The sequence below is a fragment of the Bos grunniens genome, chromosome 29 (assembly GCF_055505025.1).
Source record: "Bos grunniens cultivar Pamir isolate PY7600 chromosome 29, Bosgru_T2T1.0, whole genome shotgun sequence".
NCBI lineage: Eukaryota > Metazoa > Chordata > Mammalia > Artiodactyla > Bovidae > Bos > Bos grunniens.
This window is the reverse complement of record NC_141193.1, coordinates 932,440-1,058,155: the sequence shown is the minus strand read 5'-3', so window position 1 is coordinate 1,058,155 and position 125,716 is coordinate 932,440. Positions and strand designations below refer to the sequence as shown.

Sequence of the window (125,716 nt, the reverse complement as noted above, 5' to 3'; positions counted from 1 at the left end):
GGCTGTGGGGTCAGACACCCTCCCCACCTCAGCCCTACACCCGGCACTCAGCACTGAGATGCGGTGTCTGTGGCCACCAGGTCACATCCTGGGGACACCGCGCGTGCACAAGAGCACGTGGGTGCCCACCTCCCAGCCTTGGGAATGGCTGCCCGTGGCCCCTTCTCCGGAAGCTGGTGGAGCTGCCCGGGTGCAGCGTCTGTCTGAACAGAGGCCGAGGGTGCGCCCTGAAGCAAGTGAACAACGGCAGGAGAGGGGGCCTGGGGGAGGAGCCAGAGGGTTCCCCCTCACAGGCAGGATCCCAGGAGAAAGGTGTTGCTGGTCTTGACACCGGTCTCTCCCCAAGGTGTGTCCCGCCCCGCCCAGGCCACGCCCCAGCCCCGCCCCAGGCCCCGCCCCGCCCCCAGCTCACGCCCCGCCCGGGCCCCGCCCCGGCCCCGCCCACACCAGCCTCTGCCCCCACCCCCACGCCTTGGTCCCGCCTCTGCCCCGCCCCACGCCCCGCCCAGCCCCCAGCTCCGACCCCGCCCCGCCCCGCCCCCCACCGGCCGCCGGCCCCGCTCCCAGCCCAGCATCACCTGTTGGTTGCATCCCTTGGCCCTAAGGCCTCCTGGGACTTGGTTTCCATAAAACGGGTTAATTCTCAACAGGGCTAAACACTGAGCCGGCAGGGTATGACGTGTGCGGTGGTCAGCCGCCAGGCAGCTGAAATTATGATCACGGGTCAAACACTCAGTCTTCGGACTAATTAAACATTCTTATTCACCAAACTGCTAGGACTGCTAAGTCGCTTCAGTCGTGTCCAACTCTGTGCGACGCCATAGACGGCAGCCCACCAGGCTCTGCCGTCCCTGGGATTCTCCAGGCAAGAACACTGGAGTGGGTTGCCATTTCCTTCTCCAGTGCATGAAAGCGAAAACTGAAAGTGAAGTTGCTCAGTCGTGTCCGACTCTTAGAGACCCCATGGACTGCAGCCCACCAGGCTCCTCCGTCCATGGGATTTTCCAGGCAAGAGTACTGGAGTGGGGTGCCATTGCCTTCTCTGTATTCACCAAAGGTCACCGAGAAAAAGAAAATGAAACTGTTTCCCAAAGAGTGATGGAAAACACTTTCCCTAAAGTTGGGTTTCCTGCCTGGCGAGAAGGGCCAGGGGCCAGGATGGACCGTTTGGGGGTTTTTGCTTGTTTTTTTTAAATTACTTATTTATTCATTTTTGGCAGTGCTGGGTCTTCACTGCTGCACAATCTTTTCTCCAGTGGCAACGAGCAGGGACTACTAGCAGCAGTGCACGCGGGCTTCTCAGTGCAGTGGCTTCTCTTGCTGCAGAGCACGGGCTCTAGGAACAGGCTTCGGCAGCTGTGGTTCCCGGGGCTTGGTTGCTCTGAGGCATGCGGGATCTTCGTAGATCAGGGATAGAACCTGTGTCTCCTGCACTGGCAGGTGGATTCTTTACCACTGAGGCACCAGGAAAGCCCTCCTCTATTAGTTCCTAATTGGTCTATTTATTTATTTTGGCTGTGCTGGGTCTTCACTGCCATGCACAGGCTTCTCTCCTTGTGGAGAGTGGGCCCGGCAGTTGCAGCACTCAGGCTTAGTTGCCCCACAGCACGTGGTATCTCTGTTCTCTGACCAGAGATCAAGACCCACCACCCCTGCCTTGCAAGGCAGATTCCTAACCACTGGGCACCCAGGGAAGTCCTTAATTGATCAGTTTTAGATATTACTCACTAATTTCCATTATGCTAGATGAGAAGGCTGTGTATCACTGACTGGATGTACAAGAGTTTGAGCAAGCTCCGGGAGTTGCTGATGGACAGGGGAGCCTGGCGAGCTGCAGTCCAGGGGGTCACAGAGTCGGACACGACTGAGACTGAACTGACTGAGATGAGGATTAGCTCTAACTCCTTACCTGTCCCTCACCTGCCCCCTGTGTGCTCAACACAGAGAGTGCCTCTAAATTTGAATCACGGTCAATATGTACACCATTGTAGCTAAATATCACCTACCCCAGCAGACAAATAGCGTAATTTCATGTCCTTCCCTTTGCAGCCTATTGTCTCTCCTGGAGTTTGTTATTGCCACACAGTCCACTTGCATCAATAACTGTGTTTTCATCTTTGATGCTTTCCAATTTCTCTGCCCTACCTTAGAGCCGTCTACTGCTGCTGTACCAAACTGCCACAAACTTAGTGGGGAATGCCTTGAAGTGTTCACTTTGTGACGAGTGAAAGTTCTAGAAGCATCCCTGTGCGTCCAATTGGACCAGGTCCTGCCAGAGTAGACAGAGGCCTTCCCAAGACCACAGTGCTGGGCCAAGGGCTGAGCACAAGCAGGGAGGAGTGTCCAGGGTGGGAGACCATGCCCACCCGGGAGGAGGTGTGGCAGCAGCAGGTGGCACCTGGCAGATAGGTGACATTAAGGGCAAAGGCAGAGAGCCAGGACCTGCTCCACCCAAGATCGGCCTCCTCGGCCACAGCTTCCACAGAGGGCAGGACCTCCTGTCTCTGCTCTCCACCCTGCCCCAGCACCCAGCAGGCCCTCAGACCAGGGACTGCCCCAAGACTGACTAAGTTCTGGATGTAATGCCTGCCTTCGTGGGGCCAGACGTGTCCAGAGAAGGCCGGATTTTGGGGAGAACCTGGGAAGAGAGGGGGATGTGCATTCCGGGGGTGGGGTGGGGAGGGGTCCCCGGAGGTGGAGGGAAGAGGATACAGGGCTGGACATCAGGGGTAGCCAGCACCAGAGGTGTGGCCGAGAGGACCCCTGCGGGCACTGATGGGTGGAAGAAAATCTTATGGGCGGAGGCCCCCAGGATGGCACGTGGGTAGGAGGAGGCTGGGTGTCAGGAGGGAAGGGTCAGCTGAGACAGCCTAGGGTGAAGTGGGAGATGGCGGGGAAAGGGGCTATCAGAAGGTTCTAGAAGCCAGTGGGGCACCAGTCCACGTTTGGGTCAGAGCTGGGCTGTCTGTCCACAGGGCCTCCAGGCAGGCGATTCTCTATCTAAATGGCTGTCCAGCCCAGCGCTGGGTCAGTTCCCACGATCACTGCCGGCTCTGGCTGCCCCACAGGCCTGCAGGGTGGGCGCCTACGGCCAGGGTCTCCGAGGAGGGAGGAGGGAAAAGACAACAAAGGCGGAACAAGCCTGTCCCTGTCAGTCAGGCCAGACGCAGCAGGTGGGCCTCGGGGCCTGGGCCTTCGTGCTCCGGGCCCAGTGACAGCCACAAACCATCCATCAGATTGAAGGCCCCATTGAAATTCTAATGGGAAGGGGGCTAGGAGGCAGGGACTTCCCAGGGCTGCCCTCCTGGCTGAGAGCTGTCCACCACAGGGTCGCAAGGCCCCACGAGGACCACGCAGAAGTGCCGTCACTCCCCGAGGAGCGCGGGCCTTGGGTGGCCTTCCCGGGGACCCAGCAAACTCCTCCGCCAGGGCCGAGGAGCCGCCCTCCCCCGACACCTGCGGGACCGCTAGCGGAGGGCTGTGTGGTGGACAGACAAGGGAGGCTGGGTTTCAAAGGGACTCCGGTGCAGCTGGCCTTTTGTGTGCATGAATTATAGATGCTCCCCTCCCCAAGTGGCAGGACACGGCTAACCCTCCGGTGCCCCCCACTGGGGTGAGTCCAGCGGCCTCTCTGCCCCGGTGTCCACTTGGGAACTCCCCACCCCCTCACCCCCGCCTGGCCTCATGTGCCCAGGACTCCGTCTTGGTTTTCACTCAGCTAAGAACGAGGGTGGGGGGAGGGGTGCCAGGGACAGAACCCTCATACCCCAGCATGTGTCTGCTGAGCAGGAGGGACCCCGAGTCTGGCAGCCTGGGACAGGTGGGCGACCGGAGGGGAGGGGTTGGGGGAGGAGTCCAGAGGGCGTGAGGACTTGGAAGCGTGTTCCAAAGGCGTGTCCAACTAACCGCTCACCAGAGATCCACAGTTCAGACGGCGTCCCCTGCCGGAGCACCTCCTCCAGCCCTCTGACTTACTTACTTACTTACCCTTCTGAGGGTCCTACCACCCCCAGATGCACCAAGAAATTACCCCGTCCAGCTGCTGCGAGGCAGGGTGTCCACGCCCCACCCACCAGCACCGATCCACGGCCAGAAAGCTCAGTGCAGGACACTTGGGCCGCTGCTGGTGTCTTCATCACGGCTGGAGATGGAGGAGGACTTGCAGGCATGGGGCAACCAGAGCCCACGAGAACCTGCCAGATGCCAACTGTTTGCGGCTGTGATGCTGAATTTTACCTAATGTGTTTATCACCATGACCTCAAAATAAGTGTCTCTTACTTTAAAAGAGAGCGTGGTGGCTGCTGGTCTCTGTTCCTCTCGCAGTACTGGGGTGTGCAGCCCTTCCCTTCTCCAGGGGACCTTCTCAACGCAGGGATGGAACCCAGGTCTCCCGCACTGCAAGCAGATTCTTTACCAGCTGAGCCACCCGGGAAGCCCCAAAATAAATGTCTCTTATTTTATTTTATTTTTTGTGTGTGTGTTTATACACTTTTATTTTCTTTTTTGGAAAGGTGAGTTATGAGAATATTTATATTGAAAAGTCTCACTTCCATCCTTCTCTCCCCCATTCATCCTGTTACCCCCATGGCCTCCTACTCATGACTATTTTTATTACTTTCTCCTATATCCTTTCAATGTTTCCTTATAAATATATCTATATGTTTCTTTCCTTTTTTTCTTTTCCCTTTTTCTTTTTTTTTATTGAAGGATAATTGCTTTACAGAATTTTGCTGTTTTCTGTCAAACCTCAACATGAATCAGCCATAAGTACACATATACCCCCTCCCTTTTGAACTTCCCTCCCATCTCACCCCTCTCGGTTGATACAGACCTCTAGGTCAAACCCTGTTTGAGTTTCCCGAGCCATACGGCAAATTCCCACTGCTCTCTGCTTTACACATGGTAATGTAAGTTTCCGTGTTACTCTCTCCGCACATCTCACCCTCTCCTCCCCTCGCCCCGTGGCCATAAGTCTGTTCTCTGTCTGTTTCTCCATTGCTGCCCTGTAAGTAAATTCTTCAGTACCATTTTTCTAGATTCTGTATACATGTGTTAGAATACAACATTTCTCTTTCTCTTTCTGACTTACTTCTGTATAGTAGGTTCTAGGTCCATCCGCCTCATTAGAACTGACTCAAAGGCGTTCATTTTTATGGCTGAGTAATATTCCGTTCTGTATATTTACCACAATTTCTTTATCCATTCATGTCGATGGACATCTAGGTTGCTTGCATGTTCTAGCTGTTGTAAATAGTGTTGCAGTGAACAGTGGGACGCGTGTGTATTTTTCAGTTTTGGTTTCCTCGGGGTTTATGCCTAGGAGTGGGACTGCTGGGTCACAGGGTGGTTCTATTCCTAGTTTTTTAAGGACTCTCCATACCGTCTTCCATAGTGGCTGTATCAATTTACATTTTCAGCAGCAGTGCAAGAGTTCCCTTTTCTCCACACCCTCTCCAGCGTTTACTGTTTGTAGACTTTTTGGTGATGGCCATTCTGACTGCTGTGAGGTGATGTCTCATGGTCGTTTTGATTTGTGTTTCTCTAATAATGAGCGATGTTGAGCATCTCTTCATGTGTCTGTTAGCCATCTGCATGTTTCTTTGGAGAAATGTCTGTTTAGGTCTTTTTCCGCTTTTTGATTGGGTTGTTTGTTTTTCTGGTATTGAGCTGTATGAGCTGCTTGTATATTTTGGAAACAAATCAGTTGTTTCATTTGCTATTATTTTCTCCCATTCTGAGGACGGTCTTTTCACCTCGCTTACAGCTTCCTTTGCTGTGCAAAAGCTTTTGAGTTTAATCAGATCTCACTTGCTGGCTTTTGCTTTCATTTCTGTTACTCTAGGGGGTGAGTCACAGAGGATCTTGCTTTGATTTACGTCATCGAGCGTTCTACCTGTTTTCCCCTAAAAGTTTTCTAGTTTCTGGTCTTACATTTAGGTCTTTAATGCTTTTTTAGTTTATCTTCTTGTATGGTGTTAGGAAGTGTTCTAAGTTCATTCTTTTACATGGAGCTGTCCATTTTCCCAGTACCATTTATTGAAGAGGCTGTCTTTGCCCCATTATATATTCTTGCCTCCTTGGTCAAAAATAAGGTACCTATAGGTGCATGGGTTTATTTCTGGGCTTTCTACTTGCTCCATTGGTCTATATTTCTGTTTTTGTGCCAGTACCATACTGTCTTGATGACCATATCTTTGTAGTATAATCTGAAGTCAGGAAGGTTGATTCTTCCAGCTCCATTTTTCTTTCTTGGGACTGCTTTGGCTATTCAGGGTCTTTTGTGTTTCCATATGAATTGTGAATTTTTTTGCTCTAGTTCTGTGAAAAATGCCATTGGTAATTTGATAGGGATCGCATTGAATCTGTAGATTGTATTTGGTAGGTATAGTCATTTTCACAATATTGATTCTTCCTACCCAGGAACATGGAATATCTCTCCATCTGTTTATGTCATCTTTGATTTCTTTCTTTAGTGTTTTATAATTTTCTGTGTACAGTTCTTTTGTCTCTCAGATAAATTTATTCCTAGATATTTAATTCTTTTTGTTGCAATGGTGAATGGGAATGATTTCTTAATTTCTCTTTCTGATTTTTCATTATTACTATATAGAGATGCAAGTTATTTCTGTGTATTGATTTTGCATCCTGAAACTTTGCTGAATTCACTGACTAGCTCTAGTAATTTTCTGATACTATCTTCAGGGTTTTCTATGTACAGTATCGTGTCATCTGCAAACAGAGCTTTACTTCTTCTTTTTCGATCTGGATTCCTTTTATTTCTTTTTCTTCTCTGATTGCTGTAGCTAGGACTTCCAGAACTATGTTGAGTAATCTTGGTGAAAGTGGACACCCTTGTCTTGTTCCTGATCTTAGAGGGGGATGCTTTCCACTTTTCAACATTGAGAGTAATGTTTGCTGTAGACTTATCATATATGGCCTTTACTATGTTGAGGAAGGTTCCTTCTATGCCCATTTTTGGGAAGAGTTTTAATCATAAATGGGTGCTGAATTTTGTCAAAGGCTTTATCTGCATCTATCAAGATTATCATATGGTTTTTATCTTTCAATTTGTTAATGTGGTGTATCACATTGATTGATTTGTATATATTGAAGAATCTTTGCATCCCTGGGATAAACCCAACTTGATCATGGTGTGTGAGCTTTTTGATGTGTTGCTAAGTCCTGTTTGCTAAAATTTTGCTGAGAATTTTTGCATCTGTGTTCATCAGGGATACTGGCCTGTGGTTTCCTTCTTTTGTGTTGTCTTTGGTTGTGGTATCAGAATGAATTTGGAAGTGTTCCTTCCTCTGAAATTTCTTGAAAGAGTTTTAGAAGGATAGACATTAGCTCTTCTCTAAATGTTTGATAGAATTCTCCTGTGAAGCCATCTGGCCCTGGGCTTCTGTTTTTTGGAAGATTTTTGATCACAGTTTCAATTTCAGTGCTTGTAACCGGGCTGTTCATAATTTCTATTTCTTCCTGGTTCAGTCTTGGAAGATTGAGCTTCTCTAAGACTCTGTCCATTTCTTCCAGGTTATCCATTTATTGCCATATAGCTGTCATAATATTCATAATAGTCTCTTATAATCCTTTGTATTTCTTCATTGTCTGTTGTAACCTCTCCTTTTTCATTTCTAATTCTCTTGATTTGATTCTTCTCTCTTTTTTCTTGATTAAATTGATAATAATTATTGGCTAAAGGGTTGTCAATTTTGTTTATCTTCTCAAAGAACCAGTTTTTAGTTTATTAATCTTTACTATTGCTTCTTTCATTTCTTTTTCATGTATTTCTGCTGAGATTTTTGTGATTTCTTTCCTTCTACTAATTTTGTTTTTTTGTTGTTGTTGTTCTTCTTCTTTTTCTAGTTGTTTTAGGTGTAAAATTAGGTTGTCTATTCAATATTTTTCTTGTTTCTTGAGGTCGGATTGTATTGCTATGAACTTCCCTCTTAGAACTGCTTTTGCTGCCTCCCATAGGTTTGAGTTGTTGTGTTTTCATTGTCATTTGTTTCTAGAAATTTTTTAACTTCCCTTTTGATTTCCTCAGTAACCTGTTGGCTATTTAGAAACATATTGTTTAATCTCCATGTGTTTGTGTTCCTTACAGTTTTTTGCTTGCAACTGATATCTAGTCTCATAGTGTGGTTGGAGAAGATGCTTGATACGATTTCAATTTTCTTAAATTTACTAAGGTTTGATTTGTGACCCAAGACGTGGTCAATCCTGGAGAATGTTCCATGTGCATGTGAGAAAAAGGTATATTCTTCTGCATTTGGATGGAATGTCCTGAAGATACCAGTGAGATCCATCTCATCTAATGTATCATTTAAGACTTGTGTTTCCTTATTAATTTTCTAGAGCCAGACATCCTGGAATGTGAAGTCAAGTGGGCCTTAGAAAGCATCACTACGAACAAAGCTAGTGGAGGTGATGGAATTCCAGTTGAGCTAGTCCAAATCCTGAAAGATGATGCTGTGAAAGTGCTCCACTCAATATGCCAGCACATTTGGAAAACTCAGCAGTGGCCACAGGACTGGAAAAGGTCAGTTTTCATTCCAATCCCAAAGAAAGGCAATGTCAAAGAATGCTCAAACTACCGCACAATTGCACTCATCTCACACGCTAGTAAAGTAATGCTCAAAATTCTCCAAGCCAGGCTTCAGCAATATGTGAACTGTGAACTTCCTGATGTGCAAGCTGGTTTTAGAAAAGGCAGAGGAACCAGAGATCAAATTGCCAACATCCGCTGGATCATGGAAAAAGCAAGAGAGTTCCAGAAAAATATCTATTTCTGCTTTATTGACTATGCCAAAGCCTTTGACTGTGTGGATCACAATAAACTGTGGAAAATTCTGAAAGAGATGGGAATATGAGACCACCTGATCTGCCTCTTGAGAAATTTGTATGCAGGTCAGGAAGCAACAGTTAGAACTGGACATGGAACAACAGACTGGTTCCAAATAGGAAAAAGAGTTCGTCAAGGTTGTATATTGTCACCCTGCTTATTTAACTTATATGCAGAGTACATCATGAGAAACGCTGGACTGGAAGAAACACAAGCTGGAATCAAGATTGGCGGGAGAAATATCAATAACCTCAGATATGCAGATGACACCACCCTTATGGCAGAAAGTGAAGAGGAACTCAAAAGCCTCTTGATGAAAGTGAAAGTGGAGAATGAAAAAGTTGGCTTAAAGCTCAACATTCAGAAAACAAAGATCATGGCATCCGGTCCCATCACTTCATGGGAAATAGATGGGGAAACAGTGGAAACGGTGTCAGACTTTATTTTTCTGGGCTCCAAAATCACTGCAGATGGTGACTGCAGCCATGAAATTAAAAGACGCTTACTCCTTGGAAGGAAAGTTATGACCAACCTAGATAGCATATTCAAAAGCAGAGACATTACTTTGCCAACAAAGGTCCGTCTAGTCAAGGCTATGGTTTTTCCTGTGGTCATGTATGGATGTGAGAGTTGAACTGTGAAGAAGGCTGAGCACCAAAGAATTGATGCTTTTGAACTGTGGTGTTGGAGAAGACTCTTGAGAGTCCCTTGGACTGCAAGGAGATCCAACCAGTCCATTCTGAAGGAGATCAGCCCTGGGATTTCTTTGGAAGAAATGATGCTAAAGCTGAAACTCCAATACTTTGGCTACCTGATGTGAAAAACTGACTCATTGGAAAAGACCCTGATGTTGGGAAAGATTGAGGGCAGGAGGAGAAGGGGACAACAGAGGATGAGATGGTTGGATGGCATCACTGACTCAATGGACAGGAGTTTGAGTAAATTCTGGGAGTTGGTGATGGACAGGAGGCCTGGTGTGCTGCAGTCCATGGGTCAAAAAGAACTGGACATGACTGAGCGACTGAAATGAACTTCCAGCTCTGCATGTGGATCGTCCATTGGGGTTTGCTCCTGAGGCTGCCCTGGAGGGCTTGGGTTTGCCCCTGTGAGGGCCAGGTGTGGAGGGGCTGCAGCTGCTTGGGTCGCAGGGGTTCCGCCAGCACCGGGTACTCAGGGGAGTTGGTGGCTAGGGCAGCAGGAAATAGTGCTCTAGAAGGGTATGGCAGCCAGTATTGGCCAATACACTCCAGCGTTCTTGCCTGGAGAGCCCTCTGACAGAGAAGCCTAACAGACCTCAGTCTACAGGGTCACAAAGAGTTGGACACGACCTAAGCAACCCTGTGTGCATAGACGCAAGACATTTTTGCCTTGGCAGCTCAGCCCCAGTGAGAGTTGAGTGTGAAGATGGTGCAGCTGTTTGGCTTGCAGGGACCCTGGTGGTGCCCAGTGTGCAGGGACATGGAGTGCCTCCACCGCAGGAGGTATGGCCCAGTCAGTCTTTTTTCAGGCCTTTTGTAGCTGGCTATCGGAAGGCCTCTTTGGCCAGTCTTTCTCCGTAGCTCCACCCATTCAGGCACTTAGAGGGCTCCCTTGCCTGGAGTCCTTCTCTGTTGTTCTGCTTGTCAGGCACATAGAGGGGCCCCTCTGGCTGGGGTCCTACTCTGTAGATCGGTGCATCGGTCACTTAAAGGGGCACCCTGGGTGGGGTTCTACTCTGTAGTTCAGATGTCAGGCGTTTGATGGGCCAGCCTCTCTATTGTTCAGCTGCAGATGCTGGCCTGTCGGGGGAGAGAGGCTATGGTGATGGCGCCATAGTGTGACTCAGCAGTATAGCCCTGCTTCCATGGCTGCCTGGCTTTCCTCCACCCACATTTCCCACCACGGTCTCCTCCTCACATCCCCTCGATCTGTCTCTCCGCAGTCAACAGCAGCCCTCACGCTGGGATTGCTCCACAATCCCTAAACTCCAGCTCCCAGCTGCTGCGCCTTCCAGGGGACCTGCGCCCCTGTCTGGGGTGTGCACGGCTGTGGCAAGGACTGTGATTCTCATTCCATTTAGGCTGCCACAGATCAGTGTTTCACTCTCAGCCTTAAAAGTTTCTCCTCTGACTCAGACAGTTGCCCTGCTGTGGGGATGGGACCCCTGCTTCAGTTCCCACACGCGACGAGCGCAGGTCCTGTCCTTCTAACACTCCTGTTTTTCCCTCCAGTTCCTTCGTCCTACCGAGTTTTGCCTAGGTCTATATATTCTTTTCCGCTGATCAGGTCCTCCTGTGCACTCTCAGCTGGCGTTCTGCAGGCAACCCTGTGTCTGAAGGTGTATTCCTGATGTATCTGTGGAAAGAGAAGTACTCCACACCCACCGACTCCTCCGCCATCTTGTCCTCTCTGTCTCTCATTTTAAAAGAGAATGTGGAGGCTGCTGGTCTCTGTTCCTCTCCCAAGTCCCCAGTTCCTCTCTGGCCAGCTGTGTCCTGAAGATGCTGGTGGCCCTGGTCCAGCTGAGTTGACAAGACCACCGCCTGGGGCCTGACATTCCCCAAGATGGGCCACTGAAGATGGCTGTCTGGAGTTTGGGGCATCTCTGGAGGGCTGGCTACTGGGAGAAGCCATCGCCCCAGAGTTAAGAGTCCAGGCTCTGGGCCCCATTGCTGGGTCACCAGGCCAGCCCGGCCTCTCCCTGCCTTCGAGGCTCTGGACAGCATCTAGGACAGGAACCTGCTGTCCTCTCCTCCCACATAAACCAGGGTCACAGCAAGTCAGCCTCGCGAGGCCCTCGAGAGAATGGAGTCAATTCATGTGAAAGCCCTTCCAAGGACTCATTCTCATTAGACGATAGGGAAGTGTTAGCTCTTATTACTGCATGGATGAAGCATAACTGGGCCCGAGTTTGGGAGTATCTTCATGATGTCATCACAGAACCTCTGAACAGCCTGTTCCAGACACCCTGGCCAGACACAGTAAGCCTGGCGACCAGGAGAGAGATGCACCAACACCTGGGGTGGGTATGAGCCTGCTCAGGCTGCTGTACAAGCATCACAGGTGGGGGCTTACGCAGCAGACGTCCACTGTCTCCAGTCCTGGAGGCTGGACCCCAGACCCAGGTGTGGGCAGGGCTGGTCTTCCTGATGCCCCCTCCTGGGTGTGCAGATGGCTGTCCCCTCCCCATGTCCTCACAGGGTCGTCCCTCTGAGTGTGTCTGTGTCCTGACCTCCCCTTCTTATAAGGACCCCAGTCCTGTGGGTCTTGGGTCCGCGTCTTAATGAGCTCATTCACCTTAGGGAGCTCTTTGGAGACCCTGCCTCCAAACACAGTCACACTCTGACGTCCAGGGTTGAGGTCTGCAGCGCAGGGGTTTTGAGGGAACACGACTCAGCCAGTCGCGGATGGAGAACAGCACTGGGTCCAGTGTGCCTTTAACCGGTCAGAGCCTCCTGGAGGAAACAGCCGCACTGCCCTGCAGAGGCCCCAGAGAGCGGTGGGCAGCCCAGAGAGGGGGCTCTTTAATCCCCCACCGGCTTTGTGTTAGGATCAAGAGGTGGGGACATGCCCCTTGCCACCCCTGCCCTAATGGGTCTTCTTGTAGACTGAGGAGGGGGCCTTGCTTACTGGACAGCTAAGCGGAAGGGCAGGACAGGGACTCCCCACGCCTCCCTGGGACCCGACCTGCCCAAGCACCTTCTCTGCTGCTCCAGCCTCAGCTTTGCACGGTCAGCCTCTACCCTTGGGGAAGGACCGGGGACACTTGGGCCTGGAGGGTAAGTCTGTACCTTCTGAGGGGCATTATGAAAAAGACCCTGGAATCAAGATTGTTGGGAGAAATACCAATAACCTCAGGTACGCAGATGACACCACCCTTATGGCTGAAAGTGAAGAACTAAAGAGCCTCTTGAAGAAAGTGAAAGAGAAAAGTGAAAAACTTGGCTTAAAACTCAACATTCAGAAAACTAAGATCATGATACCTGGTCCCATCACTTCATGGCAAATAGATGTGGAAGCAATGGAAACTGTGACAGATTTTATTTTCTTGGGCTCCAAAATCACTGCAGATGGTGACTGCAGCCATGAAATGAAAAGACTCTTGCTCCTTGGAAGAAAAGCTATGACCAACCTAGACAGCATACTAAGAAGCAGAGACATTACTTTGCCTACAAAGGCCCATTGAGTCAAAGCTATGGGTTTTCCAGTAGTCACTTATGGATTTGAGAGTTGGACTATAAAGAAAGTTGACTGTTGAAGAACTGATGCTTTTAAACTGTGGTGTTGGAGAAGACTCTTGAGAGTCCCTTGGACTTCAAGGAGATCCAACCAGTCCATCCTAAAGGAAATCAGTCCTGAATATTCATTGAAGGGACTGATGCTGAAGCTGAAACTCCAATACTTTGGCCACTTGATGCGAAGAACTGACTCACTGAACAAGATCCTCATCCTGGGAAAGATTGAAAGCAGGAGGAGAAGGGGACAACAGAGGATGAGATGGTTATATGGCATCACCAACTGGATGAACAGGAATTTGAGTAAGCTCCGGGAGTTGGTGATGGACAGGGAAGCCTGGCATGCTGCAGTCCCTGGGGTCGCAAAGAGTCGGACACAACTGAGTGACTGAACTGAACTGATGAAAAAGACTACTTCCCTCATATTCTCCAACAGCAGTTTGATCAGTAATGAACAGAACATAGGCCCCCAAAGTGAGTCGCTCAGTCATGTCTGACTCTTTGTGACCCCATGAACTGTAGCCCACCAGGCTCCCCTGTCTATGGAATTCTCCAGGCAAGAATACTGGAGTGTGTTGCCATGCCCTCCTCCAGGGGATCTTCCCGACCCAGGGATTGAACCGAGGTCTCCTGAATTGCGGGCAGATTCTTTACCAGCTGAGCCACCAGGGAAGCCAAACCTCATCCTTATTTCTCGGCTGGCGCAGAACTCCACAGGGAGAAGTGTTGTTTACTGGGCCTACTCAAACCCCATCAGAGCAAGTCCAGAGTTCCTGGAGTCTAAGGAACCAGATGAGAATTTTATGGGCATTCTGTGATTCTCCTGACCCTGGGTGAAAACAAAACTCACTTACAAGGAAGATTACCAGGTTCATTCCTGAATTTTCCACGGCAACATGCAGTGCCAGGAGCAGCCTCTATAAGGATTTCAGAGAAAGTATAATTTAGTAATTCTATAACCAGCTATGTTTTTGTGCAAGGAATGGCCATAGGCTTTCAAAATGTGAAATTTTTGAAACTTTGAAATTTGAAGCTTTGCTGTGGTGTAATTGATACAGAATAAACCATCCAGTTCAATGAGTTGTAAAAAGAGAAATGCACACACCTTCGAAGCTGGCTCCCCAGGGGAGATCTGCAGCAGTTCAAGCTGCCTGGAAAGTTTCTTTTTGCTCCTTTGCAGTGAATCCCTCAACATTCAAAAAACTCAACATTCATAAAACTAAGATCATGGCATCCGGTCCCATCACTTCATGGCAAATAGATGGGGAAACAGTGGAAACAGTGAGAGACTTTATTTTCTTGGACTCCAGAATCACTGAAGATGATGACTGCAGCCATGAAATTAAAAGACGCTTGATCCTTGGAAGAAAAGCTATGATAAACCTAGACAGAGCATTAAAAATCAAAAACATCATTTTGCTGACAAAGGTCCATATAGTCAAAGCTGTGGTTTTTCCAGTAGTCATGTATGGATGTGAAAGTTGGACCATAAAGAAAGCTGAGCACTGAAGAATTGATGCTTTTGAACTGTGGTGTTAGAGAAGACCCTTGGACTGCAAGGAGATCCAACCAGTCAATCCTAAAGGAAATCAGTCTTGAGTATTCATTGGAAGGACTGATGCTGAAGCTCCAATCATTTAGCCACCTGATGCGAAGAACTGACTCCTTAGAAAAGACCCTGACGCTGGGAAAGATTGAAGGCAGGAGGGGAAGGGGATGACAGAGGATGAGATGGTTGGATGGCATCACCGACTCGATGGACATGGGTTTGAGCAAGCTCTGGGAGATGGTGATGGACAGGGAGGCCTGAGGTGCTGCAGTCCACGGGGCCGCAGAGTCTGCGACAGACTCATGAGGTCACAGACATGACTGAGGGACGGAACTGTACTGAGTGAGTCCCTGATGCCCCATCTCAGACCACCAGCGACCAGGCTTCCATCAACAGATCAATGTTGCCCACGCTGTGTGTTTGGTTGCTCTGTCATAGCCAACTCTTTGAGGCCCTTTTGGACTGTAGCCTGCCAGGCTCCTCTGTCCATTGGATTTTTCAGGCAAAAATCCAGGAGTGGGTTGCCATTTCCTTTTCCAGAGGATCTTCCCAACCCTGATATCAAAGCCGGGTCTCCTGCATTGCAGGCAGGTTCTTTACCCCTGAGCCCCTCTAGGACTCGGTGACAATGAAATCAGATGGCACATTCTCTCCGTGTCCGTTTTCACTCATTATCATGTCTGTGAGATATGACCCTCCTGCAGTGCCGCAGAAAAGATTTTCAAACGCCTCAAAAACCGGAGCCTCTCGGAGACCCTAGCGGTGCTTCCTCCACTTTCTGAGTGCCTGAGGGCCGGGCAGGACCTGCCGTGTGCAGCGCTTTATATCCAGCACCTCAGGTGGGCCTCCAGCGCCTGCCACAGAAGCAAGTGAAGAAACAGAAGGAGATGCTGCTGTAAAGTGGGTGAGGTCGACCCTGAGCCAGCTTAAACGTGGAGTAACTAAACAAAAAGGAACACAGGCAGGTCAAGACGTAATAATACAGCCGACAGGGGTCGGGGACTTGGAGGGTGAAACAGTGATGGGCCGCTGCCTGGGTGACCGAGTGAGGAGCTTGGCAGGTCCTCCCCTCACACATGCAGTCATCAGTTCAGTTCAGTCGCTCAGTCGTGTCTGACTCTGCGACCCTATGGACTGCAGCACGCCAGGCCTCCCTGTCCCTCACCAACTCCCAGAGCTCGCTCAGACTCACGTCCATTGAGTTGGTGATGCCATCCAGCCATTGCATCCTCTGTCATCCCCTTCTCCTCCTGCCTGCAATCTTTCCCAGCATCAGGGGCTTTTCCAGTGAGTCAGCTCTTCACATCAGGTGGCCAAAGTATCGGAGTTTCAGCTTCAGCATCCGTCCTTCCCATGAACGTTCAGGACTGATCTCCTTTAGGATGGACTGGTTGGGAGTTTCAGCTTCAGCATCCGTCCTTCCCATGATCGTTCAGGACTGATCTCCTTTAGGATGGACTGGCTGGATCTCCTTGCAGTCCAAGGCACTCTCAAGAGTTTGTGGCACTTTAGCCAGAAGCTCCTCCCATCCCTCCCCACCCGCCAGGCCCCAGAGGGCAGGAGGACCAAGGCAGAGGAGACCAGCTTTCTCTGGAGCTTAGTGTGGAAAGTTCCATGTTCAGATCACCGCCCCAAACAATAAACTCTGTGGCCACTGACAGAGAAGGCCAGAACCCCAGCCACCCTGAGGCCTCCGTAGTGGTTGGGGCAAGCAGTAGACCAACCAGACAGACAGACGTTTCGGGTGGACACTGGGGATGAAAAACCAGAGAGGACCTTGAAAGATGCCATGTGTGCCCGCGGGCCTGGAAGACGGCACCGGTGCTCAGTGGAGAGCAGAGGCGCTCCAGGGGCCACTCACGACCTGACGGCCGTGAGTCTCCTTTCTGAAGGGCTGCCTGGTTCTCCCAACACCATCACTGAAGGGTCTGTGTTTACCCGTGACCTGTGACCCGCTTCTGTCATAGATGAACTTTCCACCCGGCTCACCTGTCTCCCTGTCCATGTCCACTCCAGGACCAGCACCACAGGGCCCTGAACGGTTACAGAGACCTCGGGGTGTTGTCACGTCTGCTGAGAAGTGAAAAAGTGAAGGTGAAAGTCGCTCAGTTGTGTCCGACTCTGTGACCCCATGGACTATGCAGTCCACGGCACTCTCCAGGCCAGAATACTGGAGTGGCCTTTCCCTTCCCCAGGGGATCTTCCCAACCCAGGGATCGAACTGGAGTGTCCTGCACTGCAGGTGGATCTTTACCAGCTGAGCCGCCAGGGAAGCCCAAGAATACTGGAGTGAGTAGTCTATCCCTTCTCCAGCAGATCTTCCTGACCCAGGAGTCGAACCGGTGTCTCCTGCATTGCAGGCAGATTCTTTACCAAATGAGCCACCAGGGAAGCCCATCTACTGGGTCCTCAGTTTCTCCATTTTCAGGGTGTTTCTGGTTCTTCCTACATAAGATCTGTGTCCCCTGGAGGAGGAAACGGCAACCCACTCCAGTGTTCTTGCCCGGAGAATCCCACGGACAGAGGAGCCTGGCGGGCTGCTGAGCCGGACACAAGTAAGCGACTAGGCACACAAGATCTATATCACCGACTATTTAAGTCCGTAAATGTGTCTTGGTATCTCAGTTGGGGTTGCACTGAATTTAAACATTAACTGGGAAGAAGTGACATTTTATATGTTAGGTCCAAGGTGGTGGGATGTCATTCTACTTCTTCACCCTGACTTGCGCCCCTTGCCAGAGTGTTTTTTATATTATTATGTTTATATTTAATTTCTATTGGAATATAATTTTTTACAACATGGTGTTCCAGAGCGTATTAAAGTTCCCCATGTGGGTTTCAGCCTAGTGTTTCCAAAATAGTGGTCCACTGTGTCTCCCTCCTAGGCAGCTGATGCCAATTCTGTAAGTTCTGACATTAAAAAAACCTTACTGGAAGGTGTCAGGCAGGGTTTCAGACAAAAGAGAGAATTCAGATTCTTTCTCCAGATGGTCCTTACAGGGCTTCTTGGGTGACAGCTGTGGAGGGCCGGTCACTGTCCAGCCAGACCCACGGCGGGAAGGTCAAGGTTTCCTGTGTGCAGGGGGTGGGGTGGTGACCAAATGTCCACATGTCACAGCCGCCATCAGGGGGGCAGTGATTACCAGACAGTGTCCACCGCCACTCACCGATCTAGAGAACCAGCTAGGTGTCACCAGTGGGGAGGTGGCGGGGGACAGGGGAAAAGGCAGCGTAGGGTTGCGGGTTAAGAGGGCGAACTCTTCGGTACAGTTATATACCTACCTAGTTATGTAGCTGTAGATGATACATACAAGGATGTATCGTACAACACAGGGGAAATAGCTTATATTGCATAATAGTCAGAAATGGAGTGTAGCCCTTAAAAATTGTGAATCATTGTTTTCTGTATATGCACTCAGTTGCGTCTGACTCTCTGCAACCCCACGGACTGTAGTAGCCCACCGGGCTCCTCTGTCCATGGAATTTTCCAGGCAAGAGCACTGGAATGGGTTTCCATTTCCTACTCCAGGGAATCTTCCTGACCCAGGGATCGAAGTGGTGTCTCTCTTGCGTTGGCAGGCAGAGTCTTGATCGCTACTACCACCTGGGAAGGCCATCGTTACATCATACACCTGTGATTTACATTATATGATCCATCACATATACTTTGATGATAATGAGAAAAGACAACATTCACTGCAACCGTTGCACCTGACTTCAGAGATATTAAATAGTGAGAGAAAAGGTGCCTAGGAATTTACAGAATACAGTGCATCCCGGCAAAGGCCCCGTGGATACATTGGCATGGCTCACAAATTAAAGAAGGAAACCCTGAGATCATCTCAACAGACGCTGAGGACGCTTTTGAGAAAACCCAGCCTGGCTGCATTAGATTTAAACAATAACTAGCTGGACTTCCCTGGAGGCGCAGAGGACAAGACTCTGCCTGTGAAGGCGGGCACACGGATGCCCTCCCTGGTCCAGGAAGATGTCACATGCTTCAGGGCAACTAGCTCGTGTGCCACAGCTGCTGAAGCCCGAGCTCTAGAGCCTGAAAGCCACGAAAGGAGAAGCCACTGCAACGAGAGGCCCATGCACAGCAACACCCCGCTCACGACTAGAGGAAGCCTGAGTGCAGCCACGCAGACGCAAAGTAGAACTAAAAAGATCATCAAAAGAAACAGTGACCTGCGCAGGAAGGCGTCACAGAAGACGGTCCCTCTGAGGCTGGGGCCTGCGTTCAGTGCTGGGGTCCCAACCACTGCAAGAAAGAGACGTCAAAGGGAAAAATCACACTACTTTCTCGCACGTGACATAGTTGGATACACAGAAAACCCCAAAGAGCTAACGCTACGGGCTAAACTGTGTCCGCAGAGTCTCGTGTTCGAGTCCGAACTCCCAGACTTCAGAACGCAGCTGTGTTTGGAGCTGGGCCCTTTAGAAAGTGGTTGAGTGGGCATGCGGTCACTAGGGTGGGTCCAGTCCAGGGTGACCGGTGTCCTTATAAGAAGAGGAGGTCAGGACACAGAAGATGACCCTGTGAGGACGCGGGGAGGAGACGGCCGTCTGCACACCCAGGAGAGAGGCCTCAGGAGGACCAGCCCTGCCCTCACCTGGGTCTGGGGTTCCAGCCTCCAGGACTGGAGATGACGTCTGTTATTTAAGCTGCAAGTGTGAGGGATGTTGTTACGGTGGCCCTAGCAAACTGATACAGTCTTGATTGACTGAGGCAAAATCTGCACACAGGTATGCAGTGTCTATTCGGGGTGGCGAGAAAGCTCTGGAGACGGATGGCGGTGACGGCAGGACAACACAGATGTGCTCAGTGACCCTGAGCTGCGCCCTTGAAAACAGTTACAGGGGTGACTTTTATGGCATATATATTTTACCACAGTACAAAACATCAGCACACAGAAATCAGTTATTTAGGTGCCTGCGACTGTTGACAATAGAATTTGGAAAGTGATATTTATAATAAGCATCGACAAATATCAGGTAACTATGAATCTAACAGAAGACGTATAAGACCGCGATGGTGAGAATCAGGACATTTCGAGGGAATTTAAAGATTATCACTAAAAATGCAGACGGACGCCGTGTTTATGGGCCTTGAGACTCGATGCCGTCAGGGTGTCAGTTCTCCCCAGACTTGCTGTCAATGTTTTACACCAGATTTTAACGAGATGCTGCTAAGGTCTAAGAGACAGGACAGTTGCTTAGGTTTGCAGTTTCATGAAGTGAAGGAGGAGCCCCTGATTCGCTGAGAAGTTCCGCCTTTGAGCTCTTCACGTCGGGCGGAGCTGCGCTGATGGGCGTGGTATGGACGGACCTGCTCCGATGCGCTGAAGCCGCCGCAGGCCGAGACGAGGCCTCCTTCCCACGGGGACCAGCTACGCTCGATGCCTCGCTGGGTTGCTTGCTGGTGCTTTATGTAGGCAAGTTCGGAACACGACCTGCTTTCACGCAGACATGCCTGAGAAGTTCCAGGTGGCCGGGCGCTTACCTCCGGGAGGGAGGGCCTGGCGCCCCCCGCGCCGTCTGCCTTGCGCGTGGCGCTGTGTGCGGCTCCGGACGCTGAAGCGGGGAGCGGCGGGCCCGCCACCTCAGTCTCCTGTGACGCCGCCTGGGGTTCTCCTCCATGTCCTTTCCTTTGTGTGTGTCTGTGTGCACTCCCGGTGTGCATGTATGTGCGTGACTGTGAGCGAGCCAACGCGGGCGGGCAGGCGCGGGCGGGCAACTGCCGGCGAGGGCCGGCCCCCGTCCGTCTTTCGGCCATGCCTCCACGAGGAGGGGCTGCCCGCAGCTCGCCCTGCTCTGTGGGTCTCCCTCACCGCCTCACGTCCCCCTGGCCACGGTCTGGTCTCCTTACAGTCAGTGCCCCGAGGACTGGGGTCCCCATCGGTCTGTCTGTCCCCGGCTCAGGGCACATGCCCCCAAATACCTGGAGATAAATGAGCGAGTCCGTCTCATACCCTAGTTCCTCAGTCGCACTTCAGGTTCCTGGGCAGAGACTTGTGTGTGAGGTTCTCTGTTAACTTTGTGTGTCCCTTTGGTTTCTGTCCTTATTTTACTTATCTTTCTCTTTGTTGCTGTTCGGTTGCTAAGCTGTGTCTGACTCTTTGTGATCCCATGGACAGCAGCACACCAGGCTTCCCTGTCCATCAGCAGTCCCTGGAGCTTGCTCACACTCATGTCCATTGAGCCGGTGATGCCATCCAACCATCTCATCCTCTGTCACTCCCTTCTCCTCCCCTTCAACCTTTCCAAGCATCAGGGTCTTTTCCAATGAGTTGCCTCTTCGCATCAGGTGGCCAAAGTATTGGAGCTTCAGCTTCAGCATCAGTCCTTCCAATGAATATTCAGGGTTGATTTCCTTTAGGATTGACTGGTTGGATCTCCTTGCAGTCCAAGGGACCTTCAAGAGTCTTCTCCAACACCACAGTTCAAAAGCATCAATTCTTTGGCGCTCAGCCTTCTTTATGGTCCAACTCTCACATCCATACATGACCACTGGAAAAACCTTAGCCTTGACTAGACGGACCTTTGGTTTCTGTCCTCATGTTACTTTTTATCCATCTCTTTAATAAAATTCATTCCCCGCCCCGCCCGCCCCGACGTCCAGCTGTGGTTTTCCTGGGTGCGTCTGCTTGGCGGTTTCCTGTTTTCTCCGCTTCCTTTGCCCTCCGTGAGCTCTCCCCTCCCACTGGGCGCATCTGCCGTCCTCTCCGGCTGCAGCAGCCTCCCCTCCACGCCCACCCCCTGCTGCTGCGCAGCTCAGACGGGTCACTTGGTGGCTTTAACCAGGAGATTGTTTACAAAAGTCTTTTTAAAGGGTCCTTTGGCAAAACTAATACAATTATGTAAAGTTTACAAATAAAATAAAATTTAAAAATAAATAAATAAAAGCTGAAAAAAAAAAAGGGTCCTGGGGAGCAGGGCCACTCGTTGTTGGGCACCAAGGGAGCTCGTGGGCATTCCCACCCCTTGCCCAAGTCTCCTCTGCTTTCACTGGCCACACGCTCGGCCTGCCCTCCAACCAGGTAGCTCCATCCCTGGGGACCTACTCACCTTCTACTCCACCGGCGTCTGTGAGAGTGTCTGGTGTCTCACCGTGAGGGTGGATCTCACCTGAAAAGTTGAGTGTTTAGCTGCACAGCTCAGACCTGTTCCGTCCTTCTGGAGGACTGTACCTTTAGTCAATATAACGTCTTCCTCTTTTTCTGGTTGAAGCCTTCCGACCCTCATTCTACGTGAACTGACACCTGTTCGGGCGCAGTCCCACAGCACAGCTGCACTCTCTGCACGGCTGCTTTCGCCTCTCTCCCTCGCTTTGTGTTCACAGGTCCTTCTCATGTAGCTTCTGACTGTGTCTCTTATAATCGGCATACAGAGTAGTCCACTAATCCCTCTCCAACCCCCTCAGATCTGGACGATTCTTCGCAGCGACCTAAGCTCTTGCCACTTTTCTGTGGTCAGCGGTGGCTCTGCACTGGTCTGGCCGTCTTGCCTTCCATTTCTTATTAGCTGTGGTTCTTACCGGTACCCTGCCCCCACAGCCTTTTCGTCATATTGGTTGGATTTTCTTTGTTCCGTTGTCTTGATTGTAGTTTGGAAGCTCTCCATCCTATTTCTGTTCTCCTGGTGGCTGCCTTTAAAGCCTTTTCAAATTTTATTTTGTATTAGAGTTGATTTACACTGCTGTGTTAGCTTCACGCGTTCGGCCTTGTGTACACACACCCACGCACGTGCGTGCTCAGCTCAGACTTTGGGTCCCCACGGACTGTCGCCCGCCAGGTTCCTCTGCCCATGAGATTTTCCAGGCAAGGATACTGGAGGGGGTTGCCATTTCCTCCTCCAGGACAGACACCTATATCTGCTCTTTTTCAAATTCTTTCCCTGTGTAGGTTATTGCAGGATATTGAGTGAAGTTCCCCGCGTTACACAGCAGGTCCTTGCTGATTATCTACTAAATCTTAACATGTATGTTACTATATAAGATATTTTTCTGCTGATGCCTGGAATCAGTCTCCTGCTGATCTCAGAGGAGTTGGGCCTCTGGGGAGACATTTTATCGACACGACCTAGGAGATCAGAGTGCGGTGACGACAGGCACAGACGCTCGCCTGTTGGTCGTGGTGTTTGGACTCCGCTGTGCAGCTGGGCTGGGGTGTCCATCACCCTCTTTGGGCACAGTCAGCCAGCATCCCTGCCCTTCTTGGAAACAAGAGGAGAAGCTGCTGAGTTTGCAACACCCACATAAAACCCACGGGTGCACACGCGTGTGCACAAGCGTATGCACACACGTGTGCACAGATACACCACAAATTCATAGGCATGACCACACACATGCACACCTACACGCACATACGTGCACACGCACCATCACGTTGGCCCCACGGCTGCAGGGCTCAGCCCCTTCTGCTGCTCTGCGCCCCGGACACCAGGAGCTGGGGGCGCCCGACGCTGCCCTGGGACTGCTCCGGGAGGCAGGACCCATGAGCTGGCGGGAGCAGAGGAGAACCCACGGTTCTGTCCGTTCGGGGATGTTGCGTGAGTTTCCATAGATGCTTGGAAGAGAAAACAATTTCCTGTTGGTGGCTGAGCAGCTGGCAAGAGTCTAGCCTTCCAGATGGCTGGCCGCTGCCAGCCCAGATGCCTCGAGGGTTGCAGAAGGTTGTCAGCCAGGGGCCACTGAGGGGCCCCAGTGCTGGGATGGTTCCAGCCACGAGAACAAGCGGCAGCCTGGGGCACACTGTGGGGACGGGGCCCAGGGGCTGAGAGGGGGGTGCAGGGCCAAAGCAGGACAGGGACCCGGGTGGCGGAGGGCTGGACCCCGCAGCCTCGGGTGAGCGAGCTCCAGGGAGGGGCACGTCGATACCATCAGACTGGGGGCCACAGGACGACCAAGTCCAGCAAAGGGGGAAAGCCAGGAGGGAGAACCCTGAGGAGAGAGACAGACAGACAGAGATGGGGGGGGAGACAGAGAGACGGGGAGAGACAGAGACGGGGAGAGACAGAGAGACGGGGAGACAGAGAGACGGGGAGACAGAGAGACGGGGAGAGACAGAGACGGGGAGAGACAGAGAGACGGGGAGACAGAGAGACAGGGAGACAGAGATGGGGAGATACAGAGAGATGGGGAGAGACAGAGAGACAGAGATGGGGGGGGAGACAGAGAGACGGGGAGAGACAGAGAGACAGAGAGACAGAGATGGGGGGAGACAGAGAGACGGGGAGAGACAGAGACGGGGAGAGACAGAGAGATGGGGAGACAGAGATGGAGGGGGAGACAGAGACAGGGAGACAGAGATGGGGAGAGACAGAGAGACGGGGAGAGACAGAGAGACAGAGATGGGGGGGAGACAGAGAGACGGGGAGAGACAGAGACGGGGAGAGACAGAGAGATGGGGAGACAGATGGAGGGGGAGACAGAGACAGGGAGACAGAGATGGGGAGAGACAGAGAGACGGGGAGAGACAGAGAGACGGGGAGACAGAGATGGAGGGAGAGACAGAGAGACGGGGAGAGACAGAGAGACAGGGAGACAGAGAGACGGGGAGAGACAGGGAAACGGGACGGCACAGAAATGGGGAAACACAGAGAGACGGGGAAAGACAGAGAGACAGGGAGACAGAGATGGAGGGGGAGACAGAGAGACGGGGAGAGACAGAGAGACGGGGAGAGACAGAGAGACAGGGAGACAGAGATGGAGGGGGAGACAGACGGGGAGAGACAGAGAGACGGGGAGACAGAGATGGGGAGATACAGAGAGATGGGGAGAGACAGAGAGACAGGGAGACAGAGATGGAGGGGGAGACAGAGAGACGGGGAGAGACAGAGATGGGGCAAGACAGAGACAGAGACGGGGAGAGACAGGGAAACGGGAAGGCACAGAGATGGGGAAACACAGAGAGACGGGGAAAGACAGAGAGACAGGGAGACAGAGATGGAGGGGGAGACAGAGAGACGGGGAGAGACAGAGAGACGGGGAGAGACAGAGAGACAGGGAGACAGAGATGGAGGGGGAGACAGAGAGACGGGGAGAGACAGAGAGACGGGGAGACAGAGATGGGGAGATACAGAGAGATGGGGAGAGACAGAGAGACAGGGAGACAGAGATGGAGGGGGAGACAGAGACAGGGAGACAGAGATGGGGAGATACAGAGAGATGGGGAGAGACAGAGAGACAGGGAGACAGAGAGACGGGGAGAGACAGGGAAACGGGGAGACAGAGATGGGGAAACACAGAGAGATGGGGAAACACAGAGAGACGGGGAAAGACAGAGAGACAGGGAGACAGAGATGGGGAGATACAGAGAGACAGGGAGACAGAGATGGAGGGGGAGACAGAGAGACGGGGAGAGACAGAGATGGGGCAAGACAGAGACAGAGACGGGGAGAGACAGGGAAACGGGAAGGCACAGAGATGGGGAAACACAGAGAGACGGGGAAAGACAGAGAGACAGGGAGACAGAGATGGAGGGGGAGACAGAGAGACGGGGAGAGACAGAGAGACGGGGAGACAGAGATGGGGAGATACAGAGAGATGGGGAGAGACAGAGAGACAGGGAGACAGAGATGGAGGGGGAGACAGAGAGACAGAGAGACAGAGATGGAGGGGGAGACAGAGAGACAGAGATGGAGGGAGAGACAGAGACAGGGAGACAGAGATGGGGAGATACAGAGAGATGGGGAGAGACAGAGAGACAGGGAGACAGAGATGGAGGGAGAGACAGAGACGGGGAGAGACAGAGATCGGGAGACAGAGAGATGGGGAGACACAGAGACAGGGAGAGATGGAGATGGGGAGACACAGGGACGCGGAGACACAGAGACGGGGAGGGACTGAGACGGAGGGAGAGACAGCAGGAGGAAGGGGGCTGGTGTGGGGGGCACGGAGGCGGGCGTCCAGACCAGGCAGGGGAGAGCAGGGGCTGGGGCGGGGGGCCAGCTCTGTGCTGCTCCTCATACCCACTTCTCTCCCCACTGACCTGCCGTCTGTCCCGCGGCCTCCCCGCCCCCGGCAGGCGCCGCCTCCGAGGAGGCCGCCAGGGGGCGGCGCGGCCCCGGGAGCAGAGAACGCAGGATTTCAGAAGGGCTCCCTGGAACTCTAACCAGCGACGATTAAGTGGGATAAAAACCACGCCTGTGGGGAAGGGGAGCCTGCCGACGGGGACAGAAGGAAGCCTCTCCAGGAAGAGAGAACAGCAGAGGATGACAGCTGGAGAAGTCAGGGCCCTGGGGCCCCGAAGTCGGGGCTCGGTCAGCACAGGCTCCCGTGCAGGGGGCACAGACGAGGATCAAAACTGGGGTGACAGGGAGCCAGGGAGGCGCTCGCACCACACCACAGAGGGACAGAGCCACCCGCTCACAGCGCCTGCATCCCCATCATCACTGTCATCAATAAGGGGACCACCGTCCCCCGGGCTGGCGGGCTGGGCCTGGCGTGCAGGGGTGCCTGCCCGGAGCTGGCCGGGTGAGCCTAAGACAGAGGGTCCTAGTGAACCGCCTGCCTTGGAGCCTGCACTGGGCACAGGCCGTCCAGCAGGGCTCGCCCAGAGGAGCAGGTGTCACTGAGCCGAACCCTGACCTGCCTTGCCGGCCTCCACGCGGCCAGCCTCTGCTGGAGGAACTTAGCTTCTGGAAGAATACTCAGTGTGAGGACTACTCACCGCACATGTTTCGGTTTGATCTGCATTATAAACGCTCTACTGCCTCTGGAAGAAAAGCTGTGATAAACCCAGATCAGATCAGTCGTTCAGTCACGTCCAACTCTTTGCGACCCCATGAATCGCAGTACGCCAGGCCTCCCTGTCCATCACCGACTCCTGGAGTTCACTGAGACTCATGTCCATCGAGTCGTGATGCCATCCAGCCATCTCATCCTCTGTCGTCCCCTTCTCCTCCTGTCCCCAGTCCCTCCCAGCATCAGAGTCTTTTCCAATGAGTCAGTTCTTCGTATGAGGTAGCCAAAGTACTGGAGTTTCAGCTTTAGCATCATTCCTTCCAAAGAACACCCAGGGCTGATCTCCTTCAGAATGGACTGGTTGGATCTCCTTGCAGTCCAAGGGACTCTCAAGAGTCTTCTCCAACACTACAGTTCAAAAGCATCAATTCTTCGGTGCTCAGCTTTCTTCACAGTCCAACTCTCACATCCATACATGACCACTGGAAAAACCATAGCCTTGACTAGACGGACCTTTGTTGGCAAAGTAATGTCTCTGCTTTTGAATATGCTATCTAGGTTGGTCATAACTTTTCTTCCAAGGAGTAAGCGTCTTTTAATTTCATGGCTGCAGTCACCATCTGCAGTGATTTTGGAGCCCAGAAAAATAGTCTGACACTGTTTCCACTGTTTCCCCATCTATTTCCCATGAAGTGATGGGATAAACCCAGACAGGATAGTAAAAAGCAGAGACATCCCTTTCCTAACAAAGGTCCATCTAGTCAAAGCTATGGTTTTCCCAGTAGTCATGTACGGATGTGAGAGTTGGACTATAAAGAAAGCTGAGTGCTGAAGAACTGATGCTTTTGAACTGTGGTGTTGGAGAAGACTCTTGAGAGTCCATCCCTTCAACTGCAAGGAGATCCAACCACTCAATCCTAAAGGAAATCAGTCCTGAATATTCACTGGGAGGACTAATGCTGAAGCTAAAGCTCCAATACTTTGGCCACCTGATGAGAAGAACTGACTCACTGAAAAGACCCTGATGCTGGGAAAGATTAAGGACACTGAGGAGAAGGGGGTGACAGAGGATGAGCTGGCTGGCTGACATCACCAACTCAATGGACATGAGTTTGAGCAAACTCCAGGAGATGGTGAAGGACAGGGAAGCCTGGTGTGCTCCAGTCCATGAGGTCACAAAGAGTCAGACACGACTGAGCAACTGAAGAATAAAATCTCCTCTGACGGGGTGTCACCAGTAGAAACTGAGTTTAGGCCTGAGGTGGCCCTTGCCAATTTCTGAGCTAAGTCCTCCACGTGGGGTCCCAGTGCCAGCCGGAGGAGGTGCGGCCACGCCTGTGCCCCACACGGGTCAGCCCCTCGTGGCGTGCAGAGGAGGAGCACAGGCGGGCAGGTCGCTAGGAAGCGGTGGGTTCTGGCTTTGCTGCAGGTTATTTGACTGTAAGTTTATATACAGTCACGGTTAAGGAGCGCCATGGTGACAGCACCTTCTGAGCTCCTGCCCATCAGCGGTCGCTCCTCGCCTGCGGACCGGCTGCTGCAGAAGCCCTGCCGCACTCCTCATGTGGGCGGCACGGAGTCACAGAAGGGCGTGTTTCTGAGCTGGGTCCAGAGTGGGCCAAAGGGGAAGGAATGGGATGGGGCAGCAGGGAGGGGGCGGGTGCCGGTGTGGATAGGGAGAGGGGAAGGGAGGTGGGGCTGGGGCCAGGGTGGAGTGGAGTGGGGCTGGGGTGGGGTGGGGGTGGGATGAGCTAGGTTTGGGTGGGCAGAGGTGAGGTGAGATGTCTGGAACTGGGGTGGAGTGGGGTTGGGGGTGGGGCTGGATGGGGAGCGCAGTGGGGGCTGGAGGTGCTGGGGTGAGCTGGGCGGGAGATTGGGAGTGGTGGGATGGTGCAGAGGTTTTGACACAGCACTGGCCCCCAGCAGTCTTGCAGGGCTAAAGCCGGGGGGCACAGGGAGCGCGCAGGAGGGAGGGAGGCCAGCACCCATGAGACTGCCCCCCGCCCCCCGCCCATTGGACCTGTTCACCTACAGCCAGGCAGGGGAGGGCCCCCTGGAGAAAACTGGCCGGAAGGCTGGCTCCATCTTGGTGTATCAGGACACGTGTGAAAAACAAAGACCCGGCTTTGCTACAAAGGAGTTCGTTCCCAGACATGGTGTTGCTTGAAACTTCCCCTCCAAACATCTCTGAATTAAACACTTGGAAAATTAACAGTGTCTTGCAAGAGCTTCTAGTTATAGGGATCCGGAGGTCGCTTTCCAGTGTAGCTGTTATATCTGTTGACATTCCCTACACTGGGAATCTGATCTTTGTGTTTCTTAGGGCACACCTGTAAGATACTCTCGGGGGCTTGAAGAGAGAGATTTGGTTCCAGTTCAGTCTCTTCAGGTGGAACCATGTCTTTGCAACCTTGTTCATCTGGTCGTCCATCCGTCACTCACTGCTTGTGTGACCTAGGGAGAAAGTGCTCCTGCCCCCTGAGCCCCTCTCCCCATTTGTGTCGTGTGAGCCCCTCTGTGTGGCCCTTGGGCAGAGTGGGGGCGAGGTTTGCAAAGTCCCCGCTGTAGACTCTGGCTGGTGGGCGCTGCCGTCGGTGCTGGCTGCTTGATCGGCACCCCTTCAGCAACAGCTCCTGTGCACCCAAGGGTTGACTCAGAGATGACCAGCCTCAGAGCAGGACTGGCTGTGAGCCCACATCCCAGGGAGCAGTACAAGCTGCCCAGGCGTGTGCAAAGAGCCTTGCCTTAGCACAAGAGGCGACGCACAGCAGGGTCTTGATGTAAACACAGGAGTTTTCCAGGTCACAGGTGGCGGGGAGGGACTTGTAAGCAGGAATCAGGAATCGGGACAGATACCTCACAGCACACAGAAAAATGAGCTCGAAGCGGATCAAAGACCTTGACACAGGAGCTTAAACTATAAAACTCTTGGAAGAAAACATGGAAGTAAATCATCATAAAACTGGACTAGGCAATGGTGTCTTATGTATGACACCAGAAGCACAAGCGAAAGGAAAACCACGTCAGTTAGACTTCACCACGATTAAAATGTGAGACTTCCCTGGCAGTCCAGTGGCTAGACTCCTCACTCCCAGTGCAGGAGGACTGAGTTCAATCCCTAGCCAGGGAACTAAAACCCACGTGTCACAACTAAAGATCCTGCATGACGCGGCTAAGATCCGTGCTGCAGCCAAATTAAAAAAAAAATTTAAAACACGAAAAGGACACCGTCAAGAAGTAAAGAGACAACCCACTGAGTTGGAGAAAAGAGTTGCAAATCATTTCTCTTTATATACTCATATCTAGAGTATATAGACAGAGAAGGCAGTGGCACCCCACTCCAGTACTCTTGCCTGGCAAATCCCGTGGCTGGAGGAGCCTGGTAGGCTGCAGTCCATGGGGTCGCTAAGAGTCGGACACGACTGAGCGACTTCACTTTCACTTTTCACTTTCATGCACTGGAGAAGGAAATGGCAACCCACTCCAGTGTTCTTGCCTGGAGAATCCCAGGGACGGCAGAGCCTGGTGGGCTGCCATCCATGGGGTCACACAGAGTCAGACTTAGCAGCAGCAGCAGAGTATATAGAGGAGGAATATATAAAGAACTTTTACAACTCAACAGTGAAGACACAAATAGCCCAGTTTAGTGGGTGGCTCAGTGGCAGCGAGTCCACTTGCTGATGTTATGAACCAATAGGCGTGTGCATATCCTGTTACTGCAGCTGCGCCTGTGACTGGTTATCTGATGCCCACAGGATATTCTCAGTAAGACTTTAGACGTACATGTAAGTGTCTGTTTTTCATAAATGCTCTTTATATTGTGTGTTATCAGACAAGATAGTTATTTAAGAAACACGGAAAATGCAGAAACGACTGCAATGCAGTAGTAATTATGGTGCACTTTTTCACTATTTAAGTTGGATATTTCTCTACATTCCTGAAACAATTTTCTTGTGCTAGAAAATGAAAGCAGTGTTTTCATAAAAGTAAATGTACAGTGATTTGAAATACAATAAATGAAGGCAATGCATGGCTTTCCAATAAAAAATATTTGAAGACTGAAAAAAAAACAAAAAAAGAATCTGCTTGCCAATGCAGGAGACTTGGACTCAATCCCTGGATCAGGAAGATCCCTTGTAGAAGGAAATGGCAACCCATTCCAGTGTTCTTGCCTGGGAAATCCTATGAACAGAGGAACATGGCAGGCTGCAGTCCATGGGGTCCCCAAAACAGTAGACACGACTTAGCGACTAAAACAGTAACAAAAGTGGCAGAGGATCTGAAGAGACATTTCTCCAGAGAGGATATACAACGGCCAGTAAGCCCGTGGAAAGATGCCCAACACCAGCAGTCATCAGGGAAATGCAAATCAAGCTACAGTGAGGGACCTTGTACCACGAGGACAGCCGCACTTTCAAATGGAGAATAACGACGTTGGTGAGGACGTGGAGCCGCCGGAGCCCTCTTGTGCTGCGTATGCAGGTGTACAGTCGTTCATCTTGGGAATCAGTGCTGCGGCTGTTCAAAGTGGTAAACAGGGGCACCACTGTCAGACAAAAAAAATCCAGGAGGCTGCCAATAAGAAAATAGACTTCATTTGGGGTTTTAAGGATCTGGGAGGCACAGATTCTAGTAACCTCAAGAGATGTTCCAAGTAAGAGCCAAAGAATTGATGCTTTCAAATTGTGGTGCTAGAGAAGACTCGAGAGTCCCTTGGAAAGCAAGGCGATCAAGCCAGTCAATCCTAAAGGAAATCACTCTGAATATTTATTGGAAAGACTGATGCTGAAGTTCCAATACTTTGACCACCTAATGTGAAGAGCCAACTCTTTGGAAAAGACCTTAATGCTGGGAAAGATTGAGGGCAGGAGGAGAGGGGGCGACAGAGGATGGGATGGTTGGATGGCATCACCGGCTCAATGGACATAAGTTTGAGCAAACTCTAGACAAGAGAAGCCTGGTGTGCTGCAGTTCATGGGGTCACAAAGAGTGGACATGACTTCACAACTGAACAGCAACAACATGTAAGAGAAAATCGGGGGCTTGTAAAGACGAAAACCATGAGACTGTAAAAGTTGTCTGGTGAGAACTGGATTGACTCTGATGTAAGTTAGAGAAGTTTTGTTCTCAAGCAATCACAAGTTATTTTCGGGTAGGGATCTGATAAGTATCTTGGAGTTTTGGCAGATATTCTGGATGACGTCAACAGGTCACAATGTCAGATTCCACCCAGGCTGCCATGCACATAAGTTGTACTTCTTCAATGCATCCCCAGTTCTCAGGCTCCAGTTTAGAGAGCTCTCTCAGCAATTCTGACTCTAGCTTGATTTTCTTTCATATTTCCCCCTTTTGACCTAAATTTTTCTTTTTTTTAATTAATTTTATTTTTAAACTTTACAAATTGTATTAGTTTTGCCAAATATCAAAATGAATCCACCACAGGTATACATGTGTTCCCCATCCTGAACCCTCCTCCCTCCTCCCTCCCCATACCATCCCTCTGGGTCGTCCCAGTGCACTAGCCCCAAGCGTCCAGTATCGTGCATCGAACCTGGACTGGCATCTCGTTGCATACATGATATTTTACATGTTTCAATGCCATTCTCCCAGATCTTCCCACCCTCTCTCTCTCCCACAGAGTCCATAAGACTGTTATATACATCAGTGTCTCTTTTGCTGTCTCGTACACAGGGTTATTGTTAGCATCTTTCTAAATTCCATATATATGCGTTAGTATACTGTATTGGTGTTTTTCCTTCTGGCTTACTTCACTCTGTATAATAGGTTCCAGTTTCATCCACCTCATTAGAACTGATTCAAATGTATTCTTTTTAATGGCTGAGTAATACTCCATTGTGTATATGTACCACAGCTTTCTTATCCATTCATCTGCTGATGGACATCTAGGTTGCTTCCATGTCCTGGCTATTATAAACAGTGCTGTGATGAACATTGGGGTACACGTGTCTCTTTCCCTTCTGGTTTCCTCAGTGTGTATGCCCAGCAGTGGGATTGCTGGATCATAAGGCAGTTCTATTTCCAGTTTTTTAAGGAATCTCCACACTGTTCTCCATAGTGGCTGTACTAGTTTGCCTTCCCACCAAAATGTGCTAAGGCACTTCAGTTGTGTCTAGCTCTTTGCAACCCTGTGGACTGTAGCCCGCCAGGCTCCTCTATCCATGGGATTCTCCAGGCAAGAATACTGGAGTGGATTGCCATTTCCTTCTCCAGGGGATCTTCCTGACCCAGGGATTGAATCCACATTTCTTATGTCTCCTTCATCGGCAGGTGGGTTCTTTACCACTAGCACCACGTAGGAAGACTTAGAAAGCATTGATGATCAGCTCTTTGCTTATTTGGCATTGGTACCAACTCATTTGGTTCTTCGAAGGCTCATTCCCAGAGTCCCATCCACAGAGGAGAGAAAGAGACGGTTGAGAGCCAGCTTTGCTTTCAGAGAGATTTTGGCCACATGTGAGCAAGAAGTCATCTGAAAAGTGAGTCTCAGGCAGTGTTCGGTATAGGAGAAGTCTGTGGATCTTCATCAGGAGGAATTTTGCAGGAGTGGTCAGTCATCCCGACATCAAACATTCATCACTCCTCTGGAGGGCATCATGGTACAGCAGTCACATTCCAAGTCACAATAAGGCATTAAGTCCAGAGGGAGTCAGCTGAAGATTTCCCAGTGTCAGGGTTCGAGCATCTTTTGCAGTGTGAAATGTCTCTGATTATGTCATCCAGGGTTTAGGTAAACTTTCTGAGTAGCTCATACAACAACAAATGTAAAGATCGTCTATACGTGAGTTGTTATGCTGGTTTCTCTGACGTTTATAGCAAGTTGTCCAATGTTAGCCTACATAACTTTGGGAAAAGGACGTTTTTAGTTCCCCTTGATTCCAAGTCAAAAAGATGCAAGGAAAACTGGAACTATCAGTTTGGAGAGTCATAGCCAGATATTAGCCAAAACTAGAATTCAGGATCTAGTCTAGATTACAGGTAAATACCAAAATCTCAAAGATTCTTTTAACAACACTAGAACCTGATATCCAGAAAATATATTACTGAAACGTAACTTTTCTAAAATCACCTTCATTTCCACCAAAGATAGCCAAATTAAGATTAATTTGTTTGCAAAATAAGTCAGGTTTCAATTAACTCAACGTATTTATTTACATAAGTGGAACAAGAATAGCAATTGACCACATTTTTATTATCTTTTAAATAGATTTGCTGGAATTTTTCATAAAGAATCTCAGAATGAACTTTTAAAGGACTCTTGAGGCCAGGAAAGCCAAGCAAGAACTTGGCATCAGATTTCGCCAGCAATACCTTCTGCTGCTGTTGCTGCTGCTAAGTCGCGTCAGTCGTGTCTGACTCTGTGCGACCCCATAGACGGCAGGCCACCAGGCTCCCCCGTCCCTGGGGTTTTCCAGGCAAGAACACTGGAGTGGGTTGCCGTTTCCTTCCCCAATGCATGAAAAGGAAAAGTGGAAAGTGAAGTCGCTCAGTCGTGTCTGACTCCTAGCGACCCCATGGACTGCAGCCCACCAGGCTCCTCCGTCCATGGGATTTTCCAGGCAAGAGTACTGGAGTGGGGTGCCATTGCCTTCTCTGGCAATACCTTCAGATCTGGCTAAATTCCTCTCTTCTTCAGGTCCCCCAAATATCTTGAGGTTTCTATACCTACCGGGAAGTGGCTTTCCTTACACACATATTTAGGCTGCTTGGAGCCCTGTAAGCAAGATCTCAAGTGGCTTATTGGCTCCATAAATTTCATCTTAGTTCCTTAAGGAGATTCCTTGGTGGCTCAGATGGCAAAGAATCTGCCTGTAATGCAAGAGCCTCAGATTCAATCCCTGGGTCAGGAAGATCCCCTGGAGAAGAGAATGACTACCCACTCCAGTCTTCTTGCCTGGAGAATCCCATGGACAGGGGAGCCTGACAGGCTACACTCTGTGGGGTCACAAAGAGTCAGACACAAGTGAGCAACTAACACTTATTCCTTAAAGCTCTCTGGTCTGAGGCTATGCACATCCCTCTCAAATTCGACATTCCAGTTAAAGCCTTGGTAAAAGAACAGATGTTTTTAACTGTGTACTGTTATAATGAGAGCAGAGTTGTATTGAAACTATACTGAAAATATTCACTCAGAGTTTCCAGCTTCTGGAGGGATCAAGTAGGGAGAAAAGAGCTATTTAATCTTTGTCTCCAAAGGTTTACTTTATCTAATTGTTGTAAGTTATGGATAGCTTGAGAGGGGAGGTTTTCTCAAATCTGGAAAAGCAAAACACAAAAGAACCTGTAATGTTTAGAGCAAAAAGTCATAAAAATGATAATCCTCCTAATTAGTCCATTCAGTTTCATGGAATGAATTCTTTTTTAAAAAATTACAACTAAAGCATATATTTTTCATTATAGGGCATAAAGATATTCAATCTCACAAATCAAAAAATAGAATAGAAATGAATTTGAAATTCTGGCTCATCTAATTTTTTTCTTTACAATTTGATGTTTTTTATTTTTAATTTTTATTTTATAGTTTTAAACTGAAGTATAGTTGATTTACAGTATTATACGAGTTTCAGGTAAACAATAAAGTGGTTCAAAATGTTTACAGATCATATTTCGTTTAAACTCACTATAAAACAATGGCTGCATTTCTCTGAGCTGCACAGTTCAGCCTTGTAGAGCTGGTAGCTTATTTATTTTATACACAGCAGTTTACACCTCTTAATCCCTACCTTTAGCTGAAACTCCAGCACTTTGGCCACCTCATGCGAAGAGTTGACTCATTGGAAAAGACTCTGATGCTGGGAGGAATTGAGGGCAGGAGGAGAAGGGGACGACAGAGGATGAGATGGCCGGATGGCATCACTGACTCGATGGACGTGAGTCTGAGTTAACTCCGGGAGTTGGTGATGGACAGGGAGGCCTGGCGTGCTGCGATTCATGGGGTCGCAAAGAGTCGGACACGACTGAGCGACTGATCTGATCTGATCTGATCCTGCCTCTGCCCCTCCCTTCTCTCCTCTGATCATTTTTTTAAAAAAATGTATAATTCTGTATAAGAAAGCTGATTAGCAACACTGTGGTGGTTTCAGGTGAACAGTTAAGGGGCTCAGCCACACACACACACCCATTCTCCCCCACCTCCCCTCCCACCCAGGCTGCCACATAACACTGAGCAGGTTTCTGTGGTGTGCTGCAGTAGGTCCTTGTTGGTTATACATTCTAACTACAGCCGGTGTACATGTCCATCCCAAACTTCCTAACTGTCCATTCCCCCGTCCTTCCCTCCCCGTCCTTCCCCCTGGAGACTGTGAGCTTGTCTCTGAGCCTGTGAGTCCGTCTGTTTTGTGAATAAGCTCACCCGTAGCGTTTCTTTCCAGATCCCACACATGAGGGCGTCAGACGGCATCTCTCCTTCTCTATCTGATGAGGGCGTCAGACAGCATGTCTCCTCCTCCCCGACTCTCCCCGCTCAGCGTGACCGTCTCTAGTTCCATCCATGCTGCTACGGCGTCGTCTCACTCTTTTCAGTCGCTGAGGAATCAGTTCCGTGATCAGATGTGTGGTCACAATAAACGGGAAAAGTCTGAAAGAGATGGGAATCCCAGACCACCTGACCTGCCTCCTGAGAAACCTCTATGCAGGTCAGGAAGCAGCAGTTAGAACTGGACATGGAACAAACTGGTTCCAAATGGAAAAAGGAGTGCGTCAAGGCTGTATATTGTCACCCTGCTTATTTAACTTATATGCAGAGTACATCATGAGAAACGCTGGGCTGGAAGAAGCACAAGCTGGAATCAAGATTGCCGGGGGAACTATCAACCTCAGATATGCAGATGACACCATCCTTATGGCAGAAAATGAAGAACTACAAAGCCTCTTGATGAAAGTGAAAGAGGAGAGTGAAAAAGTTGGCTTAAAACTCAACATTCAGAAAACGAAGATCATGGCATCTGGTCCCATCACTGCATGGGAAGTAGATGGGGAAACAGTGGAAACAGTGTCAGACTTTATTTTTTGGGCTCCAAAATCACTGCAGATGGTGACTGCAGCCATGAAATTAAAAGATGCCTACTCCTTGGAAGGAAAGTTATGACCAACGTAGATAGCATATTAAAAAGCAGAGATATTACTTTGCCAACAAAGGTCCGTCTAGTCAAGGCTATGGTTTTTCCAGTGGTCATGTATGGATGTGAGAGTTGGACTGTGAAGAAGGCTGAGCACCGAAGAATTGATGCTTTTGAACTGTGGTGTTGGAGAAGACTCTTGAGAGTCCCTTGGACTGCAAGGAGATCCAACCAGTCCATCCTAAAGGAGATCAGTCCTGGGTGTTCTTTGGAATAACTGATACTGAAGCTGAAACTCCAATACGTTGGCCACCTGATGCGAAGAGTTGACTCATTGGAAAAGACCCTAATGCTGGGAGGGATTGGGGGCAGAAGGAGAAGGGGAGGACAGAGGATGAGATGGCCGGATGGCGTCACCAACTCGATGGACATGAGCTTGAGTGAACTCTGGGAGCTGGTGATAGACAGGGAGGCCTGGCGTGCTGCAATTCATGGGGTTGCAAAGAGTCGGACACGACTGAGCGACTGAACTGAACTGAACTGAATCAGTTCTGTGGAATTAGTTCTTTTTTAAAAATCTTTATTGAATTTGTTACAATATTACTTCTGTTTTATGCTTTGGTTTTCATTTTTGGCCGCCTGGCGTGTGGGATCCTAGTTCTGTGACCAGAGGCTGAACCTGCACTCCCTGCATTGGAAGGCAAAGTCCCAACCTCTGGCCAACAATGGCAGTCCCCAGGGAATTCACTATTGATCTGGATCTTCTGTTAGTAGTTTTATGGAGCCATCAGTTTCTCCTGTAAATTTTCACCCAATTGAATGGTATGATGTAGAAATTTATCAGAACCGTGTCCTCTAGAGAAGTGTCAGAGCCCTTTCCATGAACTTCTCTGAAGAGGAAATGTATCTCTAAAGATCAGAGTAAAACTACATGTACAAATGACCAAAGACTTGAAATCACTGGTTAAAGATTAACCATTGTGATCTAAGCACAATGCACTTGACAAGGAAATCAGTTTATTTCTGGGACATTACAACATTTTAAGATAATTAACTGGAATTATGACTGATGACAGTATACCAGGATGTATCAGATTTCCAGAAATTTCAGTTTCAGAAACCACATTTTATACCTATACAGACACAGCATAAAGAAGGCTTTAGTATTATTTCTTACTTGACAATGCTTCTCATGTAATTTAGTATATCAGTTAAGCCTTCTTAGTTAAACATCTTTTTTATTAGAAGAGAGAACAAATCTTTGAGATATTTTGGGAGCCCTAAGAAACGTCTTGGGGTTTCCCTGGTGGCTCAGAGAGTAAAGAATCTATCTGTAGTGTGGGAGACCCTGGGTTCGATCCTTGGGTTGGGTAGATCCAGGTTGGGTATGGCAGCCCACTCCAGTATTCTTGCCTGGAGAATCCCATAGACAGACGAGCCTGGCAGCTACAGTCCATGGGGTCGCAGAGAGTTGAACACGACTAGGCAATGGCACCCCACTCCAGTACTCTTGCCTGGAAAATCCCATGGACGGAGGAGCCTGGTGGGCTCCAGTCCATGTGGTTGCTAAGAGTCGGGAACAACTAAGCGACTTCACTTTGACTTTTCACTTTCATGCATTGGAGAAGGAAATGGCAACCTGCTCCCGTGTTCTTGCCTGGAGAATCCCAGGGACGGTGGAGCCTGATGGGCTGCCGTCTATGGGGTCGCACAGAGTCGGACATGACTGAAGCGACTTAGCAGCAAGCAACTAACACATCCACTCCAGTGTTCTTGCCTAGAGAATACCCTGGACAGAGGAGTGAGGTGGACTACAGTCCTTGGGATCACCAAGAGTCAGACAGGACTGAGCGACTTTCATGAAACATCTCATAACTCAAAGTTAGTTCTAAATCAAAAAACATCATTTAGAATTTGAGTTTGCAAAAAAAAAAAAAAAACAAACCCAGAAGTATTTTTTTTTTAAATAACACTTGGTCAAATAGGATCATAGGTCACTGTGAAGCAATGCTTAGTTATTCATTTAACCAAAGTAACAAAGACTTCATAGCCAAATAAGAAAAAGGTTATACATGTTGTAAAAATCCTTAGTTACACAATATAAAATCTTTGTTTTTGTAAACATAGTACATTAGAAAGAAGGTAAAGAAAAACTTTACATTATAAAGTTTATAAAGAAAAATTATAAAATTATAAAGAAAATCCCTGTTGACAATTTCTCATTAAGATCAGCCCAATAATCTGCTGCATGTACTGAAGCCTGCACGCCCGAGACACCGCTCAGCCACGAGAGAGGCCCCCACGAAGAGAAACCCACACACCTTAGCGAGGGGCAGCCGCTACTCAGCGCAGCCAGAGAGAAGCCCTGGGGAGAGAGGACCCAGTGCGGCCAGAAGAAATAAACAGACAGTTTAGAAAGCTTCCATTAAAAAAAAAAGGATCAGACCAATAATCTAGGGAAACTTTTCCTTTCAACAGAGAAAGTTTGTTTTTATGATATTAAAGATGACTGACTTAGAAGTGTTGAATTCATTCTGATCTTAGCCAGTCCTGACCACACATAAAGTTCCTTTCTAAAGATTCCTTTTTGGTTTTGTTTTGCTTACAAACCTTCTACAACTTCCTGGGCCCGTACTGTTTGTCCCTTGTTTTATTTCCCATTTAGAGATATTTTCCTTATTAATCTCAGTAGTTTTAATTATATATATTAATTAGAATTTTAACCCTTAAAAACTTTTGTTTCTAGTAAGGAGTAAGAAATTATGGGCTGTCTTTTGCGTTAGCATTCTGTAGACTGCCGGACTGAACACTTTTATAATTTCTAGGAACATGCACTTTCTCACAGATAATTACGCAGGGTAGTATCACATTTATTTACTAATAGTAGTCCTGAATATTTTCAGTTTCTCTGTAAAAGGAAGTCTACATACAGTAATTGTACTTCTCCCGTAATTGGGCTTCCCTGGCGGCTCAGCTGGTAAAGAACCCGCCTGCAATGCAGGAGACCTGGGTTTGATCCTTGGGCTGGGAAGATCCCCTGGAGGAGGGAAAGGCTGCCCACTCCAGGATTCTGGCCTGCAGGATTCCAGGGACGGTCCACGGGGCCGCAAAGAGTCGGGCGCGACTGAGCGACTTCACTTTCATTTTCATATGCAGTCGTTAAAGTTTCAGCATCTTATTCCCATCTTATATGAGATGGGAATGATCTAGATACTTAATAAACTTCCATCATTTAACAAAACTCCGAAGTTTCCAGTTACCAAAAAGTTTGGAGAAGCTATTTTTAAGTATCATAAAACATAATTATTCTTAAATAATTCACCTAACAACTCTTATTTACATTAAATTCACTTATGAAAATATCATCATGTCAACTATTTTTTGACAAATTTTATAACAAAGATAACATGAATTTTTTGATTTTAGTAAACTTAGGTACAATAAAAGTAATCATACTTACTGTTGATGACTCTGAAGAAATGTCTGTATTAATTAAACCAACAAACTCGTTTTAATATCAGATATTAATTTAATGTTGAAAATTCCCAGGTCACATGAACTTGAGATTCATACGGGTTTGTTCTTATTCTATTTCTGAAAACCTATATAAGCACTTAGTTTTCTTTAAGCCAGTTACATAGAGCTCTCTTACAAGTTAATTTTGGCAGTACCGTCCAGAGGTAGAAACATGCCGTATCGATGAGTACACTGATAGGGAAACACGCAGTCACCCAGACAGATGGAGACAGAGGCCTCAGTTTCCATTTCCACACTTGCCTCATGAACCACGCGCACTACAAAACTCACTAGGCTGTAAGTAACAGTTGGGATAAGTTAAGCCTGGCACTCAGAGAGCTAAAGTCTTTTTTTTTTTTTTTAATATCCTGCATTCCTAATCCTTGACTTTTTTTTTTATTTTAAAAATATTATTTATTTGGCTGTGCTGGGCCCTGGTCTCGGCGTGTGGGGTCTAGTTCTCTGACCAGGGATCCAGCCTGGAACCGTGCATTGGAAGAGCAGAGTCTTAGCCACTGGTTCACCAGGGAAGCCCCAGCTAAGCCTTTTATTATTTGTAGACAAGAGTTTTCAGATTTGTATCTGCCCTGGACAAAATGCTGGCCACTAGGGAACAGTCACACAGTTAGAGGGTCGTCTCTCCCATGCCCCCAGACAGTCCAGGTCAATCACCGGTGGCCAGTGATCTGATCGATCAGGTCACGAAGCCTCCGGAACAGGGTAAGGACTGGCGCTGGCAGCTGTGCCCCTGGAGCCGCCAGGAGCACCCCCTTCTCCACACCCTGCCCCGAGTGTCCTCCACCCGAATGACTCCTTTTGTGATAAACTGGTCATCTAGTGAGTAAGACGTTTCTCTGAGTTCTGAGCGCCACTCTGGGAAATTAATCAAACCCAAAGAGGAAGGAAGTCTTAGGAACTGCAACCTACACCCAGTCGGTCAGAGGCACAGGAAACAACCTGGACCTGTGACTGGCATCTTAAGGTGCAGGCAGGGACAGTCCTGGGGTCTGAGCCTGTTACCTGTGGGGCTGACGCTGTCCAGGAAGACAGTGCTGGAACCAGATCAAATGTGTGGGACGCCCAGCTGGTGTCAGAGAACCACTGCGGGGCGTGGGAAAAAACCACACAAGCGAATACCCAAGAGTAATGAAACGCATCCACGTAAAGCTCGCAGCGGTCACAGCGATGTCACAGCAGCAACAAGCGGAAACAGCCCAAAGGCCCAGCCGGTGACGGATCCACAGCAAGACGCTGTATCCACACAATGGACTGCGGTTTGGCCAAAAGGAGGAACGAAGCAGAGATGGAAGCACGGTCTCAGAGAGGAGCCTGCACGCCGGTGCTCACAGAAGCTTCGTTCACCACAGCCACGAGTGGAGACCAGCCAGGTATCCGCCACTAGACGGACAGACAGCAAACGGTGCTCTGTATGTAATACTGCGCTGTGCTTAGTCACGTCAGTTGCGTCTGACTCTTTGCGACCCCATGGACTTCAGCCCATCAGGCTCCTCTGTCCACAGGATTCTCTAGACAAAATACTGGAGCGGGTTGCCATGCCCTCCTCCAGGGGCTCTTCCTGACCCAGCGGTCAAACCCTCATCTCCTGCATCTCTGGCATTGCAGGCGGATTCTTTACTGCTGAGTCACTGAGGAAAGTGACTCATCCTATGTACTATTATTAATCCTTAATGTAACATTATTCATCCTTAAAAAGGAAGGACATTCTGACACAGGCTATCGTGTGGAGGAACCTTGAGGACATGATGCTCAGTGAAGACAAAGACAAAAGATCACAAACCACATGGTTCCGTTTATGTGAAATATCCAGAATAGACAAATGCACGAGAGGGGCTGGTGGCGGGGGTGGGGGTGATAACTGCCGAGGGTGCAAGGCTTCTCTGGGGGGAGGGGTGTGCTCTGAAATTGATAGTGGCGGGGACTTCCCTGGCGGTGCAGTGATTGAGACTCCACACCTGCAGTGCAGGAGGCACGGGGGCCATCCCTGATCCGGGGACCAAGGTCCCACATGCTGCACAGCCAAAAGGAAATCAATAGCTCTCAAGCACCTCATGCCGGCTCTGAGGCTCTTTAAAAACAAAAGATTTAAAAAAAATAAAATTGATCGTGGTGATGGATGCACCGCTTTGCGGTTACACTGAAAGCCACTGAATAGGTGAATTACATCTCACCAAAGCTGGGGGAGGGAAGGGAAGCAGGGGTCAGAGGGCCTGGGGGGCTGGGGTGGCCCAGTGCAGGTAAGGTGGGCGGAGGCAGGGCACGTGGTGGGGGGCGGGCTGGGGTCCTGAAGAAGGATTGCTACCTGCCTGCCAGAATCTCTCCTTCCCTCTTCCTTTAATTCACTGACCAGGAAAGACCTTCCCCAGGAGCTCTGTTCTCTGGATAAAGACAGTGGTGATACCTACATACTTATCTCTATATTTTAGTGCAAAAACATTTTATAAACTTTAAAATACAACCTATTTTTATTTTCCTTAAAAATGAAATTCCCTTGTAATGATATGTTCCTAACATAACTCAATGATGTGTAATATTTGTGTATATTGAATTAAAATTCTCGTCATGCTCAAAAAAAAAAAAAAAAACCAGAGAGTGTGTGGTGAGCCAATGAACGAGTAGCTTCCAGCCTGGATAGGATAAGTGTCTGGTGGCTTCTTTTTCCTCCCCAGCCTGGCAGGACTGACCTGGGGGTGAGCCGCCACCCCCCCCACACACACTGCTCCACCCTGCGGGGCCCGCACCCTGGGTTGGCAGGGCCACGGGAAGACCCCCAAGTCTGCAGAGACACACAGGCTCCCTGGGTTTGGCGGCGGTTACAGCAGAAAATCTGGATTGTGCGCATCTTAAAGGTCATGTTTGTAATTTCTTACCCTGGCCTGAATTTAGGTGACTAATGCCTGAGGCATGCCCTCGCGGAGGCTACAAGCAGGTGTGTGCAAGTGGCTTCTTTTGTGAAACCTCAGCCTGCAGATGCTGCGAGCTGGGTGGCTAGGCCCCCTGGGCATCCATTCAGGACACGGCCCTCCAGGCGCAGCCAGGGGCCCGAGGGCTTCCCGAGGACAGCTGCCCTGTGTCCTGTTCCTGACATGGCCGGGCTCACTCCTTTTCCGTATAGAAGACGCAGGTGCTGGCACACAGTAGGGACACAGAGACGAGCCTCGGACCACGAGGGAGGTGAGGGACCCTCTCTGTGCGTCTGGACCCTGGGGAGGTCCCAACATTGGGAGCAGGATGAGACCCTGAAGAGCGGGGTCGTCCTCCCCACAGACCCCGCCCCAGGCAGCCTCGGCTGGGCTGCCAGACAGAGTTTGCGTTGAATTCCACAGGGCCGGAGTGAGGGGGCGAAGTGGGTGATTAAATGGTAAATTCCACTAGAGGACTGTAAATAGAGACAATATAGGAGCCCCTCCAAGTTAATGATCAGTCAAGAAAACAGGTTTGCTTAGCCACAAAACCGTGCGACAGAACCGCCCCCCGCCGCCCTGAAACAAGGAAACAGTGGCGGCATGACACTCACAGCTTGCTTAGCGAGCTCGCCAAGTTAACGATCCTGAGGACATACTCTTGGCACACACACACACACAAAACAGTCATTGTGGGTCTAGCTGGACCATATGTTGTTGTTGTCGTTCAGTCGCTAAGACACGCTGGACTCTTTGCGACCCCATAGACTGCACCACACCACGCCTCCCTGTCCTTCACCATCTCCCAGAGCTTGCTCAAACTCATGTCCATCGAGTTGGTGATGCCATCCAACCATCTCATCCTCTGTCCTCCCCTTCTCCTCCCGCCTTCAGTCTTTCCCAGCATCAGGGTCTTTTCCAATGAGTTGGCTCTTCCCACCAGGTGGCCAAAGTATTGGAGCTTCAGCTTCAGCATCAGTCCCTCCAGTGGCTATTCAGGGTTGATTTCCTTCAGGACTGACTGGTTTCTTAAGTAGGTGTTCTTTTATTTTCCCCAGGTGATGCTGCCAGTGATGCGGAGCCCAGGTCAGAACCTACCTGTCTCCTCCTTTTAGTGAAATGGCAGCCCTGGTGACCAGGGCCAACACCCACTGTAGATCTTTGTATGTCTCGGTCAGAGAATACACTTTGCATGATCTGAGTCATTTCAGACTGTTTTCTGGCCCAGAATGTGGTCTATCTTCGAAACTGTTCAGTGTGAAAGTGAAAGTGTTAGTCACTCAGTCATGTCCAGCTCTCTGCGACCCCATGGACTGTAGTCCGCCAGGTTCCTCTGTCCATGGGATTCTCCAGGCAAGAGTACTGGAGTGGGCTGCCATGCCCTCATCCAGGGGATCCTCCTGCCCCAGGGGTGGAACCCTGCAGGGGCCGCCAGGGAAGCCCTGTTCAGTGCACACTTATTGATAAAGATTTGTGTTCCGCTGTTCTTGAATGGAGTTTTCTAGAGATGTCAGTCAGATCCAGCTGTCTGGAGCATCCAGCTGTCTGGATGTCGTCTCATCACTCATCCCTTTACCGGGCTTCCCTCTGTCCCACTGGATGTGGAGCAGAGAGTGTTGAAATCCCCTTAGGCGGTTGTGGGTTTGTCTCTGTCCCCACAGGTCTCTCTGGATTTGCTTCAAGCATTCTGAAGCTCTACAACTAGGTACATAAACGTCCAGGATTTCTATGTCCTCTTGATAAGTGCATCCCTTTACCTGCTGAAAACAACCCAGATTGTCCCTGGCGATCTCAAGGCAGAACCTTTCGCGTACTCTGCTCAGTGTTCCGTAGGTTATGTGACTTCTTACTCTGACTTGTGGCAACAGGAACCGTGCCTGGCCCTGCGCGGTGAACGGTACGATTTCTGTAGTTCTTTCAGGCAATGCTCTTTTCCTCCTTGGCAGTTCATCCCGTGCCTGCTCTGGTCTGAACTCAGTTGAAGGCTCCGGGGGAGCCTCTGAAGACAGCAGTCCCTTCTCTGCAGGATCTCCGCTCTGCAAATGCCAGCCTGCCCCACTTCCTCGGACCCTGGCCAAGTCCCCTCAACCCAGGGAGACCCTGCCCTGCCCCCTGGTCACCCTCCTGGTGTGGCAGCCTGCGTTGTCTCTCCGGGCAGTGAGCAGAGCCATCCTAGGGTCCTCATCCCACACAGACCACTGACCTAGGTTGCCTGATGTCCTGTATCTTGAAAACTGCTGCTTAATTATTTTGTGTGGATTTTAAACATTCATACGAGCTGTTCTACAGACATCTACCTTATCGTTTATCCCTGTTGTGCTGCACCCAGAGCGTGCATGCATCAGATTCCCCCAATGACAGGCAATTAGGCTGCCAGCTCCGCTGCACAAACAACTACACAGCAAAGAGCCTTGAGTGTGTCCCTTGTGGGTTAGCGTGAGAAGGTTCCAGAACACAAGCTCAGGTGAGCACTCCTGGGCGTGACTAGTTTGTGAAGCCCCAGAGTGCCTCTGCCAGGCTGACTCCTACCTGAGGCCCCGGCTCAGTTTTCAGCAGCCCTTGGTCTCCCTCCCCACTAAAGGCTACTCTTCTGATGGATATAAGGTGGCATCTCATTACTGGTTTATTTCTCTTACTCGCTGCGAGTCTGAGAGCCCTTTCCCATACCTGTCAAGCCTTTGGGCTTCCCCTCTTTGAATTCACAACATCTGTCTGTTTATCATCTTGTTGTTGTCCAGTCACTCAGTCGTGTCCAGCTCTTTGCAACCCCATGGACTACAGAGTCCCAGGCTTCTCTGTCCTTCACTATCTCCCAGAGTTTGCTCACACTCACATTCACTGAGTCAGGGATGTCATCCAACCATCTCGTCCTCTGTCACCTTTCTCCTCCTGCCCTCAATCGTTCTCAGCATCAGGGTCTTTTCGAATGAATCAGCTCTTTGCATCAGGTGGCCAAAGTACTGGAGCTTGGGCATCATCATCAGTCCTTCTAATGACTATTCAAGGTTGATTTCCTTTAGGATGGACTGGTTGGATCTCCTTGCAAGTCCAAGGGACTCTCAAGAGTCTTCTCTGGCACCAGAGTTTGCAGGCATCATTTCTTTGGTGCCAATGGCAACCCACTCCAGTACTCTTGCCTGGAAAATCCCATGGGCGGAGGAGCCTGGTAGGCTGCAGTCCATGGGGTCGCTAAGAGTCGGACACGACTGAGCGACTGCACTTTGACTTTTCACTTTCACGCATTGGAGAAGGAAATGGCAACCCACTCTAGTATTCTTGCCTAGAGAATTGAGAATTGCAGGGATGGGGCAGCCTGGTAGCCTGCCATCTATGGGGTCGCACAGAGTCGGACACGACTGAAGCGACTTAGCAGCAGCCTTCTTCATGGTCCAACTCTCACATTCATGACTACTGGAAAAATCATAGCTCTGACTATAGGGACCTTTGTTGGCAAAGTGATGTCTCTTGCTTCTTAATACGCTGTCTAGGTTTCTCATCTAGTCTCTTTGCCATTTATGGGAGGTGTTTCTATATTGTGGATATTAATTATTTGTTGGTGTTAGACAACGGTAAACATTTTCATCCTTCACTTGCCTGTTATCCTTTGTCAGGCAGATAATAAATGCATGTGCCCCATGGGACTGTATTGTAGACTCAATAGATAAAAGATGCTGAGCACTTAGATCAATACCTGGCGCCTATGAAGCATGCAAAGGTGCCATTTACCTTCAGTCTTACTCAAGAATCCACCCAAAGGTGTACGAAGCACCATGTGGGCTCTTGGTGCATCGGGACGCCCCATGAATACTGGGCCTGTGGGTGCCACTATGAGGTGAAACCTGGACACAGAAGCCACGGAGGGCTTGCCTGCCGTGACAAGTGGATGGACTGGGCACAGCGGGGACTCCACAGGCTGATGTCATCACTCGGGTGACAGACAGCGTCTCGGCCCTGGACGTTAAGTGCTGGGTTTCTGAGCAAATGTAGGCAGTTAGGCGGAACAGCTGGTGTTTAGAATTCCCTTCACAGTCAACACTTTCTACAGAAATACACTTGGCAGGACCCTGCCCTCCAGCTCTGCCCCCTCTTCACTTCTCCTGCCAGAGACGTCTTCTCTGCCCAGCTCTACAGCCCGCAACTTCACTCTGTAAAGCTCCATGATGACAACTTACTATTAATAGTACCCTGCTTTGGTTCTCATGCCCACTCTAGGGTTGAAACCCCCTTTTCTGGCCCACCTCTCATTTTTTCTGCCCATTAGCTCCCTCTGCCTTTCTCAGGCATATGAGGTCAGTGCCCTGGTGGCCAGGTGGTGCTGGTCTGATGCACACCTCCTCTCCGTGTTTGTCTTACCGAGTGTCCCTCCTTTCATCCTGTGCATTCTCTCCCGATACCCAAATCCTGTTCAAACCTTCCCACGTCTATCAGAGGCAAAGTGGCAGCCTTTTCTGATTTTATCCTTTACAAACATAGCATAGATACTTGAATTCACCCAATATTCACTGCATCAATTTCATCAGAAATTGCTTTTTTGTTCAGCATAAGGTAGGGGTCGAATGTCAAGTTTTTTCCCCAAGTACAGCCAACTGTTTTAGTACACGTACTACAAGATACTGCTCAGCAGGACCAACACCCTCATAAATCAAGTTTTTGTATTTTATCCCATTGGTGAACTTGTCTATCCCCATATCTATGTCATAGGCTCAATTACTATAGTTTTAGAATATATTTGACATCTCCTGGAACAGTCTCCTCCTGTCTCCGGCTTCTCTTCCTTCTCCTAGAATGTTTTGGCTAACATCCAGCCTTTGTTCTTCTATACAGATTCTAGAATCAGCTTGCTAAATAGTCTTTAAAAAAGAAACAAAACCCTTTACGGATTTTAATGACAATTTCTTTCATAGGGCAATTTGGGGGACGATTGACATATTTCTGACATTAAGCCTTTCTATCCATGGATATGGTATATAGCTTCCCAACTTACTCCGGTCTTAATGTGCTTTAATAAAATTTTATTATTTTTCCTTAACACTCATAAAAGTTGTAGTTTCGTCTCATCCATTCTGTTGTTGCTCTTTTCAATGATGTTTTACAAAACTGTGTCCCCTGATTATTGACAATATTTATTTTTAATTGAAGGGTAATTGCAATATTGTGTTGGTATACCTATTTTCCCTCCTTGAGCCTCCCTCCCACCTCCCACCCCTCTAGGTGATCACATATCCCCAGTTGGAGTTCCTCAATTTGAGTCATACATCAAATTCCCACTGGCTGTCTATTTTGCATATGTTAGTGTACAGTTTTCCAAGCTACTCTCTCCATTCCTCCCACTTCCTCCTTCCCACCCACCATTTAGGATATTTAGACACATGTGTAGATTAGTCTCCTCCGAGATCCTCTCCACCTTTCTCTAACGCTCTTTGTGTCTTTGTCTACAGAATGGATCTCCTGGTTAGCTTGATGGCAGACACTGCACAGATCAGAGATGCGAGGGCAGAGGTCAGGGGTTCACGTCCCCAGGCCCCTCCCACAGCCCTGTGGTTGGCAGTGACTTCAGCGTCGGCTGAGGAAGCCTCTTTCCCTGACCTCTGCTCCCTCCCTCTCTTCCAGGCCAGGAGTAGTGGTAGCTCCATGAGACTAAAAGTCCCTCACGCTTTGCTTTTTCACTTCGCTCTGCCCTTTCTTGGTAAACAGGACATTTGCTGAAGTCTCTCCAGTGTTCTTCCTGAGAACACTGACTGTTTCTTGCTGGGACCCTGACTGATACGATAATTGCCAGCAGAAGTGACCACACAAAACAGGCTCTAAATGGGACGCTGGCCTTGGTGCACGTCTGTTTGATGGGTGTGTGGATAAAATCCTTGCCCAGGGAAATCGAGTACCAGGAGCCTGTGTCATCCAGGGACATCCCAATTCCTAAAATTATCACCAGCGGTGGCATGGGACGCTGTGCGAGTGGGTATCTAGTCGCTTGGGCAAATGCGGGATTGCAAAGACCGTGCAGTGGGCTGGCTACTTCTGAAGGTTCGGGAAGCTACACACCAGGGAAAGGACGGTTCAAGCCTCGGGTGTGACAGTGCCCTCAAGGCAAGCCACCGGGAACCTCTGCAACTCGACAAGCTGGGATTCGTACTGGTTTGGAGACCAGTAAGACCACACACCCTGGGGACACACAGGGGGACCCCATGTAGGACTGGGGCTTTTGTAGGTGATTCGGGGTAAGGTGTAAGGACGCGGGGTCTCGCTGTGGATTGGGTGCCATCTGGAAGCTTCTTAATACTTCCCATCTGGAAGGAGAGGCGACTGGCGGGCGGCTGAGGCTGTGACGCGAGGGGGGAAGCGGCGTTCCAGCTCGGGTGGGAGAGGGTGGCCACTGGCGGGGGCAGTCCACGCGACTGACTGGAGTGGCCAGCGGCTGTCTCCTGCTGCTGCCTGGAAACCGCCTGTGTCGACAGCAGAACACCAGGCCCGGGGAAGCCGCCTCGGATGGAAAAGCGCAAAGCTGCGTGGAGACTCCAGAGACTGCCCGTCCAGCAGCGTCGGGCAGACCGTGCCGAGGGGCCGGCGGGCAGCAGGGGCATCGCGCGGCCTCACTGCCGGAACACTCGGAAGGCCGCGGCCGAACCGGGTCACGCCGGCCACTCGCTGGGCGCAGCCGGGCCACGAGAACGCCGCATGAGCGGCGGCTCCTATCACAAACCGCACGGGCCAGCCGCGCCCAACTGCCAGCCGCGCCCAACTGCCCGCCGCGCCCCAGCGCGCATGCGCACACTGCCGGCTCGGGAGCCATTTCGCGGGGCCGCGGCGCAGGGGGTGCAACTGCGCAGGCGCCCAGCGGGAGCGCGCGCGCCTGCGCGAGAAGCCGGAAGCGGCGGGGCGCACTGCGCCTGCGTCGGGGCCGGGCGGGGGCGGGGCCGCCGTCAGCTGACTGAGGCGGCTGCGGCCTCGCGGGACCGCCGTCTGGTCGCGTCTCTGTCAGCTGTCGGTGGGCTAGGCGCGGGGCCGGCCGGACCATGGCGACCACCGTCAGCACGCAGCGCGGGCCGGTAGGCTCCGGCGGGGGCGAGCTCCGCGGCCTTCGGGCACAGGGAGGGCCCGACGCCGGGCTCCGTGCGAGCGGAAGGGAGTCCCCGGGAGGGAGAGGCCGCGCACTGTGCGGGTCCCGGGGAGGAGGAGGCCTCACGCTCGCTGGGTCCCCGAGGCGGGGGGTGGTCGGCGCCCGGTGGTTCCCCGGGAGGAGGAGGGTCGGCGCCCGGGTGGGGGAAGGTCGGCACCCGCTGGGTCCCCGGGAGGAGGAGGTCGGCGCCCGTTGCGTCCCCAGGATGGGGGAGGGTCGGCGCCCGTTGGTTTCCCGGGAAGAGGAGGTCCCGTCCCCACCGGCGAGCCCCCGGGATGGGGGCGGGTCGGCACCCGCTGGTCCCCGGGGCGGGGGAGCGTCGGCGCCCGTTGCGTCCTCGGGAGGAGGCGGCCCCGCCCCCACCGGCGGGCCCCCCAGGTGGGGGAGGGTCGGCCACCGCTGGGTCCCCGGAAAGAGGCGGCACCCTGTGCCTCGAGTGTTCCTCCGTAGAGGAGCACCGGACAGCGCTTGAATGAAGGAGGGTCCAGGCCCCGCTGTGTCCGTCGGTCTCTTCGGTAACGCATGAGGGGTCCTGAGCTGGGAGTCCTCTTCCGCCCCCGGCCCTGGAGCCCTGTCTCCTGCGCCGCTACTGTGTCCGGGTTCAAGAGCAAGGCTCGGGCTCCTGGGGAGTCGCCTCCAGCCCCCATTCAGACTGGGTTGGGGTGCCTGACCATGAGCAGTGACGTTTGTTTATTTAAATCACAGTCAGAGTCTTGAGTTGGGACAAGGTTGTGGTTGATGCTTTGATGTGGGTTCAGCAGGGAAGTCCCCGCAGCCCTGGGCTCTTCACCCTCCCGTCAGGGTGGACAGATCTTGTCTGTGTCTCTCCCAGCCGAGACGAATCTATCTACACGACATCTTTCTGAGTTTGAGGAAAGCAGGTCTTGTTGGAAGCCTTTTGGGCACAGGTGCTCTTTCTGAGCGTTTGAATGGGACGTAACAGGACTTCGTGACAGACATGGGTGTGGAAAGGTCCCGGAGTCCGTCGGGTGGATTCTGGCCCCTGACTCCACGTCTCCATCTTCACTGCACACGGGGGCTTGGAGCAGGCTGAGCGTCGGCGCTTCCTCCATTCTACATGGCGGCTCCTCAGAGAAGCTCGGGGCGCAGATGATCCGCTCCCCTGGGGCAGGGCTGGTGTCCGTTCTGTCCCGGCTCAGACCTGCTGGGAGCTCAGGGCCTTCATCAGGCAGGATCCACAGGCAGACATACGCAGGCCTGCTGGGACCCAGGGGAGGGGAGCGCGTGGTGAAGGCGGGCCTCCTCTCGTCCAGAGGGATGTTGGCCCTGCGCTGACGTAGGGCTGTGACGGGGCCCAGGCGGCAGGGGGTGTCCGGATATGAGGCCTGTGCTGTTGAGGTCCCAGTGACCCAGACGACCTGCACGTTCTCTTGTCAGGGTCGTGGGCCCCACACGTGGACTGGCAGGTGTTGGAGGGGTGCTCCTCAGGAGCCGAGTTTATGCCGTGAGGTTTGGTCTGGGCCAGAGCAGCTGGGGGCTCCGGCCCTTGGGCGCGCTGGCCTCGGTGCAGGGGCTCTCGTGTCTTGTGCAGCATGGCTCACTGATGCCGCCACCAGGCTCACAGAGGAGCCAGGCCTGGGCCTGGAGGTCTGACCTGGAATCGTGGTGAGCAGTGGCCTCCCTGGGCCAGGGCGTGGGGTGAGTAGGGTTGTGGAGGAAGCACGTCTGACCGAGACTTGAGGGAGGGGGAGCGTGGAAAGCAGAGCCTGAGGGCGGGGAGAGCCGCTGCTTCGAGGCTGGGGGTCCTGGGCGGGGTGCCTGTGCTGGGGGCGGGGGGGTCACTAGTGTGCTTCCTGTTTTTTCTGGAGCTTTTGCCTGGTACCTTCCCTCTGGTTCACGTGTCCCCGCCAGTCTACCCCCCGTGGGTGAGCTGCACTTGTAGAGGCTTCCTTTGCTGTCGGCGTTGGGGGCCCTTCCTTGTGCGGTTACTAGAGTCTGGTGGAGACCTCCTCCCTTGCCAGGATATGTGGACTCGGCGTTGCCTGCCCCCCTCCTACTGTCCATACAGACTGTATTTAAGGACAAGTAGACCACACTCATCTATACCAACAGGCCCCCCAAAACCAAGCAATAAAACTCAAACACAACTCTCTGCCACCCCTGGTGAGTCACAGGTTCAGCAACAGTGATCACTTCGTGCAAGGCTGACGAGGACCCGGCCATCACAGGCCAAGTGGCGTCACCCGACAGCTTGCCCTCAGGCCTCACGAGGCAAATGACAGAAAGGGGCTGTACTGACCAGCCCGCATCTCCAAAAGCTGGACAAGTGGCCCTCATTGCTCCCGTCGGCCTAGAGTCTGTCCTGTGCGTGCCTGGCGCAGTGGGGCCCACGGACGGCGCGGCGTGTGGCAGAGCTGCGAGACCAGCCGGGGCCTGCAGCAGGGGCTTCCTGTGCCGGGTCCCGGCCGGGTGGCACGCCCAAGGGCCAGCCCTCTGCTGGGGATCCCAGCCCGGCCCACACAGGACAGGCAGCGTTCAGCCTCAGCCCAGGGTCACTGACCAGGGGACCCGGGCCAACTCTGAAGCCTGATGTCTCCTCCTGTGCCTGGGGAAGGACGGATGGGCAGGGCCCCCAGGCACGAGAAGGCAGAAGTGGCCCGCCCACTTGGAGATTCTCTCTGTCCCCGAGTAGGGCGCCCGAGGGGCTGGGGACTGACTGAAACTCCAGAAGACGTGGCATTTGTGTCTTGAGAATAGTTTTCCCTGAGTGGCCACTGAGGGTTGCCCGCCCTGTGCTGTCTGCCCACTTTCAGCGGTGCTGGCATTTCCCTTCTGACTACCTTCTCCACCCTGTGCTTCTGTCTGGTCCACAGAGGGTGAAGAAGCACGACTGGGCACCCACGGGAGTGACTGTGTGGGGGTCGGAGGAGGTTTGTGGCACGTGTTGCTGCAGACCCTGTGCCATGCTGTGTGCCCGCAGACTCTAGGCCTACGGGAGCAATGAGGGCCACTTGTCCAGCTTTTGGAGATGCGGGCTGGTCAGCACAGCCCCTTTCTGTCATTTGCCTCGTGAGGCCTGAGGGCAAGCTGTCGGGTGACGCCACTTGGCCTGTGATGGCCGGGTCCTCGTCAGCCTTGCACGAAGTGATCACTGTTGCTGAACCTGTGACTCACCAGGGGTGGCAGAGAGTTGTGTTTGAGTTTTATTGCTTGGTTTTGGGGGGCCTGTTGGTATAGATGAGTGTGGTCTACTTGTCCTTAATTACAGTCTGTATGGAAGGCAAGACGCAGGCTCAGGTCTTGCTCTGTCTTTGCAATATTCAAAGGAAGGAGCGGTTCATCTCTTCGGGCTGGTGCGTGGCTTTGTCTCTCTCTTGGTTGGAGTCTGGCCCGAGCTCCCTTCTTGCTCAAGTGGCCCGCTCTCGCCAGGTGAGTCCGTCCCTCTGGCCCAAGTCCTGGGCGAGGGGTGGCTTCTCCGCCCAGCTGGCCCGTGTCCTGATTCCCCAGGCTCCGTGAGCTCTGCTCTGGATTCTCTGTGGCTGAGCTAGGAGCGCTTCCGGGCTGAGAAGGCCCCGTCTTCCTGTGAGTCAGACCTTGTTGCGTGTGGTGGCCCTGCTGGCCTGTGCAGGCCTTTCTTGTTTGGTTTGTTGCGATGAGGGACGCCAGCTTGCTTTCAGGGAGCGTCTGCCTGGTGGATTTCCGTTCTCGGACTCACTCTTTTGAGTGCGAGTGTCGGGTGGGTCTGCCGTCAGCAGCACGCGCTCGACCATCAGGTCTTCACCCTTTGACGGGAACGTGTTACTGTTACGTGCACGGTTACACACGCGCTGTACTTCCCAGTACTTCCTTTTGTGCTTTTATTTGCCTGCTTTTCTTCTCTTTCTCTCCTGCTTTCTGTTGGAGTCATTGACCCAGGTACGTTCCATTTTCGTTCTCTGCTGGTTTGGAAACACGTCATCCTTCTCTCTTGTTGCAGTCCTCCTGGGGACATCACCGTGTGGCCCAGGGGGCTCTCAGGTCCGTCCCTGTAACGGCCCTCCTGGGCAGCAGGCGGCCTCGGTGACCTCTGCTTTCCTCCCAGAAGTGGTGTTATTTTGATGAGCTAGTGTTTGTTCAGATGGATTGTTCGTCCTGCTTTCTCTGATTCCTGAAAAGTCTGTGTGATATCTGGGACTCTGAGCTCACGGTCCCCTCCTCTCCGGATGTGAAGGTTGCCCGTGTGGCCTCTGCAGCAGACCCCCTCTGCTCAGGCGCCCGCGTCTCCGCGTCCTTCGCCCCGCCCCGCCGATGCTGCTGCCCCGGCCAGCACGGGAGGGGCCGCTGCCTGTCACAGTGGAAAGGCCCCGGGGCAGAACCTGCCTGCATTCTGTGGGGCGCAGGAGTGAGCAGGTGGGGAGCGGGACTCAGGTGGTGACTTGTCTGGGGTTTGTTCTGGGGCCTCTGAAAACGGCTGCAGCTGTGGACACAGGTGTGATGCCCCTCCCTGCTGGGGGTCTTCATCTTCATGGGGATTTCCTTCATTCCCTGGAACCCTCGCTGAAGTTCCCGTTGCCTCAGGCGGCAGCCCCAGCCCCTTTGCAGCTCCCACCAGAAACTCGCGCACACCCACAGGTTCTCTTGTGGCTCTGCCTTCTGAGCAGACCCAGAGTCGGTTCCTTCTCAGCCTGGGCACCTGCCCAGCTGGTCCCCGCTGTCACCCCTGGGGCCAGGCCCCAGGCAGAGCCCGCTGTGCATGCAGCCCCTCGCCCACCCCCACCCCGGCCCCTCCTCGTCTCCGAGTCAGAGCCCGGCGCTCCTGGAGCCCGTCCGCCTGCCATGCTCCTGCCCTCCCTGGCTTGCCCGGCTCTGGCCACCTCCCCGCCGTCCCTGGAGCAGCCCCCCGGGCTCCTGGCCAGGCCTGTGCCCCACTTCTCCCCAGACCCTGCTTGCCGCCCCTTCCTGCCTTCAGGTCCCTGCGGAGGCGGCGTCTTCTCCCAAGGCCGCCTCAGCCGGCCACGCCGTCTCCCCTCAGGCAGCAGTGGGACCTTGTGCGGTTGCCTGTCTTCTGCTGTGACCCGAGCCCCGCGGGCGCTGCGATTGCCCAGCGTCTGGCTGTGAAGACGCGCACGTGCGGTGAAGCTAAGGCCTTGCCGTGCCGCGCCCGTCCGCCCTGCCCTGCTGCCCCACAGCCTGCCGGTGGGGCCGGTATAGTGCAGTGTGGACGGGGCGCTCCCGGTCAGTTGACTGTAGTGTGGACGGGGTTGTTGCGTCTGAGTCAGTTGCGCCAGGCCCTGAGCAGCATGAGAGGCGCAGGTGCTCCTGGCCGGGCCCCCAGGGGCCGCTCACTGTCTGTCCGCGGCGTGGTCTGGTGCGCATGTGGCTGGTGGTGCCCTCTCTGCTCTTGCCCTCTGGCATCCTTGTGCCCACTTAACGCCTCCTCTTGGCCCCCGTCCGGGGCTCACGTGGACTGTCCGCAGGGCTGGGACAGCCAGACGCTTGGGCTTCAGTGGCCTGTCCGAGTCTGGGCCATTTAGGAAGTTGGGGCGGCCTGCAGGATAGGAACGGGAGGAGAGCTGGTCTCCGGGAAGGACGGGGCTGTTTGCAGTGACACCTGGCAGAGGACAGGGCTGGGGGCTCCATGGAGTCCTTCGGGAGCCGCCCCCTCCTCGGCCGGGTTCGGAGGCGCTGGTGGTACCCGCCTTCCCTCTGGTGGCTTCCAGATTTTTCCTTCTCGTTCCTTGAGGCAGGAGGAGGATGGGGTGGGCAGGGAGGGTGACGGCGCAGAGACCCACCCCATGGCTGCAGTGGCCCGCGTGGTGATGGTGGGAGTCGCGGGCCTCAGCGGGCACGTCCTGTGACCTCCCGGGGGTGGGGTGTGTGTGGCTTGCTCCTCCCAACAGGCCACTGAGGTTGCTGTCCGGCTGGTGGGGCTGTTGTCAACCACCCCCGGGCAGGGAGCCCCCAGGGCCTGCTCTGGCCCACTGCTGACTCAGGCCTCCGCCCCCCGCGGCGCCTGCAGGCGGTCAGCTGCCTGGACCAGGAGTCTCTGGGTTCTGTGCTGCTGCACCAGCTCTTGGCTGTGACGACCCCCCGCCCTCCACCCAGGCCTGAGCCTGGCCCACTGTCCAGTGGCTCCCATGTGACCTGTGCTGACCCAGAGCCAGCATGAGGATGGTGAAGTGGGGGCACAGCCCCGGGAGTCGACTCACGGCAGGGGACACGGACTGTGCAGGAGCGGAGCGGCCGTTCCTGACCGTCCCCGCAGGGTCCTCAGGGCTGGCAGGCGGCCGCTCCGAAGGACAGCGGGCGGGGGTGGGTTGTGCTCGACCCCGGGGCGTGGTCACCAGGAGTCAGGGTTAAAGCGCCAGGCAGGCCGGGGCGGGGCTGTGGGCATGTGGCAGCAAGCAGCCCGAGGGCTCTGGGCGGGTGCATTGTGGGCACACGGGCTCTGGTCTTGGCACTGGGGACTGGTGTGTCCTGGGTGCCTCAGCCCTTCCCGAGGGGTGCGGCCACAGGGTGTCATGAGCAGCCTGCCTCCCGAGGCCCGTGCTGGGACCTGCTCTGCTGCGCCACCACCCAGGAGACGCGCCCCACAGCGCCTTGGGGAGCGAAGGAAGGTGCTGAGCCTTTCCTGGCAACGCGGGCTCCAGGGTGCCTGGGCCCCGCCCTGCGCTGGGCCTCGAGGCAGCGGAGCTGGGGGACGTGGAGTGGATCCCGGTGTCCCCAGGGAACAGGCCACGGGGGACAGTGGCGAGGGTGCCCGTCGGAAAGGCCTCTCTGCCCCTCCATGGTTCCCGGCTGTCCCGGCGTTGGCATCAGACTCCCGGGGGCCCTCTCTCCATTGTACCGGTGCTGGTTCTGGGGCGAGAGCCAGCACGCTGCGCGAGCAGCAGCAGGGCAGCAGGCTGAGGGTGCAGGGGTGGGGGCAGCCCAGAGCTGGCAGGAGCGCTCTCCCAGGGGCGCCGTGAGCGGGGCAGGCGGCTGCCGTCTGGATGCCCACCGCAAGCCGTCTGGTGCGTCTGGTGGTCCCTGGCGGTCACTGTCCGTAAACGTGATTGCCAGAGCTCACCGTGACATGCAGGGTCTTCTCTCCCGTGTTCCTTGAAGCCGCCGTGTCCTTCAGGGCCCTGCACAGGGGTCTGTGGGCCCTGCGCTCTGGGCACCAAGGGGGGCTGTGGCCTTGGTTCCCCCCAGTAGCCAGGCCTCTGTCGTGGGTCCTGGGCTCTGGCTGCACTGTGCCCCCCGGTCCTGCACCGCCCCCACCCGGCAGAGCGCAGAGGCGGGTGGTCCAGGTCCCCAGGCACACAGGGCCGCCTGCCCTGGGGGCCATCTCTCCATACTCAGCGCCCCTGCGGAGCCCAGCTGGCCCGAGCTGGGTCTCCTGTGGTCTCCTTGGAGTCGTCACCGTCTTGCCGTCAGACCGCACACGCTCCACTAGCGGGCGTGTGCCCAGGAGCCGGCGCTCTCCCGTCACTTTCCCTGTCCAGGGCCGGGTCCCGGGGCTTCTGCTGGTCAGTCTGTTGGCTTCTTGGCCTCCAGGGTGCTTCTGTGTGTGAGCTGTTCTCCTGAGGCATCCGCACAGAGGCTGTTCCGAGTCTGCGGGCATCCGGGCCTCAGGCTTCACCCAGTGAACAGCTCGTGGTGGGGAGGCCGTGCTTGCCGTGGTCCTGGTCTGCGGCGGGGACCACCAGCATGTGGACACGCGCGTCTGAGGCCTGAGAGTGGCTCGCAGCCCCGGCAAGGGTGCGAGACCTGCTTTTAGGCAGGGACGTGCTCGGGCCTCCACGGAGCCCCTTGTGCTGGGCGCCCTGCCCCCGGGAGCACAGGCCCTGCAGGCTGGAGCCCCAGACCCGCGTGGTGCAGGCAGGGGGCCGGCCTGGGGCGGGTGTCCCCGCACTGACGCCGCGGTCCTGCAGGTATACATCGGGGAGCTGCCCCAGGACTTCCTGCGCATAACGCCCACGCAGCAACAGCAGCAGATCCAGCTGGACGCACAGGCCGCGCAGCAGCTGCAGTACGGAGGGGCGCTGGGCACCGTGGGCCGCCTCAGCGTCACCGTGGTGCAGGTGGGTGCAACCCCCAGAGCCCACAGGGCCGAGCGCAGGCGCTGGGGCTGGGGCAGCAGTGGGCGGCCCCGGGCTACTGTGGAGAGCATAGCTCGCACTGGAGTCCCCACCCCTGGGGTCGGGGCAAGGGTGGGGTTTGGGGGGCAGTGAGCAGCGTGGAGCAAGTAAGTGGGAAGCAGGTAGTTCGTCTTGAGCTGGGTCCAGGGCTCCCTTGGGCTCTATGTCAGGAAGATCGTGGGCAAGGCTGGAAGGCCCCGCATTTGGCCTCCTGGGGGTATCCAGCCCAGTTCGAGAGCCCTCAATTGGGGGTGGGAGGAGGGTGTGTGACCCCACGGCCTGTTGCCGGCACCGGGGGTGGTGGGCAGTGACCAGAATGGGGAGACTGCAGGAGGAGCAGGCGGGGAGGAGAGCCACGCTTCAATGTTGGAGACATTCAGTCAAGGGTGCTTAAAAGGAGGTGCCTGAGGCTGAGAGACGAGGACTTGAGGGGGGAGGTCCCGCGGCGACATGAGGCGCGTGTCCAGAGGTGGGCCAGCCGGTCCTCCGTGGAGGGGCGGCTCTGGGGCACGATCGTGGGCAGGTGCGCCAGAGCTCGGGGTGTTGGCCCGAGAGGGGTGCAAGGAGGCTCCCAATGGGCAGGGCTTCCTCCAAGCCTTCAGAGGGAAGAGATGGTGTCACACGGGCAGCAGGCTCTAGGGGTTTTTTAAAAAAATCAGCCTGTTGAATATGATTTCCGTGTCAGGATGCACTGGTTTGAATTTGTTTCTGTGACCTCTTGACACGTGTGTCCACTCCTGTGATAAGAGCATTTCTCCAGCACCGTGGAAAGTTCCCTTCTCTCTGCCTGTCGTGGGCTTGCCCTCAGGCCCCAGGACGCTTCCTGGAGTCTGTCCATTGCTCGGCAGGAAGCAGGGTGCCAGCCCTGGTCACCGTGAGGCTTGGGCTCCAGGGGATCAGGCCCCTCAGAGCGGATTCCCAGCCCCCCCGGGCACTGGGCAGGATCAGTCACCTCTAAGAGTCCTGCCCGGTCAGAGAGCCAGCACGGTCGCTGTCTGAGAACGCAGAGAAGGCCTTGGCCAGGCCTCGCCTCTCAGGAGGGTCCCGACCCCTGCTTCTCCGGGGCTCAGACTGTGTCCCAGGACGGCCTGCCCTTTCCACCCTCCTCCCCGGGAGTGGTGGTGGGGCCCAGCCCTGCTCAGCAGCGGGTGTGTCCTGAGACGCTGGGCCCAGCCCAGATTGCCTCCTTGTTCCTGGGCCCCAGAGCACGGTTGTCCTCAGAACGGGCTCTGGGACCCCATGGACAGCAGAGTCTGAGGCCGCTCGAGGCCATTACCTAAAACAGTGCAGGTTTGCACGTGACCTGCACAGATCCCATGTACTCAGAGCCATCCCTGGGTTACTTGTGACACCTAACACGCCGAACATGCCACAGGAGCACAGTTGTCATACAGAACAAGGCTGTAAACGCAGTTGCTGGTGTGGCAGATTCAGGTTTTGCTTTTGGAAGTTTCTGGAACGTTGTTTCCTGGTACAGTGCCTTTCACTTTGGACCTGTGGTTGTGGAGGGCCCACAGCACAGTGGTGGCCGTGTCCAGTGGGTCAGCACCCAGAGCAGCCCGGAAGCTGTGGATGGTGGGGAGGCCCCCCAGGCGGACGGCTGCCGCCCCGCCTCACGCGGCGGCTTTGTTTCAGGCCAAGCTGGCCAAGAACTACGGCATGACCCGCATGGACCCCTACTGCCGCCTGCGCCTGGGCTACGCCGTGTACGAGACGCCCACGGCCCACAACGGCGCCAAGAACCCGCGCTGGAACAAGGTCATCCAGTGCACCGTGCCCCCGGGCGTGGACTCCTTCTACCTGGAGATCTTCGACTAGGTGGGCATGCGGGCCACTGCGGTTCAGGCTCCTGGCTGCTCCAGAAGGTCGGGCATGTGTGCATGCGGGGTGCTGTGCTGTGACAGGCGCTCTGTGCCCCCAGAATCTCTGGAACCTACACTCAGACACGTCACCACCGTGTTCAGAGTGTGGGCATCGCCTGACCAGGCAGGCCAGGCACTGCTGTCCACACATGGCTCAGGGCTGACGCGGTCAGGCCCTTGGCAGGGTGGGCACTGGCCTCTTTGTGGGTGAATGGCAGGAGCCTCCTGAGTGTCCCCGGGGTGTCGGGCGCCCCAGGCCCTTCTCAGCCTGGCCCTCCACGTGCCCCAGCCCTCCTGAAGCCGGCTCAGGGTGGGGTGGGCGGCAGGGCTGGGAGAGGCTGCAGCCCTCGGGGCTCGGCCCCCTCCCTTGTGTTTCCTCCCGCCCCGCAGCCTCACCTCTGGGGCCTGGGGTGGAGGGGGAGGGGAAGGCGTGGTTCAGGGGAGCGCGTGTCTGCGGGGGTTTGGCCCCGCGGGTTGGTGCAGGCGATGGTGGTGGCTCCCTGGAGCCCCCTCCCTCCGTGTGGACCCGCAGGAGGGGAGCGAGGCGGGTGCTCCGTGCTGGGCACACCCTGCGGGGGGAGGGCCCTGGGAGCTCTGGGGTCACGTGCCTTCTCCCGTCTCCCCCAGCGGGCCTTCTCCATGGACGACCGCATCGCCTGGACGCACGTAACGATCCCTGAGGCGCTGAAGCAGGGCAAGGTCGTGGACGAGTGGTACAGCCTGAGCGGGCGGCAGGGCGACGACAAGGAGGGCATGATCAACCTGGTGCTGTCCTACACGGTGAGGCCGCCGCCCCGCCCTGGTGCCCCCAGCGCGGGGTCAGGCAGGGGGCCCGGGCCGGCTGACCCCCAGCCTCGGGGCTGCCGCGCTGGTACCTGCTCACCCCTTCCTGGCACTGGACCAGGTTACTGCGGGTTCCCATGTCAGCACGTTGACTCCTGGGTACATCCTGCCTGTTGAGCAGATGCTTCCACATGGCTGGGACGCTGCTACTGTACTTAACTAACTGCAGCCAGAGAGAGGCCGTCCCGAGGCGTCAGGAGTCTGAGCCTGAAGTTCACACTTCGGTTTACGTTCTTGAGCAGCGTCCTCTGTTGATGTTCGGCTCAGGGGTCATCTCTTCTCAGTCGGGGTTCCGCAGGTCTGACGACAGACGCTCCACCCAAGTCGTCGTCCTCTGCCCGCAGAGGAGCCTGTGGGGAGTCGGTGTGAACGGGAGTCTGACGGTGCGGACAGGGCGCGTCCCTGCCTCGACCCGTGGGGCTCCAGGCCCGGTGCTGTCCCCTTGCAGGGTGCTCCTGTTGAGGCTGGGTGTGCGTGTTCTGCCGTGACCCTGGGCCATCTTTGGTGTGTTTCAGTCGCTGCCGGCTGCCATGATGATGCCGCCTCAGCCCGTGGTCCTGATGCCCACCGTGTACCAGCAGGGTGTGGGCTACGTGCCCATCACAGGTGCGTCTGCCCTCCCCGCAGCACGTCTGCTGGGATGGCATCAGAGCAGGAGGGAGGTGCATGGGGTGTCAGACTAGAGGCTGGGCCTGCTCTGCAAGTGGTGCCTGGAGAGCCTCCCTAACCGGTGGTCTGCTGCTGTGTGTGGGCTCCTGCACGTGTAGGGAATAGTTTTTTTTTCTCTGTCGGTGCAAAAGTGAGTTGAAACGTATGGAGACGGGGAAGCGTGATTTCTGAGTGTTCTGAGTCACCGTAGCGCGAGGCACGTCCTGTCGGGTGGGTGGACGGGCTGCGTGCCTGAGCCCTCCTGCGTGCGTTCCCCGTATGCAGCCGTTGACCTCACAGCGTTTACCTTTATGACCCGGTGGTTTGCGTCTTGCAGCAGAGTCAGGTTGGGTTTGGCTTTTCTCTTGGATTTCTGTGCCTTCACGTCAGCCTGTGGTCAGTTCCCACCCTGGCTCTGGTTGGAAGTGACTCAGCTCCTCTGCCTGTGAACGTCTGTAGGACGGGGTGGGATGCAAGCGTGGGAGGCTCAGCGCCCGGGAGATGGGCAAGGACGCGCGGATGCCGTGCACACGGTGGTGGCCACGTCCTGAGAAACCTCTGAGCTCTTGAGCAGAGCGCATGGGAGAGTGAGGGCTGGAGTTACAGCCCTGGACCCGGGCAGGGGCCTCAGGAGAGGCGGGGTGTCTGCTAAAGGGCGAGTGTCCCAGAGCCGGAAATGCAGGCCGTAGCGGGGTGGGGGCTGCAGACGGCGGGAGCTGGCGGGTGAAGCCGTCAACACCCCTGTCTCAGGTCCCCTTCCTGCTCCCCGCAGGTTCAGGGTGGCGAGCGGGCGCCTGCCCAGCTCCGGAACGCCTGGGCCCTTGGCCTCATGAGGCTCAAGGGCCCATGTGGGACCCGGCAACCTCTCGCCTCTCAGGATGGTCAGGACTAAGGGGCGGCGGGCGCAGGCAGCTGGGTGCTCAGCGGGGCCGGGCCAGGAGGAGGCTGGGGGCTGGGGGCTGGGGGGCGGTGGGAGGAAGGGGCCGGGCCCCGCTCCTGCCTCGGGTGCATGTCCGGCCCCGCAGGCGGCTGTGTCCATCACATGCTCGGTCCCACCCCTGCGGCCGGCACCCCTTCGCCTCAGCGCTTGTCGGCTCTTCTGCTGGTTTTGGTTTGGATGGTTTTGAGCCGCCTTTAAGCTGAGCTCAGACAGGAAAGGAAACCATGTGAGCTGTCGGGCCTGGTTGGGTGACTGTGCTTTTGAGTTTCTAAAGACAAATGATTTTAAATCCTTTTCTGCTCTTCAGAGTGGTGTTTGACCAGGTTCTGTTTCTGTTAGCCGTAGGGTCTCAGTAGCACCGTCTTTCCTTGTGCTGGTCTGTTTTCCTCACGAGATGGTCGGAGCTTTGACTTGGGGTCTGGTGGCTCCAGGTCTGAATCTTCAGCAGCTGAGATGCCTTGAGGTTCTCAGTGTCCACAAGGGAGTGAGGGGGTGAGGCTGGCGTGGCGAGCTGACACCGGAGCCCCACGTGTTGCCCATGTGGAGTGGGGGGTCTGCTGTCCCCAGGACGCTGGCCCTGGTGGGGTCTCCTTCCTTGTCAGGGTCTGACTGGGACTGGGTGCCCAACTGGGAAGGCCTGTCCTGGAGCGCTGGCAGAGAGGGCGGTGGGGGAGTCTCAGTGCTTGGGGTGGGGAGGGTGGCAGCTGGGGGTGGCCATGGTGGGAGGGGTTGACCCCCGTGGTGTAAATGGCCGAGGTCTGCTCACCCCCGTTTCTCCTGAGTGTCTGGCCTATCTGAGAGGTAATGTCGGGGGCCGAGATCTCTGGGGTTATGTTGGGGTGGGGAGACCTCTGGGGTCATGTTGAGAGGGGAGACCCTTGGGGTCATGTTGGAGTGGGGAGATCTCTGGGGTCATGTCGTGGTGGGGAGACCCCTGGGGTCATGTTGGGGTGGGGAGACCCCTGGAGTCGTGTTGGGTGGGGGAGACCCCTGGGGTCATGTCATGGGTTGGGGGAGATCTCTGGGGTCGTGTTGGGGAGACCTCAGGTGAGACCTGGCCCCACGGTGGAAGTGCTGCCCGCTGAGCCCGCCTCTGCTTGCAGGAATGCCCACTGTGTGCAGCCCCGGTGTGGTGCCCGTGGCGCTGCCCCCAGCTGTGAGCGCCCAGCCCCGCTGCAGCGAGGAGGACCTGAAGGCCATCCAGGACATGTTCCCCAACATGGACCGAGAGGTGATCCGCTCCGTGCTGGAGGCCCAGCGGGGCAGCAGGGACGCGGCCATCAACTCCCTGCTCCAGATGGGCGAGGAGTCCTAGACACGCCCGCCGTCTCGCCGCCTGCCCACCCACCCAGCTCCCCCGAGCACTGTCCCCAGCAGATCCCCGTGAACGCGCCCCACGCAGCCCCTTCCTCGGACGTCCGTGTCGCCACCCTCGCCCTCGTCTGGGATGCATGTGGTTTTGGTTCTTGCAGCCGTTCTCCACGTGGTCGGGTTGGGTGGGGTGGCTCTCTTCCCGCTTCCTGTCGGAGGGTAGAGGTGGCAGGTCCCGTGCACACGCCCACTTTCTGCCGGCCGTCCTCCCAGGAGGCTCTCCTGGGAGCAGCTCCCCCCGCAGGGCTTCGGTTCTGGGCCCCTTCTGGGTGGACAGGTGGTCTCTGGTGATGCCACCTGACTGGGTAGACACACTAACGTGAGGCACACAGGATCCACCGACAGCTGCTGTGGGTCTTGTTAGGACTTCAGGACGAGAAACTCCTCTCCTCCCCGCGGTGGTCTTCGTGGGCCTCTCGCTGGGGCCAGGCAGACCTCGTCTCGGGGCCCAGCCTGTGCGCGGAGTCCTGGGCCCAGCCTGGCATCTGCAGCCACGTCCTGAGCCTGCGGCCCCGTAGTCTTTCCTGCTGCCTCGCCCTCCATGCCATGTTGTCCCAAGGGGTCGCCGCCCCCAGACACGCTCTGACCACAGAGCTCAGTGAGGCGGGTGTTGGGGGCAGGCCCAGTCCTTGGCCTTGTCTGTCAGAGGGTCTCTAGGACTCTCAGCTCACCGCCGACCTCGTGTAGGAAGCTGGGCCCCAGGCTGGGTCAGCGTGGTGACCGCCGGCACCGGGAGGTCTTCTCGAGAGGCAAGAGGCGCCCCGCGGCGTGGGTGGCACCCTGCTGCCTCTGGCTGTGGACACTGAGGATGGGGCCAGGCTGGGTGGTGCCCCGTGGAAATGGGAACACAGTGCGCTCTGACGTGGTTGCTGCTGTTGGCGGTCAGCCGTGGTCGCCACTGTCTGGAGGCCTTACCCAGCCTCTGGACATGGAGACAGACCCCACCCGGTGACGTCGGGCGGTCACCTGAGGCGGCGAGGACTCAGAGCCCAGTCCTGTCCTCCACGTAGGCTTAATGGGATGCCGGCCAGAGGTCAAGCTGACCAGACTCCTCCCGTGGTGACCCGGGGGCGGGGAGGCCTGTGAGGGGGGTTCAGACCACCGGTGCCTTTGCCGCAGGCTCTCTGTAGATGCGTGAGACCGACTGGGCAGCCGCAGCCTGGCTGCAGCATTGTGACCACAGTCGGCGCAGCTCTGACAGGCCGACCCAGCCTGTACACCCCGCCCAGTGGTCCCCGGCCCAGGCGGCCCCACGCCGCCTCCCCACTGCCGCCTCCCCTTGCCTGGGCCTCCGAAGACAGGAGTCTTGGCTTCAGGGCAGCTGCAGGCCTGCCAGCTTGGGGTCCTTTGTCATGGACGCCTGCTGCTTCACTGGGTCAGAGGAGGGTGCATCTGTGGGGCCTCAAGACGTCCGATGGCCCTGCTGTCCCCGCGCTCTGCTCACGTCCATGCGCGTGTCCCGGATGCCCCTCGGGGGTCCTCAGCGCGGCGCCCGGGGCTGCCAGGCCCAGGACAGGGCGCCTTGCAGGTCGTCGTTGCTTGGTGTCGGAGAGGAGAGGCGTGTACAGCGGGCTCCCCACCCCATTCCCGTTTCAGGAGCCCTGCCGGTGTTTGCAGAAATGGTCCTTGGAGCTTTGAGTTTCAGATCATTCTGTTGGGGTCCAGGGTCCAGGTTCCTCTTCGATTGTAAGATATGTTTGTACCTTTCAGCCTTCTAACTTAATAAACGGTCTATGGAAAAACAGAGAATCCAGTCGTTCAGAGAGAGTTTACTGTTTTTGTTCCACTTTAATCTGGCTTGTAATAAGCCAGTTGATGAAACGGCTTACCAGCAGACTAGTGAGTAAAAGCACAGGGCAGAGGTTGGACTCTGCCCAGGAGCCTGGAGTGTGAGCGTGGAGCTCAGAGTGTGTGCACGGAGCTCAGAGTGTATCCATTGAGCCTGGCGTGTGAGCACGGAGCCTGCGTGGAGCCTGGTATGTGAGCATGGAGCCTGGCGTGCGAGCGCGGAGCCTGCATGGAGCCTGGCGTGTGAGCGCGGAGCCTGGCGTGCGAGCATGGAGCCTGCGTGGAGCCTGGCGTGTGAGCATGGAGCCTGGCCTGTGAGCGCGGAGCCTGGTGTGAGAGCACGGATCCTGCATGGGCCTGGCGTGCGAGCACAGAGCCTGCATGGAGCCTTCATGGAGCCTGGCGTGCGAGCGCGGAGCCTGCATGGAGCCTTCATGGAGCCTGGCGTGCGAGCGCGGAGCCTGCATGGAGCCTGGTGTGCAAGCGTGGAGCCTGCATGGAGCCTGGCGTGTGAGCGCGGAGCCTGCATGGAACCTGGCGTGCGAGCACAGAGCCTGGCGTGCGAGCGTGGAGCCTGCATGGAGCCTGGCATGTGAGCACAGAGCCTGGCGTGCAAGCACAGAGCCTGCACGGAGCCTGGCATGTGAGCACAGAGCGTGCGTGGAGCCTGGCGTGTGAGCACGGAGCCTGCATGGAGCCTGGCGTGTGAGCGCGGAGCCTGGCGTGCGAGCATGGAGCCTGCATGGAGCTTGGCGTGTGAGCACAGAGTGTGCATGGAGCCTGGCGTGTGAGCACGGAGCCTGTATGGAGCCTGGCGTGAGCACGGAGCCTGCATGGAGCCTGGCGTGCGAGCGCGGAGCCTGCATGGAGCCTGGCGTGCGAGCGCAGAGCCTGCATGGAGCCTGGCGTGCAAGCGCGGAGCCTGCATGGAGCCTGGCGTGCGAGCGCAGAGCCTGCATGGAGCCTGGTGTGCGAGCGCAGAGCCTGCATGGAGCCTGGTGTGCGAGCGCGGAGCCTGGCGTGCGAGCACGGAGCCTGCATGGAGCCTGGCATGTGAGCACAGAGTGTGCATGGAGCCTGGTGTGCGAGCGCGGAGCCTGTATGGAGCCTGGCGTGAGCACGGAGCCTGTATGGAGCCTGGCGTGCGAGCGCGGAGCCTGCATGGAGCCTGGTGTGCGAGCGCGGAGCCTGCATGGAGCCTGGTGTGCGAGCGTGGAGCCTGCGTGGAGCCTGGTGTGCGAGCGCGGAGCCTGGGTCTGTTGTCTGGCTGGGCTTCCAGAGGACAAAGCCCGGGCACTGGCCCCAGCCCACAGGCACTGGCTGCCCGGTCCAGTTGCCCCATGTGTGGCTCTTCTCCAGGGTGCTCCGACCCGGGAGTAGGCCGCGGGATGTCCCCTCAGCTAGGCTAGGCGAGCCCCGCTGGTCTCGGGGGCGCGCCCCCGCCCCTGGAGGCACCTGCCGGTCCAATGCTCTGGGTCTTCATGGGCCCGCGCATCCCCGGGCCCCGCCACGGAAAGCCAAGCCTCACAGATCTCCTTGCCCCCAGGGCCCTTCTGGGCTCCACTCGCACAGCCTGGGATGGGCTCCCAAATTCCCAAAGCCGGGTCTGACCCGGGCGCTGCTCTGGGTCCTCGGCCTGTCCCCTGCCCCGCAGCCGGTCCCCGACACGGCTCAGGGCTTGTCAGGCCCCCGAGATGCCTCCCAGCCCTCCGTCGCCCATGCCTCGGCCCCTGCAGCCTGCACGCTGACCCCTCAGTTACGGGCAGAGGGGCGGGCTGGCCCCGCCACTGGCGGCTCCGAGGGTGCCCGTCGCAGTGCCCGGCTCCCCTGCGGAGCTCCCTGGGCTGCAGTGCTGCCGCCCTTATGTTGAGGCTCAGACCCACTGCCTTCGTCTGCAGACCAGCCCTGTCCTGCGGGGACACCTGCATTCCCACCAAGGAAGAGCCCTGGAGACTCGTGGGCGGGCCAGGTGCCCCAGCAGCGGCTCTGGTCCTCCATCTAGGTTTCCGCGCGTCCCATCTGACGCTGCAGGAAGACACCGGCATACAGGAGCAGGGTCGCTGGGGCTCGGGAGGCCCGCTCCGGGTGTGCCACCCACTGTGGGCTCCTGACCCCTCCTGGTCCCCACAGCTGCCCGGCCCACCCCAGGGCCCCATGCAGCTGCCCGGCCCCCTCCCAACACCCACCCTCCCCGCACCCAGCCCCTCTCTTGTGGGTCATCTGGATGCAGCCTTTCTCTGCTTCCAGCGGGGTTGCTGGACACGCTGGGGAGGAGGCACAGCTTTTGCCCGCATGGCAGGACTTGGTCAGCATTTGTGGGACGAACGACAGCAGGAGGGCTTTAGAGCTCAGCTGGGCCCCTGCCCACGGTGGGCCTGAGGGTGGGGCACCTGCCTGAGCGGGCCCTTGGTGCAGGGGGGCTCCCAGAGCACAGAGCTGGGCCTTCAGGGCTGTCGTCCCTGTGCTGACGACAGCGATTTATCCTCATTGGCGCGTCCAGTTTTCAGACGTAATCTTCGAGGACTTCCTGGTGGGCCGGTGCTGAAGTCTCTGCACTTCCACTGCAGAGGGCGTGGGTTTGATCTTGATCCCTGGTTGAGGATCTAAAATTCCATATGCCACACAGAAGACCTGAAATAAAATAAAGTTCTCATGAAAGAAAAAGGTCTATCACGAATCACACGGGAGCCTCCCGAATCTCTCCAGGCTCCTGGCCCTGCCCCGGTGAGCCTGGAGGCAGAGCCGGGTCCACCTGAGCTGCCGAAGTTCACGGCGGTCCAGGTGGGCCCGTGACACCAGGCAGACGATGAGGGTGCCCGGGACCCAGCTGATGGGTCAGGGAGACACAAGGCCTGGGGAGGCGGGGAGTGCCCAACGGGGTCCCAGTCAGGGCCCTGAGTCAGAACTGGACCTGACTGGTCAGCCGTGGGGCTTGCCTGGAGCAAGTGCAGAGTGGCCGCGGGCTGAGGGGCAGCACCTGGCAGTCCCAGGGCCCTGTGGGCAGGACCCAGCGGCGGATGCTGTATCTCAGCACTGTCCCAGTGACTCTGGGTTTACAGTTTCTGAAGAGAGATGGAGCCAGCTTGCCCAGCGACTCTAATAACAACATAGCTGGTTATTTCGCCAGCAAAAGTGAGTTTCTTCAGCGACTGCAGCCCGGGATATACGAGCAGTGGTGGCCCACACGCAAATCCAGAGGTCACGGAAGGGGACTTGCTACTCGAGGGAGAAGGGGGAGCTGGGAGGGGCTGTGATAACCAGAGTCCATTGGAGGAGCCGGGGTCCAAAGTAGGGAGGCTTCCGGCGGCTGGGCCTGTGCGGTCTCTGATTGGCTGGGCTGTGGGAAGCAGAGGGAGGCTTCCTTCCTCCTGCGGGATGGGAAGGGGCAAGGCCTTCCTGTTGGGGGTGGAGGGGGTGTGTTCCCACTTGGGGTGACCAACACCGCCCTGAAGGTGGGAGAGCTGAGCCTGGAGGCCCGTCCCAACTCCAGCTTGAGCTGTTTCCTTCACTCTACCCAGGCAGGGAGCAAGCCTACAGAGGACGTCAGCACCCTCGTTTCCAAGGTGAGCTCCCACCTGCGGAGCGTGAAGACAGGTCACACACGTGAGCTCCAGTCTCTGGAGAGTGAAGACATTTCACACACGTGAGCTCTGGTCTGCGATGAGTGAACACAATTCACACACGTGAGCTCCAGTCTGTGATAAAAACAGTTCACATGCGTGAGCTCTGGTCTGTGGCAAATGACACTCCTCAGGTGCCTCGAAAACATGCTTAGTTCTGGAAGAGGCCCGTGGTGTAAGAAGACGCTGTGCCTTGAGAATGACTGAAGTATAGGAAATGCTGCTGTTTCACAGGTGAATTAGGAGACTAAGGCCAGGGCACGGAGAAGGCAATGGCACCCCACTCCAGTACTCTTGCCTGGAAAATCCCATGGACGGACGAGCCTGGTAGGCTGCAGTCCATGGGGTCGCTAGGAGTCAGACACGACTGAGCGACTTCACTTTCACTTTTCATGCATTGGAGAAGGAAATGGCAACCCACTCCAGTGTTCTTGCCTGGAGAATCCCAGGGACGGGGGAGCCTGGTGGGCTGCCGTCTATGGGGTCACACAGAGTCAGACACGACTGAAGCGACTTAGCAGCAAGGCCAGGGCAGGACCCGGCCACAGTCGCCCGGGAAATCAGACTGAGATGGGGGAGTGCGCAGACCCCAGTGGCGGCTGGGGGAGGGGCCGCCAGCCCCCCGCAGTCTGTCCGTAAGCTTGTCAGCCCTGCTGGACAGTTTCCAGCCCAGTCCCAGAGGGGTCCTGCCCTGACTAGACCTTGGTGATCTGAGTAGGAAAGGCCACGAAGAGACCCCAGCCCCCACCTTCCCTGGGAGCTGAGGACCGCAGCCCCTGGGGGACAGCATGAGTCACTGGTTCCCAGGTGGGCACCCTGGGTGGGCCCCAGCGCTCAGATAGCGGAGGCGGGCCCTGTGGTGTGCAGGGCCTGGAAGACCCTCCTCTCACCCACCGGGCTTGCTTGGCTGCAGCCAGCGCTGCCTTGCCCTCCGCAGGCAGCCTCCCCTGTCTCACAGGGAGGTGCCCGTGCCATGCGGGTAGGTCAGGCCAGGCCTGCCACCCGCTCCTCGCACCCAGCTCGTCCTGCCCCACCCGGTGCAGACCACTTTCTCCACTCAGGATGAAACAGCGGAAAAGAAAGGCAGCGACCCCTGCCCTCGGTGGAGAGGAGACATGAGGGTCAGAGACGGGGCAGGCTGGCCCGTGACAAGCGCCTGCAGGAGGTGCGGACAGCATGGGGAGGGTTTCCTGCGTGGACACACTGACCCCCCAGAGGCTCATCCGGTCTTTGTGCCTGTGAACAACTTCCTTCTAAACCCTTCATGTTCGCAATCACGGTGATAGTGTTTCCGAGCCCTCGGGCCACCCCGACTCCGCCTGATACTCCCAAAGCCTGAGATGGACCCTGGGGGCCTCCTTGCCACCTGCTCTGCCCGCCCTTCCTGGAGGTTCCAGCAAAAGCCTGAGGCGTGGGGTTCAGGGACAGCCCAGCCCCCCGGACGGCAGGGGAGCCCAGGGATGCAGCTGATGGGAAGAGACACCAGGACCAGGAAGCGTGTGTGATGCTCGGCCTTTATTTGCAAGACTGGGGCTGCGTGAGCACAGGGCGTGCCGTGGGGGCCACCCCGTCCCTGGCCTGCCCCTTGGCCCTCGTAGCCTCAGCCCAGGGTCCAGACACCGGCAGGCAGCCAGCCTGCCTGACGCAGCTCCCTGGAGGCAGCCGGCCTTGCCTGCCCCGGCCTCAGTCTGTGGTTCGCTGCAGGAGGTAGCCAGTGGGGGTCTGTGCCCTGGGGGCTTCGAGGAGCACAGAGGCCGCGGTGGGACCCGAGCGCAGTGGGGTACGGTTTTTTGCACAGCGTCGCCGCCTCCTGACACCGGCGAGGGTCGAGCCTGGGTGTGCCCATGTTTCAGATGACGGTCATCTGACCCTGATGGCCAGGGAGGTGGCCAAACAGGCGCGAGGGGCTCTGAGGGCAGGACCTCGGGTCCTCCTCAAGCCGACCCCCACTGTGCTGTCACCCTGTAGGGCCCAGGTTTCACCAGGGCAAGTGCAAAGAGGGCGGGGGCAGTGGTACCCATGGAAGGCATGCCTGGGCACTCGTGGTTTCCATGGTGGGGGGGGGTGCCTGGGGTGCAGAACGTCAGACAGTGGTGAACCCCAAGACTGGGAAGGTGGATGAGCTATCCTCGAGAGTCTGGGGCGAGGATGCGCAGGCCGGGACGCAGCTGCACTCGTCCACGTGGGTGTAGGTGTGCTGGAAGGCCGTCCCATCGGGGCACTGCATGGTCACCACCTCCTGGTGGGTCCTGGTCTCCTGGCAGCAGGAGCAGCTGCACTGCCTGGCCTGTGCCTCCATGGAGTACCTGCAGACGCACAACCTCAGGACCCCCCCTCTTGCCCGGATCACCCGGCTTCCTCCATGGAGTACCTGCAGACGCACAACCTCAGGACCTCCCCTCTTGCCCGGATCACCCGGCTCCTAGTCTCTTGGGGGTCCGGAGACAGTGGCTGGCTCCCTGAGCGCACAGCGCTGCTGGTACTGGCCTGGACAGCGCTCTGGGTCGCTGAGAACCCCAGCTTTCCCCAGCCAGGCCCTGCTCTTTCCCAAACCAGCTCCTCAAACTTGCCGACCGTGGCAGACCTCTCCTCTGGGAACCTGCCCTGGGCCGTCCAGCCAGGTCCAGACCCTTCCTCCTGCCTCTTCTGCCAGGGCTCACAGCTGGCCGTGGCCTGGGTTTCTGGGGGGTGGACTCTGCCACCAGCTCTGCCCTGACAGTCCGGCTCAGGGAAGGTGCTTATTCTGCCTGGCCCAACGCGGGCAGGCCTTCCACTGGTACCCCTGGTGCTCTGACCCCCGGGGCCCCTCCCAGCTGCCCCAGGCCTGCCCCCAGGGGGTTGGGGAGGCTCAGGGTTTCTGCAGCCCTGCTGGGGGGCCCTTCCCTCTTCCCTGTAGCAAGCTGGGCCCTCCGGCCTCAGCCCCAGCGCAGGGGGTCCCTCTAAAGACAGGGTCACGTGGGGCAGCGGCTGGTGACCACGCATGTGTCTGGGGCGGGGGTGGAGGGCACGGGCGGCTCACCGGGACACTTTTGGGCAAGAGCCCTCGCAGAAAGAGACCTTGACGGCGGCCTGGGTGACGCAGCCCCGGTGTCGCAGGACCGTCATGTTGGTGTGGACCTGGCAGGCGTCTGCGCAGAGGAAAGGCAGTGGGGGCAGGTCTCCAAGGACCCACGTAACCTCCCGCTCAGGGTGGGGGTTCTGGCTGGGGAGGGCAACTTCGGGAGGAGTCAGTGGGCGGAGCTGACAGCGCTGAGAGGCAGGAAGGGGAGCCTTGACTTACCCGTTTGCACACAATAGTAGCAGCAACCGATTTTCTTGAGGATGCCCTGCAGGGGGAGGGGCAGAGGCGGGGCTTGAGTGGGCGGGGCTTCGTGGTGGGTGGGCGGGGCCTATTGGGGATGGACTCTGGGAATGAGTGGGTGTGGGCTGTGGTGTGGGCGGGGCTCCTTTGTGGGTAGGCGGGGCCTCTGGTGATGGAATGGGTAGGTGTGATGTGGGCGGGGCTTCTGTGCCAGACACACACCTTGCAGGTGGACACGTCAGGGCAGACCACAGGCATTGGGGTCAGCATAGGGGGTCCGTCCCTGGCCTGGCAGTGGTACTCCGTGCAGTTGTCCACGAGGCTGTTGACCCAGGTCTCGTTGAGCTGGAATGAAAGGGGGAAAATGGTTGGGGGCCGGGCTGGGGATTACCTGGTGGATGAAGAGGAGCTGGTCAGGAGGGTCTCTGCAGGGCAAGGGTCGAGACTGAGTGTCCCCTTACCTGGACCAGCTGACCGTCCGGTGCGAGGCAGGCGGTCTGCACGCACTCCCCACAGCACTGCCCGGCCACCGTGGAGTACTCAAAGCCCTGGGGCAGAGGGGTGGTCACGTCCCACACCTAGCCCTCCTGCTCTCCCACCCACCCTGGGGCCCAGGGCTAGCCTCCTTGGAACCCCCTTTCCTCTGTGAGGCATGCCCCTGCCCAGCCCCCGGGTCCTCTCTTAGCTTCAGCCCTGCTCCCAGCACCTTCTCCACTTCGGCCCTCCAGAACCCTATCCCAGCAGCCTACAGGTCCGCCTCCAGCCCACAGCCCCATACCCCACCCTCCTGCTTCACTCCCTCCTTTTGGGACGGAAAAACCTCCATGAAGGCTGAGCTGGAGGCCCTCCCGGGGGCCCAGGGTCCGGTGATGGGCCTCCCCAGGGGCCTAGCCTGGCCTCACCTGGAGGCAGGTGGTATTACAGGCCTCCTCCTCACACCGCACAGTCGGGTCCTCACTGTCCATGGACAAACAGGTGCACGTGTGGCACGGAGTAACCCCTGGGATGGTCGCACCAACCTGCAGTGGACAGGGTGAGGGGAGGTGACCCTGAGGGGGCACCAGGGCCAGGCCCCCTCCCTGTGCCCGTGAGACCCACAGAGCGGTCTCCTTCCTTTTCACACAGGATCAGAGACATGACCCTGGATGAGTGCAGACTGGGGCAGCCGGGACCCCAGGCCGGTGGGAGGGGCAGTCCTGCCCTGAAACTCTTGCTGGGAGAGCCTGAAGCTAAGCTCCCCGTGGCTCTCAACAGCAGCTGCCTCTGAAGGGCCTGGAGCCTCGACCCATCCGCTGTCATGGCAAGAGGGGCACAGGGGTCCTCAGAGGACGTGCGGAGTCTGGAGCCCACCCCCTGCCCTTTCCCGACTGCCTGGACACGGAGCCCTTACCCCATAGAACGTGCCATTGAAGGTGCACAGCAGAGGCTCTGGAAGGAAAGGGGTTGCTGAGCGCCTGCCGGGAGGCACCCAGCCCCAGCCCCACCGTCCCCCGAGCCCGGAGACTCACGGCAGCTGAAGGTGGGGCAACAGTCATCCTCCACCTGGGTGTGGACCAGCTTCTCTCCCAGCCGACATGCAGGGGGGCTCTGGGGGCACGTGCTTGCATTGCAGACTGCGGGAGAGTCAGGGAGCTGCCTGGGTGCCCCTGCCCCCCTCCTCCCGCTACTGTGGTTCCCAGGGTAACACTGCCCCACGCTGGACCAGAGAAGTCCTTTCCACAGGAGTCAGTGGCTCTCTGTGGCCCTTCTGGGCCACGCTGTGTCACCTCCCTGGTCTTCCCCAAGACCCTGCCTGGCACCAGGGACGCCAGAGGCCACCAGCTTCATTTTAGGTGGAGGAGCGAAGAACTGAGAGGCCCCACCTCGGGTCCAGCCTCAGCCCGGCCACGGGACCCCGAGGCGCTCCTGCCCTGCCGGCCAGGTGGCCGGAGCCAGACACCGTGCCACCCACCCGCCCACTGGGGTGCAGGCCTCACCACACAGATTCTCCATGCAGCATGGGTTGTCCGCCAGAGGCCTGCTCACGGCCACAAAGCCGGCCCGGCCACATTGCTGTGGCTGGTCTGGGGCCAGGCACTCCACGGGCGTGCACTGCACTGACACAGTGCCGTTGTCACACACGCAGTCCTGGCAGTTGCTGACCCACCGCTCTCCAGGCTGCAACAGACCAGGTCAGGGTCCCCCAGGGCTCCTGGGTGGTGCCCTGGCCTCTGGGGTCGCGTCCAGCAGCAGGTCGGGCCCCGGCCTCCCTGTCCCGGGAGCAGCCTTGAGGCTGACATGGCTCACACCTGGGTGTGCCATACCCACACCCGCCCCACCGCCCGACCCCGGGCAGAGCCGGGGCCCTGGGAGGGGGACCCCTGCCCTCCTTCCGCTCAAGCGAGGAGTCAGGTTGCTGAAGGTGGAGCACTCACGAATTTGGGAAGCCCATCCGGTCCCACACAGGCTGCGAGGCAAGAATGGGGAGAAGGGGGTTAGTGGGAGCACTGGGGTCGGGGCCCAGCCGGCCTGGCCACCCCTCCCCCAATGGAGGCCTCTTCTCCCTGCTTGGGGCAGAAGCCCCTGGAGAGCTTGAGGGGGATCACTTAGGAGGGGACTCAGAAAGGCTCCAGGCCATGCTGCGCTGCTGGCAGGACTGGGCAGGACTGGCCCCAGCCGGGGTCTGCCCGCCCCGGGGCCCCTTCCGCTCTCTGGGGCTGGGTGGGCCTGGCGCAGGGTGCTTACGGCACTCGGGCACACAGATGTCCCTGTGAGAATTGAAGAGGATGTGGCCGTCGGGACAGAAGCAGCCCTCTGCCAGCCCAACGCTCAGCGGGCTCTGGCTCCTGCAAGGCGACAAAGGCAGACCGAGGGGGAGGGCAGTGGGCAGGGTGCAGGCCCGGGGGCAACCTCGGGTCCGGGGTCGGAGGTCGGGTGGGGGAAGGGCACCCCCGAGATTTGGGGTCGGGGTCCTGGAGCCTCGTGGGTCTCCTCCTGGCTCCCCACCAGGTCCTCCGGGCCAGCCTGGGAGGCCCGCTGTCCCCACCATGCTCTCCCTGTCGGCTGGGCTCACCTGGAGTCGCAGAACTCCGGCTGCACAGGGCCACAAGACTTGTACACCTTGGCGGACGGGCAGGTGAGGTCTGGGGGCACACAGACAGGTGTCAGGCAGGCTGAGGAGGCCAGGGCCCCCAGCGGCCACGCCTGACTCACCGCACAGCCCGTGAGTGGCATTGCGCCAGTCAGGGCAGACGCCCCGGGAGCGGCAGAGTTCTGCGTAGGCCTCCAGGCTCTGGCAGAGCACCTTGCGGCCACGGCCGGGCCAGCAGCTGTCACTGACACAGGCGTTGAAGTACGGGCCAGGTGGGATGAGGCTGTGGCACCCGGCGAAGACCCTGCAGGCAGGGCCCATCAGAGGCTGCAGCGGAGGCCCCTCAGGGTGATGGCACCCCACGACCACCACCCAACCCAGGTGGAGAACTCACGAGCTCAGCATCAGCTCGCAGAGGGGCTCTGGGGGGCACGACGGGTGGATGGCGGGCGTGCTGGTTTCCGGCAAGAGGGGGCTGGTGGTTGGGGGCAGGCCGGTGGGCACCCCGCAGCCCTCCAGGCTGCTGTTGGAGACCAGCCAGGACCGGGCCATGTCCCGGCAGGTGCGGGCCGTGGTGCCGTCCGGCCGGCGACATTCATCCCGGCGGTTGTTGGTGCAGGTGCCTGGGGAGGGCGGGGTTCAGGGGGACACACTGGACCGTCGTCGCCGTCCCCCTTCGTCTCCCAACCTCCCCAGCAACTGCTCAGCTATCAAAGAGGGCCTCCCGCCTGGGGCAGGTGCAGGGGCCGGCTGTGCGTCTGGGGTCCCCGGGGGGGGTGCGCCCGTTGTGGTGGTGCCGGCCCCTCGCCACCCCTGCAGGCGTCCTGCAGCCCCGCTCACCGCACTGGCCCTCGGTGTTGTGACTGAAACGGCTGTAGGAGAGCCGGGCCTGGAAGACCCGCCCGTTGAAGGTGATGCCGACACCGACGGCGGGAATATCGACGCGCATCCCGGTGGCCCCGGTCAGGGTCACGATCACGCCGTTCTTGCTGAAGCTCTGCCTCACCCGAGTTTGGTCCAGCAGGATCTGGGGGTGTGACCGGGGGACCATGACACCTGGGCTGTGCTCCCAGGTGCTGGCCCCCCTCCTGGGCACCCGTGCCCCAAAGAGCAGACACCCACCTCAGGCTGGGGTCACGGTCAGTGTGTTGGGTCCCAGGGGCTCTTGGCCTCGGGCACCCCCATGCTCCTTCCCTGCCCTCTCTGGAGTCACCACACTCGGGACCCCAGGTCCTGGTGTGCCCTCTGTCTTCCCCAAGGCCCCTGAGGCTCTCTGGCAGGGGGACAACGTGATCTCTGTGCACCAGGGTGCCCCTAAACCAGGCCGGGACCGGCCACCGCTGCTCTGCCGCCCGCGCTCACCAGGCTTTCGTCCTGCCCAGCGGCGCTGCTGGTGGTGGAGAGGACGATGTCCATGGACTGGTAGTGGATGCTTAGGGCACGGGGGCAGTGGGCGGTGGCCTCACAGAAGCGGTTGTGCAGCAGGATGCGGAGGTTGCCATGGCGTGGCTGGATCTCGCGCACGAGGACATAGGTGCAGTTGTCCCAGAAGGAGTAGGAGGTGCCATCAAAGGTTTCGTAGTGGGTGTCCCCCCAGCCGCTGCAGACACCTGCAGGCATGGACAGGTCTTACCCAGTGCCACCCGGAGCTACTACTTTGGGGGTCGCTCAGCCCCGGGGGCCTCCGTCCCTCCTTCGGGACACAAGTGGACCCAGTTGGATGGGGGAGCCCCCCACATGTGTCCACCCAGAGCCTGTGGATGTGACCTCCTTTGGGGGAAGGAGGTTCTCTGCAGCTGTGAGTAAGTGAAGATTCATGGGGGGAGGTCATCCTGGATGACCAGGGTAGCCCTCAATCCAATGACAAGGGTCCTTCTAAGAGACAGGGAAGAAGCTGCGTGATGACTGGGTAGAGGCGGGGCCACAGCCCAGGTGCACCCGGGGCCCCGAGTCTGGAGGGCCAGGCAGGACCCCCCACTTTCAAAGCTTTGGGGATAGCTCGGTCCCTCTGACTCCTTGATCTCTGTCTTCTGGCCTCCAGGACCATGCTGTTTTAAGATGCCTGGCTGGGGGTCATTTGTTTCGGCCGCCCCAGGAGCCCGAGGACTGTAAGACCACCCACTTCCTCCCGCATGCCGTTCTGCCATGAAAGCTGCTCAGGACCCTCAGGATGCGACCCCCTCAGAGCTCCTCAGCTTCACCCCTACTCTCCCTGCTCTCAGAAACCCCCAGGTTCCCTTCAGACCGTCAAGCCTGATGGGGATGGGCCCAGCGACCCCAGGCCCAGGGCATGGGGGGCGTGTGCACGTCTCAAACTCCAGCAGCCCTCCCCCGACCCGGAACCAAGGGCGGCGCTCACACTCGCACTCGTAGTGGTAGTCACAGCGATGGCTCTGGTTCTGCACCTTCACGGGCAGATGCCCATTCACGCACGTGATGCTGCTCATCGGCCGGGGCCCCAGCAGGGTGACACGGTTGTCACCTTCACAGCGGGCCACCGTGCAGTCCTCCAGGAACCAGGACTCGTTCACCTGTGAGACAGCACAGCACCCACAGGGTGGGATGGCAGGACCCCTTCCCACCGCCCCCACCTCAGCCACAGGACCGCCCCCCCTGCCTGGGGCAGGGCGGCCGCTGCCTCCTGGCTGGGCTTGGACCCTGCTTGCTTTCCTCCAGCCAGAGCAACCCGTGGAGTGGCCACTGAGGGCTGGGGGTGTGCCATCAACCTTGATGGATGCCCCGGGCCCCATGCACACAGAAGGGCCTGGCAGGTCATGGTGGAGGCGGAAGGCACACCTTTCGAGGAGGGATTGTGCGATCACAGTCGCTAACTGGAGTGGTTGGGGGCACAGAGGCTGAGGTCCCTGGGGGTGAGGAGGTGGTGCAATCGCCCTGGAAGCGGTCAAGGTCACAGCGCTGGTTGCAGATGGCTAAGAAGGGGCAGCCCGCCCCATCTGTCTTGTTGTAGACAATGTCCCCTACAAGGTCAGAGACAACAGGTCAGTCAGGGCAGGGCCAAGGGCATGAGGACACAACCAAGGCAACCAAATGCCAGGGACGAGTCTGCAGGAGGGGTGATACTTCACGTGCCTGGTAGGAAGAACTTCCCAAAGGCGTGGCAAAGGCAGGGTGTGGTGGGGCCAGGCGAGGTTGCGGGAACAATGGAGGGCATCAGGCTGCCGGAGGTCTCTGAGGACCAGGAGGGAGTAGTGGGTGGAGACCCAGGAGTAGTCGATACGGGAGAGGTCAACAGGTGACCTGTGGGTGAGTAACTGGACAAGTCTGGCTTGGTGGTCATGGGTGGGGACCCAGGGAAGGCAGAGGGACTAGAGATGGACACCCTCTCGGTGGTCGCCCTGGAGGAGGGTCCAGTCACACTCGTGGGGGTGGAGGTCCTCTCGGTGGTCGCCATGGAGGAGGGTCCAGTCACACTCGTGGGGGTGGAGGTCCTCTCAGTGGTCACCATGGAGGAGGGTCCTGTCACACTCGTGGGGGTAGAGACCCTCTCCGTGGTTGCTGTGGAGGAGGGACCTGTCACACTGGTGCGGGTGGAGGTCCTCTCAGTGGTCACCATGGAGGAGGGTCCTATCACACTGGTGGAGGTGGAGACTGCTGCTGAGGTCACCGTGGAGGAGGGTCCTGGCATGCTTGTTGGGGTGTAGACCCTCTCGGTGGTCACTATGGAGGAGGGACCCGTCACACTGGTGGGGGTGGAGACCCTCTCAGTGGTCACTGTGGAGGAGGGTCCTGGCACACTCGTTGGGGTGGACACCCTCTCAGTGGTCACGGTGGAGGAGGGTCCTGGCACACTCATGGGGGTGGAGACCCTCTCGGTGGTCACCATGGAGGAGAGTCCCATCACACTTGTGGGGGTGGAGACCCTCTCAGTGGTCGCTGTGGAGGAAGGTCCTGTCACACTGGTGGGGGTGGAGGTCCTCTCAGTGATCGCTGTGGAAGAGGGTCCAGTCACACTCGTGGGGGTGGAGACCCCCTCTGTGGTCACTGTGGAGGAAGGTCCTGTCACACTCGTGGGGGTGGAGGTCCTCTCCATGGTCACCATGGAAGATGGTCCTGTGACACTGGTGTGGGTGGAGGTTCTCTCCGTGGTCGCGGTAGAGGAGGATCCTGGCACACTGGTGGGGGTGGAGGTCCTCTCGGTGGTCGCTGTGGAGGAAGGTCCTGTCACACTGGTGGGGGTGGATGTCCTCTCCGTGGTCACTGTGGAGGAGGGTCCTGTCACACTCGTGGGGGTAGAGACCCTCTCCGTGGTTGCTGTGGAGGACGGACCTGTCACACTGGTGGGGGTGGAGGTCCTCTCAGTGGTCGCTGTGGAAGAGGGTCCAGTCACACTCGTGGGGGTGGAGACCCCCTCTGTGGTCACTGTGGAGGAAGGTCCTGTCACACTGGTGGGGGTGGAGATCCTCTCAGTGGTCACCATGGAGGAGGGTCCTGTCACACTGGTGGGGGTGGAGGTCCTCTCAGTGGTCGCTGTGGAAGAGGGTCCAGTCACACTCGTGGGGGTGGAGACCCTCTCAGTGGTCTCTGTGGAGGAAGGTCCTGTCACACTGGTGGGGGTGGAGATCCTCTCAGTGGTCACCATGGAGGAGGGTCCTGTCACACTGGTGGAGGTGGAGACTGCTGCTGAGGTCACTGTGGAGGAGGATCCTGGCACGCTTGTTGGGGTGTAGACCCTCTCGGTGGTCACTATGGAGGAGGGACCCGTCACACTGGTGGGGGTGGAGACCCTCTCAGTGATCACTGTGGAGGAGGGTCCTGGCACACTCGTGGGGGTGGACACCCTCTCGGTGGTCACCGTGGAGGAGGGTCCTGGCACACTTGTGGGGGTGGAGACCCTCTCGGTGGTCACCGTGGAGGAGGGTCCCATCACACTTGTGGGGGTGGAGACCCTCTCAGTGGTCGCTGTGGAGGAAGGTCCTGTCACACTGGTGGGGGTGGAGGTCCTCTCAGTGGTCGCTGTGGAAGAGGGTCCAGTCACACTCGTGGGGGTGGAGACCCCCTCTGTGGTCACTGTGGAGGAAGGTCCTGTCACACTCGTGGGGGTGGAGGTCCTCTCAGTGGTCGCTGTGGAAGAGGGTCCAGTCACACTCGTGGGGGTGGAGACACCCTCTGTGGTCACTGTGGAGGAAGCTCCTGTCACACTGGTGGGGGTGGAGACCTTCTCCATGGTCGCTGTGGAGGAGGGACCTGTCACACTGGTGGGGGTGGAGGTCCTCTCCATGGTCACCGTGGAAGAGGGTCCTGTGACACTGGTGTGGGTGGAGGTTCTCTCCGTGGTTGCGGTAGAGGAGGATCCTGGCACACTGGTGGGAGTGGAGACCCTCTCAGTGGTCGCTGTGGAGGAGGGTCCTGTCACACTCGTGGGGGTGGAGACACCCTCTGTGGTCACTGTGGAGGAAGGTCCTGTCACACTCATAGGGGTGGAGGTCCTCTCAGTGGTCGCTGTGGAAGAGGATCCAGTCACACTCGTGGGGGTGGAGACACCCTCTGCGGTCACTAGGGAGGAAGGTCCTGTCACACTGGTGGGGATGGAGGTCCTCTCAGTGGTCGCTGTGGAAGAGGGTCCAGTCACACTCGTGGGGGTGGAGACCCCCTCTGTGGTCACTGTGGAGGAAGGTCCTGTCACACTCGTGGGGGTGGAGGTCCTCTCAGTGGTCGCTGTGGAAGAGGGTCCAGTCACACTCGTGGGGGTGGAGACACCCTCTGTGGTCACTGTGGAGGAAGCTCCTGTCACACTGGTGGGGGTGGAGACCTTCTCCGTGGTCACCGTGGAAGAGGGTCCTGTGACACTGGTGGAGGTGGAGGTCCTCTCCATGGTCACCGTGGAAGAGGGTCCTGTGACACTGGTGTGGGTGGAGGTTCTCTCCGTGGTCGCGGTAGAGGAGGATCCTGGCACACTGGTGGGGGTGGAGACCCTCTCAGTGGTCGCCGTGGAGGAGGGTCCAGTCACACTGGTGGGGGTGGAGGTCCTCTCGGTGGTCGCTGTGGAGGAGGGTCCTGGGACACTCGTGGGGGTGGAGGTCCTCTCAGTGGTCACCATGGAGGAGGGTCCTGTCACACTCGTGGGGGTAGAGACCCTCTCCGTGGTTGCTGTGGAGGAGGGACCTGTCACACTGGTGCGGGTGGAGGTCCTCTCAGTGGTCACCATGGAGGAGGGTCCTGTCACACTGGTGGAGGTGGAGACTGCTGCTGAGGTCACCGTGGAGGAGGGTCCTGGCATGCTTGTTGGGGTGTAGACCCTCTCGGTGGTCGCTATGGAGGAGGGACCCGTCACACTGGTGGGGGTGGAGACCCTCTCAGTGGTCACTGTGGAGGAGGGTCCTGGCACACTCGTTCGGGTGGACACCCTCTCAGTGGTCACGGTGGAGGAGGGTCCTGGCACACTCATGGGGGTGGAGACCCTCTCGGTGGTCACCATGGAGGAGAGTCCCATCACACTTGTGGGGGTGGAGACCCTCTCAGTGGTCGCTGTGGAGGAAGGTCCTGTCACACTGGTGGGGGTGGAGGTCCTCTCAGTGATCGCTGTGGAAGAGGGTCCAGTCACACTCGTGGGGGTGGAGACCCCCTCTGTGGTCACTGTGGAGGAAGGTCCTGTCACACTCGTGGGGGTGGAGGTCCTCTCCATGGTCACCATGGAAGATGGTCCTGTGACACTGGTGTGGGTGGAGGTTCTCTCCGTGGTCGCGGTAGAGGAGGATCCTGGCACACTGGTGGGGGTGGAGGTCCTCTCGGTGGTCGCTGTGGAGGAAGGTCCTGTCACACTGGTGGGGGTGGATGTCCTCTCCGTGGTCACTGTGGAGGAGGGTCCTGTCACACTCGTGGGGGTAGAGACCCTCTCCGTGGTTGCTGTGGAGGACGGACCTGTCACACTGGTGGGGGTGGAGGTCCTCTCAGTGGTCGCTGTGGAAGAGGGTCCAGTCACACTCGTGGGGGTGGAGACCCCCTCTGTGGTCACTGTGGAGGAAGGTCCTGTCACACTGGTGGGGGTGGAGATCCTCTCAGTGGTCACCATGGAGGAGGGTCCTGTCACACTGGTGGGGGTGGAGGTCCTCTCAGTGGTCGCTGTGGAAGAGGGTCCAGTCACACTCGTGGGGGTGGAGACCCTCTCAGTGGTCTCTGTGGAGGAAGGTCCTGTCACACTGGTGGGGGTGGAGATCCTCTCAGTGGTCACCATGGAGGAGGGTCCTGTCACACTGGTGGAGGTGGAGACTGCTGCTGAGGTCACTGTGGAGGAGGATCCTGGCACGCTTGTTGGGGTGTAGACCCTCTCGGTGGTCACTATGGAGGAGGGACCCGTCACACTGGTGGGGGTGGAGACCCTCTCAGTGATCACTGTGGAGGAGGGTCCTGGCACACTCGTGGGGGTGGACACCCTCTCGGTGGTCACCGTGGAGGAGGGTCCTGGCACACTTGTGGGGGTGGAGACCCTCTCGGTGGTCACCGTGGAGGAGGGTCCCATCACACTTGTGGGGGTGGAGACCCTCTCAGTGGTCGCTGTGGAGGAAGGTCCTGTCACACTGGTGGGGGTGGAGGTCCTCTCAGTGGTCGCTGTGGAAGAGGGTCCAGTCACACTCGTGGGGGTGGAGACCCCCTCTGTGGTCACTGTGGAGGAAGGTCCTGTCACACTCGTGGGGGTGGAGGTCCTCTCAGTGGTCGCTGTGGAAGAGGGTCCAGTCACGCTTGTGGGGGTGGAGACCCTCTCAGTGGTCGCTGTGGAGGAAGGTCCTGTCACACTGGTGGGGGTGGAGGTCCTCTCAGTGATCGCTGTGGAAGAGGGTCCAGTCACACTCGTGGGGGTGGAGACCCCCTCTGTGGTCACTGTGGAGGAAGGTCCTGTCACACTCGTGGGGGTGGAGACCCTCTTTGTGATCACTGTGGAGGAGGGTCCTGTCATACTCGGGGTGGAGACCTTCTCCATGGTCGCCTTGGAGGAGGGTCCTGTCACGCTTGTGGGGGTGGAGGTCCTCTCGGTGATCGCTGTGGAGGAAGGTCCTGTCACACTTGTGGGGGTGGAGACCCTCTCCGTGGTTGCCTTGGAGGAGGGTCCTGTCACACTCGTGGGGGTGGAGGTCCTCTTGGTGGTCACCATGGAGGAGGGCCCAGTCACACTGGTGCGGGTGGAGACCCTCTTCGTGGTCGCCTTGGAGGAGGGTCCCGTCACACTGGTGGTTGTGGAGACCACCCCTGAGGTCACCATGGAGGAGGGTCCTGGCAAACTCATCGGGGTGGAAACCCTCTCAGTGGTCACCGTGGAGGAAGGTCCTGTCACACTCGTGGGGATGGAGACCCTCCCTGTGGTCACTGTGGAGGACAGTCCTGTCTCACTGGTGGGGGTGGAGGTGGTGATGGCCGTGCTGGGGCAGTAGCTCTTGTCACAGCAGAGCAAGCGGATCTGGTAGTTCAAGCACATCTGGCCACTCTGGTCCTGGTTCCGGCACACCAGGCCCACCTCTAGCTGGCACAGTACTACCTGGCCCAGGTCCGGCAGGGGGATGTCCGGCAGCTCCTCAGCCCGACACTCCAGCTTCAGAGGCTGCTCACAGATAGCCCCACCGGCTGCCTGGATGTTAGCATAGGTCTCATAGTCCCCCCCATAAGCCCCTGGCATTGGGTAGCTCTTGTCCATCCAGTCTGTCCAGGCACACCGACGTTCACAGGTGGTGGACTCAGTCCCTGGGGACGTGGGGACCAAGGTGGTCCCAGAGGTGTGGGTCTTTGGGGAGGACAAAGTGGCCATAGAGGTGGTGGTGGTGGTGGGGCCCAGGGTAGTGCCCAGTGAGGAGGTGCTGGGCTCAGGCCCCGGAGGGGATAGGGAGGTTCTGGTGCCCACCCCTGTGCGGGAGGTAGCCTGGCCTGTGCTGAGTGTGGTGACTGGGGGTCTGGTCGTGGTCTCAGAGGGCCTGGTGGGGAGCTCTGTGATTTGTGTCATGCCCTTGGAGGTTGTGGGTGGCAGGAATTGGGTGTGGGTGGTGGCCCTGGTAGTGGGCATCACTGGGCTGGGGGGCAGGTTGGTCACAGAGGTGGACTCAAGAATGTGGGAAGTCACCACAGTGACTGTGGAGGGGGCACCAGTCAAAGTTGGCTTCAGGGTCATGGGCAGGACCTTGGAGGAAGAGAATGGGGGCCAGGTCGTGGTGGAGGTTGCGGGCCATGGCCCTGTTGCTGTGGAGCTGCCAGGGGGCAGGGAAGTGGACCGGAGGCCTGGGGTGGCTGTGGTGGGGCAGTGTCGGACATCATCACAGCAGTAAACACGGATGTTGTAGTTGAAGCACATGGTGAAAGGCCCTCTCTGGTCCTCGTTCCTGCACACCAACCCTGTCTCCAGGCTGCAGTTGAGCACCTGCCCAATCTGGTCGATGCTGACTTCAGGGTAGTTCTCTGCCCGGCATTCAATCTTCTCTGGGTCCTGGCACATTTTGCCACCTGCAGCTCGGATATTGTCGTAGGTCTCTATGTCTCCACCCATAACCCCTGAGGTGGGGAAGTCCACATCAAACCACTCTGTCCACTTGCACTTGGGTTGACAGCTGGTCACGCCCTGGCTGGTGGTGGCCCCAGTGGTGGCCGTAGCAGGGGCTGGGGTGCTGGTCTCGGGGTGCTGGGTGGATCGGGTGTATGTTGTGCTCAGTGCTATTTCTGTTGGTGGCCGAGCTGTGGAGGTTTGAGTTGTTGCCAACACCGAGGTGGGCCCCTGGGAGGTTTTCTGAGTCAGGAGGACCGACGTGGCTGTCCCCGGGGAGGTGGACCCTGTGGATCCTGGCGGAGATGTGGGGTGTGTGCCTGTGTGGCCTGGACTGGAGGCTGTCACTTGGGTCGTGAGTCGTGTGGAAAGGGCAGGCACTGGTGTGGCACTGCTGGCAGGGGACCCGGTAACCACTGTGCTCCCCGTCTGTGTTCTGGTCTGTGTGGGTGTTGGCACAGCAGTGGAGGTGGTGCTGGAGGCAGCAGAGGCAGTGGGGACTGTGCCAGTGGAGATGGCGGCAGTGGGCACTGTAGCAGTGACAACCGCAGCAGTGGGAGCTGTGGCATTGGAGGTGGCAGCTATAGAGATGGTGGCAGTAGAGGTGGTGGCCGAGGGCACTGTTGCTGTGGTGGCCATGGGCACTGATGCTGTGGTGGCCGTGGGCACTGTAGCAGTGGTGGCTGTGGGCACTGTAGCTGTGCTGGTGGTGGCTGTGGACACTGTGGCAGTGGTGGCCGTGGGCACTATAGCTGTGGTGGTGGTGGCCATGGGCACTTCAGCAGTGGTAGCAGTGGCAGCAGTGGCTGTGGAGGAGGTGGCCGTGGGCACTGTAGCCGTGGTGGCTGTGGGCACTGTAGCTGTGGTGGTGGTGGCTGTGGTGGCCGTGGGCACTGTAGCTGTGGTGGCAGTGGCCGTGGGCACTGTAGCCATGGTTGCTGTGGGCACTGTAGCTGTGGTGGTGGTGGCTGTGGTGGCCGTGGGCACTGTGGCAGTGGTGGCCGTGGGCACTGTAGCTGTGGTGGTGGTGGCTGTGGGCACTGTAGCAGTGGTGGCTGTGGGCACTGTAGCAGTGGTGGCTGTGGGCACTGTAGCTGTGGTGGCTGTGGGCACTGTAGTTGTAGTGGCCGTGGGCACTGTAGCTATGGTGGCAGTGGTTGCTGTGGGCACTGTAGCTGAGGTGGTGGTGGCTGGGGTGGCCGTGGGCACTGTAGCTGTGCCAGCAGTGGCTGTGGAGGCGGTGGCCGTGGCCGTGGGGGATGTGGTGGCCGTGGGCAGCGTGCAGTGGTTGTACTCACAGCACAGCACACGCATCCTGTAGTTGTAGCACATCTTGAACAGGCCCAGTTGCTCGTCGTTCCTGCAGACCAGGCCCAAGCGGATGTCGCAGTGCACTCGCTGGCCCACCTGCTCCGGTGTCAGTCCAGGGTAGTTCTCAGCCTCACACTCTATCTCTTGAGGCTGCTTGCACACAGCCCCACCTGCACCCCTGATCTTCTCATAGGTCTCAAAGTCTCCACCACCCTCCTCGTACTTGGGGTAGTCCACATCAAACCACTCTGTCCACTTGCACTTGGGTTGACAGCTGGTCGTGCCCTGGCTGGTGGTGGCCCCAGTGGTGGCCGTAGCGGGGGCTGGGGTGCTGGTCTCGGGGTGCTGGGTGGATGGGGTGCGTGTTGTGCTCACTGCTGTTTCTGTCGGCGGCCGAGCTGTGGACGTTTGAGTCGTTTCCAACACCGAGGTGGGCCCCTGGGAGGTTTTCCGAGTTGGGAGGACCGACGTGGCTGTCCCCGGGGAGGTGGACCCTGTGGATCCTGGCGGAGATGTGGGGTGTGTGCCTGTGTGGCCTGGACTTGAGGCCGTCACTTGGGTCGTGAGTCGCGTGGAAAGGGCAGGCACTGGTGTGGCACTGCTGGCAGGGGACCCGGTAACCACTGTGCTCCCCGTCTGTGTTCTGGTCTGTGTGGGTGTTGGCACAGCAGTGGAGGTGGTGCTGGAGGCAGCGGAGGCAGTGGGGACTGTGCCAGTGGAGATGGCGGCAGTGGGCACTGTAGCAGTGACAACCGTGGCAGTGGGAGCTGTGGCATTGGAGGTGGCAGCTGTAGAGATGGTGGCAATGGCGGTGGTGGCCATGGGCACTGTGGCAGTGGCTGTAGAGATGGTGGCCATGGGCACTGTAGCTGTGGTGGCAGTGGCCATGGTCACTGTGGCAGTGGTGGGCGTGCGTACTGTGGCTGTGGTGGTGGTGGTGGCCGTGGGCACTGTAGCTGTGGTGGCTGTGGGTACTGTGGCAGTGGTGGCTGTGGGCACTGAAGCAGTGGTGGTGGTGGTGGCCATGGACACTGTAGCTGTGGTGGCCGTGGGTACTGTGGCAGTGGTGGCCGTGGGCACAGTGGCAGTTGTAGCAGTAACAGCAGTGGCTGTGGAGGTGGTTGCTGTGAGCACTGTAGATGTGGGGGCAGTGACAGTGGTGGCAGTGGCTATGGAGGCGGTGGTTGTGGGCACTGTGGCAGTGGTGGCACTGGGCACTGTAGCACTCGTGGCAGTGGCGGTGGGCACTGTGGCAGTAGTAGCTGTGGGCACTGCGGCAGTGGTGGTGGTTGCCGTGGGCACTGTAGCAATGGGGGCGGTGGTAGTGGTGCCAGGGGCTGTGGAGGGGGTGGCAATGGACACTGTCACAGTGGTGGCATTCTCAGTGGGCAGTGTGGCAGTGGTCACTGTGGGCACTGTAGCAGTGGTAGTGGTGGCTATGGGCACTGTAGTAGTGGCTGTGGAGGTGGTGGGCACTGTAGCAGTGCTTGTGGAAGTGGTGGCCGTGGGCACTGTAGCCATGGTGGCTGTGGGCATTGTGGCAGTGGAGGTGGTGGCCGTGGGCACTGTAACCATGGTTGCTGTGGGCGCTGTAGCTGTTGTGGTGGTGGCCATGGTGGCCGTGGGCACTGTAGCTGTGGTGGTCGTGGGCACTGCAGCAGTGGTAGCAGTGCCAGCAGTGGCTGTTGAGGCGGTGGCCGTGGCCGTGGGGGACGTGGTGGCCGTGGGCAGCGTGCAGTGGTTGTACTCACAGCACAGCACACGCATCCTGTAGTTGTAGCACATCTTGAACAGGCCCAGTTGCTCGTCGTTCCTGCAGACCAGGCCCAAGCGGACATCACAGTGCACCTGCTGGCCCACCTGCTCCGGTGTCAGGCCAGGGTAGTTCTCAGCCTCACACTCTATCTCCTGGGGCTGCTTGCACACAGCCCCACCCGCACCCCTGATCTTCTCATAGGTCTCGAAGTCTCCTCCACCCTCCTCGTACTTGGGGTAGTCCACATCAAACCACTCTGTCCACTTGCACTTGGGTTGACAGCTGGTCATGCCCTGGCTGGTGGTGGCCCCAGTGGTGGCCGTAGCGGGGGCTGGGGTGCTGGTCTCGGGGTGCTGGGTGGATGGGGTGCGTGTTGTGCTCACTGCTGTTTCTGTCGGCGGCCGAGCTGTGGACGTTTGAGTCGTTTCCAACACCGAGGTGGGCCCCTGGGAGGTTTTCCGAGTTGGGAGGACCGACGTGGCTGTCCCCGGGGAGGTGGACCCTGTGGATCCTGGCGGAGATGTGGGGTGTGTGCCTGTGTGGCCTGGACTTGAGGCCGTCACTTGGGTCGTGAGTCGCGTGGAAAGGGCAGGCACTGGTGTGGCACTGCTGGCAGGGGACCCGGTAACCACTGTGCTCCCCGTCTGTGTTCTGGTCTGTGTGGGTGTTGGCACAGCAGTGGAGGTGGTGCTGGAGGCAGCGGAGGCAGTGGGGACTGTGCCAGTGGAGATGGCGGCAGTGGGCACTGTAGCAGTGACAACTGCGGCAGTGGGAGCTGTGGCATTGGAGGTGGCAGCTGTAGAGATGGTGGCGGTGGTGGTGGTGGCCGTGGGCACTGTGGCAGTTGTAGCAGTAACAGCAGTGGCTGTGGAGGTGGTGGCCGTGGGCACTGTAGTTGTGGTGGCAGTGGCCGTAGTGGCTCTGGGCACTATGGCTGTGGTGGTGGCAGCCATGGGCACCGTAGCAGTGGTGGCCTTGGGCACTGTAGCTGTGGTAGCAGTGGTAGCAGTGGCTGTGGAGGTGGTGGCCGTGGGCACTGTAGCTGTGGTAGCAGTGGTAGCAGTGGCTGTGGAAGTGGTGGCCCTGGGCACTGTAGCTGTGGTGGTGGTGGCCGTGGTGGCTGTGGGCACTGTGGCTGTGGTGGTGGTTTCCGTGGGCACTGTGGCAGTGGTGGCTGTGGGCACTGTAGCTGTGGTGGCCGTGGGCACTGTAGCTGTGGTGGCAGTGGGCACTGTGGCAGTGGCTGTGGAGGTGGTGGCCATGGGCACTGTGGCTGTAGTAGCCGTGGGCACTGTAGCTGTGGTGGCAGTGCCAGTAGTGGTAGCAGTGGCAGCAGTGGCTGTGGAGGCGGTGGCCGTGGACACTGTCTCAGTGGTGGCAGTCACAGTAGGCACTGTCGCAGTGGTTGCTGTGGGCACTGTAGATGTGGGGGCAGTGACAGTGGTGGCAGTGGCTATGGAGGCGGTGGTTGTGGGCACTGCGGCAGTGGTGGCACTGGGCACTGTAGCACTCATGGCAGTGGCAGTGGGCACTGTGGCAGTAGTAGCTGTGGTCACTGTAGCAGTGGTGGCCGTGGGCACTGTAGCAGTGGTAGCAGTGGCTGTGGAGGTGGTGGCCCTGGGCACTGTAGCTGTGGTGGTGGTGGCCGTGGTGGCTGTGGGCACTGTGGCTGTGGTGGTGGTTTCCGTGGGCACTGTGGCAGTAGTAGCTGTGGGCACTGTAGCAGTGGTGGCCGTGGGCACTGTAGCAGTGGGGGCGGTGGTAGTGGTGCCAGGGGCTGTGGAGGGGGTGGCAATGGACACTGTCACAGTGGTGGCATTCTCAGTGGGCACTGTGGCAGTGGTCACTGTGGGCACTGTAGCAGTGGTGGTGGTGGCTATGGGCACTGTAGTAGTGGCTGTGGAGGTGGTGGCCGTGGGCACTGTAGCCGTGGCAGCAGTGGCTGTGGAGGTGGTGGCCGTGGGCACTGTAGCCGTGGTTGCTGTGGGCACTGTAGCTGTTGTGGTGGTGGCCGTGGTGGCCGTGGGCACTGTAGCCGTGGCAGCAGTGGCTGTGGAGGTGGTGGCCGTGGGCACTGTAGCCGTGGTTGCTGTGGGCACTGTAGCTGTTGTGGTGGTGGCTGGGGTGGCCGTGGGCACTGTAGCTGTGGCAGCAGTGGCTGTGGAGGTGGTGGCTGTGGCCGTGGGGGATGTGGTGGCCGTGGGCAGCGTGCAGTGGTTGTACTCACAGCACAGCACACGCATCCTGTAGTTGTAGCACATCTTGAACAGGCCCAGTTGCTCGTCGTTCCTGCAGACCAGGCCGAAGCGGACATCACAGTGCACCTGCTGGCCCACCTGCTCCGGTGTCAGGCCAGGGTAGTTCTCAGCCTCACACTCTATCTCCTGGGGCTGCTTGCACACGGCCCCACCCGCACCCCTGATCTTCTCATAGGTCTCTAAGTCCCCGCCGCCCTCCTCATACTTGGGGTAGTCCACATCAAACCACTCTGTCCACTTGCACTTGGGTTGACAGCTGGTCGTGCCCTGGCTGGTGGTGGCCCCAGTGGTGGCCGTAGTGGGGGCTGGGGTGCTGGTCTCGGGGTGCTGGGTGGATGGGGTGCGTGTTGTACTCAGTGCTGTTTCTGTTGGCGGCCAAGCTGTGGAGGTTTGAGTCGTTGCCGACACCGAGGTGGGCCCCTGGGAGGTTTTCTGAGTTGGGAGGACCGACGTGGCTGTCCCCGGGGAGGTGGACCCTGTGGATCCTGGCGGAGATGTGGGGTGTGTGCCTGTCTGGCCTGGACTCGAGGCCGTCACTCGGGTCGTGAGTCGCGTGGAAAGGGCAGGCACTGGTGTGGCACTGCTGGCAGGGGACCCGGTAACCACTGTGCTCCCCGTCTGTGTTCTGGTCTGTGTGGGTGTTGGCACAGCAGTGGAGGTGGTGCTGGAGGCAGCAGAGGCAGTGGGGACTGTGCCAGTGGAGATGGCGGCAGTGGGCACTGTAGCAGTGACAACCGCGGCAGTGGGAGCTGTGGCATTGGAGGTGGCAGCTGTAGAGATGGTGGCGGTGGTGCTGGTGGCCGTGGGCACTGTCACTGTGGTGGCCGTGGGCACTGTAACAGTGGTGGTGGCTGTGGGCACTGTGGCTGTGGTGGCTGTGGGCACTGTGGCTGTGGTGGCTGTGGGCACTGTAGCTGTGGTGGCTGTGGGCACTGTAGCTGTGGTGGCTGTGGGCACTGTGGCTGTGGTGGCTGTGGGCACTGTGGCAGTGGCTGTGGAAGTGGTGGCTGCGGGCACTGTAATAGTGGCTGTGGAGGTGGTGGCCGTGGGCACTGTAGCAGTGGTGGTCGTGGGCACTGCAGCAGTGGTAGCAGTGCCAGCAGTGGCTGTTGAGGCGGTGGCCGTGGCCGTGGGGGACGTGGTGGCCGTGGGCAGCGTGCAGTGGTTGTACTCACAGCACAGCACACGCATCCTGTAGTTGTAGCACATCTTGAACAGGCCCAGTTGCTCGTCGTTCCTGCAGACCAGGCCGAAGCGGACATCACAGTGCACCTGCTGGCCCACCTGCTCCGGTGTCAGGCCAGGGTAGTTCTCAGCCTCACACTCTATCTCCTGGGGCTGCTTGCACACGGCCCCACCCGCACCCCTGATCTTCTCATAGGTCTCTAAGTCCCCGCCGCCCTCCTCATACTTGGGGTAGTCCACATCAAACCACTCTGTCCACTTGCACTTGGGTTGACAGCTGGTCGTGCCCTGGCTGGTGGTGGCCCCAGTGGTGGCCGTAGTGGGGGCTGGGGTGCTGGTCTCGGGGTGCTGGGTGGATGGGGTGCGTGTTGTACTCAGTGCTGTTTCTGTTGGCGGCCAAGCTGTGGAGGTTTGAGTCGTTGCCGACACCGAGGTGGGCCCCTGGGAGGTTTTCTGAGTTGGGAGGACCGACGTGGCTGTCCCCGGGGAGGTGGACCCTGTGGATCCTGGCGGAGATGTGGGGTGTGTGCCTGTCTGGCCTGGACTCGAGGCCGTCACTCGGGTCGTGAGTCGCGTGGAAAGGGCAGGCACTGGTGTGGCACTGCTGGCAGGGGACCCGGTAACCACTGTGCTCCCCGTCTGTGTTCTGGTCTGTGTGGGTGTTGGCACAGCAGTGGAGGTGGTGCTGGAGGCAGCAGAGGCAGTGGGGACTGTGCCAGTGGAGATGGCGGCAGTGGGCACTGTAGCAGTGACAACCGCGGCAGTGGGAGCTGTGGCATTGGAGGTGGCAGCTGTAGAGATGGTGGCGGTGGTGCTGGTGGCCGTGGGCACTGTCACTGTGGTGGCCGTGGGCACTGTAACAGTGGTGGTGGCTGTGGGCACTGTGGCTGTGGTGGCTGTGGGCACTGTGGCTGTGGTGGCTGTGGGCACTGTAGCTGTGGTGGCTGTGGGCACTGTGGCTGTGGTGGCTGTGGGCACTGTGGCAGTGGCTGTGGAAGTGGTGGCTGCGGGCACTGTAATAGTGGCTGTGGAGGTGGTGGCCGTGGGCACTGTAGCAGTGGTGGTCGTGGGCACTGCAGCAGTGGTAGCAGTGCCAGCAGTGGCTGTTGAGGCGGTGGCCGTGGCCGTGGGGGACGTGGTGGCCGTGGGCAGCGTGCAGTGGTTGTACTCACAGCACAGCACACGCATCCTGTAGTTGTAGCACATCTTGAACAGGCCCAGTTGCTCGTCGTTCCTGCAGACCAGGCCGAAGCGGACATCACAGTGCACCTGCTGGCCCACCTGCTCCGGTGTCAGGCCAGGGTAGTTCTCAGCCTCACACTCTATCTCCTGGGGCTGCTTGCACACGGCCCCACCCGCACCCCTGATCTTCTCATAGGTCTCTAAGTCCCCGCCGCCCTCCTCATACTTGGGGTAGTCCACATCAAACCACTCTGTCCACTTGCACTTGGGTTGACAGCTGGTCGTGCCCTGGCTGGTGGTGGCCCCAGTGGTGGCCGTAGTGGGGGCTGGGGTGCTGGTCTCGGGGTGCTGGGTGGATGGGGTGCGTGTTGTACTCAGTGCTGTTTCTGTTGGCGGCCAAGCTGTGGAGGTTTGAGTCGTTGCCGACACCGAGGTGGGCCCCTGGGAGGTTTTCTGAGTTGGGAGGACCGACGTGGCTGTCCCCGGGGAGGTGGACCCTGTGGATCCTGGCGGAGATGTGGGGTGTGTGCCTGTCTGGCCTGGACTCGAGGCCGTCACTCGGGTCGTGAGTCGCGTGGAAAGGGCAGGCACTGGTGTGGCACTGCTGGCAGGGGACCCGGTAACCACTGTGCTCCCCGTCTGTGTTCTGGTCTGTGTGGGTGTTGGCACAGCAGTGGAGGTGGTGCTGGAGGCAGCAGAGGCAGTGGGGACTGTGCCAGTGGAGATGGCGGCAGTGGGCACTGTAGCAGTGACAACCGCGGCAGTGGGAGCTGTGGCATTGGAGGTGGCAGCTGTAGAGATGGTGGCGGTGGTGCTGGTGGCCGTGGGCACTGTCACTGTGGTGGCCGTGGGCACTGTAACAGTGGTGGTGGCTGTGGGCACTGTGGCTGTGGTGGCTGTGGGCACTGTGGCTGTGGTGGCTGTGGGCACTGTAGCTGTGGTGGCTGTGGGCACTGTAGCTGTGGTGGCTGTGGGCACTGTGGCTGTGGTGGCTGTGGGCACTGTGGCAGTGGCTGTGGAAGTGGTGGCTGCGGGCACTGTAATAGTGGCTGTGGAGGTGGTGGCCGTGGGCACTGTAGCAGTGGTGGTCGTGGGCACTGCAGCAGTGGTAGCAGTGCCAGCAGTGGCTGTTGAGGCGGTGGCCGTGGCCGTGGGGGACGTGGTGGCCGTGGGCAGCGTGCAGTGGTTGTACTCACAGCACAGCACACGCATCCTGTAGTTGTAGCACATCTTGAACAGGCCCAGTTGCTCGTCGTTCCTGCAGACCAGGCCGAAGCGGACATCACAGTGCACCTGCTGGCCCACCTGCTCCGGTGTCAGGCCAGGGTAGTTCTCAGCCTCACACTCTATCTCCTGGGGCTGCTTGCACACGGCCCCACCCGCGCCCCTGATCTTCTCATAGGTCTCGAAGTCCCCACCGCCCTCCTCGTACTTGGGGTAGTCCATGTCGAACCACTCTGTCCAGTGACAGTGAGGTTCACAGGTGGTGGTGGCCGGGAACACAGAGCTGCTGCCCTCTGGGGTCGTGTTTGTGGTCAGCTTGGTGGATGGGGACTGCGAGGTGGTCACTGCCATGGTTGGGTGGGTGGTTCCTGTGGTGGGCGTGGTCTGGGAGGATGGAGGCTGGCTGGTGCCACAGGGCACATAGTCGCAGCAGAGGACCCTCAGCTTGTAGTTGAGACAGAGTGGGGGGCTCTGCTCACTGTTGAAGCAAGTCAAGCCCTTGTCCCGGCTGCACTCCACCTTCTGGCCCAGCTTCTCCAGGGGTATGCCTGGGAGTAGCTGCGCCTGGCACTCAATGTCCACGGGGGCCAGGCAGACCTGGTAGCCCCTCTGCCTCAGGTTCTCGAATGTTTCAAAATCTCCCCCGCTCATGCCTGGCTCTGGATGGCCTCCGTCATACCAGTCGGACCAGTGGCAGACCTTCCGCACACACACAGTGGACGGGGTGGGGACCAAGCCTGTGGGCAGAGGGCAGGGGTCCCCATCAGCCTCCTCTGCATCCTTGCCAGCCACACCCAGAGGAGGGGTGACTCATGTCCCCTGGCCCCAGGGTGGCCCGGACCATCCTTTGCACCCAGGACACCTGTGCCAGGGGCTTCCTGGGCCCTCCCTCAGAACCCAGACCGCTGGCAGGGCCCAGGGCCCCAGCGGTAAGGCAGAGCCAGTGGTGTGCCCGCCAGGCTCACCCGTGGTGGAGGGCGGAGCTGCGGTGCTGGTGAAGGTGAAGGGCGTTTTAAACAGGGTTCCGGGGCACTCCACGGCCCTCCGGACGATGGTCCCATTGTCTCTGCAGATGGCGATCAGGCAGGCGCCCAGCCCATCGGTCGTGTTGTAGATGACATCCCCATAGGCATAGGTCCTGCCCTCGTAGGTGCACGTACAGGCTAAAGACGGACAAGTACAGGGCTCAGTCTGAGCCCCCAGCTCCTAGGCCCCCAAACCAACTGGGTCCCCCTTACCCTCGGGGCTGTGAGTGCACTGGAGGCCGCTGGAGGTGCAGTCACTGGGGGAGGGAGAGAGAAGAGCTAAGCCAGCAGGGCACAGGCCTCAGTGTGCCCACCTGGCCCCGCCCAGCACCCGCACTGGCTCACCAGCTCTGACAGTTCTCCGTGCTGGGAACCCTCGTGCCAGCATCGTAGTAGTTCCCATCTCTGTCGTAGCAGCCACTGCACTGGGCCACACACTCCATCTGGTCCTCGTTGAAGAATGGCTTGCTGGACGGGCACTTCGGGTAGCAGCCTGGGGTGGACGCAGGGCGGGGAGAAGACTCACGTCTCGAGCCAGGCGTCGTGTGCGGTTGCTGCACCGCCGTCTCTGCCTCCCTGTCCCAGGGGCGGACATGGGGCGGCAGGAGCCCCTGGCCCCCTCGCCTGTGTGCTGTCCTGGGGTGACGAGGTGTGGCCTCCCCATAGAAGCCTGTCCTCACCTTCCAGGCCTGGCAGGTCCATCAGGCAAAGCCCACTGGGGTTCCGGCAGGTCTTCAGACAGGGCGCGCCGCAGGGCTGGTAGTGCCACTCACACTCCCCGTGTGGGTTGTAGTAGTCGCAGAACAGAGCTGAGCGAGGGGGAGAGAGGCTGCAGGTGCCTGCCAGCTCACCCTCCCACAAAGGAGGCACCTCAGGCTGCACCCACTGGGTTCCAGGCTTCCTTCTCATCCCTGCCCTCAAAACTGGCCCCCAGGGAGCCTTCCCCTTTGGGGGCAATGTGTCTGTCTGGTTTTTACACACAAGAGCACGCACACACACATGTAGTACACGCATGTCCTTGTGTGTGCACACATGCCCGCCAGGCCCCCGAGCGGCTGCAGCTGCACCTTCTCTCACCCCCAGGGACAGCCCAACTCACGGCAGACGTCCGGGGTCCGCCAGGACACGCACACGCCCGCTTCGTGGCAGGCCTGGGCGTAGGCGGCCACGGCCGTGCAGAAACACTCGCAGTCGCCCCCCGAGTCGCAGGCGCAGGCGTCGCTCACGCAGGCCTCGTAGTACCTGGTGGGGTCGACCTGGGGCGGGGCGGGGGCTGCTCAGCGAGAGGCGCCAACCGCAGCCCCTGGACGGCCGGCTGCCCACGAGCAAGCCCCACTGCCGTCTGAGCAGCCGCCTCGGGCCTCCTGTTGCCTCTCTGGCCTCACCCCGCCACCCTTCCCTTGCCTCTGCTCGGTGCCTCACTTAGCTGCAGGCCAGCCCCCCCGTGACCCTGCTGTGACCTGTCCTGTCTCCGCAGGGCCAGGGGGTGCCCTGCCCCGGTCTTCCCTCCCAGGCAGCAGAACCCAGGGAGCCGGAGTCTTGCATTTGCCACCATGGACAGTGCCATCTGAGTCAGAGCCCGCTGTGTCACTTCACAAAGGATTTTCTGATCGAATGGGCAGGGCACTGGCGGGGGTGGGGGGGTGCGGGGTGGCTGTGATCCAGGAGGACCTCAGGGCCTCACACAGGCCAGCTAGCCTCAGGGCAGACCAGTCCCACCGGCTGCCTGCTCATCACCGTGCACAGTCCGGGTCCCGAGATCCACGTCAGCGACTGTGCCCTGCGATCCCTAAGTGGCAGGAAGGGCTGTGGGGAAGGGCCTGAGGCCATCACGATTCTCTGCTCTCAGGGGACCTGGCTGGACTGGAGGCGCCCTGAGGTTTGTCAGCTCGGGGAATGTGCAGGAGGACAGGAGATGACCCTTGGGGCCCGGGAAGCCTGCAGCCCCGCTTCCAGGGGGTGAGGCTGAGTGTGGTCAGGGAACGTGGGGCAGGGCTGGGGATGCCGGCAGTGCCCCGGGGGAGGGCCACACAGTGTGCCCTGCACAACGGTCGGGGTCAAGGCCGTCCTCAGAGGGCCAGCTCGGGCCAGACACAGGTCCCACCCCGACCCTGCTCACCTGAGAACGGCAGGCGCTGAAGGTGGCGCTGTTGATGATGCTGCACTGCTTCTGGGCCCATGACCTGCGGTACGGGTTGGCGGTGCAGGGGTCCCTGGGGGCCAGAGCGTCCGGGCACGACGGGGAGAATTTCCAGCTGTTGCCAAACTCCAGCACGTCGCTCGCCACAGACTGGCTCCGCGTGGTGAAGTCGTTGAGGGCGTTGTCGTCAAAGTTCCCACACAGCCCGCAGACCCTCCCCTGCAGGGACAGCACAGGGCATGTGGGGCAGCGCCGGGGGAGACACAGAGCCTGGCCCGGCAGTACGGCTGCAGGGCACCCGCTCCTCAGGCAGCACTCAGCAAGCTTTCGGGAAGGCGGGGGCACTCGGGGTCCTGCAGTGGGCAGGTGCCTGCCTCGCCCACAGAGCCTTAGCCCAGTGGGCATGGAGCCACTGCGTGCAGGGACCAGGGAGCCAAGAGCACCATCCCCCCAGGACTGACACAGCCCCTTGGGAACTGGGAGTGTGCCTGGCCCCCGCCCCCAGCCCCCAGCAGTCCGTCAGCTGCCAGACCACACTGCTGGGCCTGCTCTAGGAGGGAGAGCTCTGCGCCCGCCCGGGGGTCCTGCAGACTGCAGCCCCCACCTTGTATTCATGGCGCAGCCGGATGATCACGCTAGTCTTCCGGTCCCAGGACACGACCACGCCGCCATGGGTCTCCACGGTCAGGTAGACGCCCATGTACCGGACCCTGTAGGGCAGGTCTCCGCCCGGCCCCCTCTGCAGCACCCTGTGGGTGCCCTCGTGCAGGATCAGCTCGTAGCTCTGCAGAGAGGCACGGGGAGGCGCTGCCTGCAGGGAGCTGAGGGCCCGGCTCTGGGCCAGAGCCCCCTCCCCAACGTGGCCCAGGCGGGCACCAGGGTGCTTGGGGTCATGAGGCATGGGGCTCGCATTTGGAGTGAGCCAGCCTCCCGGCATTATCCTCAAGCTTGAGGTGAGAGGCTGAGGGGCAGCAGAGGCCGAGGGGGAGCTTGGGGGCCGTCAGTGGTGGGGGGAGCGCAGAGCACAGGGGGCAGCAGGAGAGCATGTGGCCCCCTCTCAGCCCCCTCGGACCCCTGCTTCCTCACACCCCTTCCCACCTCGGAGCAGGTGGGAACTGCCCCCAGCCAGCAGCTGCACTCTGTGCTGTGAACACCGACCTCCCTCTGCTAGAAGGGGTCATCCCCAGGTGTGGTGGGCTGAATGGAGGCCCCCCAAAAGACGCGTCAAGTTCTAAGCCCCAGAATCCACAAGTGTGCCCTGATTTGGGCAAAGGGTCTTAGATGGGATGAAGTGAAGGGTCTGCAGATGAGACCATCCTGGATTTAGGGAGGGCCCAGACCCAGGAACAGGATGGGGGAAGGACACAGAGAACAGGCCACGTGAGCTCAGGGCAGAGACTGGGGGGACGCAGCCACAGGCTAGGAGCCCCAGAAGCTAGACGAGGCAGGAAGGACCCTCCCCTGGAGCCTCTGGAGGGAGGCCCAGACCCAGGAGAGAGCGACTCTCCTGGGTGTCAGGACCCTGGGCTGTTGTCTGGAGGCCCGAGGCCCCTGCGGGGGCTCGGACAGGACTGCAGAGGGAGGGGGCGGCGCCCAGGCTCCCTCACCCCCAGGAAGATCTTGATGGCCTTGGAGCAGGTGACGCCCGTGGTCCCGCAGGGCACGTTCTCGGTGACGATGCGGAAGGTCCCGTTGGCGGTGTCACTGCCCACACAGTAGTCCTGGGGCGGGGAGAAGAGGGTTGTGGTCACGGCCCCAGCGCCGGCATCACGGCCCTGGGCAGGGAGGGGCTGCGTACCTGGGCCAGCGTGTACTCGCAGCTCCCCTCGAAGCCATAGCGCTCACCGTCGAAGGTGAGGAAGTGACCGTCCCCATAGGCCACACAGGTGCCCAGGCAGGGCCGGTCGCTGCACTCCCACCTGCGGCCCCTGCAGGTGCTGCGGGCAAGGAGAGGCGGTGCCGTGACAAGGACGTGGATCCAGCCCCTCTTCCATAAAGCAGGAGGCGGTGCTGCCCCTCCAGGGCTCCAGGGGTTCACAAAGCAGGGAGTCCCACACCCCACACCCCGGCCCACCCTCAAGGCTCAGTGCCGGGGTGCAGGCAGTCATGGGGGCGGCTTTAACTGGCCCTGCCATCTGCTGGGCAGAGGAGGCCAGGCCCTGGGCTTGGTCCAGGAGAAGAGCAGACCGCCCGGGGCCAGCTCTCCCTGTGCTGTCGGCCCGCACCGCCCTCCGTGGCCCCTCCACACACCAGGTGTTACAGTCGACCTTGATGACCTCCCCGGGCTTGTAGGCGGCCTCGTTGTGCATACAAGGGCAGTCCTCCTCGGCCACGCAGCCTCCGCTCCCGTCGGACAGCAGCCCCACGGGGCAGACACAGCCCGATACACAGTGAGTGCTGAACTGCAGACAGGCGGGTGTCCGTCAGTGGTTCCTCTGCCCCCGGCTCAGGGACGCCGCCCACCCGGGCCCCCGGGCAGCACAGCCACGCCCTTCCAGCCGACTCACACAGTCCACGTCCAGGGTGTGGCAGCTTCGCACGCACTCGGCCCCCGGCGCGTCCGCAGAGGCGTTGCTGCAGTCGAGGAACACCATAGGGGCCACGCACCCTGTGGAGACAGCCACGCTGGGAGGGCCTCCCGGCCAGCCGCAGCCCTCCCCTCGGTCATGGGGGGAGCACGGGGCCCCAGGGGCAGAGGTCCAGGGGAGGCCGCACCTGTGCTCTGCTCCGTGGCCCCCAGACAGCTCAGCCTCCCGCTCACACACGAGCTACGAGAGACGGGGGTGGGGGCAGTCTGGGCTGCTGCCCCACTGCCCCTACCCAGACCCCGGCCGGGCCCCAGGCCTTGTCATGAGGGGGGGCGGGCACCTTCTACGGGGCTGTGATGAGGACCCCACCCCCCCACCCGAAGGCACTGGGTGAGTGAGTGGAGGCTCCAGGAAGGGCCCTGGACGCGGGCGAGGGTAGGGGTGGGGTGCGGCAGGGAAGCGGGTAGGCCGGGGCAGGGCTGCACCCAGGCCGGCCCTCCGCGGGCTCCAGACCCGCAGAACACGTCCCCGGGCCAGAGGAGCGGTCCTTATCAGAAGGGCTGAGGGGCGGGCAGGGTGAAGGCCCCTCCGCGGGGAGCCCCTGTGTTTCCGTGTGAAGCAGGTGGGATAGAGTGGCAGTGGGGAGAGGCCCCTCACCACACCACGCCGTTGTCGTGAACGACCTCCCCTGGAGCCAGCACCGTGCCACGCAAGTAGCAGGGACAGGCCTCGGCAGGGACGCAGTCACCCGCGTCGTCCAGGAAGGTGCCCCGGGGGCAGACGCAGCCGTCCACGGGCACGAAGGCCACGTCGCAGGAGACGTCAGGCTGGCTCAGGGAGCGGCAGGTGGGCTGGCAGCTGTCCACCACGTGGGCGTAGCTCTGGGTCTTCGGGCAGCTGCTCGCATACTTGGCTGGGGGGTGGGTGAGCAACACGCAGGTCAGCGGCCGGGTGGCCTGTCCCCGCTCACCTTGGGCACGTGCAAACTGGGACTGGAGTGGCCCAAGGCTCGGCTTCCCCTCTGGGGGTAGGGAGGAGCCCTGAGCTCTCGCTGAGGACACGTGGCAGGGGGTGTCCTGGGGTGCCCAGTCCCCCCAATGCCCGTCTAGCCAGCTGGCAGACACTCACTGCACACGCCGTCCCGCCAACCGCTGAGCAGCACGCCCCGGGCAGCGCAGGCCCGGACGTAAGAGGACAGGGCCGCACACATGCAGTCCTCACTCTTCTCACAGTTGCAGGTGTCGAACAGGCAGTTCTGGGGGGCGTACCGGGACGTCAGGGACCCCAGCCCACCAGAGAGCCTTCTCTCCCTGTCCATCCTTCCTGGGACCCCCATCTGGGCCAGAGACACGGGGCAGCCCCGAGCTAGGCGTAAGGCCACGGGGTTCGGGGGGAGTGGATGCGCTGCCCTGAGGGACGGGAGAGGCCGGGCTGCACAGGGACAGGGTTGATGGATGGCTCTGCATGGGGCCAGGACAGCGTGCAGCTGGGATTCTGGATCCATCACAGGTTGGGTTGCCTATGAGGGGCGTGGGTTGCGGGGGGGAGACTAAAGGCAGAAGCTGGAGGTTGTGGGGGGGAGGGTGCTGGCAGGCCCAAAGCACCCCCAAAGTGGGCCTGGGTCTTCCAACTGTGGACACGCACGTCTGGGGGCCAGAGCCACGTGCACGTAAGGGTTTTGGCTTCCAAAACGGTGGCCTGTGAGCCAACTGTCATGGGTGGAGTTGTGTCCCCAAGAAGACTGTGTCCCCGTCAGGCCCCTGGACCTGTGAACGGCCCTGTTGGAAATGGGCTCCTTGCAGGTGTGTGGAAGCTCAGATGAGGTCATTAGGGTGGGTCTGAACCAACACGCCTGGTGTCCCCACGAGGAGAGCTTTGGGCACAGACACACAGGTCTGGGTCCTCGTGGAGACGAGCAGAGGGTGGTGCCACCTCACGGCCCCCAGAGGTTAGAGAGGCAGGAAGGCCCTGGGGTCCGGCCAGCTTTGTGATCCAGGACTGGGGTGCTGTCACCCCCCCACCCCGCACCCAGTCTGTGGTCCTTTGTCACGGCCACCCCAGGCAACAAACACACCAGCCGTGGCCGTGTCCCTCGAGCGGGCCTGACCCATGGCCATGGAGGTGTGGACCGTCCTGCTCCCGACACCCCGCCCCACCCTGGGTGCTGGCCGGGGGTCTCACCGAGTGGAAGGGCCCAGGGCTGATGACGGAGTGGCAGGGCGAGAAGGGCCCGGCAGGGCGGGTCAGCAGGGAACACCAGTGTTGGGCGTAGTTCTCTGGGCGGGCGGGGGGGCGCATGGCGGACGGTCATGGGCACGGCTCAGCGCTCACCAGCCTTCCTCCCACACTGCCTCCCCTGCACCTGTCCACCCGCCCAGCCCCGCTTGGCGCCCCCAGGCTCTGTGGCCAGTGACTCCCCCAGGGACACTGATTACAGGCTCACTGGCTATGCTAAGTGGGCACTGCTTACAGGGCAGCAGGCGCCTTCCCGGGGATGAGCCCCCAGCCTGCCAAGGACCCTGCATCCCCCTACCTGGTCACCCCCAGCCCCAGCCTCACAGCTCCCAGGCCCAGACCCGGGGTAATCCAAGGGCCCCGGGGCTGCTGGACACACACCGTTCTCCACGCTGAGTGAGCACGGGTCCTCGAAGCTGTTCTTGACGTTGGGGCAGGCGGCCTGGGTCTTCCAGGTGTTGGCGAAGGCCGCAGCCGTGGCCTCCACCACGCCACTGACGGTCCGGAAGTCGTCGGCTTGGTTCTGGTTGAAGTTCCCACACAGGCCTGGGGGCAGGGGTGGGGGGGTGTGAGCATCAGGGGGCTGCCCAGTCCGGCCCAGGCTCCCCACACCTGCAGGGCCCACCACAAGGTGACTCCACCCAACCAGAGTCCTGGGAGATAGGCTCCAGAACTATCTGCAGATGACCTCTGGTGGGAGGGGGAGGTCAGCCCCAACGTGAAGCCTGCCATGAGGGCAGCGTGCCCTGTGCTTCACCCTCCCAGCCACTGTCCCAGGCCAGGGTCCCCGCCTCCCAGGCTGCGTCCCCACCCTGGCTGCCCATCTGCTTCCAGCACCCCCCCAGCCTCACCGCACATCTGGCCGCGGTAGGCGGGGTCCAGCCGGAGGAACACCTGCATGAGGGGCACCAGCTGCACTTGCAGCTGCAGCCAGGGGCCCGTCTGCACCAGGATGAAGAAGGACGACGGCCTGAAGACCGTGACGTCCGCTGCAGGGGGTGGGGGGCGGTCAGAGGCCTGCGGTGCTGACCAGCCTGAGTCTTGGGTCTCATTTCCGCCTGGCAGGAGCCCCAGCCGCCCCTCAAGGGCCCAGGAGCCGGGCAGGAGCCGCAAGTGCATGTGCCTGCGACCGCCGACCCCCCCGCCCCGCGAGGCCGGTCCTCACAGAGCCGCCGTGAGCCCCGCCCCCCCATGCAGGCGAGAACCGCATAGACCTGGGAGAGGCCGGGCTGGCTCTGCGCCGCCACCTGGAGGCCCCGCCTGGCCTCACAGGGCTCCCCAGGGCCACGTACCTACAGACACGGGCAGCTGGGAGTAGATGGAGTTCACGAACACCCCGCCGTTGGCCTGGATCTGGACGGTCTGGCGAGAGGAGGCGGGGCTGCGGTCAGCGAGGGGAGGGGCCAGCCTGACGCCCCAGCGGGGGACCGCCTGCCCCAACCCCTCCCAGCCCCCGGCCGGGGCCTCACTCACCATGTCCCCTCCATTCAAGCTCAGTGTCACTGTTTTGAGGCAGTTCTCGTTGTCGGTCAGGCCGCACTTCCGCAGCTCGGCCAGCACAGTGAGCGCGCTGTCTGCACATACCTGATGGGGCAGGACACCCCACGTGCTGGGTGGTCAGCCCCCCACTGGGCAGGGAGCCCCATGCCCTGGAGGTCCCTGCGGGGGTGGGGAACTCGCACGCAGTCACCTCGGGACCGCCGGGCCCCACGAGTGTGAGCTTCTTCTGGGAATGGAACCCCGGGGGCTTCACCGCTCTGATGGCCATCGGGGTACCCTCCCTGGGGCAGAGGCGGGGCTCACCTTGGTGAGGACGTAACTGCAGTCCCCGTGTACGTCGTAGAGTTTCTCGTCGTAGGTGGAGATGTGGGACCCGCCCTGGACGGAGCAGGTGCCTGGGCACGGGAGGTCCTGGCACTGCCAAAGTCCCCCGGAGCAGGTGCTGGGGGGAGGGGGAGCAGAGGGGATGTGGGGAGGGGTGGTGAGCCCCATCCCGGCAGGGCGGGGCCTGGGGCGGGGCCTGGGGCGGGGCCTGAGGTGAGGCGGGACTGGGCGGGATCAGGGCGAGGCGAGGGCGGGGCATGGGGCGGGGCTGGGGTGGGGCCTGGGGTGAGGCGGGACGGGGGGCGGGGCCGGGACGGGGGGCGGGGCCGGGGCGGGGCCGGGGCCGGGCGGGGGTCGGGGCCAGGGCGGGACCGGGGCCGGGGCGGGGCGGGGCATGGGGCGGAGCAGGGGCGGGACCAGGGCGAGGCGAAGGATGGGGCGGGGTGGGGCGGGGTGGGGCGGGGCGGGGCCGGGCCGGGCCGGGCCAGGACCTACCAGGAGGTGCAGCTGGTGTTGAAGGAGGCCCCGGGGGCGTAGGTGCGGCCGCCGTGGGTGCAGGGGCACTGCCGCAGGGGCAGGCAGCCCGTGTGGGTGACGTCGTCCAGCACCGTGTCTGCGGGGCAGCAGGGGTGGGGCACGAGCTCTCAGCGGGGGCTGGGGGCAGGTGTGGGAGACACTGATGGGAGGCAGACACGAGGAGGGGCAGAGGCCGTCGGGGGCCATCCCCGAGGGCCCGGAGCACCTGCCTGGGGGGCAGAAGCAGCCGTCCACACAGTGGTCCTCGCACAGCTGGGAGCGCTCGGGGTTGGAGCAGGTGTCCACACAGGGCGAGCCGCACTCCTGGTGCTGAGTGTTCAGGGGGCATGTCTGGGCTGCGGGGGGGAGGTAGCGTTTGGCCCAGGAAGCCACACCTGCCCCCGCCTGCCATGTGCCACCAAGGGTCCGGGAAATGAGGGCCTCTTGCCCTGTCTAGCTGTCTTCTGGGTGAGGCAGGAGGAGAGGGGACCATGGGTCCCATGCCCCTGAGGACAGCCTCCAGCCCCCACCTGGGTTCAGGGGGAACCCTGCTCAATGTGCCAGGACCACCCTCTGGGCCCCCAGATGCCCAGGCCTTGCACCACCCCATGCCCTCCTGCCATCCTCTCACTGTGGGCCCCCAAGGGGCTCTGCCTGCCGGGGGTCCCCAGCCAGGGGCCAGGCGTCATGCTTGGGGCCACCTCCCCCCACTCTCCCCGGAGCACTCACGGCAGAGGTCAGGGCCCCTCCAGTTCTGCGGCTGCCCCCCCGCGTGGGCGCACTGGCGGGAGTACTCGGCGAAGGTGGCACAGGGGCAGGTGGGGCAGCGGCACAGGTCCTGGGTGCAGGCGGCCACGTACACCTCGGTATCCACCAGCCCGTGGCACGGAGCGAAGGCGGGGCCCAGCAGGGTGCGGCGGCAGACGCCCTCCTGGGGGACAGGACGGAGGCTGTGTCCTCCCTGGGGCTCATGCGGGGACCCCACCCTGCAGCCTCTCCCAGGCCAGGGAGCCCCCTCCCCTGTGGCCCCTTCATCCCTCACTGTCCGTCCTCTCATCCGCCCACCTCTCCTTCCACTGCTCTGTCCGTCTATCCATCCAGGCCTCCACCCAGTTGGCCAGCTGTCCACCTACCCCCACCCCCCACATCCTTCTCAACCCCTGACACCTTGCCATGCTCGGTGTGGAGTCGGCTTGGTGACCTATGACCCTGGACCCCCCACTCCCACTGGGCTGCAGGACACACCTGCCTGGGAGGGGCGCAGACCCCACCCTGCAGAGAAGGGGCGGCAGGAGGGCCTGCCCCCTGGCCCCCTCGGCAGCCCCAGCGGGGTCAGTGCCGATCTGCTGATGGCTGCCCTCCTTCAGCCCCCACCCCTGACCAGTTCCAGGGCCTCATTTACAGCTGCTGGGTTCCACTGATTTCGGGGATCCTGGAGCCTCTAGGCCACTTCCGGAGGTGGGATCTGCCCAGCTCATCGGAAGGGCTTTTCCCTGACTCCCCAAGTGCCCCTCTTGTGGGTCTATGTCTGCGGCCGCCACAGGCAGGCGCTTACCTCGTCTGTGCAGTTGTCAGCAGCGGGAGAGGGCAGGGGGTCCTGACACTGCTCCGTGGGCCCGTCCAGCTTCTGCAGGTTCCCAAACTGTAGTGGGCTCAGCCTGGCGTCTGCAAAAGCAGGCCCTACTTGCAGACCCTGGGGGGCTCTGGGGGCAGAGCTCCCGCCTGTGCTCAGGACCTCCGAAACCCCCCCTCTGGGGCATCACTGGAACTGTTGACACCCCTGACTTGACCCCTGCCCAGCGCCCCAGTGAGACCCACCCCTGCACCTCCAGCTTCCCAGGGACTGTGCTGGGGTCGGCCACCCGCCACGCCTGGCCCCGGGGCACTCACTGTGGGCGTAGAACTCGCTGACGGCCCGGAGCCCGTTGAAATCGCCACACAGGCCACAGGTCTGGTTGGCGTACTTGGGGTCCAGCTCCAGCTGGGGGCGGGGGAGAGGCAACTTCAGTCTCTGCCGGCCCCCCCCAGCCCCTGGGGCCCCCCGGTGGGAGGCGTGGGGCACCCTCACCAGGGCGCTGTCTTCTCCGTTCCACATGAAGGTCAGCATCAGCCGGATGTTGATCTTGACGTAGGCGCTGCTCCGCTCCACCAGGAGCCCCGCGCGGCTGTAGGGCAGCTCCTCCCTGGACAAGAGTCCAGTGCTCCCACGCGTCCAGCCCCTCCCCGCCTGCTCCAACCCCCACCCACCTTGGAGCCGGGCCCCTCCACGCCCCGGCTGTGCTCACCGCCACCCGTTGATGAGGACCGAGCCGTTGGAGACCTCCAGCACGAGCCCCTGTGATCTGAGGACGATGTGGGTGATGGTAGGCCTGGAGCCCAGCAGGCCGCGGCGGAGCTGCAGGTTGAAGTCCTCGTAGGCGGAGCCGCAGTGCGCGGAGAAGATGTAGTTGCACAGCCCGGGGAAGCGGAAGACGTCGCCGTCGAAGGTCTTGTAGTGGAAGTCTCCCCACGTGCTGCACACCCGCCCGCCGTGGGCCGCGTTCAGGGCTGTGGGGAGCGCGCGGTGGTGGGGTGCGGCCTTCCCTGGGGCCAGGCCCCCGTGTGGGATGGGGACCCGCTGCTCCCTTCCTCTCTCCCCTCTGCCCCAGATTCTCGCCCCTGCCCAACCCTGAGGGCCTCACCCCAGCACCTGGGCCGGCCCCCAAGAGAACCATCCACAGGGCAGGCACCCAAGGCCATCTAGCTGCTCAGCTGCACACAGGGTCCCGGCTTTATCCCCAGGTCTGTGACCACCCCAGAGGCTGGCAAACACCCCCAACCCTGTGGGCCATGGGCGGCGTCCACTTACGGCTCATGGTGGGGAAGACAGTGATGGGCGGGATGAAGGTCAGGTGCCGGGCTGTGAAGGGAGCCAGGTCACACACCGAACATGGCCAGGCGGGGACCGGCCGCCATCCCCACCCCCAGGACCCCTCACTGGCCACCCTGGGGCAGCAGGGGGCCGCAGGCCAGCCTGACCCAGCCCAGGGAGCCCAGGACAAATGCTGTCCCTGTAGGACGCTCCCCGTCCGCCCACGACACGCTCCTGCCCAGGTCTGAGTGTGTCCCTGCTTGTGTGTGTGTGTGTGTGAGCATGTGAGTGCGGGTGGGCAGTCGTATGCACCACATGTGTGTGAGCGTGTCTGAGCCTCTCTCCTCAGTGTCTGTTTCCTCAGGGCCCTCTGCTGCCCCCTCCTGTGGGCAGACGGGTCCAGGGGCGTCTCTGTGGCAGGAAGCCGATGTGGAAAGGGGACCCCTGCCGGCTCCGTGCCGGGCCCTCCCCGCCATGCCCACCCTCTGACCAGTCATCTCAGGCTGCTGACTCGTCCAGCTCTGCTGCTCGCCATCCTGGGTGTCTGCAGGGAAGGGGAGCAGGAGTCCATGAGAAGCTGGCCGTCAGGACCCCTCCCCGGGGCGGCAGGGTCTCCGAGGCTGCACGCTGGCGGCCCCGGGAACCGCGCCCTGTGCCCAGAGCTGACCGCCCCCCATCTGCATGGTGTGCACCTCACTGTGGCTGGGGTAGAAGGAATCAGGAAAGGGTGTCGGCTCGCTGACCCCAGGCCACCCCAGGGAGAGCGTCTGGCCCCCTCCACACACCCCTCGGAGAAGGACAAAGCTTGGCTTTGTGGGGAGAAGGACACACAGGTTGGAGAGGCTCCCGGGCGTGACTTAGCAGAAACCCAAGACTGCAGCCAGCTCCGCCTTCGAGCCCCAGCCCTGGGCAGGCGGGAGGCCCTGGGGGCCCAAGGCCACCTTGTGTCCCCCACCACTGGGGGCGCCCCTCCCGGTTCTAGGTGCCCCCGCCACCTCGGTGAGCAAGACTGAGCCCCCTCCAGGCCCCTCTCTGTGAGGCTTGGCCTGGGGCACCCCGCACACATGGCCCCAGAATTCCTTCCTCACGTCGGTAGGGCTCTCCCCGCTCCGCCCAGCCTGTGCCATGTGGGGAGACGGAGGTGAGGCCCGGAGGTCCCTGTGTCCCTGGAGGGGTGCTGCCCGGCAAGGGGCGCTGGGCTGGCTCTGCAGCCGCTGCACCGGGCTCAGCTCCCTACACTACCTTCCGGCCAGGACGCTGGCCCGGAGGCCGTGGGCACTGGCCCGGCGTTTCTTTCTCCTCGTCAGGGCCCTGTTGGCCACGCTTCTCCCTGCCCACCCTGACCCCCGGCCCCGACCCCAGGCCTGCAGCCTCTCCTGCACGTGCCGGTCATTTTATCCACCCCTTGGCCGAGAAACCAGGGGCTTCACATGGACAGGCTCACACGGCACCCCTTCTGGGGCCAGGTGACCACCTGTGAACCTGGCTGGTCCAGAGCTCGGCCAGGGAGATGCCCACCGCCAACCACCCCATCTACTGCTGTCCAGGCACACATCCCCCGACGGGAAGCCCCTCCACTCAGGGCCAGCCTCACCCCCTCACCCCACGGGGGCTCAGCCCAGGGGACACCAGTGTGAGACGGTGGATACACGGGATCCAGGCTGATTTTTCTGTCGGCCTCCTGTCTGTGCTCAGAGATGGATTAACAACAGGAGCAGCTTTGTGTCCTGAGAACACTGCAACGGTCATCGCAGGGACGGAGGGGCCAAGCCCTGTCTGAGCGAGATTAGGGCCACGTATTTCCTACCCTTGGGGCAAGGGAGACACTTGCACATGTGCAGAAAGGCTCCTTGAGGGTGAAAGAGGAGGGGTGCCCCCACCAGAGGGGCACCCGTGTCGGAAGGGCACCCCCACCAGAGGGGCACCCCCACCAGAGGGGCACCCGCGTCAGAGGGGCACCCCCCGTCAGAGGGGAACCCCCACCAGAGGGGCACCCTTGTCAGAGGAGCACGCCCCACCAGAGAGGCGCCCCCCACCATGGGTGATGCCACGCTCTCCGTAGGCCTCGACTCAAATCTGTCTTGGAGGAAAGTTGTGCACGCATGTCAGGGAGGGTCCTGGGGCAGTTAAGCGTGTGGAGAAAGAAGCCAGATGATTGGCCAAAGGTGAGCAAAGGCCTGGAAGAACTGACCCCCGTAAATGACTTAGCTGCCTCTTTCCTGGTGGCTCAGACGGTAAAGAACCTGCCTGCAATGCAGGAGACCCGGGTTTGATCCCTGGGTCAGGAAGATGCCCTGGAGAAGGGAGTGGCAACCCACTCTAGCCTTCTTGCCTGGAGAACCCCATGGGACAGAGGGGAGCCTGGCAGGCTCCAGTCCACGGGGCCGCAGAGTCGGACGTGTGACCGGCACGCCCCACTGTGGGGATGCCCGCACCCTTTCTGGGGAGGGGGTGGGTTGTGTGGAACTGCTGCATGGTCTCTCGGGACTGAACAAAGCACTTCTCTGTGCCGTTCCCACGTGTGCTGTGGCTCTAAGAACAGGCTCTGCACCTTCATCTACAGCTTTTGCCCCCTTGAGAGATGCACTTTTCACTGGAGGCTGAGGGGAGTTTGCGTCCTGCCTCGAGGCCCCGGTGGGCGCGTGGCCAGGATTCCTACTCCTCATCCAGGCCGCCCGGATCCAGGTCCTCAGGGAACCGAGGTCTTCCTGCGGCCTCTCCCACATCACGGTCGCCACGGTGAGCGTCTCCTTCTGGCAGGAAGGAGCCCCATTCGAGGGACTTGCCCTCAACAAGAGAAGGGGAGTGGGCTCACTGCAGGCCCGCTGCCCCAGGGCTGAGTAGGGCCACGGCTGGCCAGACAGGCTGGCCGGGCACCTGAACTGCACAGCAGATGCCAGGCGGCATCTGGTACCCTCACCAGGAGTTGCCACGGTTCAGCCCCCACCCCAGGCCTGCCTGCCCTCCAAGAAAGGCGGCCTGGGGTGGAGGCTCTGCAGACTGTCTGCCCACCCCTTCACCACGGCGCGGAGGCTCTGCAGACTGTCTGCCCACCCCTTCACCTCCTCCTTTCCATTGGTGCAGAGGGCCTCAGGCGGTGCCCGGCTGCCAAGACTCCTGAGCATGGGGGCCTGAAGGACTGACTGTGGGGCCCGGGCCCAGGCCAGCCCCGCTGGGCGCCGCTGCCCGCTCGTGCACAGTGAGTGTCAGGGCTCTTGGTGCTTCCCCGGCTGCGGGGCCAGACGGGCGGCTGCAGGCGAGGAGAGCGAGAAAGGCCGCAGGGCGGGTGTGGCTCCGGGAACAGCCAGGAGTCCGATGGGGCTGCCTGGAGGCTACTGCCTGGGCCAGCCCTGAGGGCAGAGTGGGAAATGCAGCTCCCCGTGGGCACCTTTTGTGCTGACTCTGCCCGCTTGGCTCCGCGGCAGTGGGGGGTGGCCTCACAGAGACCAAAGAGACCCCCCAGCCCAGGCCCCTCACCCAGCGCCAGTTCCTCCCATCCCCGAAGCCAAGATCCTCAGTTTCCCCTGAGGTTCTAACTTCTCCCAGCTCAGGCTGCCCAGGAGTCCAGGACACGCAGAGCCCCGTGGAAGACACGCTGTCCACTATGGGCCTGCGGGGGCCGCCCCTGCTGTGCGGGGAGAGTGAGGGGCTGCATCCTTACCTGCCGTGCCCGCTGAGAGTAGGGCCACGAGGGCCCACAGCAGCGCCGGGCACCCGCTCAGGGCACCCATCCTGGGGCTGGCGCAGCGGTGGGCGGGCGGCCAGAGGGAGTGGGGCGCAATGCTCACTCCCCTGGGGGCCCTGGGGCTTATGTAGCAGGAGGCCTTGGCCCTGAGCCCAGCTCCCGGGCCACGCAGGGCACGATCCTCCCCCACGACAGCCGCGTGTGTTTGCTCTTGGGGAGGGCCGAGGCACGCAGGAACCCGGAGGAGGAGGGATTTGTGGTTCTGGGCCCCAGAGACGTGGGACCCCCCCAACTTTTCCCCGCCCCACCTCCCAGCAGCGTCTGAGAGTCAGAAGGGAGGAGGCGGGTGGCAGGGCTGGCAGAGCCCCCCTGGAACAGGGTCGCTGTGACCACCCAGGCCCGCTGCTGCCATGCCCGCTCCCAATAGGGTAGCGATGGGCCAGGTGAGGGCAGACCCTGGGCCCGGGCAGCGCCCCCGTGCAGAGGAGGAGGCTGTGGGGGTGCCGTTCCCGAGGAGTGAGGAGGGCCGGACATCTGCTCCCCGCAGGAGTGTGGAGGCTGTGGGCGGGGGAGAGCCTGCCCCCAGGCTCACAGGGGTCCCAGAGACCCCAGCCGTGCCTGCAGGACCCAACCAGGTCTCTGGGCTCCTCTCCGTCACTAAGTTCAAACTCAAGGGGAAACTGGCCTTGGGAGTGAGGTGAGGGTCAAACAGAACGCAGGCCAGGAGCCAATCCCCACGTGCGGGCCGGGGCGTCCATCCTCAAGGCCTTGCCACCCCCTCCCCACTCGGGGTCCCCCACCAACAACAGGCTGAGCAGGGACCCACGTACAAAGGGATGTACTCATGGCCCCCAGCAGGGCTGACGGGGCACGCTGGGGCTGGGGCTCTCCAGACCCCAGCGCCCGGCCCAAATGAGAACCCTGAAGGCTCAGCTCCCCGGGCCGGCGTGGCTGGTGGTGGAAGTTCGATGGTGACCCTCGCCCCACAGTGCCCTTCTTCCAGCCCACAGTTCTCCCCGGAACTCCTCCTCTGGCTCTTCCCGCCACTGGGCTCCTGACCCCAAACCTGACGTGTCTGAGCACAGAAGGCCCTGGGGTGCCTGACCTGCCCCCCGGTGGGGGGCGGTTTCCAGGCTTGCGTGGTGAACACTCAGCACCTGGACCCACTCCCCTCAGCCACCCCGCCTTCATCTCCCTGATGAGTCCATAGACGTGGAATTTCTGGGGCAAAGGGAAAACGCACCTTAAAGCTGTGGGCGTCTTTGACCGCCATCACCCCGCCGCCCTCAGCTTGGCCGAGGGCCCTGCAGGCCCTGTTTCTCCTCCTGGCTCCTGGTGTTTCCGGAGCACCTCCGGCACCAGCAAGAGTTGGGTGGAGCGGCCCTCCTGCTGACCTGGGTCCTGGGTCTCAGCAGGAGCTCAGGCTGCCCTCCCGCCCCACGCTCACTGTCACCCCCCTGGGCTGGGGCTGCGTGGCCTCCAAAGTTCTCTCTCAGGGACCCAGGGGTCCCAGTGGCAGAGAGCACAGCTGGAGGGGCTTCTGGGGGAGGGGTCTCTGGGGGAGGGCTGGGCAGGGGCCCCACAGGACCGGCCTGGGGGTGCGCTGGGCCCCTGCCACCCCCGTGCCCTCAGGCTGTGGCTGTGCCTGGCCTCCCTGCAAACACGGGGCTCTGCACCTGGTCCTCGTGTGTGTGGGGGGCACACTGCAGACCCCTGGAAGGAAGGAAGGAAGGAAGCGGGAATCTGGCCCCCGAGCTGTGCCCCTGTGCCCAGCCTTCTCCCGCCTCCCCGAAGCCCCGGCTCTCGGTCTGTGCCCCCAGCCTGACCCCAGTTGGACACTGTCAGAGCTAGCACATCCCTCCGGCCGTCCTGCGTGGCCAGAATCCTGCAGCCACTCGGGGCAGCCCTGGCCCCCACCGCCACCATGTGGGAGCAGCTGGGCACCTGGGCACTTAGGGCAGTCTCTTCAAGCTTTGCGGTTGTCCTCTGCACCCCTCACCTCACCCCCCACCCCCAGAAGGAGTGCTCCATGTAGCCGGGCTCTGGCCCATCTGCTCATGGCCGGCACACAGTAGGCACTCAATAAATGCACCGGAAGAGTGAACCCTCGCTGCCCTGTGCCCCCCCCCATGCCATCAGCATCCCTGGGCAGGGTCACCGTGGGCGGGGTCGCGGGATTGAGACATCCCGGATGTAGGCCACAGAGCCCAGCCTGTTTGCTCAGCGAGTTTGCCCCTTCACAGTTGAGAGAGCCGAGAACAGAAGAACAAGGAAGCGGCGTGCAGCTCTGCCGGGAAGGGGGCCGGGGCCAGGCCTCCCGGGGCTCGGGGAGGCTGCGGGACGTGCCAGAGTCCTGCCCTGCCTGGGGCACACCCTGCCCCGTGCTCAGCCCGCGGGCCTCAGGCAGCCCAGATCCCACCTGCAGAAGAGACCCCCACAGACAGAGCCCAGAGCCGGGCTGCCCCGGCCAGTCCCCGGCCTTGCCAGAAGCCCCGGGAACGGGTCATCACCAAGGCTGGGGCCCTTCTCCGCTCATCCCTCCCTGCCCACCTGCCTCCCACCACAGCAGCGCCAGGTCAGGGCCACAGGCGCTGGGAGGTATCAAGCCTCAGGCATTTGCTGAGTGCTGGCGGTTTGCCCTGCTCTGCACTGCACTCCTTGGAGGGTCTCGGACGGTGTGGCACAGCCTGGGGGCTCAAAGGCCTGGCTGACTCTAGGCCTGCCCAGGGCCTGGCTGGCTGTCTGGGGCTGCAGACTTCTGCTCCCCAGAGCGCCAGGCATCTGGGGAATGGAAACCCACCCTTCTCAGACCAGACGGGGTCCAGACATCCCAGGTCTATGCTGGGGGAGGCGGGGGAGGGGCCGATCAGTCCCCCTGGGAGACCCAGTCCCCAGAGCGTCCCCCTCCCAAGAAGGGCTGTGCCCACTGCCCTAGCCCTGCCCAGGGCTGCAGGAGACGAGGGTGCCCCCCCCAGGGGGCCCCTGCCCGTCTTCCGCTTTTCCCATCCTCACTCAAACCCCTTTCCTTGCCCAATTCCTCTCCCCTCCCACCCTCCTTCCCGCCTTCCTTTCTGCCTTCTAGTAAATTCTGATGCACCCCGAGGGATACCTCCCAGGGCCCTGGGGATCTGACACCACCAAGGAAGAGCAAGTTCCCCTTGGAGCTCACAGCACAGAGCTCTGTGTGGGGTGGGGCAGGGTGCGTTGAGGACGTGGAGGAGCCAGCCTTCTGCTTAGGAAGTGGCAGGTGCAAGGGCCCTGTGGCAGGAATGAACGTGACCCTTGAAGGGTCTGGAGGCACCTGATATGGCTGGGGCACCTCAAGAGGGGGTGGGACGCGGTGGGCGAGGTTGGAGGAAGGAGGACTCAGGGCTTCCTGTGAATTTGGGGTGCAAGCTACTGGAGCACTTAAAGCGTGGAAGCCATAGGGGATCTGGATTTTGTTTCCCATCTGTCTATGAAATGCCCTTTGTGGTCGCTCAGTCGCTAAGTCACGTCCGACTCCTTGCAACTCCTTCCCCTGGAACATGGCAGGGTTCCCTGTCCTTAACTGTCTCCTGGAGTTTACTCAAACTCATACATAACATAAAATTTGCCATTTTAAGTGTACATTAATTGGCATTAAGTACATTCTAGGTGTGTGACCGTCGCCACTATCATCCCTGGAACACTTTAATCATCCCACAGAGACTCGTACCCGGGAAACAAGTCCCCTCCCCGTCCCCCAGGCCTGGCCTCGCCCTACTTCCTGTCTCTGTGGATTTGACTCTTCTGGGTCCTCTTGGTACTGGATTATTTGCTCTGCACAATGTAAGTTTCATCCACGTGGTAGCTTGTGTCAGAATTTCCCCTTTTAAGGTTGAATAGTACTCTATTGTGTGAATATACGACATTTCACACATTCGTCCCTTGATGGGCATTTGGGTTCTTTTCACCTTTTGGCTGTTGTGAATAAAGCAACTGTCAACAGACAGGCGTAAATATAGGAGCCCCTGCCTTCAATTCCTCTGGGTATGTACCTAGTAATACTAAATCATATTGTCTCTGTTTAACCTTCTGAGGAATCACCAGACACAGAACCATTTTACATTCCCAGAAACAATGCCCAAAGGTCCCAACTTTTCCACATCCTTGCCAACACTTGCTATTTTTCCTCTTCTTTATTTTTTAAGTGTTTATTTGGCTGCACCAGGCCTGTGTTGCAGCATGGCAGATCTTTTCAGTTGCAAACTCAGTTGCAGCACGTGGGGTCTGTTTCCCTGACCGGGCCCCCTGCATGGGGAGCATAGAGTCTTAGCACTGGGCCACCAGGGAAATCCCTATCCCCTCCTTTTTAATAAACAAGATATACTCACTCGCTGAGTCGTGTCTGACTCTTTGCAGCCCTACGGACTATAGTCCACAAGGCTCCTCTGTCCAGGGAATTTTCCAGGCAAGAACACTGGAGCGGGTTGCCGTTTCCTCCTCCAGAGGACCTTCCTGACCCAGGGATCGAACTGAGTCTCTTGAGTCTCCTGCAGCGTCAGGCAGGTTCTTTGCCACTCGTGCCACCTGGGAAGCCCTCCTTTTAATAACAGCCAGCCCGACATGTATGAAGGGGCATCTCACCAAGGTCTTGATGCGCGTTTCTCTAATGGCTGTTGAGGTTGAGCATCTCTTCATGTGCTAATTAGCTATTTGGATATCTTCTTTGGAGAAATGTCTATTCAAGTCTCTGGCTCAGGTTTGTTTGTTTGGTTGGTTGGTTTTTTTGAGTTGGGTTGTTTCTTTTTTGTTGTTATTGAGTTTCAGGAGTTCTTAACATTCTGACTCTCCGGTGGACCACGTTTTGTCAGAACTCGGATATGCAAATGATACTACTCTAATGGCAGAATGTGAAGAGGAACTAAAGAGCCTCTTGATGTGGTTGAAAGAGGAGGGTGAAAAAGCTGACTTGAGACTCAGTATTAAAGAATTAAGATCATGGCATCCAGCCCCATCACTTCATGGCAAATAGAAGGGGAAAATGTGGAAACGAGTAACAGATTTTCTCTTCTTGGATTCTAAAATCACAGCAGACGGTGACTGCAGTCATAAAATTAAAAGATTGTTGCTTCTTGGAAGGAAAGCTATGACAAACCTAGATAGTGTATTAAAAAGCAAGGACATCACTTTGCCGACAAAGATCTGCATAGTCAAAGCTATGGTCTTTCCACTAGTCATGTAGAGATGTGAGAGTTGGACCATAAGGAAGAGTGCAGAAGAATTGACGCTTTCAAACTGTGATGCTGGAGAAGACTCTTGAAAGTTGCTTGGACAGCAAGGAGATCAAACCAGTCAATCCTAAAGGAAATCAATCCTAAATATTCATTGGAAGGACTGATATTGAAGTTGAAGTTCCAATACTTTGGCCACCTGATGCGAACAGCCATCTCATTGGAAAAGACCCTGATGCTGGGAAAGATTGAAGGCAGAGGAGGAGGGCAGCAGAGGATGAGATGGTTGGACGGCATCACTGACTCAGTGAACGTGAGCTAGGGCAAGCTCCAGGAGACAGTGTGGGACAGGGAGGCCTGCCATGCTCAGTCCAGGGCATCACAGAGCCAGACACGCCTTAGCAACTCAACAACAGTGTTCTGAATATTGATCCCTAATCAGATATACGATTTGCAAATGTGTTATCCATTTTGTTGGTCTTGTCCTTTGATGCAGAGGTTTTAATTTTGATGTAGTCCAATCTATCAATTTTCTTCTGCTGCCTGTGTTTTTGGCATCACATCCAAAAATCATTGACAAACAGAACATCACAAGAATTTCCCGCTAATTTTCTTCTAAGAGTTTCATTGGTTTAGTTCTTACATTTAAGCCTTTGATCTAATCTTCATATATGGTTTCAGATAAGAGTCTAACTTCACTCTTTTACTTGTGGGTATCACATTTTTTCCCCAGGACCATTTGTTGAAAAGACTGTTCTTTCCCTCAAGGAATGGTCTTGGCATACTGATCAAAAACCGGTCGACACTGACAGGCGTGTCTGCCAGGGCTCATTTCTGCTCTAGGTGCGCTGTTCTGTTGGTCTACACGTCTGTCTTCATGGCGGTACCACAGCGTTATGCGTACTGTAGCTTTGTAATAAGTTTTGAAATCAGGAATCAGGAAGAATTAGTCCTTTAACTTTGTTCTTTTTCAGGACTATTTTGTCTATTCCCTTGAGATTCTATATGAATTTCTGGATGGATTTTTGTATCGCTGCAAAAGCACCATTGGGATTTTGATAGGGATTATGTACAATCTGTAGACCTCTTTGGGTAATATTGTTATCAGTATTCAGTCTTCAAATCCATGGATATGAGATGTTCTACTATTTATGTGTTCTTGAATTTCCTTTAGCAAAGTTTCGTAATTTTCATTGTACAAGTCTTTTGCCTCCTTGGTTAACTTAATCCTAAGTATTTTTTTGATGGTATTGTGAATGGAATTACTTTCTTCGTTTATTCTTTGGGTTGTTCCTTGCTAGTGTATAGCAGCTTGATGAATTCATTCATTAGCTCTGTTTTAGTCCATTTCAGCTGCTATTAAAAAATACCACAGACTGGGTTGCATACAAATGACATAAATTTATTTCTCACAGTACTGGAGGCTGGGATTCAGCCAGCATGATAGGGTTCTGGTGAAAGTCCTCTTCCTGATTTCAGACTGTCAACTTCTTGCGAAGTCAGCAGGAGCTATGGATCTCTCTGGAATTGCTTTTATAATGCACAATCCCATTCAGGAGACCTCCATTCTCATGACTTAAGCACTTGCTAATACCATCACTGTTGAGGGTTAGAATATCAACATATGGATTTTGGAGGGAAACAGTCACATCATAGCAAGCTTGAATAATTTTTGGTGGAATTTTTAGAAATTTATACACATAAGTTCATGTCATTTGTGAACAGGGATAGTTTCTTTATCTTCCAGTGTGGGTGCCTTTTATTTTTTTTCTTGTCTAATTGCTTTGGCTAGAACATCTAATACTGCATTGAATAGAAGTGGTGAATGTAGGTATCATTGTCTTGTTAGTGATTTTAAAGGAAAGGATTTTATCTTTCAGCACTGAGTATGATGTTAACTGCGAGGTTTTCAAATATGGCCTTTGTTACACCGAGTTTCCTTCTATTCTTAGTTTGTTGAGTTTTCTTTTTTTTAAATCATGAAAAAGTATTGAATTTTGGCAAGTTCTTTCTCTGCATTGAGATGTGGGGTTTTCCCCTTTTCATTCTATTAAGGTGGTGATTGGTTATTTTGTATGTTGGACATCTTGCATTCCAGTAATAAAACTCACTTGGTCATGGTGTAGAAACCTTTTAATATACTTCCGAATTTTTTTGCTAGTATTTTGTTGAAGATTTTTGCATAACTGCCCATAAGAGATATTGGCCCATACTTTTTTTTGCTTGGACCAAAGTTTTCTTTGTTGACAGGTTTTTGATTGCTGATTTGATCTCCTTAATAATTTTGGCCCATACTTTTTTTTGCTTGGACCAAGGTTTTCTTTGTTGACAGGTTTTGACTGCTGATTTGATCTCCTTAATAATTTTGGCCCATACTTTTTTTTGCTTGGACCAAGGTTTTCTTTGTTGACAGGTTTTGACTGCTGATTTGATCTCCTTAATAATTAATTAATGTCAACCTCAGATATGCAGGTGATGCTACGTTAATTGCAGAAAGAAAGTGGAGCTAAGGAGCCTCTTGATGAAGGTGAAAGAGGAGAGTGAAAAAGCTGGTTTAAAATTCAACATTCAAAAAACTAAGATCATGGCATCTCATGCCATCACTTCATGGCAAATAGATGGGGGAAATATGGAAACAATGTCAGATTTCATTTTCTTGGTCTCCAAAAATCAATGCAGATGGTGACTGTAGCCATGAAATTAGAAGACACTTGCTCCTTGGAAGAATAGCTATGGCAAACATAGACAGTGTATTAAAAAGCAAAGACATCACTTTGTCATCCTACTGACAAAGATCTGTAGAGTCAAAGATATGTTTTGAGTCATGAGACTTGGACCACAAAGAAGGCTGAACAGCAAACAATTGATGCTTTCAAACTGTAGTGCTGGAGAAGACTCTTGAGAATACTTTGGACAGCAAGGAGATCAAACCAGTCAATCGTAAAGGAAATCAACCCTTTCAAATCAACCCAATGAATACTCATTGGAAGGACTGATGCTGAGGCTGAAGCTCCAATACTTTGGCCACCTGATGTGAAGAGCTGACTCATTGGAAAAGACTGATGCTGGGAAAGACTGAAGGCAGGAAGAGAAGGGGGCCACAGAGGATGAGATGACTGGATGGCATCACTGACTTAATGGAGATGAGTTTAAGCAAACTCAGGGAAAGAGCGATGGACAGAGAAGCCTGGCATGCTGCAGTTCATGGTTCACAAAGAAGCGGACATGACTTTGGTGACTGAACAGAAGTCACTAAACTATTTAACAATAGCTATTTAAAGGTCTATTCAGTTTGTCTATTTCTCCATGAGGAAGTTTTGTTAGACTCTTTGTTTCTCGGAGTTTGTCCATTTCTTCTAGGTTATCAAACTTGTTGGCATGTAATTATTCATACTATTCCCTTTAATCACATTTAGGCTAAATTGCATGCAAAACTCTAATCCCATGTAATTCATCCTCTCCTTATGTTACTGTTGCAAAAAATTAAATCTTTATTGGTTGTGTACGAATAACAGACATATTTTTATCTTTTAAAAAAATTTAACCACACTTCTCGGCTTGCAGGATCTTAGTTCCTTGACCAGGGATTGAACCTGGGCCCCAGCAGTGAAAGTGCCAAGTCCTAACCACTGGACGGCCAGGGAATTCCCACATTTATCTTTTAAATCATGGAAAATAAAAGCCGGAGTTACAAGCAAAATTACAATAATACTGATTTTTATATTTGCCCACTTATTTAGCTTTATTGGAGATCTTTACTTTCTTATAGCTTTGATTTACTGTCTAATGTCTTTTCATTTCAACCTGAAGGGTTTCTTTTAGCATTTCTTATAGAATAGGTTTCCTGCAGGCTCAGCTGGAAAAGAATCTGCCTGCAGTGTGGGAGAGCTGGGTTCTATCCCTGGGTTGGAAAGGTCCCCTGGAGAAGGGAGCAGCTACCCACTCCAGTATTCTAGTGTTCTGGCTTGGAGAACTCCATGGACTGTGTAGTCCATGGGGTCACAGAGTCAGACACGACTGAGCAACCTTCACTTACAGAATAGGTTTAGTGGTAATGCACTCTCAGTTTTTGTTTATCTGGAAACATCTTAATTTCTCTCTCATTATCGAGGAACAGCTTGGCCAGACACAGGATTCTTGGTTGACTGTTTTTTCTTTCACCATTTCAAGTGTATCATTCAGTGCCTTAGTGGCTTCCAAGTTTTCTGATAATAAATGAGCTGATAATCTTACTGAGAATGACTTGCAGGCCTCTTTTCTCTTGATGTTTCTGAGATTTTTCTCTTTAATTTTCAGCAGTTTGATTATAATGTATGTCAATGTGGAGATCTTTGAGCTTATCCTCCGGAGCTGGTTAAGCGTATTAGAAGTTTTCATCCATTATTTCTTCACATAGTATCCTCGTCCCTTTTGCTTCTCTGCAGGGACTCTCATGCTTGCTCTGACCCACTTGACGATAATCCAGGAGTCCTCCAAGCTCTATTCTCTTCTCTTCCTTCTTTATTTCCTGCTCCCCGGTTTGAGCATCAGCTGTCCTGTCTTCAAGTTCACTGAACCTTTCTTCTGCTTGATCAAGTCTGCTGCTGAGCCCATTTGGTGAATTTCCCATTTCAGTCACTGTACTTTTCAGCTCCAGAATTTCTGCTTGCTTTTTTAAAAAATTTCTATCTTCTTGTTAATATTCTCCTTTTGTACATGTATCGTTTTCCTGATATCCTTTATTTCTGCCCACGCTTTATTTTCCCTTTTTGAGCATAGTTAAAGCAGTAGTTTTAAAGTCTTTGCCTAGTAAGACTGATACCGTCACCTCCTCATGGATGATTTCTGTAAATTTATTTTGCTCCTTTAAATAGGCCATATTCTCTTGTTTCTTTGTAGGCCTTATATTTTTTTGTTGTTGAAAATTGGAGAATTGACCATATGGTAACTCTGGAAATCAAATTCTTCCCTTTCCCAGTATTTGATATTCTTTTTCTTTTCCTTCTTTCTTTTTTGTCCTTCTGAAGACTGTACTGGTCCATTTGTTTTGAAACTTTTCCAAACAACTGTTATAAAGACTATTGCTCGTTACATGTGATCATGGACTCTCTGTTCCTACAGCTGCTGTTCGGACAGAGATTCCTTGAGTAGCAGGAGCCTTCCCAGTTTTCGCAGCCTGGGTCTGTCCTTCAGCACTTGGGTAGACTTGCTCTGAGCCTGGGGACAAGCCCAGGGTGAAACCTTGCCAGGCACGAATGCGTCTTTCTAAATTTCTGCATGTGCATGGCTGCTTTCAAACGTCCTAATTTCTCAAAGAGTCACCCTTGAACTCCTTCTGTCCTGAGATGCTCCATCACATTTTCCAACTGCAGTGTCTTGCCGCAGGAATCTGTGGCTCTAAAGTCACCTCACAGCCTTTATGAGCTGCGCCTGCCACTGTTGCTACTTGGGTTTCAGATTAAGCAGGACAGAAACGGGTGCCTTGCGTCATTCCTTCATGTAGTCGCCAGATGTTCACAGCCATTCGCAAATATGGGTTTCTCTGCTCCTCCTGCATTGGGGCGGGGGAAGGAAATGGAACTGGGTGGCAATTTAAGCCCAAAACTGCCCCTGTACTGGGGACAGGCAAGGGTGAGTAAAAATGCCAGTAAACTTTCCTGCTCTTCTGAAGATGGCTTTTTCTGGGTTGGACATTAGCTTCGTTTTTGTAAAGCACTGCCTGTCTTCTAGAGTTCTGACAAGTTAGTCCTGACAGTCTCCCATCTTTTTCAGTCTTTCTGTGGAGAACAAGATCTTAGAGATTCCAAGCCCATCACAGAGTCATTCTGAAAATACAAGCGTGTGAGACTAACCTGGTACAAATGAATAAATGAGAAATAGATACGAGGGGGAGTAGAGGAAGGTCTTCCTACTGCAGGATCCAGCCAAGAGTGGGAGCAATTAGCAAAGCGTCGTGGGTGCTGACGCCTTACATGGCCCCCAAGCATCTCCCACAAGACCGTATTCATCCCAAGGGTGGGGAGGAATCGCTTTCCAGTGGAAAATCTGACAGCCTCACCTGAGCCGAAGTGAGCTCCCAGTGGTGGGTCCAACTGACACCACATGCCTCCAGATACGGGACACCAGGAAGGACACACCCCCACTCTGCCGAATGTGAACTCCAACCTCAGCACAGAAAGGCCAGGGCGGACCCAGACGTGGGGACGCTTCCCCGGTAAACAGCCCCCACTCCTCAGGAAGGGTGTGGTCGAGAAGCCCAGAGAAAGGCTGGCGGCAGATTTCAGGTTAGAGGTGACCAAGGAGGCTGTGCTCACGCGATACGCGGCCCTCGGTCAGACCCCAGACTGGGAGGAAGGCACGAGAGCAGGGCGAGAGTCGGGTGCAGCAGCGCGGCCCACGGGAGACGGCGGTGCTGCGCCATGGCGGGCCCCGCCTTACTTCTGGGAGACACACACCTGTCTCTTTAGGGTGAAAGAGCAAAGCCTCTCAAACTCCAGTGTTGCAGAAAAAACTGTGTAGACACAGAGAGGAGAGGGCAGGCACAGCACAGCCCAGGAGCAGACAGTTCACCAGAGGGAGCCGAACACAAACACTGGAGAATCTGGGCTAATGACAGCCAGGAGCTCTTCACGCTATTTCTGCACCTTCTCCATAAACTGGAAATCATATCCCAGAGCTCTCCAGAAAGCTCCATGCTGGCAGTGGCTTGGAGAATGGACTATAAGGAGACCACTGGGGGCGTGGCTGCAGCTGGACACGGCGGGGACATGGTGGTGAGGTAGGAGAGGACCAGGGGGAGAGGTGGGAAGCAGGGGGCAGAAACGGGGGAGAGCGAGGGAAGGCCTGGGAAGAGCCGGCCTGTGCAGGGGCCCTGGCGCGGCAGGTCCCCAGGCGAGTGCAGGCGGGGACCCCCACTCCCCTCTCTCCCACTTCTCCCCAGCCCTGTAAGCCTCCTGGAGAAGCGGCACCCCATACAGGCCAGGGTCTTGGGGAGGGACGTGGGGTCCCCCTGAAGGGCAGAGGCCAGGCGAGGGACCAGATGTGGACGGCGGAAAAGGTCAGGCCCTGGGCCCACGTTTGCTCAGGATTAAGGCAGCGTGAGGGAGAATAAACAGTGGCAGGAAGGGTGTCCTGGACGCCAGCAGAGACGACCAGGTGTCAGTGGGCAACGTGCCTCCTGCCTCCAGGAAGCGCAGTGTTGACTCAGCACCGCAGCCTGGCAGAGGAGCCCCGGCGCAGCCGCACGCTGCCTGGAGTGCCCCCGCCCGCCCGCCAGCGCTGCCAGGGGCGCCTGGCCTCCCCTGAGGCCGCACAGGCCAGCCATCCGCACCCAAGCCCCGCCTGCTGCCCTCTCCCCTGGCCGCAGGGCCCAGCGGGAGGCACACCGCTGTCCTGGGTCTGGGCTTGGCCCCTGGTGCAGGGAGCCGGGCGGCAGGGCACAGTCCTCCTGGGGGCCCCGCCCTCCTGGGGGTCACAGGCCCGGGCCTCATCCGTGGCCCCCGGAGGCCCCTGACTTCACTCCGCTGAGCTTTCTTGGGGAGGCTGAAGGGCTCCCTCCCACCTGGATACAGTGTTGGTGTTCTGCCAGGACCCCTCCCTCCCCCATCTGTGATGTGGTCAGTGCAGTAAGTGGGGGCACCCCAGAGATTGGTGAGCCTGAACTCTGTCCTGTAGCAGGACGGGGGCTCACAGCACGGGGGGGTTCTGTGTCCAGGAAAGGCCTGAGGGGTGAGCGGGACTAGCGGGTGTCAGACGGAGGCCTCTCAGACGCCCCAGCTGGACCCTGCTGGACCACCTCCTCACGTCGGCCCCCAGGCCTGCCCAGCAGATCTGCTGAGCACTGCCGGGCCCCCTCGAGCTCAGGGCCGCTCAGGATGGACCTCCCTGGCTGGCAGAATGGTGGGGCCAGCAAGGGGGCAGCAGTGGCCGAGCACCCCCCCACAGCCCCTGCCGGGACCCCTTCCCTGGGGAGGCTGCCTCTCCTCTGGATGAGGGTCTTCTGCCAAGCGGCGCAGCCTTTGCCCGGGCTCCCAGGGCTCTGGGGTCCCCCCGCCACACCCTGGGCCTGTCGTCCACGTCTGCACATCAGGCCAGAGACTGTGTGAGCGACACTCACATCCGGGCGCGCCGAGCAGAGACACAGGAGCCAGCCCTGCAGCCGTGGCTGGAAACACAGCTTCCCAACGCCCAGAGCTGCCCTGGGCCAGCTGTCTGCAGGGGCCCTGGGAGGCGAGGGGCTGGGTGGGAACCCTGGGGGTAAGAGCCCTGGCAGGAGGGGGCACCGCTGGGAGCTCCTGGGGGCTTCCTGGGCCGGCACAGCCCCATGGAGCATTGCGTCCGCCAGGGCAGCAGCCCTGCGCCCACTGCTTTCAGCAGGACCGGGTCCCTGCTGGCTTCACACACACTCAACAGCCCCCTCCTGGAGCCACAGAGGCTCGGAGGCACGGCGTGCACACAGCCAGCAGGAAGCAGAGACCCCACCCAAGGCAGGGAGCCGGCGCCCACTTCCTGGTCCTGGAGGCTAAGGGCCAGGAGGGGGTCCAGGAAAGAGCAGGTCTGGAGACAGGACAGGAAGGCCCTCCACCGAGGGCTCAGCATGGAGTCTGTGAGGCTGAGGCTGAGCCCACGAGGCCCAGGCCACCCCTCTCACCTGGAGAACAGTCTCCAGATGCCCAGGCTGCCGGGGGCTGCCAGCTCTGTGAACACTGGTGCCCCCGGGCTTGGCTTCCCTGGAGAAAGCCGGGTGGGAGGGGTCAGGGTCGGGCAGGGGAGGGGCTGCCTCATACCCCCAGGGGCTTCTAGCCCCTCGCGGCCTCCAGTGGCCAAGAACCCATGCAGAAGGGTTTCCTGAAGCGGGCGGCACCTGCTGATGGCCGTGCCCCCCAAGGGTGCCCCCTGCTCCTCACTGCGTGGGGATGGGGCTGTGGCACCGCAGGACGGGGTGGCCCTGAGCCCGCCATGGGTGCTGGGCGCCCTCAGGGCCCGCACCTGGGGAGTGGGGCATCGAGTCCCCGGGCCCTGCGGGGTGTGGGGGCAACACCCAGGCTACCGCAGTCCACGTCTGGCCGGGTCAGCTCTGACCTGCCCTGGGCGCTCTCCCACCTGCCGTGCCTGGGTGGACCCCTGCTGGGCAGCAGGGGCCCTGGGGGTGGGCTCTGGGGGGGTCCTGGATCCCAGGCTGACCGCACAGAGCCCCCAGGCTCCGGGCCAGAACCCTCCAGTCACTCCTGCTGCGTTGCAGTTCTGGGCTGGTCTGCTGGCAGCTTGGGTGGCTCCCACGTCCCTCTGTCCATCCTCACACAGCCCTGGGAACCATGCTCCTTGAAACCTCAGCCATGGACACGTTTTCCTCCAGAAGCCAGGACACAGGGGCCCTACAATGGTAACATGCTGACGTCCTGTTTTTATTCTATTCTGCAAAGAAATAAAACCCTGGTGGGCGCCTTGAGGTGAGTTCCCTGAGCCATGAGAAAGCCGCCAAGGCAGACAGTGATCCGGGTCAGTCACTCTCGCCACAGTGAAGGGAGTTGCTGTCGTCAAAGCCCAGGGATGTTGCCAATGTCTGGTGTGTATCTGGTGTTTTACATCCCTTGGAAGACTCACTCCCCACCTCCCGTCTCCCTGTGGCCTCAGGGGCCTCACCTGAGTGATGCTGAGTCTCCTGGAGTCCAGAGTGAAGGGCATCTCTCTCTGCGCCACCCCCACCCATCTTTCAGTTCAGTCACTCAGTCGTGTCAGACTCTTTGCAACCCCATGAATCGCAGCACGCCAGGCTTCCCTGTCCATCACCAACTCCCGGAGTTCACCCAAACTCATGTCCACAGAGTCAGTGATACCATCCAAACCATCTCATCCTCTGCTGTCCCCTTCTCCTCCTGCCTTCAATCTTTCCCAGCATCAGAGTCTTTTCCAA

The 125,716-nt window shown here is 57.9% G+C and overlaps 2 protein-coding genes across 3 annotated transcripts; one reads left to right on the top strand and one right to left on the bottom strand.

Annotated features, from left to right (window-relative positions):
- The first annotated feature begins 49,734 nt into the window (after positions 1-49,734).
- On the top strand, positions 49,735-65,401 carry TOLLIP (toll interacting protein). 2 transcript variants are annotated; one of them, XM_086383291.1, is made up of 4 exons: positions 49,735-49,854; positions 57,782-57,931; positions 59,624-59,806; positions 60,478-60,630. In XM_086383291.1, the coding sequence occupies exons 1-3, from the start codon at positions 49,822-49,824 to the stop codon at positions 59,804-59,806; spliced, it is 366 nt and encodes a 121-aa protein (XP_086239417.1). In that variant the 5' UTR covers positions 49,735-49,821; the 3' UTR covers positions 60,478-60,630. The 2 variants fall into 2 exon arrangements, with proteins under 2 accessions (XP_086239417.1, XP_086239416.1); XM_086383290.1 differs by lacking the exons at positions 49,735-49,854; positions 57,782-57,931 and adding exons at positions 61,142-61,299; positions 63,385-65,401 and having other exon boundaries at positions 59,665-59,806.
- A 5,157-nt stretch (positions 65,402-70,558) lies between these two features.
- MUC5B (mucin 5B, oligomeric mucus/gel-forming) lies at positions 70,559-110,069 on the bottom strand. The gene is made up of 52 exons (XM_086382936.1): positions 109,957-110,069; positions 109,604-109,821; positions 108,752-108,793; positions 108,033-108,062; positions 107,435-107,488; positions 106,942-106,992; positions 106,379-106,640; positions 106,162-106,276; positions 105,984-106,074; positions 105,649-105,758; positions 104,823-105,024; positions 104,324-104,449; positions 104,073-104,220; positions 103,557-103,695; positions 103,227-103,337; positions 103,046-103,115; positions 102,605-102,742; positions 102,135-102,299; positions 101,700-101,794; positions 100,647-100,773; positions 100,176-100,431; positions 99,706-99,758; positions 99,498-99,598; positions 99,241-99,392; positions 98,789-98,927; positions 98,598-98,711; positions 97,595-97,774; positions 96,970-97,209; positions 95,950-96,106; positions 95,531-95,659; positions 95,196-95,343; positions 95,064-95,107; positions 94,791-94,988; positions 78,522-94,562; positions 78,228-78,409; positions 77,791-77,962; positions 76,794-77,041; positions 76,272-76,458; positions 75,826-76,054; positions 75,554-75,735; positions 75,414-75,483; positions 75,086-75,186; positions 74,776-74,807; positions 74,338-74,518; positions 73,870-73,974; positions 73,752-73,789; positions 73,264-73,380; positions 72,823-72,909; positions 72,584-72,706; positions 72,341-72,386; positions 72,080-72,188; positions 70,559-71,366 (listed from the first exon to the last, which is right to left on the bottom strand). Exons 1-52 carry the CDS (start codon positions 110,067-110,069, stop codon positions 71,144-71,146), a joined length of 22,791 nt encoding a protein of 7,596 aa, XP_086239062.1. The 3' UTR covers positions 70,559-71,143.
- Between the last annotated feature and the right edge of the window lie 15,647 nt (positions 110,070-125,716).

What these genes read in the sequence shown, in the direction of transcription:
- MUC5B (XM_086382936.1), bottom strand. Translation starts at nt 110,069, where the DNA reads ATGCTCAGGAGTCTTGGCAGCCGGGCACCGCCTGAGGCCCTCTGCACC. An exon ending in CACGACAACGGCGTGGTGTG is followed by an intron (nt 99,759 to 100,175) that starts GTGAGGGGCCTC and finishes CGTCTCTCGTAG; the next exon opens with CTCGTGTGTGAGCGGGAGGC. An exon ending in TCAATGGCACGTTCTATGGG is followed by an intron (nt 73,381 to 73,751) that starts GTAAGGGCTCCG and finishes TGTCCACTGCAG; the next exon opens with GTTGGTGCGACCATCCCAGG.
- TOLLIP (XM_086383290.1), top strand. Translation starts at nt 60,490, where the DNA reads ATGGACGACCGCATCGCCTGGACGCACGTAACGATCCCTGAGGCGCTG. An exon ending in ACCTGGTGCTGTCCTACACG is followed by an intron (nt 60,631 to 61,141) that starts GTGAGGCCGCCG and finishes GTCCCCTTGCAG; the next exon opens with GGTGCTCCTGTTGAGGCTGG. An exon ending in GGGCTACGTGCCCATCACAG is followed by an intron (nt 61,300 to 63,384) that starts GTGCGTCTGCCC and finishes CTCTGCTTGCAG; the next exon opens with GAATGCCCACTGTGTGCAGC.